The sequence below is a fragment of the Arvicanthis niloticus genome, chromosome 2 (genome assembly GCF_011762505.2).
Source record: "Arvicanthis niloticus isolate mArvNil1 chromosome 2, mArvNil1.pat.X, whole genome shotgun sequence".
NCBI classification, from domain to species: domain Eukaryota; kingdom Metazoa; phylum Chordata; class Mammalia; order Rodentia; family Muridae; genus Arvicanthis; species Arvicanthis niloticus.
The window spans coordinates 60,291,946-60,408,232 of NC_047659.1; the positions used below are offsets into that span (position 1 = coordinate 60,291,946).

The 116,287-nt window shown below is 38.0% G+C and overlaps 2 protein-coding genes, 1 non-coding gene and 2 pseudogenes across 5 annotated transcripts; 4 read left to right on the top strand and 1 right to left on the bottom strand.

The window, feature by feature from the left end:
• The first annotated feature begins 7,120 nt into the window (after positions 1-7,120).
• Positions 7,121-8,129, top strand: LOC117704502 (olfactory receptor 5AK3-like; annotated as a pseudogene).
• An 18,279-nt stretch (positions 8,130-26,408) lies between these two features.
• LOC117704764 (small nucleolar RNA SNORA48) lies at positions 26,409-26,551 on the bottom strand. Its single transcript, XR_004606296.1, has one exon. It is a non-coding gene; the product is annotated as a small nucleolar RNA SNORA48 (small nucleolar RNA).
• An 11,865-nt stretch (positions 26,552-38,416) lies between these two features.
• On the top strand, positions 38,417-49,294 carry LOC117703806 (olfactory receptor 5AK3-like). Of its 2 annotated transcripts, none has more exons than XM_034495646.2 (3): positions 38,417-38,494; positions 39,772-39,937; positions 47,645-49,294. In XM_034495646.2, exon 3 carries the CDS (start codon positions 47,668-47,670, stop codon positions 48,595-48,597), a length of 930 nt encoding a protein of 309 aa, XP_034351537.1. In that variant the 5' UTR covers positions 38,417-38,494; positions 39,772-39,937; positions 47,645-47,667; the 3' UTR covers positions 48,598-49,294. The 2 variants fall into 2 exon arrangements, with proteins under 2 accessions (XP_034351537.1, XP_076784358.1); XM_076928243.1 differs by lacking the exon at positions 38,417-38,494 and adding an exon at positions 38,511-38,722.
• A 315-nt stretch (positions 49,295-49,609) lies between these two features.
• LOC143441227 (olfactory receptor 5AK3-like) lies at positions 49,610-50,240 on the top strand (annotated as a pseudogene).
• A 24,187-nt stretch (positions 50,241-74,427) lies between these two features.
• Positions 74,428-83,292, top strand: LOC117704391 (olfactory receptor 5AK3-like). 2 transcript variants are annotated; one of them, XM_076928244.1, is made up of 3 exons: positions 74,428-74,675; positions 77,843-77,878; positions 81,838-83,292. In XM_076928244.1, the coding sequence occupies exon 3, from the start codon at positions 81,858-81,860 to the stop codon at positions 82,785-82,787; it is 930 nt and encodes a 309-aa protein (XP_076784359.1). In that variant the 5' UTR covers positions 74,428-74,675; positions 77,843-77,878; positions 81,838-81,857; the 3' UTR covers positions 82,788-83,292. The 2 variants fall into 2 exon arrangements, with proteins under 2 accessions (XP_076784359.1, XP_034352403.1); XM_034496512.2 differs by lacking the exon at positions 77,843-77,878.
• The last annotated feature ends 32,995 nt before the right edge of the window (positions 83,293-116,287 follow it).

Here is a 116,287-nt window from a genome sequence, read left to right on the forward strand (position 1 = left end):
TTATCAGGGTAACTGTGGCCTCATAGAATAGATTAGATCATGTTTCTTCTTTTCTATTTTAAGGAGTATTGGTATTAGCTCTAATTTGAAAGTCTGGTATAATTCTGCACTAATTTGTCTAGCCCTGGGCTTTTATTTTTGGTTGGGAGGGTTTTAAAAATTTATTCTATTTCCTTAGGCATTATGAGACTGTTTAAATAGTTTACCTGATCTTGATTTAACTTTGGTACATGGTATCTGTCTAGAAATCCATCCATGTCATTTAGATTTTTCCAGTTTAAGGAGTAGAGCCTTTTGATTTAAGACCTAAAGGTGTTTTGAATTTACTCAGTTTCTGTTCTTATGTCTCCCGCTTTTATTTATGATTTAGTTAATTTGGATACTGTCTCTGTGCCTGTTAGTTAGTTTTGCTAATGGTTTCTCTGAGGTGCACTGATCTGCAACTGTTTCAGGTGTAGGTGCAGACTGGGAGCAATTTTTGTTTTGTTTTAAATAAAATAAGAAAGAATGATTAGTTGGCCATGCAATATGTCCCACCTTACATGAAACATTAAAGGTTATTTATTTATTTCCTTTAATGATGATTTGTGAGCTTCTTGCTTGACCATATAAATAACAGTTTCTAGATGATGGATGATACCATCCAAATCCATAAAGACTTTTGGTAGTTTCTATTGAGAATCCTAGATTTACATGAGTTTTTCTCCAGAAAGCTTTCTTTTAGATATCTGTGTCCCATATATGTAAGTGCCAGTGTCTAAAGTTACAACAGTGCAGTAGTATTTGTAGAAAAATGAAAACTGGAAGAAACAACTCAAATTTCTAGCATCTGAGTGGGTACTTAAGATTCTTAATGATTAAGAAAATATCTCTTTTAAAAATGAATACTGTCAAGTTTATAAATGAAATAACATTTAGAGATTTTATATTGTTACAGTTACAAAAAATCAAATTGTAAATCATCCTGCTCTACTTATTACATATTTAAAAAGAGTAAAAGTATATTTGAATAAGACCTACATATATATACATTTTTTAGAACTCTATGGAAACACAAAAAGGGTACACACTGACTTGTGAACATTGTTTACTTTGTCAAGAGTAGATTGACAGTAAATCAGAACTTTATTCGTCTATGTATGAATCCCAGTTCTTTCACCTTCTGGTTTTACTAGGCTCAGCTCAGGTGTATCATTTCACCTTATGATGGATTGCTTCTGTGGTTTTCTAGTTTTATTTATTGGCGGATATGGTCAGTTTTTGCTCCCTGGGGTCTGGCTTGGATATACAGCAATAGGATACCTTATACAAAAATGTTAGTCCTTTATTAGGAAGTAGAAACAAGCCAGAAAGTTCTCAAAATATGTGCAATTTTTGTTGGCCAATGACTTGGACTAGCTCAGCTTTGGCTTAAATGAGCTCTAGTGTGCTTCTTTTCTTACCATTTTTTTCTTTTTGTTTTAATTGGATATTATATTTACATTTCTGATTTTATCCCCTCACTGCATTTCCCCCACCACACAGGAACCCCCTATCCCATGCTCCCTTCTCCTGCTTCTAAGAGGATTTTCCCCCACCTACCTCCCCACTCCCACCTCCCCAACCTCGAATTACACCCCCCACTCGGTGTTCAGCCTTCATGGGACCAAGGATTTCCTTTCCTACCTGTGCTTGACAAGGCCATCCTCCCCTACATATACAGATAGAGTCATGCATGGGTCCTTGTCTATGTGCTCCCAGGCTGGTCCTTTAGATCCTGGGGAGCTCTGGTTGGCTGGTATTGTAGCTCTTCTCATGGGGCCACAAACTCTTTCAGCTCCTTCAGTTTTCTCTCTAACTCCTCCATTGGGAACCCCTTGATCAGATCAGTGCTTAGCTGTGAGCATCTGCATTTGAATATGTCAGAATCTGGTAGACCTCTAAGGAGACAGCTATATCAGGCTCTTGTCACCATACACTTCCTGACATTCACATCATCGTCTACTTTTAGTGACTGCACATTCATGGATACTCAGGTGGAATGGTCTCCCGACGGCTTCTCCTTCAGTTTCTGTCCCACACTTCGTCTCCATATTTGCTCCCTTGAGAGGACCGAGACATCAACACTTGCTCTTCCTTCTTCATGAGCTTCATGTGGTCTGTGAGTTGAATCTTGGCTATTTCAAGCTTTTGGGCTAATACACTTATCAGTGAGTAAATATCATGTGTGTTCTTTTGTGATTGGGTTACCTCACTCAGGATGATATTTTCTAGTTCCATCCAATTACCTAAGAATTTCTCGAATTCATTGTTTTTAATAGCTGAGTAATACTCCATTGTGTAAATGTACCACATTTTTTTGAATCCATTACACTGTTGAAGGACATCTGGGTGCTTTCTAGCTTCTGGCTATTATAAATAAGGCTGCTATGAACATAGTGGAACATATGTCCTTGTTATATGTTGGAGCATCTTCTGGGTATATATCCAGGAATTGTATAGCTGGGTCCTCAGGTAATGCTATGTCCAATTTTCTGAGAAACCACCCGACTGATTTCCAAAGTGGTTGTACCAGCTTGCAACCCAACCAACAATGGAGGAGTGTTTCTCTTTCTCCACATCCTCGCCAGCATCTACTATCACCTGAGATTTTGACCTTAGCCATTTTGATTGGTATGAGGTGGTATCTCAGGGTTGTTTTTATTTGCATTTCCCTGATGACTAAGGATCTTGAGCATTTCTAAAGGTGCTTCTCAGTCATTCGAGTTTCCTCAGTTGAGAATTCTTTGTTTAGTTCTGTACCCCATTTTTAATAGGGTTATTTAGTTGTCTGGAGTCTAATTTCATGAATTCTTTGTATATATTGGATATTAGCCGTCTATTGGATGTAGGATTGGTAATGATCTTTTCCCAGTCTGTTGGTTGCCTTTTTCCTATTGACAGTGTCCTTTGTCTTACAAAAGCTTTGCAATTTTATGAGGTCCCATTTGTCAATTTTTAATCTTAGAGCATAAGCCATTGGTGTTCTGTTCAGGAACTTTTCCCTGTGCCTCGGTATTCAAGGGTCTTCCCCACCTTCTCTTCTATTAGTTTCAGTGTATCTGGTTTTATGTGAAGGTCCTTCATTCACTTGGGCTTGAGCTTTGTACAAGGGGATAAGAATGAATTGATTTGCATTCTTCTACATGTTGACCTCCCGTTAAACCAGCACCATTTGTTGAAAATGCTGTTTTTTCCCCACTGGATGGCTTTAGCTCCTTTGTCAAAGATCAAGTGTTCATAGGTGTATGGGATCATTTCTGGATCTTCAATTCTATTCTATTGATCTTCCTGCTTGTCCCTGTATTAATAACATGCAGTTTTTATCACTACTGCTCTGTAGTAGAGTTTGAGGTCAGAGATGGTGATTCTCCCAGAAGTTTTTTTATTGTTGAGAATAGTTCTCTCTATCCTGGGTTTTTTGTTATTCCAAATGAATTTGTAAATTGCTCTTTCTATCTCTATGAAGAATTGATTTGGAATTTTGATGGGGATTGCATTGAATCTATAGATTGCTTTTGGTAAGATGGCCATTTTTACTAAGTTAATCCTGCCAATCCAGGAGCATGGGAGATCTTTACATCTTCTGAGATCTTCGATTTCTTTCTTCAGAGACTTGAAGTTCTTGTCATACAGATCTTTCACTTGCTTGGTTAGATTCACTCCAAGATATTTTATATTATTTGTGACTATTGTGAAGAGTGTCATTTTTCTACTTTCTTTCTCAGCCTCTTTATCCCTTGAGTAGAGGAAGGCTACTGATTATTTGAGTTGATTTTATATCCAGCCACTTTGCTGAAGTTGTTCATCAGTTTTAGGAGTTCTCTGGTGGAAGTTTTAGGGTCACTTAAAGATACTATCATATCATGTGCAAATAGTGAAATTTTGACTTCCCTCCTTTCCTATTTGTATCCCTTTGACTTCTTCTTTTTTGTCTAATTGCTCTGGCTAGGACTTCCAGTACTATATTGAATAGGCATGGTGAGAGTGGGCAGCCTTGTCTAGTCCCTGATCTTCAAGTTGCTTCAAGTTTCTCTTTAATTAGTTTGATGGTGGCTACTGGCTTGCTGTATATTGCTTTTACTATGTTTAGGTATGGGCCTTGAATTCCTGATCTTTTCCATGTCTTTTAACATGAAGGGATGTTGAATTTTGTCAAATGCTTTCTCAGCATCTAGTGAGATAATCATGTGGTTTTTTTTCTTTGAGTTTGTTTATATAGTGGATTACATTGATGGATTTCCAAATATTGAACCATCCCTGCATTCCTGGGATAAAGACTACTTGATCATGATGGATGATTGTTTTGATGTGTTCTTGGATTTAGTTTGCAAGAAAATTTTGAGTATTTTTGCATCAATATTCATAAGAGAATTGGTCTGAAGTTCTCTTTTTTGTTGGCTCTTTGTGAGGTTTAGGTATGAGTATAATTGTAGCTTCATAGGACGAATTGGGTATTGTTCCTTCTGTTTCTATTCTGTGGAATAGTTTGAAGAGAGTTGGTATCAGGTCTTTCTTGAAGGTCTGATAGATTTCTGCACTAAAACCATCTGGTCCCAGACTTTGATTTGGTTGGGAGACTTTTAATGACTGCATCTTTTTCTTTAGGGGCTGTGGAACTGTTTAGATGGTTTATCTGCTTCTGATTTAATTTTGGTACCTGGTATCTGTCTAGAAAATTGTCCATTTCATCCAGATTTTCCAATTTTGTTGAGTATAGGCCTTTATAGTAAGATGTGCTAATTTTTAAAAATTTCCTCAGTTTTTGTTGTTATGTCTAGCTTTTCAGTTCTGATTTTTATTAATTTGGATAGTGTCTCTCTGCCCTTTGGTTAGTCTGGCTAAGAGTTTATCTATCTTGTTGATTTTCTCAAAGAACCAGCTCCTGGTTTTGTTGATATTTTGTATAGTTCTTTCTGTTTCTACTTGTTTGATTTCAGCTCTGAGTTTGATTATTTCCTGCTGTCTACTCCTCTTGGGTATATTTGCTTCTTTTTGTTCTAAAGCTTTCAGGTGTGCTGTCAGGTTGTTAGTGTATGCTCTCTCCAGTTTCTTTTTGTAGGCACTTAGAGCTATGAGTTTTTTTTTTCTTAGTACTGCTTTCATGGAGTCCCACAAGTTTTGGTATGATGTGTCCTCATTTTTGATAAATTCTAAAAAGTCTTTAATTTCTTTTTTTATTTCTTCTTTGACCAAGTCATCCTTGAGTAGAGCGTTGTTTATTTTCCATGTGCATGTGGGCTTTCCATTGTTTTTGTCATTATTAAAGACCAGCCTTAGACCATGGTGATCTGATAGGATGCAAGAGATTATTTCAATCTTTTTGTATCTGTTGAGGCCTGTTTTGTGACCAATTATATGGTCTATTTTGGAGAAGGTACCATGAGGTGCTGAGAAGAAGGTATATTCTTTTTTTTTTTTAGGATGAAATGTTCTATAGATATCAGTTAAATCCATTTGGTTTATAACTTCTGTTGGTTTCTTTGTGTCTCTGTTTAGTTTCTGTTTCCATGATCTGTCCATTGCTGAGAGTGGGGTGCTGAAATCCCCCCTATTATTGTGTGAGGTACAATGTGTGCTTTGAGCTTTAATAAAGTTTCTTTTATGTATGTGGTGCCCTTGCATTTGGGGTATAGATGTTCAGAATTGAGAGTTCATCTTGGTACATTTTTTCTTTGATGAGTATGAACTGTCCTTCTTTATCTTTTTTGATTACTTTTGGTTGAAAATCGATTTTATTTGATATTAGAATCATTACTCCAGCTTGTTTCTTGGGACCATTTGCTTGGAAGATTGTGTTCTATCCTTTTACTCTAAGGTAGTATCTGTCTTTGTCACAGAGGTGGGTTTTTTGTATGCAGCAAAATTCTGGGTCCTGTTTATGTATGCAGCCTGATTGTCTTTTTATTGGAAAATTGAGTTCATTGATGTTAAGAGATATTAAGGAAAAATGATTGCTTTTTTCTGATATTTTTGTTATTAGAGGCAGAATTATGTTTGTGTAACTATCTTCTTTTGGGATTGTTGGAAGATTAGTTCCTTGCTTTTTCTAGGTAGTAGTTTCTCCTTGATTTGGAGTTTTCCATCTATTATCCTTTGAAGTGTTGGATTTGTGGGAAGATAATGTGTAAATTTGTTTTTTTCATGGAATATCTTGGTTTCTCCATCAATAGTGATTGAGAGTTTTGTTGCTTATAGTAGTCTGGGCTGGCCTTTGTATTCTTTTAGGGTCTGTATTATATCAGACTAGGATCTTCTGGCTTTTATTACTCTCTGGTGAGAAGTCTGGTGAGAAGGGTCTGAAACCCTTCTGTGACTTCCGTGGGCACACATGTACCACATATGCTCTCTCTCTCTCTCTCTCTCTCTCTCTCTCTCTCTCTCTCTCTCTCTTTCTTTCTCTCCCTCACACACACAAACACATACACATACACACACTAAAAATAACTTTTAAAATCTTTAAGAAATAAACTACTTATAAAAAAGAAAATCCCTAAAATTCAATGATATAAACCAAAAGAATTCTTACTCACATCAACTACTATGTAAGAAGAGCACAGCTGGAAGGAGAACTACTTTAAACTCAGTGTTCCCCAGAGCTCACCTCTGGAAACATTTCACAAACTTATAGTGTTAGGTCATCACCTAAGTTGTACAAAAACATCTTGAAGCTACCAAAATTGTGTACACCTTATAGATGGCTCAAAAAAAGGCTTTTCTGATAATTTCAAGAGTTTGAAGCACAATTAATAAACTAATAATAATAAATGTGTAAAAAATGTATAGGCTTCTTGAGACAGTCAAAATTGTATTTGTGTATTGCAACACACAAATACAAACACCTGTGTAATAAAGTAGAAAAGTATGAGATTTGTGTTTCTTATAGTTGAATATTCAAAGTTGACTTTTCCATGAAGTGTTCTGTACTTTTAAATCAATCTATTACTAAAATACACATGCAAAGCAACAAACTTATTTATAAGTCTTTATTGTGAATATCAAAGTAAAGAATGAAGTGAAAAATAAGAATTTTCTTAAAACTGATGAACGATTCTTTCTTATTTTGCTCCTTTTCTTGATCACCTGTAGACACTTGGGAGCTATGACACAAGACAATGGCACCGAAGTCACTGACTTCTATCTACTGGGATTTGGAGTCCAGAGAGATATTCAATATGTCCTCTTCATTGTGTTTCTTGTTATCTATGTGACATCAATGGTGGGTAACACTGGGATGATCCTCCTCATCAACACTGATTCCAGACTTCAGACCCCCATGTACTTCTTCTTACAACATTTGGCTTTTGTTGATATCTGTTACACATCTGCCATCACTCCCAAGATGTTGCAGAACTTCATGGTAGAAGATAAAGCAATAACTTTTAAGGGATGTGTAATACAATTAATATTTATGCTATATTCGCAACCAGTGACTGTTATCTGCTCGCTGTTATGGCAGTGGACCGGTATGTGGCAATCTGTAAGCCCCTTCACTACCCTATAATCATGTCTCGACAAGTTTGTATTCAGTTGGTAGCTATTTCTTATCTCATGGGATCAATAAATTCTTCAGTACACACAGGATTTACATTTTCACTGTCCTTCTGTAAGTCAAAAATCAATCACTTTTTCTGCGACATTCCTCCAATTGTCACTCTTTCATGCTACAACAATGACACTAATTTTATGATAACTTTGATTTTTGTTGGATTTAACCTGACATTCACTGTGATGGTTGTTATCTTATCCTACATATACATCATGGCTGCCATCCTAAAGATGTTCTCTACTGAAGGGAGGAAGAAAACCTTCTCCACATGTGCCTCCCATCTGACAGTAGTCACCATTTTCTATGGAACCCTTGCTTACATGTACTTACAGCCTCATTCAGACAGTTCTGAGGAGAATATGAATGTGGCCTCTGTGTTTTATGGCACTGTGATTCCCATGCTGAACCCTCTGATCTATAGCTTGAGAAATAAAGAGGTCAAGGATGCTATAAAAGCCACAGGGAAAAAGTTCCTTAAATTGGATTTAAATTATTAAAATTCAGTACAACATATTTATTACTCAGTAGACTACTATCCATCTAGAATGTCCACAAACTATCACTGTAGCACACTGATCTTCGAAATCATGTCCAGAGATTCTTTCATCCCTAGAATATTTGAAAACATCTCACACTTCTGATGAGAAATATTCACAGAGATTATTCAAATACATAGGAGTAAATGTATATCAGAAAAAATCTTATTTCAAATGTATGTAAGTACATAGAAAATGCCTATTTGTGCACTGTCATTATCAAAATTAATGATTATTATATACTCCTTCTTTAAACAGCTCTCTAAATTATCTACAATCATTTCCATTGCCAATTCTGTTCAAATTATTGCAAACAATCTTAATGTTAATAAAACTTTCCTATCTATAAAACGTCTTTTTTATCCAAACCATCATCTCTGCTCTGTATTTACACATTTATTACTTTCCTTGTAATACTTGAAATACTTGAAAGTACTAATTTATGTTATTGATCATCCTCTTAACTTAATTATCCCCATCTTTGGGAAAGGAACTACTGGTGTCTTATTTTTCTCCAGCAGAGATAATTTTTAACTGCAGTCATCTAAAAACTTACTGGTAAATATCCACTTTAAAAGGTATATGAATCTCTTTTATTTAGATAAGTCACTATAAAGTACAGAAACTCAATGAGAATTCCAGTGGAACCAAAGAGCCCTTTAGTCAAAAATCAACCATTAGCAGAAAATCTGTAGTACCTTATTGTACCTCACATCAGTGATCTGACCATATGTAGAAAAACCCCACTGCAAAACAGTAGATTGTCACTCAAAGTAAATTGTTTTTCAGGAGATACCTTGATGAAACTATATGATATGCTTGCCATAAACAAATATACAAAACCCTAGCCATTTAATGTTTGTTAAGACAAAATATTCATTATTATACTTTCTATGTTTATTTCTTCTCAAGAATTTATTAGTTGTGCATTAATCTAGTTTTTCAAATTTTATGTGCAAGAGTAGTTTTGCCTTAATGTGCGTCTGTGCACCACTGGCATGTCTATTGTCTATAGTTGCCAAAAGAAAGCTTCAGATCCCCTGGAACTAGCACTGTGGGTAGTTACGAACTATCATTTTAGTGCTGAAAATCAAACCCAGGTTCTCTGGAAAAGAAACCAGCATTCCAAACTGTTAAGCCATCTTTTCATCCCCTTTTCATAGCTGTTTCAAAATCAATAAACAAAGCATGCACACAGATGAGTTGAATATGTCCATTGAGATAGACTATGTAGTACCTAGACCTCACCTACAACAGACTCATGATGGGAGATCATGATTTATGAGTTCCAACAACAGTTCTTGAATATTACTATGGATGTTCAAGTCTTCATTCAGAATTGAAAAGGAGGACATGAGTGGTCATTCAATAAAGTCCTTGATTTGTAAGCAAAATAACATGAGTCTTAATTCCAGTACTCACTTGAAAAGCTGAAGCCCTCCACCCACCACCACTCTTTGGGTACCACTCCACCCTGGGGCATCCAAGTGCGTTTCAAGAAATTATTTTTTCTTTAAAAAAAAACTTTTTCAACTATTAATCTAAGAAACTGCTCATTGTGTGCTTTAAAAATAACAATTTCTGGGTAAAGTAGAAAAGGCAGAACTGCCTGAGGTAGGCTCTCGGACCATCCAAGCTGCCCAGAAGAAACACCCAGAATGTTGTGGTGACAGAGATGCCTTTGAGTAGTCCTGCTTTTGTAAATAATCTCTCACTCATATTCTTATTAGCAACACCAATAAAGTTGTTGATTTACACAAGAGCTGAAATATAAATACACACAAGCACACACATGCACAAGCACATGCATGTATGCAGTGGTAAGTGTGACATTCATACCATAATCCAGTCTCTAGAATAGTAAAAATATAAATAAGAAATGGGTAATGGATCCAAAGAAAGTATTGAATCAGGGAAGTGCGTTCTGGTATTCTAAGTCTGGGGAATAATCTCCTTTGGCCTTATATACTGCCTTCTAAATACTTTAGGGGGTAAAACTTTCCCTTTCAAACTCACATTGAGACACTTCTTCATGAACATCATAGCCATCATTTTTTTCTACTAATACATGGTTTCTTAAGCTCCAAGAATAAATAAAATTTCTCTCTCTCTCTCTCTCTCTCTCTCTCTCTCTCTCTCTCTCTCTCTCTCTTCTCTGTATCAGTCCTGGTGTGAATCATTTTACTTTTTCAAGCAGCACTTCAAAATTCATCCAGCATCTATTCACTACCCACATCCAAAGCTGCTTTCCTATTTTTAAACAGATGCCCTTCGCTCTGTGTAAAAATTTCAGTCTCAGAGAGTCTTGGCTGCCATAACAAGCTACTATAGCCTTGGTTGTTTCTAAGCAGCAGAAATTTGTTCCTCACAAATCTGGAGAGTAAAAGCCTGAAATTAGGACATCAACTTCATTAGGTTCTGGCGGGGTTCACTTCTGAGATGCAAACTAAAAACTTCCCATGGTAGCTTTACCAGCAAAGGAAAGGAAGAGAGGGAAATAGAGCTTTTTAAATGTAATTTGTAAGGACATAGTCCTCATTCATTAGGGTCTCAGTGTTAAAAACCTTATATATACCCAATAACTCCACTTTCTTATTTATTTATTTATTTATTTATTTATTTATTTATTTTACATCTTGATCGCAACCCCACCCCAAATCTCTCCTTTCCTCCCAGTTCTACCCTTACAAATTATTCCTCCCTTCATTATACATTCCCCTTCTCCACAGAGAAATGAAATCCCCTCCCCACTTTGGCAACCACCCCACCCTGGGACATTAAGTTGGAGGAGGCCTAAGCACATCCTCTCCCACTGAAGCCTAACAAGGTAGTCCAGTTAGGGGAAAGGGATCCAGTGGCAGGAAACAGAGACAGCCCCAATTCCAATTGTAAGTAATTGTTCAAGCTACACTTCTGCTACAACTGTGTAGGGGCCTAGGACCAGCCACAGCATGCTCTTTGCTTAGTGGTTCAGTCTCCCTGAGCCCCCATGGAACCAGATGAGTTGACTTTGTAGGTCTTCTTGTGGTGTCTTTGATCCCTCCAGCTCACTCCAATTCTATACACCACTCGTTCATAAGACTCCTTCATCTAGTAAGCTACATCCAAGTTGTACAGAGAGCTCTGGGGATGCAGCTTTTCTAAGTCAGCACCCTCAGATTCTGTTTTATTACTTTTATTTCTTTTTTTCATGTTTTAAATGGTTTTATTCATTTCCTTCACCTGTGTTTCTTTAAAGGATTTATTAGTTTCATTTTAAAGGCCTCTATCTTATTGTATTTTCCTGTATTTCTTTGAGGTATTTATTTGTTTCCTCTTTAAAAGCATCTATCAGCTTTATAAGGTTGGATTTAAGGTCATTTTCTTGCTCTTCAGGTGTGTTAGAATATCCAGGGCTTGCGCTCTGCTCTGAAGGTGTTATATCACCCTAGCACTTATTGTTTGTGTTCTTATTATGGTCTTCAGCCTTCTGGTTGTCCCTGGATGTCCCTGGTGTAGTAGGTATCCAGAAATCAGGCCTAATCTGAATGTTCCTCATGGAGCAGGCCTCTAGTGGGCAATCTTGGACTGCATGCTATTGGTGTAACAGACTTGGATGTTCCTTTTGAGGTGGGCCTGGTGGAGGCCAGCAGTGTAGTTGTCAGACAATGAAGCTCAGGGGACAGCATGCAGTTAGCTCAGGGTAGCTAGACATGCCCTGAAGCATTTCAAATGAATTTGCAATCAGTATATAAAATGTGTCCATTGAAGTCACTATTGGGGGGTTATGTATGAAGAAAAAGGGCTTCTGTAGAAACTGTTTGTTCATAATGTATAGTTTTACTAATCTTTTTTAATGTGATTTTCCTGGCTAGCCAAAAAAGAAAACAAAAATATATGAAAGTAGAAAATGGTTACTTAGTTTATGATAATTCTACAAGGTATTCTGGTAAACTATGAAGTATATATTGTCCCTCATTTGGACAAGGCATGTAATCAACCCTCCTCCTCTCTTAGATGACTGTTTTGTGGATGTTAAAATCTCTATACATATATCATAATTACGATGATTCCTCTTCTATGGCATAAGAGACAGAAACTCACAACACTGGAAGGGAGGTGTCATAAAATATATACACATGGAAGGACAGACAAAATTATCTACTACAAATGCTCTCAAATCAAGTGCCAATTGGCTGTGGAACAAGACAGCAATTTTGTTGCTCTGCATTATAGAGGCCTAACCAATGGCACTAAGTACAAGACTGCTGAGTGATATGGGAAGTTGCTGTCTCTTGGGCCGAATTCAACGTGTGTCTGTCACTATATCTTCTTTGTGAGTTATTTTCAAGCTCTGATAAATAAGGTTATGTCCAGAGTTATAGTAGACACATGAGATTATGAGGCATCAAGTATATGAGAAACACAAGGGAAATTGTAAATATGCTAATCTTGACTCAATATTTGTTTAAAAAAAAAAACAAAATAAATCCTTGCATTCAAGTCGAAGTTTGTACTTCTATCAGCATTGTAATTGTAGTCATCAATGAGGAATGAAGAGTACGTTCATCTGCCCTTTCCTCTTCACTCAGTCACCAACTAAGCAAAGAGACAGAAACCCACAGAGGCAAGTTTCATCTGTGGCTATGAAGTTAAAGGTTTAATCATAAGAAACATAATTTAAACTCAATGTAAATTAAACTCACAGTCTCATTCCACAGAAAGTTACATGAAATATTCTAACATAATAGAGTACTAGTTGAATAAATGACTCTGCAGAGGGATACTATTTTACATTTGAGTTTTTGGAGGAACAAACAAAAAAACAAGCGTAAAGTTTTAAATGAACTTAAGTGACTAATGTGGTATTACAAAATTAATTCATGTAACATTATATCTGTTTGTCTTTAAATTTAGGATACAGATTTTCTGTTTTATAGAAGACTATGTTTTATTTTTACCAATATATGAACATTGATTTTATATACAACTAAGCATGGGATTATTTGGTATAGGTAAAGATGTTCAGATGTATTCATAAAGAGGAAAAAAGTCAGTGTTAACAATTTCTTGATCTCACTTTCTCCCTTATTTTTCATATTTCAAGCTATACTAAAAGATTTTTTTTACTTTTATTGATATTTTGTTTCACATCATACACACTAGTCCTGCTTATTTCCACATCCCCTCATAAGAATCTCCTGCCTGCTGTCCCCACTAAGCCCAGGAGTCCAGAGTTCTGCCATGTCCTTTTTGTGCTCCATCTTCCAGTCCACACACCCACTTGCTATTGAGGATATGCACTTGATGCCCTGGGCATCAAGCCTGCTGCCACCCTGGACAACCTGTATCAGAGGTCTTCTACTACCAGAGGTTATCAGGCCAGCCAATGTCAGAGACAATCAGATGACTAAAGCCAAGCCCAAAACACAATCAACAAAAGCCAGTAAAATATGGTATCATTGGAACCCAGCTTCCTACTATAGAAAGCCCTGGGTAACCTAACACATATAAAAAAGCAAACAATGACCTTAAATCTCATCTTATGAAAATGATAGAGGCCTTTAAAGAGGAAATAAATAAATACCTCAAAGAAATACAGAAAAATACAATCAGGTGAAGGAAATAAAACTGTTCAAAACCTCAAAAGGAGATTAGAAGCAATAAAGAAAGCATAATCAGAGACAATACTGTAGATAGAAAATCTAGGAAAGAGAACAGGAACTACAGGCATTATCAACAGAATAAAAGAGATTAAAGACAGAATCTCAGGCATAGAAGATCTGATAGAAGAAATTGATATATTGGTCAAAAAAAGCCCAATCTAAAAAGTTTCTAACACAAAACATCCAGGAAATTTGGGGCTCTATGAAAAGACCAATCCTAAGAATAATTGGAATAGAAGAAGATTACCCAGCTCAAAAGCCCAGAAAATAAGCTAAACAAAATCATAGAAGAAAACTTCCTTAACCTAAAGAAACAGATATCTATAAAGGTACAAGAAGCTTATAGAACACCAAATAGATTGGACCAGAAAAGAAAATCCTCCCACCACATAATAATCAAACGCTAAATGTAAAGAACAAAGAAAGAATATTAAAAGCCACAAGGTAAAAAAGCCCAGTAACCTATACATGCAGACCTATCAGAATTACACCTGACTTCTCAACAGAGACTCTAGGAGCCTGAAAATACTGGGCAGATGTCTTGCAAACCCTAACCACAAGAAATTAATCATCTAATAGCAAAACCAGAATCAGAGAATCAAACACACACAGACTCTCGCTCTCTTTTTCTCTCTCTTTCTCTCTCACCACCAATATCAAAAAACAGGATCTAATAATCATTGGTCATTAATATTACTCAACATCGATCTGCACCCAGGACATAAGGCTGTTCCACAACCCTCCTCACACAAATCCTGCCAGGAGAGAGCTGGTCTCCCAGGAGGGCTCTCACTCATAAGCTCAGAGGTGAGATCCAATAACTGTCCAAAGCAGGACAGGACAGAAGTGCACAGGGCACAGGATAGGTGGGGAAGCTGGGGACAAGATCCTTTCAGTCTCCATCTGAACCCCAGAGCTAACAGCCCTCCTCACCCAAACCCTGCCCAGGAGGGAGCTGGTCTAGCCAAGAGTGCTGACACACCTGAGACCACAGGCTTACAGGCCCAAAGGAGGGACAAGCTCCAGGCAGAGACAGCAAAACTAACTAATGCCAGAGATAAACAGATGGTATGAGGCAAGTGTAAGAACCTTACCAACAGAAACCAAGGCTACTTGGCATCATTAGAAACCAGTTCTACCACCACAGCAAGTCCTGGATACCCCTAACACACCGGAAAAGCAAGATTCAGATTTAAAATCAAATCTCATGATGATGGTAGAGCACTATACATTTTTATGTGTATGTATTTTTATACAGGAGAACACAGGTAACAAGGTAGAAGAACTTAAAAAGAAAACAAAAAAATCCTTTAAAGAATTACAGGAAAACACAAACAGGTAAAGAAATTAAACAAAAACATTCAAGATCTAAAAATGGAAATAGAAACTATAAAGAAATCACAAATGGAGACAACTCTGGAGATATAAAACTTAAGAAAGAGATCAGGAGTCATAGATGCAAGCAACGCCAACAGAATACAAGAGATAGAAGAGAGAATCTCAGGTGCAGAAGATACCATAGAAAACATTAACACAATGGTCAAAGAAAATGCAACATGCAAATTGCGCCTAACCCAAAACATCCAGGAAATCCAGGATGTAATGAGAAGACCAAACTTAAAGATAATAGGTATAGAAGAGAGCAAAGATTCCCAACTTAAAGGGTCAGTAAATATCTTCAACAAAATTATAGAAGAAAACTTCCCTAACCTAAAGAAAGAGATGTGCACGAACATACAAGAAGCCTACAGAACACCAAATAGATTGGACCAGAAAAGAAATTCCTCCCGTCACATAATAATCAAAACACTAATGTACAAAACACAGAAAAATATTAAAAAGCAGGAAGGAAAAAAGGTCAAGTTACATATAAAGGCACACGTATCAGAATTACAATAGACTTCTCACCAGAGACTATACAAGCCAGAAGATCCTGGGCAGATGTCATAAGAGACCCTAAGAAAACACAAATGTCAGCCCAGGCAACTATGACCAGCAAAACTCTCAATTACCATAGATGAAGAAACCAAGATATTTTATGACAAAACCAAATTTACACAACATCTCTCCACAAATCCAGCCCTATAAAAGATAATAAATGGAAAACTCCACCACAAGGACAGAAACTATACCCTAGAAAAAGCAAAAAAAAAAAAAAAAAAAAAAAAAAAAAAAAAAAAAAAAAAAAACTTCTTTTAACAAACCAAAATGAAGATAGCCACACACAAACATAATTCCACCTCTAACAACAAAAATAACAGGAAGCAATAATCACTTTTCCTTAATATCTCTTAATATCAATGAACTCAATACCCCAATAAAAATACATAGACTAACAGACTGGAAACATAAACAGGACACAAGATTTTGCTGCATACAAGAAACACACCTCAGTGAAAAAGACAGACAATACCTCAGAGTAAAAGGCTGAAAAAAATTTTTTCCAAGCAAATGGTTGCAAGAAACAAGCTAGAGTAGCTATTCAAATATCGAATAAAATTGACTTTTAACCAAAAGTTATCAAAAAAGATAAGGAAGGGCATTTCATATTCATCAAAGGAAAAATTTACCAAGATGAACTCTTAATTCTGAACATCTATGCCCCAAATGCAAGGCACCCACAAACATAAAAGAAAATTTACTAAAGCTCAAAGCATACATTGTACCTCACACAATAATAGTGGGGGATTTCTTTTTTTTTTCTTTTTAAATTTTTTTATTGGATATTTTACTTACACTTCAGATGCCATCCCCTTACCCCATTCCCCCCGCCTAGGAAACCAATAGTGGGGGATTTCAACACCCCACTCTCAGCAATGAACAGATCATGGTAACAGAAACTAAACAGAGACATAGTGAAATTAACAGAAGTTATGAACCAAATGGATTTAACAGATATCTATAGAACATTTCATACTAAAACAAAAGAATATAACTTCTTCTTAGTACTGCATGGTACTTTCTGCAAAACTGACCATATAATTAATCAGTGATAAAACAGACTTCAACAGATACAAGAAGATTGAAATAATCCCATGCATCCTATCAGATCACCATGGATTAAGGCTGGCTTCAATAACAACAAAAACAATAGAAAGCCCACATAAACATGGAAGCTAAATAACGTTTACTCAGTAATAACTTAGTCCATCAAGAAATACAGAAAGAAATTAAAGACTTTTTAGGAATCAATAAAAATGAAGGCACAACATACTCAAACTTATGGGACACAATGAAAGAAGTGCTAAGAGGAAAACTCATAGCTCTGAGTGCCTCCAAAAAAGAAACTGGAGAGATCATACACTGCCACCTTGACAGCACATCTAGAACAAAAAGAAGTGAATACATCCAAGTGGAGTAGACAGCAGGAAATAATCAAACTCAGGGCTGAAATCAGCCAAGTAGAAACAAAGAGAACTATATAAAGAATTAAAATTAAAAAAAGGAGCTGGTTCTTTGAGAAAATCAAAAAGATAGATTAACCCTTAGCCAGACTAACCAGAGGACAGAGAGACAGTATCCAAATTAACAAAATCAAATATGAAAAGGGAAACATAACAACAGAAACCAAAGAAATCCAAAAAATCATCAGATTCTACTACCAAAGCCTATATTCAACAACAACAAAAAAATGGACAGTTTTCTAGACAGTTACCAGGTACCAAAGTTAAATTGGGATCAGATCAACCATCTAAACAGTCCCATAACCCCCGAAGAACTAGAAGCAGTCATTAGTAATAGTCTCCCAACAACAACAACAACAACAAAAAAAAAGAAAGATAAAAGAAAAGGCCCAGGACCATATGGGTTTAGGCAGAATTCTATCAGATCTTCAAAGAAGACCTAATACCAATACTCTTCAAACTATTTCACAAAAATAGAAACAGAAAGAACACAACCTAATTGGTTCTATGAAGCTACAATTACTCTTACACCTAAACCACACAAAGACCCAACAAAGAAAGAGAACTTCAGACCAATCTCTCTTATAAATATCGATGTAAAAGTACTTAGTAAAATTCTAGCAAACCGAATCTAAGAACACACCAAAACAATCACCCATCATGATCAAGTAGGCTTCATCCCAGGAATGCAGGAATGGTTCAATATAGGGAAATTCATCAACATAATCCACTATATAAACAAACTCAAAGGAAAAATACCACATCATTTCAGTAGATGCAGAGAAATCATTTGACAAAATCCAACACCCCTTCATGATAAAGGCTTGGAAAGATTAAGAATTCAAGGCCCATACCTATATATAGTAAAAGCAATATACAGCAAACCAGTAGCCAACATCAAAATAAATGGAGAGAAACTGAAGCAATCCCACTAAAATCAGGAATTACACAAGGCTGCTCACTCTTTCCCTGACTATTCAATATAGTACTCAAAGTCCTAGCCAGAGCAATTAGACAACAAAAGGATGTCAAAAGAATACAAATTGGAAAGGAAGAAGTCAAAATATCACTATTTGCAGATGATATGATAGTATATTTAAGTGGCCCTAAAACTTCCACCAGAGAATTACTAACCCTGATAAACAACTTCAGCAAAGTGGCTGGATATAAAATTAACTCAAACAAATCAGTGGCCTTCCTCTACTCAAAGGATAAACAGGCTGAGAAAGAAATTAGAGAAATGACACCCTTCACAATAGTCACAAATAAAATACCTTGATGTGAATCTAACCAAGCAAATGAAAGATCTATATGATAAAAACTTCAAGTTTCTGAAGAAAGAAATCAAAGATCTCAGAAGATGGAAAGATCTCCTGTGCCTGTCGATTGGCAGGATTAATATAGCAAAAATGGCCATCTTGCCAAAAGCAATCTACAGATTCAATGCAATCCCCATCGAAGTTCCAGCTCAATTCTTTACAGAGTTAGAAGGAGCAATTTGCAAATTCTTCTAGAATAACAAAAAACCCAGGATAGCAAAAACTTTTCTCAACCATAAAAGAACTTCAAGGGGAATCATCACACCTGACCTCAAGCTGTATTACATACAGAGCAATAGTGATTAAATAAATAAATAAATAAATAAAAATAATAGAAAACAGCATGGTATTGGTACAGAGTCAGGCAGGTAGAGCAATGGAACTGAATGTAAGACCCAGAAATGAATCCAAATACCTATGGTCACATGATTTTTGACAAAGGAGCTAAAACCATCTAGTGGGAAAAAGACAGCATTTTCAACAAATGGTGCTGGTTCAACTGACCATGTAGGAGATGCATGTAGGAGATGTAGGAGACCATGCAAATTGATCCATTCTTATTTCCTTGTACAAATCTCAAGTCCAAGTGGACCAACGACCTCCACATAAAACCAGATACACTGAAACTAATAGACAAGAATGTGGGGAAGATCCTTGAACACATGAGCACAGGGGAAATTTTCCTGAACAGAACACCAATGGCTTATGCTCTAAGATCAAAAATTGACAAATGGGACCTCATAAAATTGCAAAGCTTCTGTAAGGCAAGGGAAACAGTCAATAGGATGAAACACCAGCCAACAGATTGGAAAAAGATCTTTACCAATCCTACATCTGATAGAGGGCTAATATCAAATATATACATCGAACTCAAGAAAGTTAGATTCCAGAGAACCAAATAACCCTATTTAAAGTGGGGCACAGAGCTAAACAAAGAATTCTCAACTGAGGAATACCAAATGGCTGAAAAGCACCTAAAGAAATGTTCAACATCCTTAGTCATGAGGGAAATGCAAGTCAAAACCATGCTGAGATTCCACCTCACACCAGTCAGAATGGCTAAGATCAAAAATGCAGGTAATAGCAGATGCTGGTGAGGATGTGAAAAAAGAGGAACACTCCTCCATTGTTGGTGGGATTGCAAGCTGGTACAACCACTCTGGAAATCAGTCTGATGGATCCTCAGAGTATTGGACATAGTACTACCTGAGGACCCAGCTATACCACTCCTGGGCATATACCCAAAAGGTGCTCCAACATGTAACAAGGACACATGCTCCACTATGTTCATAGCAGCCTTATTTATAATACCCAGGAGCTGGAAAGAACCCAGATGTCCTTCAACAGAGGAATGGATGCAGAAAATGTGGTACATTTACACAATGGTATACAACTCAGCTATTAAAAACAATGACTTCATGAAATTCTTAGGCCAATGAATAGAACTAGAAAATATCCTGAGTGAGGTAACCCAATCACAAAAGAACACACATGATATGCACTCACTGATAAGTGGATATTAGCCCAAAAGCTTGGAATACCCAAGATACAATTCACAGACCACATGAAGCTCAAGAAGAAGGAAGACAAATATGTGGATACTTTAGACCTTCTTAGAAAGGGGAACAAAATACTCACAGGAGGAGACACAGAGAAAAAGTGCGGAGCAGAGACTGAAGGAAAAGCCATCCAGAGACTGCCCCACTTAGGGATCTATCCCATATACAGTTACCAAACTCAGACACTATTGTGGATCCCAAGAACTTCTTGCTGACAGGAGCTTGATATAGCTGTCACCTGAGAGGCTCTGCTAGAACCTAACAAATATAGAGGTGGATGCTTGCAGCCAACCATTGGACTGAGCATGGGGTCTCCAATGGAGGAGTTAGAGAAAGGACTGAAGGAGCTGAACAGGCTTGCAATCCCATAGGAGGAACAACAATATGAACCAACCAGACCCCCCAGAGCTCCCAGGGTCTAAACCACCAACCAAAGAATACACATAGAGGGACTCATGGCTACAGCCACATATGTAGCAGACAATGGCCTTGTTGGATATCAGTGGGAGAAGAGGCCCTTGATCCTATGAAGGCTCCATGCCCCGATGTAGGGGAATGCCAAGATGGGGAATTGGAAGTGGGTATGGGTGGGGGAACACATTCATGGAAGCAGGGGAAGGAAGGATGGGATAGGGTGTTTTCAGAGGGAAAACAGAGAAATGGGATAACATTTGAAATGTAAGTAAAGAAAATATCTATCTTTTAAAAAAAGATTGAAGCAGCAAGCATGGGTTCTGTAAGGATCTGGACCAGGTCTTCTGTGTATGTATTATGGCTATTAGCTTGATGCTTTTGTGAGCCTGCTAACTATGAAAGCAGGTGTGTCTCTGACTTTTTGACCTGCTCATGAGACTCTTTCCTTCCTGCATTGTCCAGCTTCAGAGTAAGGGCTCTTGCCTTGCCATATTGTATTATATTTTGTTTTGTTGGATTTAATTGTTGTCTCTTGGAGGCCTTCTCTTTTCCAATGGAAGACAAAGTGGGAGGAGGGGGGGCTGGGCTTGGAAGAGTGTAGGAAGTGAAAATTGCCATCAGGATTTATTGTATTAGAGGAGTTATTTTTTAAAAGTATCTTTTACTAAAGAATGCTAAAATTAGATTGAAACTGTTGCTTAACTAAAATAAACCTGAAGACAATTTTTGAGTATCATTCACAGAAAGGAGCATGATTGCCTTACACAACCTATTATTGTACCTCACAATAAAGAGTTGTGTTTCTATTGAGTTCTATGAAGAACAGGGGCTCTTTCCCAAGAAGATTTCTTTGGCCTTAGAAGGGAAGAGTAGTTTGTTTGTAAGGAGTGATGTGATCATACTTACACTAATAAAAATATTGAATTTGGTGTCGTATAAAAAATATCACAACACCAATGAACTCAATCCACCAGTAAAAAGACACAGGCTAACAGACTGCATATGTAAACACAATCCATCATTCTGCTAGATGAGGGAATGCTGGATGAGAAGAAACACACTTCAGCAACAAATATAGCTATTACCTCAGAGTAAAGAATTCTAAAAAGGTTTTCAAAGCAAATTCACCCAAAAAAAAAGCTGGAGTATCTATTCTAATATCTAATAAGATAGAGTTTTAACCAAAAGTAATCAAAAGAGAATAGAAAAAGACATTTCAAGTCATCAAAAGAAAAATCCAACAAAATGGCTTCCCAATTCTGAACATCTCTGGCCCAAATGCAAGCGCATCCACATTTGTTAAAGAAACAGTACTAAAGATTAAATCACACATTGAACTCCCCATATTAATAGTGGGAGGCTTCAACACTACACTCTCACCAAGGTACAGGTCATCAAAAGAGAAACTAAACAGAGAAATAATAAAACTAATAGATGTTATCTACCAAATGGGTCTAACAGATATGAACATAACATTTCACCCAATGAAAAAGGATTATAAGGTCTATTTATTTATTTATTTATTTATTTATTTATTAGATCTTTTATTTACACTTCAGATGCCATCCCCTTTCCCCATTCCCCTTCCTTAAAAAACCCTATCCCATGCCCCCTTTTCCTTTTTGCATTTATACATTTTTTTTAGAAATGTTAATCATAGTCTTTATAAGTTTGGTATTGTTCAATCAGAGGTGTAACCCACTACCCAACCTAGATATAACAACTATCTTTGACTGGTGGAGATACATGAACATCTGCCTCCCTGTCTCCCCCCTCTTTCTCTCTTTTATCACCTAGCTTCTCCTCTCCTTCTTCTTCTCCTATTCTTACTCCTTTTCTTCCTCTCAGTACTCCTCCCACCTTAGCTCCTCCTACACATCACCCTTCCTGTTAAAATGAAATTTTTCTCTCAAAATACAATTAGAGCATAATTATGCCAATTTGTACCAGTGAGGTACAAGATAGTCTAATACCCAGTCCATTCTTTTGTTGACTAACCAGCACCTCTGTCATCTATCCTAACTAAAACATTTAGTTCTGAACCTGGCTTTAGGATGAATGTCAGCTGACGACCATCCACTCAAATCTTTTCTCTCAAAGTAAATAGCTATAAGTTTTCAACCCCGTCAGAAATCCAGAATGACTGAGTTAACTATAATTGTGGGAAGCACAAAGCATAGCTTCTCAAACTTAGCCAATTTATAGAGACCTCTGAACACCTGGACACTCGCTCTACTTCAAAACGTTGGAGCATCTGTTCTTCTGCCTTCTGGCCCAGGATCATCTGACAGACCTTAGTGCTGCAGAATTATTAAGGGCTGATTACTCTGTCTAGGCAGATATAATCAGTCGACTATTCTGCAAGTGTGTCCTTTTCTGGACAGTAATTTGTCTGTAGAAGGAAAGAGGCAATTCTTGCCTAGTGGCTGTCTCACCAGAACTGGAGTAACTCCAAGGATGCTCAATTTCTTCTTAGAATTCAATATAGGAAGCTGTCCGGAGCAGATAGGTCTCTAATGAAAATGAAGATTAATACAGAAATGTTTGTGATGTCAATTCTAAGGATTTCTGATGTTTTGAAAACCAACTATCCATGTAAGGTAATCTGGACTGTTGCCTTGTAACTCCACTCAGCTATTTCTAAATAAAACATAGAGTACACCCTTTTAATAAACTCCAAGCCATGGATTTGCTATGGCCCCTTAATTCACAGGCTGACCTTCTCAAATCAGTTAAAAAAAGTTAAAGACGGACTGGGTCTAAGCTTTGTATTCCTAAATGTGTTATACTGGTACAATGCCTATGAGAGTAACAATATTTATCTCACTCTTACATCACTAAGAAGCTCATGCCAATGAAAACCTTAAAATTTGTAATCAAAGTAAATTGGTGCCATTTAAAAATTTATATCTTCATCTTGATACTAATTATACAGATTTCTACTAATAGGTATGGCTATGCAATTAACCCCTAGCTAATCCTCACTATTCCCACAAAACCACTACTTTTCCCTAGAAAGACAGCCCAACATTTACCACCTTAGTCCCTAAGCCCAGGGAATAGGGGCACTGACTCTTCATTAGCTTCTTCAAGCTGATTATGGGCATTGAGATATTATAAGAGGAGTGGGGGGAAGAGCAAATTGACAATCCTCTGATGCTGTGTCTTCACTGCCTCCAGATGGAATTCCCCGGACCTCAGAGGTTTGAGCAGATCTGCCCAGCTTGCTTGTTGAGTAGATACACCAAGGCTGATCATTCTGCAATATACAAGGTCTTATCAGCAGTTCATGGACCCTTCTCCAAAATTGACCATATGCTTGATCACAAAGCAATCATCAACAGATATAAAAAAAGTAGAAATAACCTCTTGTATCTTATCAGATCACCATACATTAAAGCTGGACATCAATAACAATAGAAACAACGTAAAGCCTACAATCTCATGGAAACTGAAGAACTCTCAAATCAATGACTACTGAGTATAAGAAGAAATAAAGAAAGAAATCAAAAACTTTCTAGAATCCAATGAAGATGAAGGCACAACATACCCAAACTTATGAGACACAATGAAAACAGTACTAAGAGTAAAGTTCATAGCACTAAGTGCCTTCATACAGAAATTGAAGGACAACAATATCAACCAACCAGACCCCCCGCCCCGAGCTCCCAAGGACAAAACCAGCAACCAAAGAGTACAGATGGAGGAACTCATGGCTCTAGCTGCATATATAGCAGAGGTTGGCCTTGTTGGAAATCAATGGGAGGAGAGGCCCTTGGTCCTGTAAAGGCTCAATGCCCCAGTGTAGGTGAATGCCAGGATGAGGAAGTGGGAGTGGGTGGGTGGGGGAACACCCTCAGAGAAGCAGGGGGAGGAGGATGGAATAGGGGGATTTTGGTGGGAGGGAACCAAGAAATGGGATAACACTTGAAATGTAAATAAAGAAAATATCTAAGAAAAAAAGAAAAAAAAAAGAAATTCGAGAGTTCTCATACTAACAATTTAAAATTATACCTAAAAGGTCTAGACCACAAAGAAATAAACTCATCCAACAGGAATAGATGTGAAGAAATAATCAAACTCAGGGCTGAATATAATCAATTAGAAAAAAGACAACAATACAAAAAGTCAACAAAAGAGATAATTCTTTGAGAAAATCAACAAGATGGATAAACCCTTAGCCAACCTAACTAAAAGACAGAGAAACAGTATCCAAATTAACAAAATCAGAAATGAAAAGGAATACATAACAGCAGACACTGAAGAAATTAAAAAAAAAAATCATAGGTCTTAGTTCAAAAGCCTATACACCAGAAAAATGAAAAAGCAAAATGAAATGGATGAATTTTTAAACAGATACTGAGAGAATAAAGTTTGAAAACAGCTTGAAACAAATAAAAATTCATGGTTAGCAAAGACCACCAACAACTTGTTAAATATAGTCATAATAAAAATATTAAGTCCCTCCAGGGACTTAATACTCCAGTTTTGGATCAGCAGGGCTAACCCTTTCAAGCATTCCAACCATTCATAGATGTTATGATTTGGGGGTGGGCCACTTCAGAGCCCTGGACCTGGGCCTGGGTGGTAACTGAGCTGGTGAGCTCACTGTTCTTCTTTATCCCCAGAACCAGGGCAAGGACTGCCCTGGCTAGGCCACCTGCTTCTGCCATCAGGAGGCAAGGAGGTAAGGTTCCTCTCTTGTTCTCATGCCCTCAAGGCCAGTTCATCTGCACCCACACCCCCAGAGGCAATTCCACTGTGCTGTCCAGTCAAGGTTCTAAACCCAGCCTTTCTTCAAGTGCTACAAAGCCTGTGAGGGACTGAGACAACTCGCCTGTTCTCACCCTCTTAGGGATGGCTTACCTATGCTTTTGCCATGAGGGCTACCTCTACTGTGCTGCCCAGGTGAGGTACAGGGGCTGTGCTCCAAGTGTTCCACTGGGCGAGGGAGAGGGTAAGCTCACCTACTCTACTGGCCTCAGGGCCAGTCCTCCCAACAGTGGTGGTAAGAGGAGCAAGAGGTGGAGGGCATCACCCTGGCACCCATGTGAAATCACCGCAGAATAATGGCAGGGACAGCACTTTCTCATTCTAGCCCTTGAGGCTGGCTCACTAGTGCTTCCTGCCCCAAGGGTCAGCTCTGTTAATGTTGTCCAGGCAAGATGCAGGGCTCGTTCTCCCAAGTGCTGCAGCTGGTAAGGAACAGGACTAGCTCTCCCAAACTCATGATCCTGTGAACATCTTTGCTGTCTGCCAAAGGTGGTGAGGCGAAGGGGGTGATATCATCTCTGCAATTTTGCCACCCAAAAGCAGATGAGTGGCAGGGACAGCTCTCCTGCCCCACCGCCAGGACCAACTCCACTGCACTGCCAGTGTGAGGCACAGGACTTGCTCTTCCAAATGCTGCCAGGTGTGAGAGATGGGGCCAGCTCTCCAGAGTGTCACATTTAGTGAGGGATGAGGCCAGTTATACACAGCCCCCTGGACATCCACGTGTTTCCCAGAGGCTGCCCCAAACAGGAGCATCCCCATGTTCTCTAGTGGTAATATGAGCCAGGGACATCGACACTGACCCCTGCCACTCCATAGCCATGGACTCAGACATGACCCTAAGTGAGAGCTTGTTCCTTTCCTCCCTTGAGTTTCCAGTTCCATCTTTCTTCATAAAACTCAAGCTGTTCCACTTCTCTTTCTCTACCATCTGACTACCACATATTCGCACATTTGGATGGCTCCCCCTACAGGCTGGCCACATGACTGGCAGGCCCCTGGGCAATGTCCTCCATCTGTACTGTAGAGCATGAATACCAGCGGGTGTCTATGACCTGCCTGTGCTGTGCACTGGAGGTCAGGTCTGTGGGTACCATGGAAGTCCACAGGTCTCTGTCTGTCTTCCTCCTCCTGCGATGCAGCTGACTGAGTTTGACTGATTTGATTTGACTTGACTCGATTTGATTTAATTTTTGAGTCCTAAGCATAAGTCAGCTTTGGCCACCAAGCCAGGCATCAAGCTAGGGTGAACAAAGTTCTGTCATCTGCTTTGCCCCTGATTGATATAAAACAGTACCACCAACAAAGTGTCTCTTTTTCCATTGCCAGGAGGGGTGTAAAGTTTTTCTTAATAAACTTCAACCTTGTTTCAAAACAAGGAACAAATAGCATGAAAAAGAATTATCTTTTCTAGAAATAACATCTAATGTACTACATCTCTAAAAAGTTTAAATCACTTCATCCAAAAATCACGAGAGAATATTGTTTATCCAATGCCACCACAGCCTCTGAGATTTCATATTCTCAAGAGAGTCAATCCCTTAGGCCCCAGTAATAAACTCCCCAGAGAGAAAAAATTACTCAAGAGAGAGTTGTAGGCAATCAGCCTGCTCCGGCTCCAGTTAGTGAATTGCAGCAACTCTGGTGTAAGCAAAGCAAAGCAATCCCATCCTCACCACCAGTTATATATCTCATCAGTGTGTGAAGGAAGTGACAAAGCAAAGGACCTTTGTTAGAGTCCACCATGGCTGACAAAACCAGGAGGGTGTTTTCCATCACTGGTGATATAACCAAATGCTTAGGGCTTGGAATCTAAATGTTGTCTGGAAAATTATAGAAAAATGAGAGCAAATACATCCAGTTTAGAAACAATTGATACTCTATATTTTTAATATATTTTGAGAGTTCTTTATGTACCTTAGGTATGATTCTTTTTTTCAACTATGAGTTATGTACATCTTTTCTCCCATGTAGTATGCCTTTTCAGACTCTTAACCTTGTTTTTAGTTTGTTGAAAATGTTCATTAGGCTTGATTTACTTATTTATTCCTATTAATCTATACTGCCCAATTTTTCTCAGTTGTGACATCTTATATAACATGATAAAACCTTAGTATATAATGTCTAAGAGCTTTCCATTATGTTCACTGACTTCAGTGTTTTACCTTATATTATTTTATTTAGAAGTAATGAGTGGTGATGGACATGCCTTTAATCTCAGAAGTTGGGAGGCAGAGGCAGGCAGATCTCTGAGTTCAATTCCAGCCTGGCCTACAGAGAAAGTTCCAAGGCTACACACACAAAACATGTATTTTTTAAAAAAAACCCAAAGAACAAAAAACAAGTCTCTTATGTTAGCTTTAAATATATGAGCTATTTTGAGATCATTTTGATTTATGATGTAAATTTTATATTAAGTTGATTTTTTTTCACCCTGAAAAAGTCAAGCATTCTGGCATCCTACTGAATGGCTTTGCATTCTTATAAAACTCAGTGGGCTAGACCTATGTGTATTGTTTTCTGGGCTTTCTCTACTCTTCACCTGTGTGTCAGCTCATCCAACAATATCACAGTGTTTATACAATACCAGGATAAATCCTAACAACAAGGTTACTGGCTCATAATACTTTACTCTTTGGAAAGTCTTACTTAGAGAGTATAACAACTTTTCCCTTACATATAAATTATAGAATAGTCTATTCTATACCTAGAGAAAAATCTGACAGACTGGCAATTATGTCTATTGTGTGTCAATTTCAGACAGATTAACATCTCATTATACTAAGCTTTTTAGCCCATACAGCTTGTCTACGTACGTAGCTCTTTGGTTTCATTCATCAGTGTCTTCTGAGTTTCATGACACTAATCCTATACAGATATGACTACATTTATACTTAAGTATTCTACCTTAGTTACTATAAAGAAGACTTAATTTCATCTCCCACTTTCCACTACTAATAATGCAGAGAGCTGATTTTTTTATGGTCATCTTGTGTTCTGAAGCTTTGATGAAGTGACTTGTAAACTCTAGAAGATGATGGTAGATTCCTTGGTGTTCCGAGCCCCTCCGTGTCCCCTTCGCCCGCAAAAAGGACATGTGAGGCAATGTTCGGGTGGTTACTACAACGAGGCTTTACTTCTTGTATAAGCAGAGTGGAAAGACGGAAAGACCCGAAAAGGCACTGCTTATATACCCTAGAGTGACATGTTCACTTCTGATTGGCTGTTCACTCATTACCCATAATACGCCCTGTATGGGCAGTAACTTTGGCGCGCTTTTTGCCTTTTGCACCTGCACAGTCAGTTGTTTACTTGTGGAGACATGGGATGTCAGCGCCATCTTGCAATGGTGGAATGTATCACCGCTAACCACGGCTTCCTACATCTCCCCCTGTTTAAATTATTAATATGGAACAGTCTTTTGCCTATCAAGCGCGGCACCAATTCAGTGAGGGAAAGCAGAGGCCTGATCCCCTGTGCAAAATGAGATATTGTAATGGGTTTACATCCCATACCCATCTCAATGCCTTTTGATGGGGAAAGGGGGCCTCCACCCTGGGGCACCACCAGGGGAGGTTTCTTGGCATCAAACCTTTGTGCAATCAGGCATACTTTCGGGAAATCTATCCATACTCATGGAACATTCCCTGTCGAGTACCCACTTGCAACACCTCTAGATATTCAGGTACCACAGATATTCAGGCAAGGGCTGGCTAGACTTAGACCTCTCATCAACCCAGTGCAATGGGCTGAACCCTTGGGGTGCATCAACTGAGGATCTCAGTCATCGGCTACTTTCTTAGCTTAGATAGCCAAATTTTAGGGGGAGATGCTTGCTCAAGGCTATGAGTGCTTGGGCGATAGCGACCTTGTCACGTTTTTGTTGGGCTCTGAGCTTACAGACCAACCATCATGAACACTAATCCACAACATAGGGCTGCATCAAACAGGCCTATCCCCACCCTTTAAGAAAGAAGGAAAAAGCAGAGGTAGGCCAAGAAGTAAAATTGCCAGGGGCAACGGGGTCCACTCGTGTTCCATTAAGGCTCGAAATCCGGATCTGCAATTGCTGCTGGTCCAGCTCCCTAGTCCACTTCCCTTGTAAATAAGCAGAAAGATTATGGCTTTGAATAAATGTATCATTCATAAATCTCAGAGGTGTAATACCTAGATGTGGGGTTGCTGACACGCAGCTCATTTGAACCACATCTGTGAGATGCTCCATATGGGCTTGGAGCAAATCAACTCTCTGACCAACAGGATGTCTGATGTCAAGTATGCATCCACTTTCTGTAGGATGGTCAAAGCCTCAGAGGTCTTTTCTGAAATATGATTAACAACAGCAGCTGTTGTAACTTTATTAACCATGCCTGTGCCGGCTGTCACAGCTGTAGCTGCAGAGATGGTAATAGCAGTGATAATGGCTGCAGTAATATCAAAATCTCTCTTTTGTCGAAATAAAGTCAAGGTCCCAGACGTCTGAACAGGGATAGGGATCTGAGTGGTATACTGGCTATTAGGGCCTGCTTATAGACAAAAGCAGACCAGCACTGGGACATAAAGCAAGTTATATTGGTACAAGTTAGCAGAAGCGGCACCTTTTAAGAAGGCAAGGGCATAGGTTTTGAAAAAGCAGATAGGATAGTCATCTAAACTCACTATATATACTCGGAACCCGATTTAGGAGAGTCCAAATGAGAACTGAGAGCGTCTGCAGATGAATCCTTGGGGGGGGGGGGTCATTTTCAGGAACCATGAGTCACCGCGTCAGTCGCTCTGGCAGCCAAAATGGGTTGTCTTCTTCCTGTGGAAAAACACAAACTGCGCCTCGGGATCTTATTAAAATCGGATCCGGGCCTTTCCATTGACCAGTCAAAACATCTTTCCATTTTATCATTTCTTTTGGCCTAGTTGGTTCTAGGCAATGGCGATCAGCCTCAGTGTTGCCCTGACTGTCCAAATTCAAAAAGTTGAGGGTAAAAAGTGCCAGAGAAACAGTAGCTCGTGGCACCGTGGGCAGAGCTTCCTCAACTTCTCCTTTTTGGTTTATCAAATAAGTTTTAATTTCTGAAAATCATTCAAGGTATGTAAATGGTCTCTACGAATCTCCAGTTTCTGAGGAATTATCTTTTCTGGATAGATAACCATCCCTAAAAAGGAGCCAATTTCTGAAAATTGAACTTTCTCAGTAGCAACATGTAGACCCCACTGTTCCAAGGTGTTTAATAATAAGGGGTATGAGGTCTGTAAAGTACTTAAATCCTTATGACACATAATAATGTCATCTGTGTAATGGGCCAGCAGCAGCGAGGGAAATTGTTTCTTAATTGGCTCCAGGGCCATTTGTACATACAGATGACATATAGTGGGGCTGTTGGCCATGCCCTGAGGCAGAACTTTCCACTGATATCTTTTATCAGGTTCAAAATGATTAGTAGTAGGTAGTGTAAATGCAAATCTTGGTCTATCTTGTGGACACAAAGGAATAGAGAAAAAGCAATCTTTATATCTATAATTATGATTCTCCACTGCTTAGGCAAGGCAGAGAGTAAAGGCAAGACTCGTTGCACAGAGCCAAATAGTTGCATCTGTGCATTGACGGCTCTTAAATCATGTAAAAGTATCCACCTTCCGGATTTCTTTTCAATAACAAATATGGGTGTATTCCAGGGAGAGGTAGAAGGTTCTAAATGACCGAGCTGCACTTGTTCTTTAATTAGTTTTGTAGCAGCTTCCAATTTTTCAGAGGATAGGGACCACTGAGGAATACACAGGGCCTCCTCTGTGAGCCAGGGCATGGGCATAGAACCCTCAGTGGCAACTAGGGAAAACCCAGGCCTTGTCTTCCTGTGTTTGATTCTTGTGAGACAGGATCTAACCTTCCTTGTTTGTTCCTGCCAAGACCCTTCCCTTCTTTAAATCCCATGCGCTTCACAATGTTTATAGCTTGTGGGGAGTATTCACTAGTCAGAACTAGCCCTAGGTCTTGTAAAATGTCTCTTCCCCAGAGATTGACAGGGAGAGGAAGCACATAAGATATAAAACTTCCTGTTTGACCCTCTGGTGCCTGCCAAGTCAACGAGTGAGAACTGACTGCGGGACTGGCCTCGTATCCCAATCCTTGTACGGAGTGGGACGATCTTTTTACAGGCCATGCCTTAGGCTACCAATTAGAAGAAATAATACTTTTATCCGCTCCTGAGTCCAGAATTCCAGTAAAGTTCTTCCTCTCTATTGCTAACTGTAAGGTGGGTCTAGTTTTAAAATCAACCACCAGATGAGCGAAGTCAGTTCCTGAGGAAACAAGTCCGTGAGTACCTCTAAGCTTCTCAGTGGATGGAAAACAATCATGTAAACTTGGAAGGACAACCAATTGAGCAATCCTGTCCCCAGGGGAGATGGAGAATACGCCTTGTGGGCTAGAACAGAGAACTTGAAGTTCTCCTGTGTAATCTTGATCTATTACACCGAGGGGGCCTCTATAATCAACTGGGATCGGCTGCACCCCCATGTGTGGCATTAGTAGGACTTGGGAGGTGGAGCGGAGGTCCACTCCTGTGGAACCCCTTGTGGCTCTGCAGCGAAAAGAGTCCCCTGAGTGTTCTGCAGTGTCGAATATCTTTTGGGGCCCTGGGATCTTGGGCCCGTATATCCATTTTTTGAAAAATTTTCTTCCTTAATGGCTGAGGGATTTGGAAGGAGGATCTGACCTCTTATATCTCTAACAGAGCGGCAATCCCGAGCCAGATGATAGCCCTTTCCACATCTAGTGCACAGCTTTGATGGTATTTGATTATTTGGGCACTCTTTCTTCCTATGTCCCACCTTCCCACAGGCAAAGCATCAGGCCATATGTTTTGAAGGGAAATTTCCACGATTCTGACCCTTAAGGAGGACTGCAGCCATTTCTAAGTTAGCCACTTCAAGTCAGGCATTAGTAAGGGGACCTCCCAAGCCACAGCAGACTCTTAACCAGTCTTGTAGCCCTTTGGCTCTCCGAGGAGCAATGGCTGCACGACTTTCAGCTGTGGCATTTTCAAAGATCATCTGTTTTATCAGTGGCATTGCCTGCTCTGGTTCCCCAAAGATTCTGCCAGCTGCCTCAGTCATTCGGGCCACAAAGTCAGAGAAAGACTCATTAGATGTCTGAATTATCTTGGACAAATAAAGGTTACTGCCTTCCTTTCTAGGGAGGGACTTCCATGCCTTTATTGCAGCTGATGCTATCTGTACGCAGACCTGCCAAGGATGAGCGGTCTGGTCGTTCTCATGTACACCAAGTCCAGCCAGCATGTCAAAAGTCCATAATTGTTGTCCCTCAGTGTTTGCATTAATCCTGGCTTGTGCTTGCAGCGCCTCATGCCACAGGGCCTTCCACTCTAGGTATTGGCCCATATTGTTAAGTACCACCTTCACTGTGTCCTGCCAGTCTCCAGCTGTACTTAACCTCTCCACTTGGGCTACTGTAAAATTAGCTCCAATTCCATATGCATGTACTGCCTCAGCTAATTCTTTGACCTGCCTATAGTCTACTGGGGCATGAAACTGAAGAGAGTTTCCTAGGTACGGAATACTCCATGCATACTGCCCCAGTTCATGAAAGTGTAACCCAGTTTCAGCAGAAGACTGAAATGCTAGTACCATGGAATTTCCACCAAGAACAGCAGCTTTAGTAGTGTGAGCTAGCTGGAACCTAGAAGACAACCTGTCAGAGCTGCAGAGGGCAGAGCTAGAAAAGGGACCAGGCTCCTTGGAGGAACCCAGAAGATCATGAGTGAACCCCAGATAGTTGGACATCAAGTTGTTTATACTGTTGAAGTTTGATTTTGCTTGGTTCAGATTGTGACTGTGCCCTGGTTTTCCCCTCAGAAGAAAGTATATAATTTAATTCTGATTTTTACAAGAGCCCACAGCTGAAAGATTTTGAAGTTTAAAAGGAGATTTTAGATTTTACAGAGATTCAATATTTTAAATAGCCTGAAATTTTAATATTTTTGAATTTTGTAAAGACTGTGGAACTTTTAAAGTTATTATTAGGTAGGCTGTCCATGCACCTTCTCCACTCTCTCTATTTCTTTAGACTCAATCCTCAAGATCACCCCTAGCACTGCAACAAAACACCAGCTGTAGCCTCCCCTCTGCCTAGTCCACACCTCTTGTGTATCCCATACATAATCCCCTGCTGGTCTCCCTTTCCTTAGTCTCTAAAACCAACAAGTACTCCTGGTGAACACACTACAAGATCAGGCCTATAAAGCAGACAACACACAGCTATCACACTCTGAAAATCCAGAGAGGAAACAGAAATCAATGAACAAAATGCCCACACAACAAAGACAAACCCAGAAATCGACACCTAGACCTACAATCATCCCGAATCTAAATGCCTAAAAGCCAATGTAACAACACAATAAATAAAAGTCAGAGCAATTTGTCTCCACCAGAGCCCAGCTATCCTACCAGGTCCAGAATAATCCAACATAGCTGAAGTATAAGAAAAAGACTTTAAAACCTTATGAAGATAATAGAGGTCCTTAAGAGAAAATGAATAAATACCTTAAAAAATCTAGGAAAATACAAACAAATGAGAGGAAATAAATATATCCCTCAAAGAAAACCAGAAAAACAAAAACAATTGGATGACAGGAGTAATAATGGTTCAAGGTCTGAAAATGAAAATAGAAGCAATAAAGAATGCACAAACTGAGGGAATCCTGGAAATGGAGAATTTAGGAATGTGAACAGGATCTAGACAGGGAAATTTCATCAACAGAATAAAGGAAGTGGAAGAGAGAAAAAGAATTTCAGACAGTGAAGATACAACAGAAGAAATAGATAAATCAGGCAAAAAATGTTAAATCTAAAATTTCTTGACACAAAAATATTAAGAAAATGTGTGACACTATGAAAAGACCAAACCTAAGAATAATAGGAATAGAGGAAGGAGACTACCAAGCTCAAAGGCCCAGAAAAAATTTTCAACAAAATCATAGAAGAAAAGTGTCCTAAAGAAAGAGATACCTATAAGGTACAAGAAGCATTCAGAGCACCAGGCACACTGGATGAGAAGAGAAAGTTCCCTCACCAAGTAATAATCAAAACACCAGACATATAGAACAAAGAAAGAATATTAAAAGCTAAAAAGCAAAAGATAAAATGACATATAAAAGGCAGATTGTTAGAATTATACCCTACTTCTCAATGAAAATGCTAAAAGCCAGAAGGGCCTGGACAGTTGTCCTACAGATTCTAAGGTACCACAGATGCCATTCTAGCCCGTTTACCTGAAGTGTTTATCATGAGTTCCTTGGTGAAATTTTTAGGGTTATTTGTGTGCAAACAACCAAACTTTGACTTTTTTTCAATTTGTATCCCCTTGATCTCCTTATTGTTTTACCTAAAACTTCATGTACTATATTGAGTACATAAATAGAGAGAGGGCAACCTTGTCTTGTTCCTGATTTTAGTGGACTTGCTCCTAGCAATGGAGGATTTGAAGGCTGAACCAGCCATCCTCTATAACCAGACAAGTCTTCCGTTAGGAGGACTGAAACACCAACCCAGCCACAAAACCTTTGACCTACAATCTATTCCACCTATGAGATGTCCTACATCAATGGAGACGTAGAACTTGTGGGAGTGACCAACCAGTGACTAGTCTAACTTGTGTCTCATGCCACAAGAAGGAGCCCATATCTGGTACTGTCTGGATGGCCAGGAACCAAAGACTGGATAGCCCAGAGATCTTGTGTAGAACCAAACATGACTAGCCAAAAAAGTCAATGAAATAATACAATTTCTATTGATATTCTACTATATTCATAGATCAGTGCCTTGTCCAGTCATCTATCAAAAAGACTTACTCCAGGAGCAGATGGGAGTGGGCACAGAGATCCACAGCCAGAGGTAGGCCTCTTTCCCTTAGCATAAACTGAAGGTCTATATCAGGTCCTTCCCATTGAAAATCAGGGAACTCCCACAGAAGAGGGAGAAGGGAGATTGTAGGAACCAGAGGAGATTGAGGACACATGGAGAACATGGCCAACCAAATCAACTAAACAGGGCTCATATGGGCTCACATTGACTAAGGCAAGAAGCCTGAGACCTGAATGAGTCTATACCAGCTCCTCTGTGCAGATGTTATGGCTGTTAGCTTGCTGTGTGGGGAACTCCTACTAGTGGGATCATGTGGGCTTCTGACTCTTTCATCTGCTCTTTTCCTCCTAGTAAGTTGGCTTGTCCAGCCTCAATAGAAAGGCTTTTGCTTTTCTTATTGTTTTTTGTTTTGTTGTGTTTGGTTGTTGTCTCTTGGAGGCCTGCTTCTTCTTGAAGGGATACAGAGGAGGAGTGGGTCTGGGTGAAAGGAGAAGTGTAGGGGAGCTGGGAGGAATGAAGGAAGGGAAAGCTGTGGTTAGGATGTATTGTTAGGAGAAAAGACCCTGTTCTCAATAAATAAACAATTTTATTTACTTTTTAATGTGAGAGATTGGGGATGACTAAGAAAGAAAAAGGGTTGCTTAATAGTGATGCTTTTGAGTGTCAAGTTGACAAGGGGTCAGTTGTGCTGCCTACTCTTATGTCAGTTTGAAACATAAACTAAGTTATCTGAAAGGAGGGAACATCAGTTGAAAGATGGCTCCATAAGATCTGGCTATAAGGCATTATTTTAGTGGTGGATGGGTTAAAGCCCAGCCCATCATGGGTGGTTCCATCCCTGCTTTAGCAGTCCTGGGTTCTATGAGAAAGCAGGCTGAGCAAGACGGGAAGCAAGCCAGTGAGCAGTATCTCTCCATGGCCTCTCTATCAGCTCCTCCCTCCAGGTTCCTCCCCTATTAGAGTACCTGTCCTGACTTCCTTTGATGATTAACATGGAGGTGTAAGCCAAATAAACCCTTTCCTCCACAATTTGTTTTTTGGTCACAGTGTTTCATCACAGCAATAGAAACCCTAACTATGACAGTCTCCATACCAGTACTGGAAATTGAACATGGGTCTAGAAGAACCAGTGCTATTAAATGTTGAGCTATCTCTCTAGCCCATAAAAAAAAGGACATTCATGTCACAAGGACTTTAAGGCCAGATGTCTGACGTAAGGTACTGTCATAGTTGGGTCTGGTACAGATTCTCTTCTTGGTGTATTACATCCTAGCACAACATCAAACATAGAGTGGAAGCAATGCCTTTTTAAACAGATAGATATAAATCTCATCATTGGGATGTATGGTATAATCTAATCATGATCATTTCCCAACGATGTTACTCTTAATGCTATTGTATTGGTGAGGTTTTGAGTCAGATCAATTCAAGAATTTCTCAGAGACCCTTATGAAAGGACAAAAAGAACATAGTTCTATGTCCTTGCCCAGGGGCAAACTTGGCAAAGCCCAGTCTGTGTCTGAGGTCAAAGCCTCCAAGTAGTTAAGGTTTTGTTTCTGGGAACTTTGCTGGTCCTTCTGAAGAGGCTGTACTTATCAGTCCAATGGCCACCATGTGGTCAGCCTGTAAAGGGCTACCCAATGTTCCCTTTGTACAACGTTGCTTGGTTATCCTCTGGATAACTTCCACTGGATGATAGCTTTTTATGGACTCTGTCCCATTTTTCCCTGAAAACAATATATAATATACTGTACTTTTTAATAAGTTTCTTGGGCATAAGACATAGCTTATGAAAGACCTCCCAACCCTAGCTTTTCTATCTCCTTATCTTGGACTTTTGGTCCTTTCTCTGAGGAGCCCATCACTGAGAAACAACCTGCTGGTCCAGGTCAATTGAGGACAGAGATTTCAAAGCTTAGCTCAAAAGTGTTGTGCAGCATATCAAATATGAGAGTGGTCATAAAGGCCCAAGGGTACGTTTTTGAAGGTTTTTGTCCTAAATCACAGAAAATAGCTGGAAGAAGAGTGAAACAGATAGAGACAATACAAGCAGGAGGGAATTATTTGTCTTGGTTACAAATTGTGAAACTGGAACTGTTCTGCCATGTATTTAATGGACAGTACAAAATGCCCCTCAAAATTGTCCCTCTGCAAGATAAAGAACTGAGATATCTGTTCTTCCTCCCTGCCTCAGGGGCTGAAGACTTACAGATATTGTTTATATATGTGTATATACATATATTCACTCAGATAAGTCAACCTCTGTGGCTTCAGAGATGTTCCTGAGGCAAGAAGTTAAGAGATGCCATGAAAAAAAGGAACAATTTTAGAACAGAAAAAAATCTCTCTACTTCACATGCATTGAAGTATAAGAAAGGTCAGTGTGAGCATAAGAAACAAATTCCTCTTGCTCCATATTTATAAGTCTAGCCAACACCTTTTACATACAGAATTTCTAAGGACACAAAGCCTTTGTTTTCATGTTTAAATACATCTACCCAGTTGATGTTCCATTCTTACAATTCTTTGCTTACCCTTACTTTAAAAGGACATAGGATACTGGGAATAGGGCAGCCATTGTTTGATAATCAGTCTGCATATGTGAGCTAAAAGCTAGGTAAGCTAAAAGGTACAATCTCATTTAAATTAGTTTGTTCCTGGAAGACCAATTAATTCAGATTTAATAACAGCACTATACACAAACACAATTCAAAGTTTCTTATTCCAGGGATTTCTAGTTAAATATCTGAATTATGTAATGTGCAATTAGAGTAAACATTTTCTTTATGTAGGGATGTCTTTGGAAAATAAGTATTTATTGAGTAAAGAAAGAAATAATCATGGGTTAATATTTTGTTTTGGTAAATAAAAGATGGTTAATGTGGTGATACATCTCCAAAAGGCTGCATTTCTAACACTCTTAAATTTGAGTCATATTTTCCATGTTTCAGAAAGCCCGGGTTTGTATGAGTTCGGTAGCAAAGCTTTATATCTAAAGCTAAGCACACATCCTTGGCTCTATTTTGAAAAGGTGTTCAACCTGACTTATAACAAGAAATAACAATTGTTAAATAGTAAGGCAACACAACAACAAAAAGGACACTAATAGTTCATGATAAAAATGGAAGAAAATGGTCTCTAAAAATTTTAAATCTAGTCAATAAAATATTACTTCAGAATACTGTTTACTTCATTTCATCTCAGCTCCTGGAGCTCCAGGTTCTCAAGGGAGTGAATATTGATCCCTTAACCCCCAAATATGAACTCCCTCATGGGTAAGAAACATTCAAGATACCTTGATGATCAGTCTGTGCCTGCTGCAGAGGTTCTGGAAGCAACCATGATTTAAAGAAAGCAAAGCTAGTGAGGTTTTCAATTTCTTCTGTGCAACATTGGAGCAGGTAGTGAAATGTAAAAGAGTTCAGCTTATTTTCCAAAATGTTTCACTTCTTCCTTGGTCCCACTATGGAAATTGAGTTAAGAAAATGAATTGTGCTGATTTGTCCAGAGAGGATGAGGGTAAACAAAAGATCAAATAACTAAACTACAGAAGGAATCTGAGCTCCCTTAGTGTTTTATTAGCACGTGTATAACTGAGTGTTGAGCACTCATTCAGTACTGGCCCTGTGGTGAGTGAATTCCTTTCAGCCATGAAATGAAAATTATGAACTGAGTTTGCAGGTTTAATATCTCTGTCTGTCTGTCTGTCTGTCTGTCTGTCTGTCTATCTATCATCTATCAGCTATCTATCAGCTATTTATCAGCTATCTATCAACTATAATTTATCTCTTCTACATCATGACTAAAATAATAATCAGAAACTTTTTTATCTGTTGTCAATGTAAACAGTATCTTCGAGACAACAGAACTAATGCACAAACACAAAGACCATGTGACAGCAAATACCGACCTGCATAGGTTCAAAGCAGGCAAAATTACAGCATTGAAAAGGAAGAAATGGATATAAAGTCCTACCCCTTAAACAAAAAGCTATTAGTAATTAATACATGCTGGAAAAAGAAAAATCAGTTTTTTCCAATGAAGTGTCACTGAATCTATCAAGCACACTCCATGGCAGGCCCTCTGCTCATGAATAGTTGATAAACACAAAACCAACTCAATAGATTTTTATGGGATGTGTGTGTGTGTGTGTGTGTGTGTGTGTGTGTGTGTGCACGCACGCATGCACACATTTCTTGTTTTATTTTGCTTTGTCTAGATTTGTCATCTTACTGGAGTTTTTCATTTGTTTGATTTTCTTTTTTGTTTGTTTTTGTTTTGAAAGAGAAGACAAAACATGAAGTTGGGTAGCTAGGGAAGTGGGGAGAATATAGGAAAAGCTGAGAGAAGGAAAATATTATCAAAAATATATACTGTATTTTAAAAATGTAACAGTAAAAAGGAAAAGAGGAAAATTAGAAAAGAAATAAAATTGTGTAAAATATATTTTGAATATTCCACACTGTCCATATCAAACTGCAAGACCCTTTCCTCAGTGTGCAATGTGATATGGACACCTTTCCATAAGTATACATATTTATCTTAATTTGAGAGTCAGCATATCAGTCTATAAGATGAAGCTACTGTGTTTTTGCTAACCTTGTTTCTGATCATTTGTTTTCATAAATCGTTAGAGTGAACATGTCACCTTAAGTAAATCTGTGACCCCATCTTACAGGAGACAAAACTGAGACAGAAGGAATAAAGTCCTCTATCACTCTGAAGCTGTGACTGGTAATCAAGCTGAGGTCAGTCTGTCCCTGGACAGCTGCACAATTCTGACTTTACATGAAGTTTGGAAGCATGTGGACTCATCAGAGATTTGACTTTCTCAGAACATTCAGGTATTCTTTTCCACTGTGTTTAGTGTGTGTGTGTGTGTGTGTGTGTGTGTGTGTATCTGTGTCTGTGTGTGTTCATGTGCTTTATTTCCTGAGCTCTAGAAAGCTGTTGCTCCCCACAAATGTACTGTTTTAATTCAAAATTATTATGGTACCCCTAGTTTTTTTTTTTTTTTTTTTTTTTTACAAATGAACCCTGTTCTGTTTGTCTCATGGTAGTTCAAGGAGCCAGAGAAGCTCAAAGTAGCAGCAAACTTAGTGTGTTATATGCCTACCACTAAAGAGACATTCTTATTCAAAATTCACCATAACACCTATGGAGCTGCCCATGGCTCTGCCTGGCCTTCCTGACAGCTGAGTCCCTGAGAATTTCTGAAACTTTATTAACTTGGGGTTATGTTGGAATATTTATATATATTTATTTATAACAATTGACTTGCTGATTTTCTTTACTTCTTTCTCTAATAAATGAGACTGGACATTCCTTTGTTTGTGTGCCTTCCAGTATAAACATATATAAAAATGTACATGAATATAAATGGAATGTTGTCATTAATTTATTTTAAGTATTAATATTATACCAGAGATTTGGCCAGTAAAAACATAGGTTTATTTTAACTGTTTCAAAATTGTCTCTAACATAAACACCAATTTTCATTTCTATAAAAAAATATATGTTTTCCTGTGTATCGACAATTCTCAAAAAAACTTGACACTTTAAATTGATATGTAAAATTCCATTTTAATGAAGTTTTCATATATAACTGCCTGACTAATGGTAAGCTGTATATATTTTCATACCTCAGTTGAACACTTAGTTGAATAAGAGACAGTTGAACCCTCGTTTAGCCGTTCATGCTAGTCCCTAATTAAGGAACAAGTGATTATGCTACCTTTGCACGGTCAGGGTACCGCGGCCATTTAACTTTAGTCACTGGCCGTTTAACTTTAGTTACTGTTGGAGTGATGAAAGAGGCAAATAGATTTTCGTTCATTTTGATTCTCAAGGGGTTTTTGTTTTTTGTGTTGTAAAGGTTTTTGGTGAGGGGGGTGCCGGGAAAGTTTGTGTAGAGATTTTTAGTTGAAATAAAATAAATAGGGTAATTATTGATGAGATAATAGTAGTAAATCATGTGGATGTATCTAGTTGTGGCATGTCACTATGGAGATTTAAGGTCTCTAATTTTAACTTAAACGGTTAACGTTCTTAGCTTCTTAGTGAGTTTAAATTATTGAGGCTGATCAATTTTCAAAATATTTTAAAGGTACTATTTCAAGGACGATTGGTATAAAGCTATGATTTGAACCACAAATTTCGGAGCATTGCCCATAAAATAGTCCTGGGAGGTTTGATGTTACTGTAGCTTGATTTAGGTGTCCAGGGATTGCACCAGTTTTTAAGCCTAGTGAAGGAACAGCTCATGAATGTAATACATCTTCGGATGAAATTAGTATACGAATTGGAGGTTCTATTGGTAGAACAACTCGGTTGTCAACTTCTAGGTGTCGGAGTTCACCTGGTTTTAAGTCATTTGTTGGAATTATATATGAGTCGAAGCATAGGTCTTTCTTCTACAATTGCCTTGTTCATATCTTTCATAAATTTTTCCATAAGATTAATTTATAAAAATTATACATACTGGATCTTTATTATTTATATCTGTTGAAACAAATTTCAATCTTTTTTTTTTTTTGGTAGTGTTGAGCATTTTAATGGGAGTACTTTTTTATTTTGTGTGCAGATGGTAAAGGTCTGTGTCTGAGTGGGTATGTATGTGCACCAGAAAACGATGTAGGATGTCTTCTTCCTTATTTGTTTGAAAGGGAGTCTCTAGTTTACCTGTACATAGGCTAGTGGCCAGAAAGCCACAGAGATCCTATATTTCTATTTAAGTTACATGAACCTGTGCAACTATGTCCACATGGATATTAGGATCTAAACTCAATGATTACACAGCAAGTTCTTTTACCCTGTGAATTCTCTCTCCAGTCTCGAAAATTTCCATATTCTATATTGCTTTATAATTTATCTAAACTTTTTTCTGCATTGCTAGGTCACAAGTAGTCAGTATTGTTTCTCTCATGTAAAATGTACATGTTTAAATCCATAATGCATGAGAAAACAACATTTGTAAAGTATAAACTTGGAATTCAGTATGATTTCTTCATATTCCTAAGTATTTAGAGCACTACAGTGTATTTTAATACTTTTGTGGTTTTGTACTTCCTTTTTCTCCCTCCAAACCCTCCTACATCTCCTCCTTGCTCTCTATCAAATTCGCAGCCTCTTTTTCATTAGTTGTTATTACATATACATATTATATATACATATATATTATTAATATAACTTGTTCCATCTCTGTACTATAACTTGCTTGCATATTTTTAAGACTGACCAATTGGTATTGGTGTGTTCTTCCCTGGAAGAGACTATTTTTCCCACTCTCAGTATTTTTTAGTTGACTATTGTTGCTTGAGTAGGATTGAGGCCCCATTGGCATTTTCTTTTCTACTTTGGCATGTATATTGGTCTCATCATTGTTCAGCTCATATTTAAAAAGTCATGCTAGTGAGGATTTATGGATATAGCTAAGAGACATAATCTTAAAAAGAAAATCCTCCCTGATCCTCTGACTTTTATAATCTTTTCAGCCCATCTTCTATGATGTTTCTTGAGCCTTAGGTAAAGGAGTTTTTTTATAGATATATATACTAGGTCTGAACTCCACAGCTTTGCATTTTGACTGATTGTCATTCTCTGTAGTGATCTTCTTCTGTTACAAAAAGAAGTTTCTTTGATTTGGGATGAAAACTACACTTATCTGTGGCTATTGGGACAAATGTTTAGATTATTGCTATGGATTTTGCTGGTTTAGAAACATGGTGGTTATAGGTTCTCCTACAATATCCATGATTTCACTAGCACTGAAGAGTTAACTAGGTTTCCAGTGCCAGGCATAGTTACTATCTTGTCAAGCAAGTTTTAAGTGCAATTATAGAACTGTTGGTCACTGTCAAAGTATGTATGCCACTACTGTATCTCAGGGCTATTGTATCATGCTGGTTATTGATATGATTTATAGGCATCATAGCTGGGTGAGGCTGTTGGTTGCCTCCTTCCTTTGAAAGCTTACATAGTTTGCTTTTCTCAGGTTCACCGACATGCTCTTCTACCTTCAGGACAGTTGCATGATGTCATCATAATTACTGTTTTATAACTTCTGCTGTCTGGTCAAGTTGTTCACTCAACATATTTTCCTTTCAAACTCCATATAGAATTGTCAGGTCAAACATAAATTTTTCTCAAGGATGTAACTACAACTACAGAGAAGTTATAGATTAATATGTTGAAAATGTAATGGGACAATTCTGCATTTTTATCCAAGAAATTGGTCTGTTTGACTCTTCAGTGCTTCAGGAAAAGTTATTTCCTTAATGAAAAACCATGAATATACCCTATTATGTTTATATTTAGGTTTGTAATCTCACTAAAATGTTTATTTACTTTGTTTTTGTTGTTGTTTTGCTTCGTTTAGTTTGATTTGGTTGCGGTTTGTAGTTTCTTACTTACATACAAAATCTTCAATCATACCCCCTCTCATTACCTTTTCTTATCTCCCTCCCACTCCTGATGAAACCTTCTTTCTCCTATCTAGTTCTCCTCTTATTTTCCTGTGCTTTGGTGTAACAGGGATGTTCTGCAAGTGGTCTTAGCTGTGAGTGTTTATAATTGCAATAGGCACATCACATCCTAAATAAACAGCATTTTATGGTACTCTTCCTCACACTCTGCCCCTTGCAGTCTTTCCACTTACTCTTCCACAATGTTTCCTGGGGCTCAGAATAGTAGATATAGATGTCCCAGTTAGAGCTGAACACTAGAAGGCCTTTTACTTTCAGTGCCTCTGCTTTGACCACCACCCATGACTAAAAAGCTTTTTTAACTAAGGCTCAGAGATACAAAAGTCTATGCATATAAATATACTATTTAGATGGCAGTGGGACTAGATGTTCATTTAGAAAAACATCAGCAGTAAACTTCCCTTAAAGAACCATGACTCTCCTAGTCATAGATGTTTAACGAGTTTTACAGTGCCGCACATGTATTCTGTTCCATAAAGCAAGTTCAGATTCAGACATAAAATGGTTGGCTTCCTTTGGAACAAGCATGCCACTATTGCACTAGTAGATGTACTTTGCCTAACAAGTTGATATTGTAGTACCCAGAGGCCAGACCTGAGTTATAGTAGAGACTTTTTAAAGTACTTTCTTTCTTTTTCTAGTAAATATTCATTCATATATTAGCCTAATATTAAATGACTTAACTAACTCCACTAACAATTTATTAAATTATTCCCTCAGGACAATTGAATCATCTAAAACTAAGTATGATCTTGGTCCTCCCTTATAATTATGTTTAATTTCTTTTCATGCCTTTTTTTCTAGCCTGGGTCTCAAAAATATTAAATATATATTCAATTGTGTATATATATTCAATATAAATAAGCAATTACTTAAGGAATATTTCAACATTTCTTCATTTATAAGCACTTCTTATGACTTGTTGGGAGTGATGATGTTCACAAAAATGTTATAAACCCATTTTCCAGGGTAACATCATTTCTTCCCATTTATGTTTTCCCAAGAAAGATTATCAACGTTTATCAAAAAATGTTTGGTATCTTCTGAAATGATATTGCTGTAATATTTCAATGTGGAAAATTATATTAACTAACTTTTCAATGCTAAAAAATGTTTTTATTCAATGGATAAATGTAACTTGATAGTCATTACCTAGAAAAATTTATTTCCCTTTATACTGCCTTTTTCTCGCAAAGACAATTTCTGGGAGGCTCCTTTTTATTCATTTTATCTAGCCCATCCCTAGACAAGAAATATGGCACATTTATTTTGTGACTCTGAAAACAGCCTGGCAAGCTTTGTTCCTTATCATCTAAGAAAAGCGAGCCTGTTGAAGCTCATGATCCACTCCCCAACAGTGCCTCATACATGACCACCATCTGTGGCCAAGATTAACTGGAACTGTCAGCCAATCTACTTGCTTCGGGTCTTCATTCAATATCTAAAAGTGATAATATGGTACCCACACACACTTTGTTTTTAATTCATCAGTTAAATGAAAACCTAGAAGGAAAAGTAATAGGCATTTACTGATGTTGTCTTTGATCTCGGTAATCATGACTGGATTTCAGATGTTTGCAATTATAGTCCCAAATTGGAGTTTTAACTTTCTCTCATATTGAATTTTTTTATCTTATCTTAACCTTGTGAAATGAATTGGTGATTTTTTAATCATTCATTAATGAATGAGGAGTTCTCATAGTTTCTGCCCCTTACTAGAGAGCTATTATCAATGGATACCTACTTGGAGGGAGAGCAACTAATTCCTCTAGAAGTATGTATAATGATTGGACTCTGAATACCAGTGGATGGCCCAACTCCTATAACACATATGTGAAACTTATTGGGATTTAGTAAGTTGTTTGGCTTTGGTTGGTTTGTTGGTTTGTTGGTTTGTTTGTTTGTTTTTAAGAAGGGAACATGAAGTCAAGAGGGGAATTTGAGGAGCATATAAAGGGAAAGAAGGAGAAATAGATACAATATCATGCAAAGTTCTCAAAGAGTAAAAACCAATATTCATTAAAATTGGAAATAGTTTCTCCATAAATATGTGCTAAATTTTATATGTAATGTATGTAAATCAAGTGCTTTATGATATTTTAAAATGTTCGGTCAAAATTAATTAATGCTTTGAAATATTTTAATCTTTCCAAGGCACAAACACACACACACACACACACACACACACACACACACACACAAATGTCCATAAACAGACATGTATTCACATATCAATAACACTCTAGATGTTTAGTCAACCTAGTCAATATTGTTTAAAAATTAATATTGAGATTAATTGAAAATAAAACTATAATACAAAATATCATTGTTCAACCACCATTAGCTACTATTAATTAAAGGAAAGAAGAAAGTAGTTTTATTTCAACATTTGGTTCTGCCAGAAAAATAAGTTTGAAAAAGTAGTGGGCTAAACAAAATTTCTCCAACAGAATACAACAAGAGCTCAAAATTATCAATTATTAAGCTTTTTTTGTAAGAGCATAGGTAAAAGTAATCCACTCTTACTTTAGATTTTTTTATCTCTACTCTAGGAAAGATAAAATAGACACAAGGAACAGAGGCTAGAATATGAAAAAAAATCATTGTTGGCAACTGAAGAAAATTCCAAAAATCATTCACAAATCAAATCATGAGAGACACTGATGTTGCTACAGGCAGGCAATTTCCTGAAAAGACAAATGTCAAAATCTAAGGACATTAAAAACTGATAAGATTATTTTTCTCTTACTAAAAAAATAAGACACTTCTAGACACATATTTTTCTTAGGAAAACATCAATTTCATGAGTAAGTAGGGATACAGGACCATAAATATATATTTCAATAGCAATAAACACTAGCTCATCCATCACATAAAGTTCATTGTCAATACTCAAATTCAGTAATTTTGTTCCTAGAAATATGTCACATAGAAATTGTGACAACTAATTATTTGCAGCAGAGATGAGCTATAGCCAGCTTTAGCTCAACACTAGCAGAACAGGTGAACAGTGAGGAGGGAGCAATAAGATACAAAGATACTGATGTATGATGGGGAACCACCAAGCCATGGACTCCACCTAATCTATCTGTGATGAAGAAAACACAGGAGGTAATCTTGATCACTGAAAATTATTTAAAACTTTTGACAGAGCTGATATATTTTATCAATTTTCATTAAAGTTTTAAACTTTACAAAATATAATATTTCTACATTCTTTGGTAAAAATATCTTACATGACAATAAATCCACGGTGGATAAGGAGGAGTATTAAGGAGGATGAAAGGTCAAAGTGAGGCATGGAATTAACTTACAGAAAGATTAGATAGAAATATAAGGTTAGATCCAGATTTTTAGTCACAATTACTAATGAATGTATTTTGATTAAAATATAGAGCATAAGCAACACTCAGAAAAGAAAATAAGCATATTTTTCATTTCTGTTAACTTGTACATTAATAAAATAACAAGCAGTTGCTGAGAATGGATCTGTTCAAAAGCAGTTTCTAAAAAACATATGTGAAACTAATCTAAGTAGCAAGGTTCAACCTTTAAACACCATGAAATATGTCATTTAAAAATATAACCTTTGAGAGGCAAGGGAAGTAATCCATTCAGTAAAGTACTCTCATACAACTATAGGAACTTGACTTTAGATCTCCAGAAACCATATAAAACTAAACCCAAACATGATGGTGTACAATTATAAACCCAGAACTGAGACAGACAAATCACTGGTGTTCCCTGCTAGCCACTTTAGCTGACGCATCAAGTTCCAAATAAAGTGAAAGATCCTATTGCAAAGCAAAAGATGAACAATACCTGATGAACATCACCCAGATCTGGCCATCAGCTCTCAAATACACACATAAACATGCATGTACATGTACCTGTACACACATGTCCCAAATACACACACACACACACACACACACACACACACACACACACACACATACACAAAGAAAACTATTCTTTGAAGTGATTAAAAACAAATATTATAACTTTTCTAAAAACAAATCAAAATGAAGTTATTTTCTCTGCTATTTTTTTCTTTGACAATTTCAGCTGATATTGGATTTCTACTAACCATGGAACACAGTAATGACACCAAAGTGACTGAATTTATTCTCCTGGGATTTGCTGGTCAACATGAGTCTTGGCACATCCTCTTTGTGGTATTCCTAGTCATTTACATAGCCACCTTAGTGGGCAACATTGGCATGATCCTGCTCATCAAACTTCACTCTTCACTGCACACTCCCATGTACTTTTTCCTGCAGCATTTGGCTTTTGCGGACTTCTGTTATTCCTCTGCCATCACTCCCAGGACATTGCAAAATTTTGTGAGCACAAAACCATCCATCTCCTTCACAGGATGCATAGCTCAATTACTGGTATATGGTATCTTTGTAACCAGTGATGGTTTCATCCTGGCTGCTATGGCTGTGGACCGCTATGTGGCCATCTGTAACCCACTGCGCTATCCTATTATCATGTCCCAAAGACTCTGCATATTGCTGCTGCTTGGGTCATACACTATGGGCTTCCTAAATGCCACTGTAAATACAAGTTTTACTTTCTTATCAAATTTCTGTAAATCCAATGCCATTAATCATTTTTTCTGTGATGTACCACCGATTCTTGCCCTCTCTTGCTCCAGTATTGATCTCAATATCATGGTATTGACAATCTTTGTGGGGTTTAACTTGACATTCATTGTTTCTGTTGTCATTCTTTCCTACACATTTATCTTGGCTACCATCCTAAGGATGTCTTCAGCTGCAGGAAAGAGAAAAGCTTTCTCCACATGTGCATCCCATATGACCACTGTCACCATATTCTATGGAACACTCTCATATATGTATGTACTTCATGGGACCAACAAATCTCAAGAGCAAGAGAAGGTGGCTTCTGTGTTCTATGGTATTATGATTCCAATGTTAAACCCCCTCATCTACAGCCTAAGAAACCAGGATGTGATAGAAGCACTGAGGCACATAGGAAACAAATGCTTATAGTGGAAAATGTGATCTCCATGTCAACATAGCTCAACAGGCAAGATAACAGTGTTCTATCCTTGATCAGCTTGAGGAGACGTAGCAAATGTTTATGTGACACAAAGGTACACTTTGATTGTTGATAACACATGAAATACCATAAAACAATTAAATTATGAAATAAATAAGCTTGTTTTATTAATGCTTTGAAGTAAACCTAAGATTTCTTAAAATATAATCAAGTACTCCTACTACTGAGGTTCATCCAGGTACATGAATAAAGCTGTTGATATTGCTTTCTTACATTTTATGAACCCCTTTCCTAATAGTACTCATAAAAATAAAATTATGGTATTTCTCCTCATTTTATAGGAGCTAATAGAATCATATGAATTATACACAAGAATGATATTGTCATTTTTGTAATTAAATTTTATAAAACCTTCTGTAAGGGTCTAGAATGATAGTACACACTATCATTTAATTCCAGGAATCAGAAGGACAGGCAATATAAATCAAAAACTTCACAACCCCTCTTGTGATTATTCTCCCACACACCATTAGTCAATTAAGTGGTAAGAATCAGTTGGTGGGAAGATTAATAGGATAGTGTTCACCACCTTTCCAAAAACCAAAAATAAAACACAAAACAATAAGAGGCTGAGAAATGCTGGAGGTTGTTGAAAGGGCACAAAAATATTTGAATATTGTCTTTTGTAAATATGGGTTTGCACCTATTTTACTAGAAAATAATATGAATCTGTGTCTTTAAAGTATATATTAAAAATTAATATTCTTCTATCAAGAGTTCTTCATTTTCAAATGGATCCATGGCTCAAATGTTCTCTTTCTATGACCATTTCCTATCAAGAATATTTAAAAATCTCTTTAGAAAGCATAAAACATCCTAGATGATGTTTGTCAGGAAATTTTAATTTCCAAATTATGTGAATTATAAGACCATATTTATATCAAAAGAGGTTACAAAGATTTTGCTTCTGTCTCACTACTTCTCTAGTCCTATCTAGGGGGCATGACTTGTGGAAATGGCACTGAGTCAGACTTTTATCTTCTAGGATTTAAGGTCCAGTGAGTGTGATGTTCACTGGGTCCTCTTTATTGTGGTTTTTGTCATCTACATGTCAACTTTGGTGGGTAACACTGGAAAGATATTCCTCATCAACATAGTTGTAGACTTTAGACTCCCATGTACTTCTTACATCTGACTTTTGTTGATATCTGTTACACATCTACCATCATGCCCACAAGGCTGCAGAAGTTCATGGTAGGAGATAGACCTCATCAGGAAGGGTAGAAGTTAGATCCCATATCATATGGAGGATATGTAATGTAATTGTTGGTATATGAGACATTTGCAACCCGTGATTGTTACCTCCTGGCAGCTACAGCAGTAGACCATTATGTGGCCATCTATAAACCACTTTACTAACACAATCATGTCCCTAAAAAGTTTAAATTCAGATAGTAGCTGGTTCCTAGTTGAATGAACCAAAAATTCCTCTGAGCACACAATCCTAAAATGTTTCAGTCATGCTATTAAGTTCATCATCAATTGCTCTCTTTGTGGACTTGCTCCAGTTGGTGCACTTTTGTGCTCCAACATTACCACCACTATCAGGATTCCTGTTGTCTTTGAGATCTGACTTGACATTCATTGGGTTAGTCATTATCATCTCCTAAATAGACTTCATGGCCACCATTCTAAAAATATCCTGTACTGTAGGGAAGTGAAAACTTTTTTCACATGAGACATTAATTTGGTAACATTCTGTAGAACCCTAGCTTCCAGGTACCTAGAGCATCATTTTGTTAATCCTGAAGATTTAAGGGCAGCTTCCCTATTCTATAGCATTGCGATTCCTGTGTTGAATATTTCAATTTATAGTATGAGAAGACATAAGGTAAAGCATGCTATAAATATCTATAGGGAAATGGTTTTTTGATTGGATAGAATTTGCATCATCAAATCTATTGTTACTTGATGATTATATTCAATAATTATAAAACACTGAGCTTTTAAATGATGCCTGGCATGATTAATGTATCAGATCATTGAAAGTAGGAATATTCTATAATGTCTTCTGTATTCATTTTCCCTAGAAAGTATTTCTGACCTATATATTGTACTACTATAAAGAACCTTATGAAGACTATTAAATATATCAACAAGCATATGTGAGCTTTTAAAATACTTTTTCAAATATTTCTAAATATTTTTATATAAATACATTTATTATCTTCCTTTTTTTACATCACAACTGCAGTTTCACATCCCTTCTTTCTTCTCAGTCTCTGTTCCCCACCTCTACCCTGCCCCCTCATTTACCCCTCCTCCTTTTCTCTTCAGAAAAAGGGCAGAACTTCCATGAATATCAACCAACCATGGAATACCAAGTTGCAGTAAGACTATGCACATCCCCACAGATTGAGGCTGAAAAAGGCAGCCCAATATAAGGAAAGAGTTTCAAAAGAGTCAGAGGTAGCCTCTGCATCCACTGTTAAGAGTCTCAAAAGAAAACCAAGCTAGACACCTGCAACATATATGTAGAGGGCTTATACACATACAGGCTCCCTGATTGTCAGGTTAGTCTCAGTGAGGCCCTATGAGTCCAGGTTTATTGATTCTGTAGTTTTTTTGTGTGGTGTCCTTGAGCCCTGTGGCTCCTACAATCCTTCCTTCCCTTCTTCTGCAGGATTTCCCTAGCTCAACCTAGTTTGGCTGTGGGTCTCTGCATCTGTTTCCTTCAGTTGCTGAATGATGACTCTCTTCTGGCAATTGGGCTAGGCACCAATTTATGTGTATAACAGAATATCATTAGGAATCATTTTCTATCCTAGGTCACTTGGCTATCCACCTTATGGGACCTGGTCATTTAAACAGTAACAGGTGAAGCTTCCTGCCATAGCATAGGTCTCAAGATAAACCAGTCATCCATTGGACATTTCCACAATTTCTGAGCCACCTAAACCACAGCACATCTTGTATGCAAAACAAATTGTTAGGTAAATGGTTTTGTAGCTGGGTTGGTGTCCCAGTCCCTCTATGTCAGGGACAGCTTTGATTATACACTGAAGGCCTAAAATAAGCCATAGGCCTAAAGTCAGCCTGCTAACACAAAGTCTTGGGTCTCTGTGGAAGAACACTGAAACAGATAGCTATAATATATTGTAAACAAGCAGCTTTGGTGGATACTTACCAGGCTTTAGTCATAGACCTTGTAGATAGGTGACCTTGGTGGATAGTACCAACTTAGATTAGGACAAGTGACTCATAGGCGGAGTCATAGTGAACTGTCCCCTGAACCTTCACCCAGCTGACACTCTGTTCTGGAAGATATCTGTACTCCCCCTGAACACCTATGCTCCTGCATCATCCCCTTCCCCACATCCTGCCTTTTTGTGTATATAAACCCTGTGTGAAAAAGTAAAAACTGCGATTTGATCAGCCTATTGACAGATTGCTTTTTTCGCATCTTTACCTGTTCCCCCCCACCCGCTCTCTTTCAGGTGACCTCCGAAGACCCCTGTCTAAAGGCCTCTGCTGGACAGGACACCTCTACTGGAAGTCTTGCTTGACTACAGGAGATGAACAATTCAGTCTCTGTATCTACTATTGGTAGGAGTCTTAACTAGGATCATCCTTGTAGATTCCTGGAAGGTTCTAGTATATAAGGTTTCTAGGTCATTCCAGAGATGCTCCCGAGATTTCAGTCATCTCTTCCAATATTCTCTCCTTCCATCTCCTACACCTGACCCCTCCTTTTCCTGTAGCCCAGAAGCTGTTCATCCACAAAGTTTATTCTATTTTACCTTAACAGGGAGATTCATGCATCTCAACCCCCATGAATCCCTCCTTGTTGCTTATCTTCTCTTGGTCTGTGGATTGTAGCATGGTTATTATTAACTTTATGATGAATATCTACTTAAAAGTAAGTGGAGACCATGTGTGTCTTTCACATCTGGGTTACCTCACTCAGGATAATTTTTTTCTATTTCCATCCATTCCCCCCACAATTTTCATAATGTCATTGGGTTTTTTGTTTTGTTTTATATATTTTTTAATTGGATATTACATTTACATTTCAAATTTTATCCCTTTATCCCATTCCCCCACCACCCAGGAGCCTCCTATCCCATCACCCCTCCACCTGCTTCTATGAGAATGTGTCCCCACCTACCCCCGGACTCCTATATCCCCACCCTCGAATCCCCCCCGCACTGGGTGTTCAACCTTCATGGGACCAAGGATATTCTCTCCCACCTATGCCCAACAAGGCCATCCTCCCCTACATATACAGATGGAGTCCTGGGTCCCTCCCTATGTGCTCCCAGGCTGGTGGTATAAACACTGGGGAGCTCTGGTTGGTTGATATTGTTGCTCTTCTCATGGGGCCACAACCCTTTCAGCTCCTTCAGTCTTCTCTCTACTTCTCCATTGGGAACCCCTTGATCAGATCAATGGTTAGCTGTGAGCACCTGCCTCTGAATATGTCAGACTCTGGCAGACTTCTAAGGAGACATCTATTATCAGGCTCTTGTCAGCATGCACTTCCTGGCATCCACATCAGCGTCTACCTTTGGTGACTGCACATGGGATGGATACCCAGGTGGAATGGTCTTCAGACGGCTCCTCCTTCAGTTTCTGTCTCACACTTTGTCTCCAAATTTGCTCTCTTGAGTATTTTGTGACTCCTTCTAAGTAGGACTGAGGCATCCACACTTGGTCTTCCTTCTCCATGAGCTTCATGTGGTCTGTGAGTCAAATCTTGGCCATATCAAGCTTTTGGGCTAATATCCACTTATCAGTGAGTAAAAACCATGTGTGTTCTTTTGTGATTGTGTTACATCACTCAGGATGATATTTTCTAGTTCCATCCATTTACCTAAGAATTTCTCGAATTCACTATTTTTAATAGCTGAGTAATACTGCATTGTGTAAAAGTACCACATTTATTTGTATCCATTCCTCTTTTGAAGGACATCTGGGTTCTTTCCAGCTTCTAGCTATTATAAATAAGGCTGCTATGAACATAGTGGAGCATATGTCCTTGTTATATGTTGGAGCATTTTCTGGGTATATGCCCATTAGTGGTATAGCTGAGTCCTCAGGTAATGCTATGTCCAATTTTCTGAGGAACTGCCAGACTGATTTCGAGAGTGGTTGTACCAGCTTGCAATCCCACCAACAGTGGATGAGTGTTCCTCTTTCTCCACATCCTCCCCAGAATCTACTATCAACTGAGATTTTGATCTTTGCCATTCTGACTGATGTGAGGTGGTATTTCAGGGTTGTTTTCATTTGCATTTCCCTGATGACTAAGGATGTTGAACATTTCTTACGTGCTTCTTGGCCATTCGAGTTTCCTCAGTTGAGAATTCTTTGTTTAGCTCTGTACCCCATTTTTAATAGGGTTACTTGGTTATCTGAAGTCTAATTTCTTGAGTTCTTTGTGTATATTATTATTATTATTAGTCCTCTATCAGATGTAGGATTGGTAAAGATCATTTCCCAATCTGTTGGTTACCTTTTTGTCCTGTTGACAGTGTCCTTTGCCTTACAGAATTTTTGCAATTTTACGAGGTCCCATTTGTCAATTCTTGATCTTAGAGCATCAGTCATTGGTGTTCTGTTCAGGAACTTTTTCCCTATACCTAGGTATTCGAGGATCTTCCCCACCTTCTCTTCTATTAGTTTCAGAATATCTGTTTTTGTGTGAAGGTCCTTTATCCACTTAAACTTGAGCTTTGTACAGGGGGATAAGAATGGATTGATTTGCATTCTTCTACATGCTGACCTCCAGTTGAACCAGCACCATTTGTTGAAAATGCTATCCTTTTTCCACTGGATGGTTTTAGTTCCTTTGTCAAACACCAAGTGACAATAGGTGTGTGGATTCATTTCTGGATCTTCAATTCTATTCCATTGATCTTCCTGCCTGTCTCTGTTGCAATACCATGCCATTTGTATCACTATTGCTCTGTAGTAAAGTTTGAGGTCAGGGATGGTGATTCCCCCAGAAGTTCTTTTATTGTTGAGAATAATTCTTGCTATCCTGGGTTTTTTGTTATTCCAAATGAATTTGCAAATTGCTCTTTCTATCTCTATGAAGAATTGATTTGGAATTTTGATGGGAATTGCAGTGAATCTGTAGGTTGCTTTTTGGCAAGATGGCCATTTTTACTAAATTAATCCTCCCCATCCACGAGCATGGGAGAACTTTCCATCTTCTGATATCTTCTTTGATTTCTTTCTTCAAAGATTTGAAGTTCTTGTCATACAGACCTTTCACTTGCTTGGTTATATTCACTCCAAGGTATTTTAGATTATTTGTGACTACTGTGAAGGGTGTCATTTCCCTAATTTCTTTTTCAGCCTGTTTATCATTTGAGTAGAGGAAGACTACTGATTTGTTTGAGTTGATTTTATATCCAGCCACTTTGCTGAAGTTGTTTATCAGGTTTAGAAGTTCTCTGGTGGAAATTTTAGGGTCACTTAAGTATATTATCATATCATCTGCCAATAGTGTAATTTTGACTTTTTCGTTTTCAATTTGTATGCCTTTGACTTCCTTTTGTTGTCTAATTGCTCTGGCTAAGAATTCCAGTACTATATTGAATAGGTAAAGTGAGAATGGGCAGCCTTGTCTAGTCCCTGATCTTAGTGGGATTGCTTCAAGTTTCTCTCCATTTATTTTGATGTTGGCTACTGGCTTGCTGTATATTGATTTTACTATGTTTAGGTATGGACCTTGAATTCCTAATCTTTCCAAGACTTTTAACATGAAGGGATGTTGAATTCTGTCAAATGTTTTCTCAGCATCTAGTGAGATGATCATGTGTTTTTTTTTTTCTTTGAGTTTGTTTATATAGTGGATTACATTGATGGATTTCTGAATATTGAACAATCCCTGCATTCCTGGAATAAAGCCTACTTGATCATGATGGATGATTGTTTTGATGTGTGCTTGGATTCAGTTTGTGTGAATTTTATTGAGTATTTTTGCATCAATATTTGTAAGAGAGAGATTAGACTGAAGTTCTCTTTCTTTGTTGGGTTTTTGTGAGATTTAGGTATGAGTGTAATTGTAGCTTCATAGAACAAATTTGGAAGTATTCCTTCTGTTTCGATTCTGTGGAATAGTTTGAAGAGAATTGATATTAGGTCTTCTTTGAAGGTCTGTTGAAATTCTGCACTAAAACCATCTAGTCCCAGACTTTTTTTTGGTGAGGAGACTTTTAATGACTGCTTCTATTTTTTTTAGGGGTTATGAAACTGTTTAGATGATTTATCTGCTCCTGATTTAATTTTGGTACCTGGTATCTATCTAGAAAATTGTCCATATCATCCAGATTTTCCAGTTTTGTAGAGTATAGGCCTTTGTAGTAGGATCTGATGATTTTTAAAATTTCCTCAGTTTTTGCTGTTATGTCTCCCTTTTCAGTTCTGATTTTATTAATTTAGATACTGTCTCTGTGCCCTTTGGTTAGTCTGGCTAAGGGTTTATCTATCTTGTTGATTTTCTCAAAGAACCAGCTCCTGGTTTTGTTGATGTTTTGTATAGTTCTTTCTGTTTCTACTTGGTTGATTTCAGCCCTGAGTTTGATTATTTCCTGCCATCTATTCCTCTTGGGTATTTTTGCTTCTTCTTCTTTGAAAGCTTTCAAGTGTGCTATCAAGTTTTTAGTGTATGCTCTCTGCAGTTTCTTTTTTTTAGGCACGTAGAGCTATGATTTTTCCTTAGTACTGCTTTCATTGAGTCCCACAAGCTTTGGTATGATGTGTCCTCATTTTCATTAAATTCTAAAAAGTCTTTCATTTCTTTCATTATTTCTTCCTTGACCAAGTCATCATTGAGTAAAGTGTTGTTTAGTTTCCACATGTATGTGGGCTTTCCATTGTTTTTGTCATTATTAAAGACCAGCCTTAGTCCATGGTGGTCTGTTAGGGAGCAAGAGATTATTTCAATCTTTTTGTATCTGTTGAGGCCTGTTTTGTGACCTATCATATGGTCTATTTTGGAGAAGGTACCATGAGGTGCTGAGAAAAAGGTACATTCTTTTGTTTTAGGATGAAGTGTTATATAGATAGCCATTAAATCCATTTGGTTCATAACTTCTGTTAGTCTCAGTGTTTCTCTGTTTAGTTTCTGTTTCCATAATCTGTCCATTGCTGAGAGTGGGGAGTTAAAATCCCCTACTATTATTGTGTGAGGTGCAATGTATGCTTTGAACTTTAGTAAAGTTTCTTTTATATATGTGGATGCCCTTGTATTTGAGGCATAGATGTTCAGAATTGAGAGTTCATCTTGGCACATTTTTTTTCTTTGATGAGTATGAAGTATCCTTCCTTATCTTTTTTGATTACTTTTGGTTGAAAATCAATTTTATCTGATATTAGAATTGCTACTCCAGCTTGTTTTTTGGGACCATTTGCTTGGAAGATTGTTTTCCATCCTTTAACTCTGAGGTAGTATCTGTCTCTTTCACAGAGGTTTGTTTTTCGTATGTAGCAAAATTCTGGGTCCTGTTTATCCAGTCTGATAGTCTACATCTTTTTATTGGAGAATTGAGTCCATTGATACTAAGAGATATTAAGGAAAAATGATTGTTGCCTCCTGTTATTTTTGTTATTAGAGGTGGAATTATGTTTGTGTGGCTATCTTCTTTTGGGGTTGTTGGAAGATTAGTTTCTTGCTTTTTCTAGGTTATAGTTGCCCTCCTTGTGTTCGAGTTTTCCATCAATTATCCTTTGAAGTGCTGGATTTGTGGGAAGATATTGTGTAAATTTGGTTTTGTCATGGAATATCTTGGTTTCTCCATCAATAGTGATTGAGAGTTTTATACTCTCAATAGTGATTGAGAGTATAGTAGTCTGGGCTGGCATTTATGTTCTCTTAGGGTCTGTATGATATCAGTCCAGAATCTTCTGGCTTTTGTAGTCTCTGGTGAGAAGTCTGGTGTAATTCTTATAGGTTTGCCTTTACATGTTACTTTACATTTTTCCCTTACTGATTTTAGAATTTTTTCTTTGTTTTGTAAATTTGATGTTTTAATTATTATGTGGTGGGAAGAATTTCTTTTCTGGCCTAGTCTATTTGGAGTTCTGGAGGCTTCTTGTATATTTATAGACATCTCTTTCTTTAGGTTAGGAAAGTTTTCCTCTATAATTTTGTTGAAGATATTTACTGGACATTTTTGGAGAATCTTCCCCCTCATCTATACTTATTATCTTTAGGTTTGGTCTTCTCATTGTATACTGGATTTTCTGAATGTTTTGGGTTAGGAGCTTTTTGCATTTTGCAGTTTCTTTGACAGTTGTGTCAATGTTTTCCATGGTATCTTCTGCCCATGAGATTCTCTCTTCTATTTCTTGTATTTTGTTGGTGATGCTTGCATCTATGACTCCTGATCTCTTTCATAGGTTTTCTATCTCCAGGATAGTCTCCTTTGAGATTTCCTTATTGTTTCTACTTCCATTTTTAGATCTTGGATGGTTTTGTTTAATTCCTTCACCTGTATGGTTGTGTTTTCTTACAATTCTTTAAGGGATTTTTGTGTTTCCTCTTTAAGGGCTTCTACCTGTTTACCTGTGTTCTCTTCAAATTCTTTGAGAGTGTTATTTATGTCCTTCTTAAAGTCCTCTATCATCATCATGAGAAGTGATTTTAATTCTGAATCCTGCTTTTCTGGTGTTATGGGGTCTCCAGGGCTTGCTATGGCTGGAGAACTAGGTTCTGATGATGCCAAGTAAATTTGGTTTCCGTTGCTTACATTCTTGTGCTTGCTTTTCGCCATCTGGTTAACTCTAGTGCTACCTGTACTCACTGTCTCTGACTTTCCAGTTATCTTGTTTGTATCAGAACTCCTCTGGGTCCAGGTGTCTCTGAAATCATGTGATTCTGAGCTCCAGCTGCTCTGAGTACAGTGGCTCCTCTAGGATGTCTCAGGATAAGGTGTCTTCACAGGAGCAGACCAGCTAGGTTTCCGCTGCTCTGAGTGTAGTGGCTCTTTTAGGATGTCTCAGGATATGTTGTCTGCTGCTCTGAGTTCAGTGGCTCCTCTAGGATGTCTTGAGATATGGTGTCTTTATGGGAGTAGACTGGCTAGGTGTCTGCCCTAGGTACAAGGACCAGGCGAGGGGCAGAAGGGGAGTGGTATTCCACAGGGGCAGGGTTTGGGTGCCTGGTGTGTCCTGAGCTCCCAGTTGTAGCTTTGGGGCATAGAGTAGTGAGAAATTGTTCTTACCCACTGCTCTGAGTTCAGTTGCTCCTCTAGTATGTCTCAAGATATGGTTTCTTCACACGAGCAGATCAGCTAGGTGTCTGTCTCAGCCACAAGGACCAGGTGAGGGGGATATCGTTGTTTTGAAGAGCTGAGTAATACTCCATTGTGTAAATGTACCACATTTTCTTTATTCATTTTTTGGTTGAGGTACATCTAGGTTGATTCCCATTTTTGGTTATTATGAATAAAGCTGCTGTGAACATAGTTGAGCAAGACTCCTTGTAGTTTGGTGGAATGTCCTTAGGAGTGGTATATGCCCAGCAGAGGAATAGCTGGGTCTTGAGATAGATAGAGTCCCAATTTTCTGAGAATCCAGGGAATATGGATTTTCAGAATGGCTTTGAGCTAGGAATCTTCTTCTTCTTTCATTCCTATTTTTCTTAGATCTGGTCTTTCATAGTGTTCCAGATTTCCTGGATGTTTTGTGTCAAGATCTTTTTAGAGTTAACATTTTCTTTGACCAATGTATCAGTTGCTTATATCACATTATCTATGCCTACGATTCTCTCTTCCATCTCTTGCATTCTGTCAGTAATACTTATGTCTCTAGTACCTGTTCTCTTCCCAAGATTGTCCATATCCAGTTTGTTTTCTTTATAGCTTCTATTTTTATTTTCAGGTTTTAAACAGTTTTATTTCCTTCACCTGTTTGTTTTTATTTTCATGGATTGAAGTTCTTTAAGGGATTTATTCATTTCTTTATAATTATATTTATTTCATCATAAAATTTATAATCATCATAAAATTGGGTTTAAGGTCCTTTTTGTGTACTTTGGCTGTATTGAAATATCCAGGGCTTGTTGTAGTAGGATAGATGGGCTCTGGTGGTGTAATATTTCCCTTTCTATTATCTATTGTGCTCTTACTCTTGCCTTTTGTCATCTGGGGTTTCTAGTACCAGAATGGCCTCAGGAAAAGCAGAAGTCTTCAGCTGGAGTTGTCAGTCTGGTAGCATATGAAGCCCAGGAGATGAGATGCTGTAGAGAACTGTGGGCCAGCTTTAGGGGGTGTTAGCAGAAGGTGGATGTTGTCTAACCTTGGGTTCCTAGTACTTATATAGCCTCAGGTAAAGCAAGGGTCTCCTGCCGGAGTTGTGGGCCAGTCAGTATATGGACCCCAAGAGATGGGATGTATTTCCAAATATATTTTAATGATTACAAAAATATATTTTATGACATTATTAATATTAACACTGAATCTCATTATTTTTCTTATTTAATTAGTTCCCTTAATCTAAGAGGATCCTTTATAAATTTAATTCAAATTATTGCAATAATCTAAATGTAAAATAAATGTAGTGGTTTTTGGGAATAGAGAGGATTAGCTAGGATTTATTGCATAGCCATAACCTATTAGTAGAAATCTGTACAATTATTATCAAAATGAAGATATAATTTCTTAAATGACACCAATTTACTTTGATTACAAATTTTAAGGTTTTCATTGGTATGAGCTTCTTATTGATATAAAAGTGAGATCAATATTGTTACTTTCATAGGCATTGTACCAGTATAACTCATTTAGGAATACAAGGCTTAGACCCAGTCGTTTTTTAACTTTTTTAACAGATTTGAGATGGATAGCCTGTGAGTTAAGGGACTATAGCAAATTCATGGCGTGGAGTTTATTGTTAGGGTATTTTCTATATTTTATTTAGAAATAGCTGAGTGGAGTTAACAGACAACAGTCCAGATTTCCTTACATGGATAGTTGGTTTTCAAAACGTCAGAAGTCCACAGAATTGACGTTACAAACATTTCTGTATTAATGTTCATTTTGATTAGAGACCTGTCTGCTCCTGACAGCTTCCTGTCTTGGAATCTAAGAAGAAATTGAGCATTTTTGGAGTTACTCCAGTTATGGTGAGACAGCCTCTAGGCAAGAATTGCCTCTTTTCATCTACAGGCAAATTACTGTCCAGAAAAGGACACTCTTCCAGAATAGTCGACTGACTATATCTGCCTAGACAGAGTAATCAGCCTTTAATAATTCTGCATCACTAGGTCTGTCAGATGATCCTGGGCCAGAAGGCTGAAGATCAGATGCTCCAACGTTCGGTAGTATAGGGGCTTTTCAGGTGTTCAGCGGTCTCTATTAATTGGCTAAGTTTTAGAAGCTATGCTTTGTGCTTCCCATAATTTTAATTACTTCAGTCACTCTGGATTTCTGACGGGGTTGAAAATGTATAGCCTGATAGCCAATCCTGGCTATTTACCTTGAGAGAAAAGATTTGAGTGGATGGTCTTCAGCTGACATTCATTCTAAAGCCAAGGAAAAAGCCAGGTACAGAACTAAGTGTTTTAGTTAGGAGAGACGACAGAGGTTCTGGTTAGTCAACAAAATGATGGACTGGGTATTAGGACTATCTTGTACCTCACTGGTACAAATTGGCATAATTATGCTCTAATTGTATTTTGAGAAAAAGTTTTATTTTAACAGGAAGGGTGATATGTAGGAGGAGCTAAGGTGGGAGAAGTACTGAGAGGAAGAGAAGGAGTAAGGAGAGGAGGAGAAGAAGGAGAGGAGAAGCTAGGTGATGAGAAAAAGAAAGAGGGGGGAGGGAGGCAGATGTTCACATATCTCCACCAGTCAAAGATAGTTGATATATCTAGGTTGGCTAGTGGGTTACACCTCTGATTGAGCATTACCAAACTTATAAAGACTTTTATTAACATTTTTAAAAAATGTATAAGTGCAAAAAGGAAAAGAGGGCATGGGATAGGGGTTTTCTAAGGGGAGGAATGGGGAAAGGGGATGGCATCTGAAGTGTAAATAAAATATCCAATAAAAAATGAAAAAAAGACTATCTTCTGATTCAAGCTATTTTTCTACCCTGTTGACCTCATGTTTGCTATACTTCATGTCACTTGAAAATATATTTCTTCATTACTTTGACCTTTATTTTATGTATAGTCTAATATTTCCTTTGAAAAAAGCACACTAAAAACAAATTTCATTTTATCATAAGTGAGATAAAATAGAAAGAGTTTGTCTTGAAACTTTACCATGCTTTGTTTATTTACAAAAAAGAATTACAAAATATTTTTGTTCAAACAGTTTTAGAGTTGCTGAAAAACAGTTTGCTCCAGATAGAGACCCACTGCTTTGCAGTGCATCAGGAAAATGGTTTCAGATTCTTGCCTTGTTATCTTTATTACACTATCACTGTATGGAGTGCCATTCTGGCACTCAAGCCTTTCTGCTGACTGTTCTCTTCTCATTCCAAAAGAATCTTTACATCCATTAAAATTTCACCCATCTCCCAACCATTACTTATTTATCAAACTGCAAGGCAACTCCAACAACTGAGGTACAGTTCATGGATGGCAAATTGTAGATAAGCTCTCTGAAAGTTCTACTGAAATCCTGATCAATTATGACTCATCCTAGTATTGATTTATATATGAAAAATACTCAAGCTTATCTCTGTTGGAACAAGAGACCCATTAGTTTATTCCTAGCATGTACTAAGTATCATGAACTTACAAGCTATTCACTGAAGTAGCTCTTAAATAGTGAACAAGGAATGCACATAGACAATATGAATGAGTCCATTAAGTGAGAAAGTATTCTAGCTATTCGATGCAGTGCTGTACTCTTGAAAGTTTATGTTTTCTAAAGACTGATTGATAAATCTAGCATCTACCTCTTATATATAAACAGGTTTAAATCACAAACAAGATTTCAAGTTAGTAAGGAGAAGAAAGAAGTAGCCTTATAAAATGTAGGTTTATCTTTGATGAAAGAGATCTACCAAACAGTTTACAGTAAGAATGGCATGGAGAAGAGGGTGGCTATATACATGGGAAGACTAGGAATTTCTTACCATTTCATTAGTGTCTTCACTGCCAAGGCAAAATATATGAATCTCATTTTTTAATCCTTTCTGGAAGGAATAACAGGAAAAATAATGAAGCTCACATTCCAGGAGGTAATACGACAACTTTAAGGTAAGAAGAAAGTAATTTATTTTAATTTAATTAAAATTAAAAATTGGTATTCAAAAGTAAATCAATGAATCTAAGTTCTTAATACCATGAAGTTTAAATAGCAGTAATAATGGATATTCTGTTTTACCATTTTGTTATTTGCTGTCTTAGCAAGAGAAATATGACTGTTGACAAAAGAAGTAGAAGAATATGAGGATAATTAACTCTTCAATGTGGAAATAGATTATAACACCTGATGGGATACTAAGGAAATATTGATTGTCAAAAAGTGTTATGGGAGACATTGAAGAGCAGCAACCACCTAAGAAATACAGTAGTGAAGATGCAGCCCTTTTCTCCCAACTGGAGTAGTATGAACCAAAAACAAAATACTAAGGACCACACCAAATCTTGAACTGATGGAAGGGATACAGAGAAGGAAAGAATACATCTAAAATGACTTTATAAAACTAGCTAACAAAGTGCCTCAGAACCAGTATGACACCATTTACAGATATTAATATATAAATGTGAGGTAAAAACAGCAACATATTAAATAGCATATTGAAACATCAGTACACTCAAAGCAAGTTAGCTTTACTATGGAAACATGTGATAACTCAGCATTGTAAAATCCATTAAAAATAGTGTTCTCTGGTATGCACTCACTTATAAGTGGATATTACCCATAAAGTAAAGGATACCCACACGGTACTCCACAGACCCAAGAAAGCTAAACAAGAATGAAAGCCCAAGCTAGGATGCTTGAATCTCACTTAGAAGGGGGAAAAATGGTCATAGGAGGCAGATAAAGGGAGGGAACAGGGTGGGAAAGGGGATGATTGCGGGGGTCTAGATCAAGTGTGGGGAGAGACAAGAGACAGGTCCAGAGGGCCAGGAGAGTGAATGGACATCTAATGCTGGTGGGGGGTGGGGTGCATCTCTAGGCCATGCCAGAGACCTGGGGTAGGGAAGGCTCCCAGGAACCTAGAGGGTGGCTTTAGCTGAGACTCAAGGCAGTGGTGATAGGGAACCTAAAGAGGCCACCTCTTATAGTCAGGCAGGACCCCCCATAGAGAGATAGGTAATCAATCCACCTACAAAACTTTCCACCCATAATTTGTCCTATCTACAAGAAATGCAGAGACATAGAAGAGCAGAGACTGAGGAAATGGACAATCAGTAACCATCTCAATTTGAGATCCATCCCATGGACCAGCACTATTAATGATACTCTGTTAAGCTTGCAGACAGGAGCATAGTGAGGGGAGCTGACAGAAGGCGGCTATCATCCTTGCAGCCATCTTGAGCCATATACCCTGACAAGACACTTGTTTTCAACAGCCTACAACAGCTGAGCACACCCTGGTAACATCTTGTTTTATATACCCAGGACTTTTCCCTTGGGTGTGTGTGACTTAAAGGCATGACTTAAGAAGTAAGACTTATAAAAGGTGAGAAGGACTGGTAAACTTGGAACTTGGAGGCACTAGGTACTAGGAACTAGGGACTAGAAACTCAAGACTTGGGACTTGGACTAGGAAGAGAAACGAGAATAAATGGGACTGAATCATACTCTTTCTGGTCTCCATTCTTCGCGTCCATCCTCACACTCTCTCTTCCTGAACCCTGACCTGTGGTGGATAGCCCTAGCCTCTTGTTGTCATGGTAACTCCACTCCTGGGAGGGGCTGCGAAGGAGGAGTGAATCTTGTAAACCTTCTGTCCAATCAAATTTGTTAAATAAAGGCTACATCCAGTGATTGGGCAGTAGAAGAGGAGTGGGAGGAGCCAGAGGCAGAAAAAAGAGGAAGACCAGGGAGCCCGGAGAGGAGTTGGCAGTTGGTCGAAGCAGAGGGCAGTTGGTGGAGAGAGAGAAGACGAAGAAGACCTAGGAAACCACAAGTTGTTAGGAGCTCTCATAGCTGGGGAATAGTGTAGTTTAATGGTAAATCTGCCCAATCTAGGCATGCAGCATTCATTTGATACTTATTGACTTGTGTCTTTTCTTCTATGGACTTCCAATGGGTGAGAGATTTACCGCAACACTGACCGACAGACCGGAGCAGCAGTACGTGCAGAAACAATTTAGCCCCCAAAGCTTGGGGTAGTGCCGGCTCTAACAATTTTGGCCCCCAAGCTTTTGGCAGTGTGGGCTCCAACATTTGGCAGAGCAGTCCCCGACACATAGCATGGTTATCCTCTGATAGGCTTCCAGCAGCTGATTGGAACAAATTCAAAGACCCACAGCCAAACATTGGAAGGGGAGTCTTGTGGAAGAGTTGGGGGAACAATTGAGAGCCTCAAGGAGGATAGGAACTCCAAAGAAAGACCAACACAGTCAACTAACCTAGACCCTTGGAGATTCTCAAGAGCCTGAGTAATGAACAGAAGAGTGTACATGAATTGGGCCTTACACACACACACACACACACACACACACACACACACACACACCCCAACATATGTAGCAGATGTGCAGCTCAGTCTTCATATGAGTCCCCCAACAACTAAAGTTAGGTGTCCCTAAGGCTGTTACATGTCCATTCCACTAACTAGGCTGCTTGTCTGGCCTCAGTGGGAGAGGATGTCCTAGCCCTGAAGAGGCTTGATGTACCAAGGTATAGGGCATACCCAAGAGGAGCCTCCACCCTCTCAGAGAAAAAGGGGGAGTGAAGTGAGGGGAGGGACCATATGAGAGAAAACTGGAAGGTGGGAGACACCCACATGGATGTAAAGTGAATAAATTACTGAGAAACAACCAAAAAATGTGTTCTCAAGGGATATCTAGCCTCCATGTTTATTATAGCACTAGTTATAAGAATCAGGATAGTGAATACGGTAATATTCAACAATGGATAGATACATGTATAGATGGCATAAATATCATATCACAGAATTTACAAATACAGTAAAGATAGAAATATTACTGTTTTAAAAGAAGACAATTCTAGTTGTGACAATACAGACAGACCTGGAGAACATTATGTTAAGTTAGAATTACAAACACAAACTGTAGTGTTGTATATATAGTCTAAAAGAATATAGCTCAAGGAAGCTAGAGAATAGTGGTTGCTAGGGATGGACAAAGAGGAAATTAAAGAAGTAGTGGTCAAATGATACAAAGTTTCAGTCTTATAAGATTAGTAAATTTTGAAGATTCACTGTACAGGACTATAGATAAAAATATTATACTGAATGCTTAATTTTCTATAATAGTAAATCTTATGTTATCTGTTGAATACTGTTGTTATAAAGTAATAATAACACTATAAAAAGGCAGAAATAAAGTGATAAATTCACATACTTGTAGGTTTGCTAGTGACTGATTTTATGAGTGTAAGTTATTGAGATTTATGTATTGAGCATGTAGGACTTCATACACATATTAATCACATTTCAATGTGGTTGTTACAATACATAAAATCCAATAATAAAATGTACATTACTTAGACATGAAGAGAGAGAATAATTGATACAATATAAATGAAATCTCAGGATTGATCCAAATATATGATAGTTTATTACTATCATGTATTTTATACATGTATTTTATCCTGTACTTTATGATAGATCATGGTGGTGTCATTATGAGCCACAGATAAACCTTGCACAAGGAAATAGCATTAAAATAATGACAATACTTGCTCCTGTATGCAAGCACAACATAGTTAACACAATAGTGTTAGTGATAGGAGTTAGCCCATGGAATGGGTCTCTAGTTAGGCAGGTTATTGGTTAGCCATTCCCTCAGTCTCTGCTTCCTCCCCTGCAAGTTGTCTTCTGAGTAGTTCCACCCAGCAGCTGACTCAGACAGATACAGACACTCACAACCACAGTGGATGGAGTTTGGGGATTCTTACTCAAGAAGCAAAGATTATGAGTCCTGGAGGGGATAGAAACTGCACAGGAAGACCAACAGAGTCAACTAACGTGGACCTTTGCAGCTCTCAGAGTCTGAACTAACAACCAAAGAATATACACAGGCTAGACCTAGGCCTCCCCACATATATGTAGCAGATGTGCAGCTTGGTCTTCATGTGGGTCCTAAACTGGAATGGGGGCTATCGCAAAAGCTGTTGCCTATATGTGCGATATGTTCTTCTAGCTAGGCTGCCTTGTCTGGCCTCAGTAGGAGAGGAGCCTAACCTCACAGACACTTGAAGTGCCAGGGTGGAGGGATACCCAGGGAGCCCCCAATTTGCCCAGAGAAGAAGAGGAAGATAGGATTGTGGGAGAGGTGACCAGGAGAGGAACAGTGAATGCGATGTAAAGTGAATAATTTAAAAAATGATTAAATTAAATAATAATGACAATATATTTGGGAGGCAATAAACTAGAAATTTAATACATGGATGTGGTAGAAATATAAATTTTAAATTATTCAATTATTTAAATTAAAAATTAAACTATAATGGCAAAGAAGTAGTAACTTTTTAAAAACATTGAATGAATAGTCAATGTAAACATAATGGGCTTTATAAATATGGTATGGAGCAAAATTGATGTTTGATAAAATTCCCCTAAAAAGATTTACTTGTACAGTTTCTAGGATTGCAAGAGGAAAATTCTACCCACTCTTACTGTAGTAATTTGAGGATAAGCCAGGATTAAAACACTAAAATCATAAATGGGAAAAAAACTAGAAGCTGATAAAAAGACAGAAAATTATATTTGAACATTGTTATACAAATATAGATACATGGTTAATGTAGAAAAGATCATTTATAAGTGTTTCTTAGAATCACATCTTGAAAATTAATATTCTTTTATGAAGTATTTTCATTTTTAGATAGATCACTGGCTCAAATGCACATTTAAGGCTTTCTATCAAGAATATGCCAGGGTGTGGATGCTTCAGTCCTTCACTGAGCAGAAAACAGGATGATCTTGGGAGGGAGAGGGAGAGAGGGGCAGGGAGGGAGAGAGAAGGGGGAAGAAATAAGGGGTCAGTATCAGGAATTGGAAGAAATGTGAGAGAGGTACAAAGGGTCAGGAAATTGAACAAAAATATGTAGCAAGGGAGATGAGGAACTGGGGATAGCCACTGGAGGGTCCCAGACACAGGAAAATATGAGGCTCCCAGGACCCAGCAGGAATGACTTTAGCCGAAATGCACAGAGAAGGGGGAGATAGAACCTGTAGAGACCACCTCCAGTAGATAGGCACTGCCCCTGGTCAAGAGATGGGGCCACCTACCCATCTCAAAGTTTTAACCCAGAAATGGTTTTGTCCAAAGGAGGAACAGAGACAAAAAATGGAACACAGACTGAAGGAGGGGCCAACCAGGGTCTGTCCCATCTGGGGATCCATCACGTCTACAGATACCAAACCCAACATTGTTGCTATGATCAAGAGCCACTTACTGACAGGAAGCTGGTATGGTGGTTCCTTGATAGGTCTGGCCAGCAACTGACCAATGCAGATGTGGATGCTTGGAGCCAACCATCAGACTGAGCTCAGGGAACCCGGTGGGGGAGCTGACAGAAGGACTGGAGGAGTGGAGGGGCATTGTAACCCAGTTGGACAAACAACATAGGCTGGCCTGACCACCCAATTCTCCTAGAGATTAGACCACCAACCAAGGAGTGTACCTGGAGGGATCCATGGCTCCAGATATATATGTAACAGAGGGTGGCCTTGCCTGACAGCAGTGGGAGGGGAGGCCCTTAGTCTCGGGGAGGTTTGATGCCCCAGCATAGGGGGATGCTAGAGTGGAGGGGTGGGAGAGTATGGGTGGGTGGAAAAGTACCCTCAAACTGACCAAGGGGAGGAGGGAAGGCGGATGTGGGATGGGGGATTGGTGGAGGGGTAACTGGGAAGTGGGATATAATTTGAGATGTAAATGAATGGAATGATTTTACACACACACACACACACACACACACACACACACACACGTGTATTAACTAACACTTGACATACTTTCTGAAAGGGTAAATTTTCAGATAACATATCAAAATGCCATTAAAACTTCCCCTTTTTGGATGTTTTTCTGGTCCTCTCCAGCCACTTCGTGACCATGAAGCAGTAAAATACCACTGAAGGCATTGATTCCTATCCTTGGGACTTAGTGTCCAACCTGATACTCATGTGTACTCTTCATGGTGCTTCTTGCCATCCATGTGATGTCCATGGTGGGTAACACGTAGACAATCTTCCTCATCAACACAAATTCCAGACTTCAGTCTCCTACATTCTTCTTTTTACAACATCTGGCTACTGTTAAGATGTTACACATCTACTATCACTCCCATGATGTTACAGTATAAGGAAACTTTAATCCAGAAACGTGGCTACTCTGGCTGGAATACAGACAAGCCTTTAGTACATACCTTTAATCCCAAACAATGTAGGTAAAGTTAGTTTATAGAAGGAGGCAGCCAGGTTTAAAAGTGATGTCTAATTGAGGGGCTGACAAAGTGGTGAATCAGAGAAAGATTTGACAGAATGAGTTAGAAAACAGCAAAGAAAAAGGCGAGTATTTAAGAGCATTTTTGAATCGAGAGGAAAGTTAGAAGTCAGTTGAGTTGAGTTGAGTTGAGTCAACAAGTTTGGAGTCTGCACAGTGAGTGCAGTGCAGTGAGTTGAGCCAGTTAATGCCAGAGAATAAGGATCCAGACAATTAGAACAAATTGTCAAAGTTAGTTTAAGGCCATGCAGGGAAATTCATTATGAAGCTGAGAGAAACTATATTGAATCAGTCAGCTTGGAGAGGAGTTTGAACCAGAAGAGCTATGTTGAACCAATCAACCAGAGTTCTGAAAGAGCTAGCAAGGGTGAGCTTATTCAACAGTAAGTCTCAGAGGCTGAAACATTCTAGGCCTAGGTTAGCAAACAGACTGGATGATGAAGCCTTCAAGTCTGGGCTTACCAATTTGATTGTACAGAGGCTAGAAGCTTCTAAGCCTAGAGATAGAGCAGAGTAAGAAATTCTCTGGGCTCAGCCTAAGTCCAGACTGAGTATGACTTTCATCTCATCCCATTGCCAGAAGTGAATAAAAGTTACTTTCACACTGCAGAATTTCATGGCAGCAGAAAATTTATTATCAACTAAAGGATGGGTAATGCAATTTGAAACCCATGGTTGTTACTCCATGGCAGCTATGGCAGTGGACCATTATGTGTCACCCATAAGACTCATGAGCACTCCACAGTCATGACTCCACAAACATGCATCTATTTAGTAGCTGGTTCCTAGCTTGTGTGATTGATAAATCCTTCTGTTTATGGGCTTCAAATGTTCCAAGTCCTTCTCTAAGTCCGACATCTTCAATTACTTTTCTGCAGTTCTCTCCCAATTGTCACCCTGATTTGCTCCAATGCTGGCATCAACATCATCTACTCCGTGTGTTTGTAGAATCTAACCTGCTCTTCACTGATCCCTTTGATGTTTGCTATTATTTTCTCCTACACATATATCATGGCTACCATCCAAAATATGTTCTCTGTTGTTAGGAAGAAGAAAACTTTCTCCTTGTGTGTTTCCCAACTGACAGCAGTCATCATTTTTGATGGAACAATTGCCTATGTGTATGTACAGCTTCATTCTGATCATTCTGAAAAAAATATGTGTATTATTGCATTTCCATTTCCATGTTGAATGTTCTCATAGATGGCTTGAGAAACATGGAGGTAAATCAAGAACTAATGATGGCAGAGTAAGCCTAGTATGTTGGTGGATGCTTTTAATCTTAGCAGAGGAAAACAGATCTTATAAATTCAAGATCAGTCTGCTCTACAGAGCAGACAGGACTGTTAGCACAGATAAAACCTATTTCAAAAATAAACAAACAAAAAAGTAAAAGTTTTTCTTGATTGGACCCAGAAGTTAGAATTCAATACATCAAAGCATCCAGTACATTTCTTCTACCACAATTTAATGTTTCTAAAATAAGGAACATGTTTGTTCCTCCAGCCAATTAATTTTACTTCATCCAAGTGGTAATGTCTTAAATTATGGAAAACACAGGAGGATCAAGTCCTGCAACAGAAAAAACAATGCTCACTAGGAAAACACTGCTGTAATCTGTGCCTCTGACTTCACCACATCAAACATAGAAGGGATACACCCTACATAAAATGGTGGATACACAGTTGAGGAGACACATAATTATACAGCAAATACTGTGACAGCCTCACTACTTAATGGTCAATTTTCTCCTTTGCTGACTCCTTAATTATGGTATGATTCATCTGATTGATCATCTCAACAGGAGACGTGATTGTTCTCACCAACACAAGCATACTTATAAAGGCAAGGAAAACATCTTACACATTGTCTAGATATTCTGAGCACATTATCATTGCTCAGTAACTGTTTGTTAAATAGAGAAATTGACAAATGAAAATAAAACAAAAAAATCAGAAATCTAGATGAACCATCTCATAAGAGTGAGAATAAAAACCTTCAAACCATCACAGTCATTTCTGGTGCAGAGACATGAGTGGACCTGAAGAAGAAAATGACAAGAGCTCTGTCATCATAGAAATAGAAACTGACTAAAGAATCTTGAAAAGCTGCATCATGTACTATGCATAACAAAGTCTATAGCACAAGTATCACGTGCTAGAAAAAAAATACAAATGAATCATGAATTCATTAGTAGCAAACATTAGTATATGTTCTTCAAAGAAGCCACTACATGGGATCAAACATGAAAGCATTTTGTTACAGGAATTCCTATATGTAAGGAAATATGAGGGAAGATGCAAGTCTGACCCACCCCATTCCCCAAACCAAAAGAAAAGAAAGGGGGAGGAGGGAGGAAGACAGACAGACAGAGACCGAATCTCAAGAAAATAAAAAAGATAGAAGAATAAAAGTTATTTTATGTAGAGAAAGAATAAAATTAGAAAGAGAGGAGAAAGAGAGAGAGAGAGAGAGAGAGAGAGAGAGAGAGAGAGAGAGAGAGAGAGAGAGAGAGAGAGTGGGTGGACTCATTTTATCTGATTATAAAGTAGGAGGAAGAAGACTTGGTAAAACTACCAAGAAACCCTACAGCCAAAATGGACTAACAAAGGAGTCCTGTGTCTCTCAGGAATGGGACTCTGCCTCAGAACTCCTTTCCAGTACAACCTTCACAGGAAGCAGTTATACTTTAGTAATGGCTCTATAAATTTATTTATAGGGCAGCCACACACAAGAATGAATAAAGTCATTTGATTTGATTTTATATTATGAAAGCAGTAATATATATGTATGTATATATATCATATATGTAATAATATAATATAATATATATAATATATATAATATATATATTATATATATAAAATATATAATATATATAATATATAATAGTATAATAATTGTGTGTGTGTGTGTGTGTGTAAAATAATCCACAAGACCTGCACACAAAACAAGATATGGAGATGGGAAATATCTGGAAAGAAGTGAGTCAGAAGTGGGAAAGAGATAAGAAGGAATAATGGAGTCAAATATACTCACAATACCTTATATAAATTTGTGTAGCTCAAAAAAATTTTTTAAATTGGTACACATGTTTAAAGCACTTTAGAAACCACCATCCCAGGGGTGGCACCACCCACAATAGACTAGGTCTTCCCCCATGAATCACTAATTAGGAAAATGACTTAAAACCAGATCTTGTTTTTTTTTTTAATTTTATTTAATCTGTTTTTCACACTCCAGATTTTATCCTGCTCCCATCCACATCCCATACCTCCTTCCCACCCGCCCCCTGTCTCCATAAGGATGTCCCCACCCTACCAAACCTCCCCACTCCCTGGGGCATCCAGTCTTTTGAGGGTTCATCTTCTCTGGCTGAACCCAAACCCAGCAGCCCTCTGCTGTATATGTGTTGGGGGCCTCAAATGGCTTCCTCCTTTCAAATGACTCCAGCTTGTGTCAAGTTGGCACAAAACTAGCCAACATCCCCACGTACAGTTCTGCCAGATCTGAGATTGTACCATTGTTCCAGCTGTGCAAGTATGATCTACCTACAATGGATTCGTATTTCGACCTTGTACTTTGGCAAGCATTCCCCCAGAACCTGAGCATTCCAGATATTCTTGCATAGGGCTTTTATCTTTTTAGAACCCTATACATTTATTTAAAAAATCCCTCTGGACATAATTACCCAAGTGTTCTCTATGAATACAGAAACTCTCATTATAACTCCGCCTTTCTCTCTGAGCCTTCACCCAAACCATTTTTATACTAGAAGCTCTGTTAATACCTATACTGGCCCAAGCCAAAGTAGATTCCACAACTTTAGGTATATACAATACCAGCTCCCTACCTCTTATATACCAATTTCTGCCTTAGCTCAGGCTGCTCTAAGAAATTATCATAGACTGGCTGACCTTAAAAGAAAAATGTAAAAATATATAAGAATAAAATTAACCAAAGGGATAAAAGTTCTCTACAATGAATATGTTACTGCACTGAAAAAATAAACCTAATCCTAAGCAGATTTAATATTATAAAATGACCCAGTTAACAAAAGTGACCTAAAGATTTAACAGTATCCCTATCAATGTCCTATGATATTCTTCACAGAACTAGAAAAAATTCTAACTTCCTACAGAAGGAGTTGGAGTATTGTGCTATGTGATTTCAGTAAGTGTGTTTAGATTTTGGTCCCCCGCTGATGGCACTGTTTGGAAAAGATTTGAACAATTAGATAAAGCCTTGATGGAGGCCATACTTTGACTTTTTATAGCCTGATGCTACTTCTTGTTCTCTCTTTATATCCCCATCTGCAGATGAAATGTGATCAGTCTGCTTCCTGACTCCCAGGCAAGCCCCATGCTTCACTGCCAAAATGAGCCCTCTCTCCTCTGGAACAGTCAGCCAAAGTAAACCCCCTTTCTTTAAGCATCTTTGTCAAAGCATTTTATCACAGCAACAGAGAATTTCTAATACACATTCTTTCTGATTCATTAAAGTTTCAATGTCAGTAGATTTCTAAACAAAAATTTCAAAGCTTATAATTCACAAATTTCTACCTAAAGATTCTGATATTTTAATGTGCAACTAGAATAAAGAATGTCTTTCTGGGAGGATAATTTTTAAACTACATAATTCTTTCAGAAAATGCAAAACTAATAAATCAAAAGTTTTTGTCTTTACATGAACAGCTTAATATCACTGTGACATCATCACTGTGACAATATAAAATACAGCAGTAATTTTGCAGTATGTCAGCAGTATCTTTAATGTAACACGAGAGAGTATATATCTATATAATTATATGAAACTTGAGATTTTAAAGAGAGTCATTTTATTGAAGATTATGGTGACAAGGATAATGAAGTAGACAAACACAGATTCTTGGACATGAGAATATTTACAGACTTACTCATAACAAGGGGGAAAATACTTGTTATCTAACAAGGCAGTATTTTAAAAAGTAGAAGTCCCTAATGAAATACATGAAATAAGCTTTCTCCTCTAGAAAGCTTATAATTTTTTTCAGTATATAATAACTAATAAGTATTGTTTTTCCCAGTTGTATCTCAGTCCCTGGAACCTGAGTTCTCAAGAGAGAGAATACTGATCCCTTAGACCCCAACTGTAAACCTCTGATGGAAAATAACAAAGTAGAGAGATGTTGGTGGGTAATTACCAGGTTCCAAAAGTAAATTGTGAAGTAACTTCAGTGTAACTAAAACACAACACATGACTTTGTAAGATCAGTTGTGTATCACTGTAGTGTTTGTGGGTAATAGGGAACAGCCAGAGACCAAGTTTCAGAGCATTTCACCGAAGACCAGAAATAACTCCTCTAACTCTGGTGATACAACAGAAATGGAAGAAATAGGATAAGCTGAGATTGCATGGGAAAACGTGAATGAATGGACATAGATGAAGGAAACAAGAAGTTCTCCACGCCTTACTGTATGTGCTACAATGACTAATATTTTATTTATTACTTTGTTTCTCTTACAATTTCAGGACTTCAGCTGAACTAAGATAAATTTTATTTTATTTTACTATTTTTCAATTTATTTTTACTTTCATGTATGTATCCAATGAAATAGGATCATATCCACCCCATTTTTTTCCTTCCAACTCCTCCTAGAGCTCCCTCAACACATCCTGCTCTATTACTGTAGTTGTTGATGTTGTTGTTGCTGTTGTTGTTGATGTTGTTGTTGTATAATCTAACGGCTTCTATTTTATTATTTTCTGGCACATTCTGTTTTTTCTTTTACTAAAAAAAATGCTTCTCACATACTATATACTGATTATGATTTCCTCTCCCTCTATTTCTCACAATTTCTTCCCACTTCTCTTCCTATCCAGACCCATCCCGTTTTCTTCTCCCATTAGAAAGCAAATGGGCTTCTTAAGGGACAAAACTATAATATAAGATAAAACAGAAACTAACACATAGGATTAGACAATACAAACAAACAGAAGGAAAAAAGACTGAGAAAATGACTCTTTATATATTTTAATCATTTCATACAATTACACCAGCTCTCTTTTCTTTGCTCCTTCCTAACTCTTCCATATATTGCCCACCCCCTTTCTCCTTCAAATCTGTGATGTCTTCTTTCATTAATTGTTGTTACATAAAGACATTCATAAATATATTACTAAATAGGTAAATAAAACTCTGTCTGTCTGTGTAATGTTATTTGTATATATATGTTTTTAGAATTGACTATTTATTATTATCAGGTAACCTATTGGTGTTGTATTCCTGGGGAAGACAATTTCTCCCCATCTCAGAATTCCTTAGTTGCCTCTTGTTCTTCTATAGGATTGAGGTCTTGTGAACTTTTTCACATCCATTTTAGCATGTCTAGTGATGATGGCAACTAATATTTAACTGCCTTTTCAGTATTAGTCTCCTGCTGGAAAGTTCACATAAATGAAGTCATTATCAGTAATTCTATCAGAACTTCAGTTCACAAAGACTCTGATCTATTGTAGCTCCCTCAAACAAGTGCTTTTGTTCACTGGATGGAAAGATCCCAAAGATGCTTGTATTTATATATTTTATCATAGATTTGCCGTAGAAGGCAACTTTGGCAGCTCATTAGCCATTAGTTTTCAATACATATAGAGTGGGATCATTTCTCACATCATCATAGTTCACCACACTGTGCTAATTCTCACAATGTTGAAAAGAGACAGGACAACGCATAATGAGAGCAGGCTTAGTTCACTATATTTCCATCACCAAAGTATATTCTTACCTAAAACTGGTCATGTCATGTTTGGAACACAACACATCACTGATACCTGAGTCAAGGAGTCCAATACTAAGATCTTCAGGATGTGGTTTATCATTCTCAAACAAATTTCTGTTGTTGTATGTATTTAAGATGTACAAAGATGTATTTAAATTAATGTGAGATAGGTGTGTGACTCAGATGATAGAGTATTTGTCTAGCATTCACAGAGCCCTGGGTTCAATCCCCACAACCACATGAATCAGACAGCATATTGCATACCTATAATTCCAACATTTAAGAGGCAGAAGCAGGGTGATCAGAAGCTCAAGATCATTCTCAGCTACAGAAATAGCTATATGAGAGCCTGTTATACTTACATACTTACATACATACATACATACATATATACATGTATACATACATTCACACATACATACTTACATACAGACATATACATTCCCATAATTATGATATAATTTGACAACTCACTTCTTTTATTATTCACTTTTAAACTTGGGAGATGTATCTGTGTAGATGTAGTAGCAGCAGCTTCGTATTTAATTCAAATGATTGCATTGACTAACAATTGTTTTGTGTGGTTCTTCTGATGTGAAACTTTGTATACATAAGTGTATATGTGTATGAACATGTGTACATGCATGTATATTCATAGTTACATATTTGTCAGCATCTTAGCATGTGCAGTAATCAATTTGTATGGATATGTACCTGTACCGAATATTCCAAATCACAGGAAAGGAGGGCTTTAGTTTTACTAAATTTCTAAATTTGTCTCCAGATGAGATAATTCACCTCTCTAGCAGAAATACGTGAGATCATGAAGTTATATATTTTCAACTAACTGCACATTTTAAATTGACAAACATAAAATTATATTTTAATGAATTATTTGCACACAAGTATCTTTTATTGTTTCTATTGATCATTTAGGATTTCTTTATAGTAACTATCTGCTTTATGTCCTTTGTGAATTTTTCCTTGAGATTCACTTTCAGAAATAATTTCTATAGTGTGGCTACTAATCCTTTTGACATTTAAATACGTCACAAACAAATTTCCAGTTAGTATCCTGTCCTTTGGTAATGTTTACAATGTTTTTTGCTTGTGTTTTTGTGTCTCCTTTAATTTTTTTGTATATATAAAACATATTTGTTCTGTTATATTTTATTGTCAAAGCTTTAAAATCCAAATATTTCATTTCTAGCTGCTTTTATAAAATCCAAAGCAGGAATCCAATATTATTTTTGTGTACATATAGACATTCACAGTGCCACATATATTGGACCATTTTTCATGGACCTAAGTGCTCTGCTTTTATATGTCAGCTTTCTGTAGACTAATGGGTCTAGTTAGCATTTCATTTTCCAAGTTCTACAGATATAATAGTTTCCCCTGTCACTTGTTCCAGACTGTCTTTATTATAACTGCTTTATGAGAATTCCTAAAGTCTGGTAGAACAAGTTCCCACAGTTTAATGTTTCCATTTAAAAGTTTAATAAGTTTAAATGTTTCCATTTAAAATTATCTTAGATATCCTCGTCTCTTTTCTCTCCCATATAAAATTTAGAATAGGTTTGTTGAAGTATACTTTAAATTCTATCTAGTGTTTGATAGGAATTATGTTGAATTAGTAAGTTGATGCGAGTTATAATGTTTACAGTGTGATGTTCTTAACCACAACCAAGTTCTGAATTCTGTTCTTCGTTATTCTCCTAAAAATTTGAATTTTTTTTCTCAATGAGTATTATAAACATTCTTTGCTAGATTGGTACTTATACGATTTGTATTTGTGGTTATTGTAGAGTTTTGGTTTTGTGTTTCATTTTTGGTTTTGTTTTGTTTTTATTTTCACTTCAGAGGTAAGGATCAAGCCAAAGGCTTCAAGGATATTAGGTAAGTGTTCAACTACTAATCCATGATCTCACTTCTAAACAAACATTCTAAATAAAAACAATATGTCTTGATTTAGGGAAAGGGCAAGTTATTTTCTCCACTTGTATATCCACAAGTGAGCCACCAGGGTCCATTGTAGGGTTCCAAACCCATGATCACACATATGGCCCTGACTAAGCTCAGTGAGACACAGAACAAAAAGACATGAAAGTAAAAAGGGCACTTGTAGGAAGGACCTGAGGGAGGAGTGATGGGATGGGAGGGAGATGAAAGAAGGTGGAGAGTGAAAACAATCAGAATCCATTAGATGCATTATAAAATCATGTAAATGCAGTTAGCAAAATCATTGTCTGTTGTCAATACAAATGGAATTTGCCTTTGTATGTTAGACTTATGTCTAATGGTGTCACAAACCACACTAGGAATCTATACATTAATTCTGAGATGCTCCGTGAAGACAAATACATCATTAAAAATAGTAACAGCTGTGGGTCTCTCCATATGCTTAACATTCCATTTGTTTCCCTTGTGTGCTCTTTTGCCCTGGCTAAGACTTAAGGTGAATGTTGAATAGATCCAGGGATGAAAGGTGTTATCAGCATATTCCTTCAGTTATAAGGACTACATTTCATAACTTGCAAATAATGTTTAGCATACCAATATGGTAGAAAACACTACACCAAGTTAACTTAAATCCCCCCTCTGTTTCCATTTTTCTAGTAGTCTATCATGAAGGTTTACTGAATTTCACCAAGTAATTTTAATTTTTGTTTTGTGATGAGAAGATCAAATCCTTTTAATATATTAGTATGGAAGTTATTGTGCATTCTATGCACTCATTCCCAGGAAAATGGAATGAGATGTTTTACTAGGGAATCTGAAAACAGCCCAGCTTGCTCTACTTTACCCAAAGCTGCCTGGGAGCTCCAGTTTTACTGAAGCTCCGAGTCACTGAACCCCAGAAGTGCTGTCCTGCAATTGCAAAAGACATTACTACCCACTGCTGACAAGAATAGATGCAAGCCCGTCTGCTTTCTGTGTTTGTTGTCAACTAACTTGCCTAATAAGTTTAAAGGTTTTTTTCCAGGTATCTAAAGATTATATTACATTATACTCTCCCTTAAATGTGGTTTATTTCTTTCTCTGGTTAAAAAAAATATTGAAAAACAAGGAAAAAATCTGTTTTCTGATGCATCCTCTGTTTCCTTCTAAACATTGTTTTATACATACCTATATTTGTGAGTAATTGTGTACTTTAAAAATATTTGCATCTATACTATATCAATCAATTGCTATCCAATTTTCTTACATTGATATCAGAGTTAAATTAACCTCATGAAATGAGTTGGAGAAGATTTTCTTTTAAGATTTTTAAGGATATGTATGTATGTATGTATGTATGTATGTATGTATGTGTATTACCAAAGAATTGGATACTAAGTGTAAATTTGTTTGTGACATACATAAATGTCAAAGGATTAGTATCTAAAATATAGAAATTATTTCTGAAAATGAATCTCGAGAAGCAATTTACAAATGGCATAAACCAGAAAATTATCCAAAAAACCTAAGTTATCAATAGAAATGCAAAAGATACTTATATGCAAATTATGTATATCTGTATACATAAAAACATTAATATTAGTTCTTCCATATCTTTACTGAAACAAGTAATGCTGTTTTGTTAGTATATTTTTAAATATGATGTCAAATCTTTTAGTATCTTGAGCATATTCAAGTGATGATAGGAAGATGACTCAATTAAAAAGAAAACAATTAATACTCTTACAAATGACCCAGGTTTGATTGCCATCACCCAGATCGTGGCTCACAACTGTCTATCACTCTAGTTTCAGGTGATCCAACACCTCTGTGGACACCACATGTGCTTGCAATGCATTTACATACATGTAGGCATTTACATACATGTATACATTTATTTATACACATAAAAATCATTTTAAAATATTTAACTATTTGAAAACAATCACACATACCAACCACTATCAATCCCTCTGTTCAATATTCATTTTCTTTAGAATAACAAATAAATACTGAGGCTGGCAAAATCTACTACAGTAAGTAAAGTGCTTAGCATGTGAGCATGAAAATGTGAGTTGAATCCTCAGGGGAAAAAAAAAAAAACATAGGTAGGTATAGTGGTACAAACCTGTAATTCCAGTGCAAGAGAAGTAAACAGGTAGATCCATAAGCTTTCTGTTCAGCTGACTTAGACTACTCAGAGAGCTTCAGGCCAATGAGAGAACCTGTCTCCAAAAACGGTAAAGGGCAACTGAGAAACAACTCTTAAAATTTGCCTCCAGCTTCTATATGTGTGCACAGACATGCAATCATGTATACAAATGTAGATACTAAAAAAATAAGGAAACAAAAAAATCACATTAAACAAAAGATATGAAAGATATAATCTCTGAAAATCTTTAACCTATGGGGGACTCAAATCTCAGAAAAAAATATGGTTTGTGATTGGCTCTCCATCCCTAGGAAAGCATATAGGTAATTGTGAAAGAGAGATACCATTGGGCAGAGCTCCTTAAAGATTGGTCCATGAATCAGCATCAGACCTGGAACTTTGTATTTCTAAAGCATGATGGATGAATAAGGAATTGGAATGGATCATTTAAACCTATGTATACTTCTGACAACACTGAAATCTTTTTAATACTCTTAAAATATTGGATACAGCAAATTGAGAGAGAATATGAACATATGACATGTATAAATGCTTCCATAGAGAACGTGACATGCCACGAGTCATGACTGCTAGAACACAATAATATAAGGAAAGAGGAGAATGAGCGAATATAGAGAAACAAGACCACATAGAACCCTACGAAGTCAAAGTTTTTGGATCTAAAGTTAAGATATAAGTAAATTAGAGTGTTTACATTAAAAGATAAAGAACAAAAGAGAAAATGTAGTTCAATAAACGCATATTTTAGGGCTGGAAATGTGACTGTGTGCTTAAGAATTCCAGCACCAACATGAAAACCAGGCACAGTGATGCACACCTGTAACCTAGTATGAACTAAAGTGGAGACAAGAAGATCTCAGGGGATACCTAGCTAGCCAATCTAGCCAAACTAACAAGTTTTATATACAGTGAGATACCCTGAGTCAAAAGATACACTGAATAGCAAGCAATACAGGAAAACACCTGATACTGACCTCTGACTTCTACATCCACACAAAGAAGCTTGCACATGTGGATACACACACACACACACACACACACACACACACACACACACACACACAATTTAAACTGTTTTTAATAGAAAAAATTTAAGCCAAGAATAACAACATTCATCTATAATCCTAACACTAGGAAGGAGAGTTAGGCTCGTCCTAGCAGCTTATTGTTACTCCCAGTCTATGTAAACTGACAAGCTCTAAGTTCATTAAGAAACTGGCACAAATAATAGGGTGGATAGCAGTGGAAGAAGACACTAGATGTCAACATTTGGCCCCCACACATGTCCACAAAAGTGAAAACACATGCACACGAACCACATTTACAACTTACTCTCTATTAGATAAATAACTAAATAAGCTATTCTTTCTATCTCTGTTTGTTGGTGTATTTATGGCATGCTTGTTTTCTCCTGAGGTCAGAGATACTGCTAGATGACTATTCTTCAAATTCTACGTGGAACTGCATAAGCTGGCATGCCATGTATTAGTCAGTTTGTTTTGTTTTGCTTTGTTGTTTGATCTCATGGCCCCAGTTGGTCCTGAATCCTCCTACTTCTACATCCCTAGTTCTGGGATTACAGATGTGAGCCATTGTACCTGGCTCCTCATATTATCCTTTTAACCCAACATGAGTTGTATCACAGGAAGTTTTCTTATTCCTATTTTAAAACTAAGCATTGTAGAATATGTTCAGGGATAATGTCCTCAGCCTTCTCTACTCTTCTTTCTTTGCAACTCTTCAGGTGATTTTTTTTAACTAACCATGGAACAAAGTAATGGCACCAAAGTGACTGAATTTATTCTTCTGGGATTTGCTGGGCAGCACAAATCTTGGCACATTCTGTTCATAATATTTCTAGTGATCTATGTTGTCACACTCATGGGTAACATTGGAATGATTCTGCTCATCAAAATTGATTCTTCCCTCCACACTCCCATGTACTTTTTCCTACAACATCTAGCCTTGGTTGATCTCTGTTATACCTCAGCTATTACTCCCAAGATGCTAAAAAACTTCACAGAGACAAAAGCATCCATCTCCTTCATAGGATGTACGTTACAGCTACTAGCCTACGGTACTTTCGCCACCATTGACTGCTTCATCTTAGCTGCTATGGCTGTGGACCGCTATGTGGCCATCTGTAACCCATTGCGCTATCCCATAGTCATGTCCCAGAGGCTGTGCATTCTGCTTCTGGTTGGTTCATATACCATGGGCTTTCTAAATGCTTCTGTAAACACAAGCTTTACATTCTCACTGAACTTCTGCAGATCCAATGCCATTAATCACTTTTTCTGTGATGAACCTCCCATTCTTGCCCTATCTTGCTCCAGTATTGACTTTAATATCATGCTACTGACAGTCTTTGTGGGGTTCAACCTGATGAGCACTGTGTTGGTTGTCATCTTTTCCTACATATATATCTTGGCTGCCATCCTAAGGATGGCTTCTGCTGCAGGAAGGAAAAAGGCCTTCTCTACATGTGCCTCCCACTTGACTACAGTCACCATTTTCTATGGGACTCTTTCTTACATGTATCTACACCCCCATACCAATGAATCTCAAGAACAAGAAAAAGCAGCTTCTGTATTTTATGGCATAATTATTCCCATGTTGAACCCCTTGATCTATAGTCTGAGAAACCAAGATGTAATAGCAGCCTTCAAAAAGACAGGGAAGAAATGCTTATAATTTGAACATCTATTTATAACTCAACAAAGTTTATCAAGCAAGCTATTTCTCAGTGTCAGATATCATGGCACATGTTGAGTGGCACATGGCTTACATACATTATTTCATTGTATCAATTTATTTAACAGGTATAGAAAAACAACTCAAATAATTATATAAAGTAATGTACATTCATGCCCTCTTGAGGGGGGGGATGTGTTTAGTGTTGCTTTTGTGCTTCTTGAAAAGATTTATTTATTTTTAACTGTAGGTATGTATGCCACAAGTACGCTGATGCCAAAAGATTCTGGGGAAAAGCATCAGATCCTCTGGAGCTGAACTTAAAGGAATGTGAGCCACCCAATGTAGGTGCTGGGAAACTGAACCTGAGTCCTCTGCAAATACATGCTTAACTGCTAAGCTATCTCTTCAACCCCACTTTTGTTCATTTTAATGAGTTTTCTTTTTCTAAACAACTTCCATCAAACAATAAAATTAAAGAAAATCTATTAGAAGTGCTTAATCAAAGCCAAAAGTATTCTACATGTTCAATGCGATCCCCATCAAAATCCAAAATCAATTCTTCATAGAGATAGAAAGAGTAATTTGCAAATTCATTTGGAATAACAAAGATACCAAACTATTTTCTTTTCCACTCTTCGTAATAGTGGCAAGCTGTTGAGCCCCCAGCCCCCAAATATTTTCTTTATTGCTCTCCATCTAACTGCAGTTTTTGTTTGAAAATACAGTCACTTCATCGTTGAATATTCTGGCCTTAGTTAAAAACTCAATTTGTCCTTTTTTTTGATATATATTCTTGCTATTTTTCCATCAATAAGTATGCCTGTCCTGTTTTATTGAGAGGTAATTTTATTTATTACTGCAATGTTATTAGTTAGCATTAAAGTCATGGATTACTGTTCCTTCAATATTAGTCCTTTTTGGAGAATGATTTGGCCTCAAGAAATAAATGGATCAGGAATGTTATTTTATTAACATATGTTAACATCCTGTTTTTAAATTAAATTCACAGGTAAATGGATGGATCTAGGGAAAAAAAACTATCCTCAGTGAGGTAACAAAGACCAAAAAAGATAAATATTCATATATTCTCTTACACTTAAATGTTAAGCTTTTAAGCCTTCAATAGGCATGCTACTATTAGTTAATCACAGAAGTTAGGAATAGAGTAAAGAATGAAGTAGGAGATAAGGATCTCTCAGGGAAGTGAAAATAGAACATATAGTTAGAGAGATACAGGAGAGAGTAGAAGGGGAAGATTAAATGAGAAGAGAGAAAGATGAGTAGAAGGGTGGTAATTCAAGGATGGACAGATAAGTCAAAGGGACACTTGAGCAGTCTTTTTTATTGGTTGTTGTATTTTTTTTTACATTTCAAATGTTATCCCCCTTCCCAGTTTCCCCTCCACAAACTCCTTGTCATATCATCCTTCCCCCTGCTTCTCTGAGGGTGCTCCTCCACCCACCCACCTACCCCTGCCTCACTGCCCTAGCATTTCCTTACACTGGGACATTGAGCTTCCACAGGACCAAGAGCCTCCCCTCCCATTGATGCCAGATAAGGCTATCCTCTGCTACATGTGCAGCTGGAGCCATGGGTTTCTCCATGTGTACTCTTTCTTTAGTGGTTTAGTCTTTGGGATCTCAGGGGTGGGGGGCTGTCTGCTTGTTGATTTTGTTGTTCTTCCTATGGGGTTGCAAACCCCTTCAGCTCCTTCAGTCCTTCCCCTAACTCCTCCATTGAGGTCCCCATGCTCAATCTGATGGCTGGCTGCAAACATCCACATCTATAATGGACTCAGACTCTGGCAGAGAACTTCATATTTGAGGGATCTTACAGAAACCTACTACAATAGAAGCTTTTTAAAACATATACATACGTGAAAGATACCTAAATAAAGTCACCAAATAATGGGGAAGAGAAAGCCCCAACTAGACATCTCTTGCCAAATGAATCCTTAATGCCAGGAACGGGTTACATCTACTTGAGTGGTCAGCCAAAAGTGCCTGTGGAAATCCCCAAACAAACCAAAGCTACTGGTTTTCTCCAAAAGCTGATGGTAAGGCCCTATTGCTGAAGACAACGTTTAACATATCTCATTAAACATGGAAAGGTGAGCTGGAGCCTGATTACAGCCTTCATCCTTACTGACTACTGTGCATTGTTCTGGAAGGTATTCTGCGTACTACTACATAAGAAAGTTAAAAATCAACCCAGCTACAAACCACTCAATCTACAATGATGACCTACCTTCATACCACAGTGATACAATAATGGCACAAATATTGTGGGAAAAACCAACTGCTCTCTGATTGCAGCTTAGGCCACTTCATGAGATAGAATCTATGCCTGGCACTGCTAGTGTGGCCAAGAACCTAAGACTAGACCTGAGAACATGAGGTAAAACCAAATACTATTGTTCTATTAAACAAAGCAGCAAAATTATTCCTAATGACATTAGGCTGCCACCATAGATCAGTCTCTCACTCAGCCATCATGAGAGAAGCATCCTCTTACAATACATGGGAAGTAATACAGAGACCCATGGCTGAACAATTGTAAAAACATACTTTGGAACATTCAGTCCTAAGTGGAATTTCTTCATCAAATTCCTCCCCTAAGGGCTCAAGGATCTTTGTTGAAGAAGAAAGAGAAAGATTGTAAGAGTCAATGGGGATGAAAAACACCAAAAAACAAGGTAGACACAACTACACTGACATACATTTGAACTCACAGAGACTGTGGTATTATGAACAGGACCTGCACAGGTCTAATCAGACATGATCAATACACTGAAGTAGGAAATAAACATGATCTACCATCCCCAACCAAAAAGTTACCTCCAATTAACAGTTGTTAAAAGAGGAAAAAAAAATAGTTTCTTTAAGGGAGCCTTACGGGGTATATAAACCACACGTAAGGGCAGGCCCCAAGCCCAGAAGTAGATAACCAACACAAAATGAACTCAGAGGTATTTTGGGAGATGTTTTTGGTTTCATATTGCATTGCTTGGACACTTTTCACTGTAGGTTTAGCTTTTTCAAAACTTACTTTAAGCAGGGTTCTTAAATGCTTCAACTTTCCTTCTAGCCCACTGAGCAGAGGTAGCAGAAGAAGATGGTTAATAGGACAAGGAGGATGGAGACCTGTTTAGAAGTACATCTTTGGAAATATTTCAATCTTCGTTGTCAGGATATCAGCAGTCCAGGGGCCCATATCCTCTCAGAGAAGTGGTGGAGGGGTTACAGGGGATGGACTTGTGAAGGAGGGAACCAGATGGGGGCAGCAACTGGGATGTAAAATGAATAAATAAATAGAAAAATAAATGGAAAATAATGGAAAAAAGAAAAAGGGAAGAAAATGAATATGTTGTATCAAAGAGCCTTATTTTCAATCTTGAAAAATATTGCACATCTGCTAAACATCTACACTTTTTCTTGAAACTATACATTTTATCAGATGTTTTCTTTCTTTTTTTATTAGATATTTTATTTACACTTCAGATGCCATCCCCTTTCCCCATTCCCCCTCTTAGAAAACTCCTATCCCATGCCCCCTTTTCCTTTTTGCACATATACATTTTTTAAAAAATGTTAATCATAGGCTTTATAAGTTTGGTATTGCTCAATCAGAGGTGTAACCCACTACCCAACCTAGATATATCAACTATCTTTGACTGGTGGAGATACATGAACATCTGCCTCCCTACCTCCCCCCTCTTTCTCTCTTTCATCAGCTAGCTTCTCCTCTCCTTCTTCTCCTCCTCTACTTACTCCTTCTCTTCCTCTCAGTACTCCTCCCACCTTAGCTCCTCCTACACATCACCCTTCCTGTTAAAATGAAACTTTTCTCTCAAAATACAATTAGAGCATAATTATTCCAATTTGTACCTGTGAGGTACAAGATAGTCCTCATACCCAGTTCATCATTTTGTTGACTAACCAGAACCTCTGTCGTCTCTCCTAGTCTCTGTAGTTTCTCCTAGTTCAGAACACTTAGTTCTGAACCTGGCTTTTTCCTTGGCTTTAGGATGAATGTCAGCTGACGACCATCCACTCAAATCTTTTCTCTCAAGGTAAATAGCCAGGATTGGCTATCAGGCTATAAGTTTTCAACCCTATCAGAAATCCAGCATGACTGAGTTAACTATAATTGTGGGACGCACAAAGCATAGCTTCTAAAACTTAGCCAATTTATAGAGACCTCTGAACACCTGGACACTCCCTCTACTACAAAATGTTGGAGCATCTGTTCTTCAGCCTTCTGGCCCAGGATCATCTGACAGACCTTAGTGCTGCAGAATTATTAAGGGCTGATTACTCTGTCTAGGCAGATATAATCAGTCGACCATTCTGTGAGTGTGTCCTTTTCTGGACAGTAATTTGTCTGTAGAAGGAAAGAGGCACTTCTTGTCTAGTGGCTGTCTCACCACAACTGGAGTAACTCCAAAGATGCTCAATTTCTTCTTAGAATTCAATATATGAAGCTGTCAGGAGCAGATAGGTCTCTAATTCAAATGAACATTAATACAGAAATGTTTGTCACGTCTATTCTGTGGATTTCTTATGTTTTGAAAACCAACTGTCCATGTAAGGTAATCTGGACTGTTGTCTGTTAACTCCACTCAGCTATTTCTAAATAAAACATAGAAAACACCCTAACAATAAACTCCAACCCATGAATTTGCTGTAGTCCCTTAACTCACAGGCTGACCATCTCAAATCAGTTAAAAAAAGTTAAAGAAGGACTGGGTCTAAGCCTTGTATTTCTAAGTGTGTTATACTGGTACAATGCCTATGAGGGTAACAATGTTCATCTCTTATATCAATAAGAAGCTCATACTAATGAAAACCTTAAAATTTGTAATCAAAGTAAATTGGTGCCGTTTAAGAATTTATATCTTCATCTTGATACTAACTATACAGATTTCTGCTAATAGTTTATGGCTATGCAATAAACCCTAGCTAATCCTCTCTATTCCGACAAAACCACTACTTTTCCCTAGAAAGACAGCCCAACATTTACCACCTTAGTCCTCAAGCCCAGGGAATAGGGGCGCTGACTCTTCATTAACTTCTTCAAGCTGATTATGGGCGTTAAGATATTAGAAGAGGAGTAGGGGGAAGGGCAAATTGATAAGCCTCTGATGCTGTGTCTTCACTGCATCCAGATGGAATTCCCGGACCTCAGAGGTTTGAGCAGGTCTGCCCAGCTTGCTTGTTGAGTGGATACACCAAGGCTGCTCATTCTGCAATATACAATTCTCAAAACAAATTTTATTATCAAGATAGTTTTTTTTTAAAGAGGGCTGACATTTTATTAAGGATGGTGGTTCTAACTGCTTTTCTTTTTTCCCCCCTCTTTTATTGAATATTATATTTACATTTCAAATTTTATCCCCTTACCGCATTCCCCCTACCTCCCAGGAAACCCTTATCCCAGCCCCCCTCCTCCTGCTTCTATGAGGGTGTTTACCCACCTAACCCCCAATCCCCCTCCCCACCCTCAGATTGCCCCCCCTCACTCAGTGCTCAGCCTTCAAGGTACCATTGACCTCATCTCCCACCTATGACCAACAAGGCCATCCTCCCCTACATGTACAGCTGGAGTCATGTGGCTCTCCATATGTGCTCCTAGGCTGGTGGATTAGACCCTGGGGAGCTCTGGCTGGTCGGTATTGTTGCTCTCCTCATGGGGCCACCAACCCTTTAGGCTCCTTCAGTTTACTCTCTAACTTCTCCATTGGGAACCTTTGATCAAATTAATGGTTAGCTGTGAGTATCTGCCTCTGGGTATGTCAGACTCTGGGGGACCTCTAAGGAGACAGCCTTATCAGGCTGCTGTCAGCTTTCCCTTCCTGACATCCATATCATCATCTATCTTTGGTGACTGCATATGGAATGAATACCCAGGTGGAATGGTCTCCATATAAACTCTCCTTCAGATTATGTCCCACATTTTGTCTCCATATTTGCTCCCTTGAGTATTTAGTTACTCCTTCTAAGAAAGACCTAGGCATCCTCACTTGTTCTTTCTTCTTCATGAGCTTCATGTCATCTGGTAGTTGAATCTTTGTTGTTTCAAACTTTTGGGCTAATCTCCACTTATCAGTGAGTAAATACCATGTGTGTTCTTTTGTGATTGGGTTACCTCACTCAGGATGATATTTTCTAGTTCCATCCATTTACCTAAGAATTTCTGGAATTCATTATTTTTAACAGCTTCGTAATATTCCATTGTGTAAATGTACCACATATTTTTGTATCCATTCCTCTGTTGAAGGGCATCTAGGTTCTCTCCAGCTTCTGACTATTATACACAAGGCTGCTATGAACATAGTGGAGCATATGTCTTTGTTATATGTTGGGGCATTTTCTGGGTATATGCCCAGGAGTGGTATAGCTGGGTCCTCAGGTAGTGCTATGTCCAATTTTCTGAGGAACCGCCAGACTGACTTCCAGAGTGGTTGTACCAGTTTGCAACCCCACCAACAATGAAGGAGTGTTCCTCTTTCTTCACATCCTCACCAGCATCTAGTATCACCTGAATTTTTGATCTTAGCTATTCTGACTGGTGTCAGGTGGTATCTCAGTGTTGTTTTGATTTGCATTTCCCTGATGACTAAGGATGTTGAACATTTCTTAAGGTGCTTCTCGGCCATTTGTGTTTCCTCAGTAGAGAATTCTTTGTTTAGCTCTGTACCCCATTTTTAATGGGGTTATTTTGTTGTTTGGCGTCTAATTTCTTGAGTTCTTTGTATATATTCGATATTAGCCCTCTATCGGATGTAGGATTGGTAATGATCTTTTCCCAATCTATTGGTTGTCATTTTGTCTTGTTGACAGTGTCCTTTGCCTTACAGAAGCTTTGCAATTTGATGAGGTCCCATTTGTCTATTCTTGAACTTAGAGCATAAGCCATTGGTGTTCTGTTCAGGAACTAGGTATTCGAGGGTCTTCCCCAACTTCTCTTCTATTAGTTTCAGTGTATCTGTCTTTATGTGAAGGTCCTTTATCTACTTGGAGTTGAGCTTTGTACCAGGGGATAAGAATGGATTGATTTTCATCCTTCTACATGTTGACCTCCAGTTGAGCCAGCACCACTTGTTGAAAATGCTGTCCTTTCTCCACTGGATGGGTTTAGCTCCCTTGTCAAAGATCAAGTGATCATAGGTGTGCAGGTTCATTTCTGGGTCTTTAATTCTATTCCATTGATCTTCCTGTCTGTCTCTGTACCAATACCATGCAGTTTTTATCACTACTGCTCTGTAGTATAGTTTGAGGTCAGGGATGGTGATTTCCCCAGAAGTTCTTTTATTGTTGAGAATAGTTCTCGATATCCTAGGTTTTTTGTTATTCCAAATGAATTTGTAAATTGCTCTTTCTATATCTATGAAAAATTGATTTGGAATTTTGATGGGTATTGCATTGAATCTGTAGATTGCTTTTGGCAGGATGGCCATTTTTACTTAGTTAATCCTGCCAATCGAGGAGCATGGGAGATCTTTCCATCTTCTGAGATCTTCTTCGATTTCTTTCTTCAGATACTTGAAGTTCTTGTCATATAGATCTTTCACTTTCTTGGTTATATTCACTCCAAGATATTTTATTTTATTTGTGGCTACTGTGAAGGGTGTCATTTCCCTACTTTCTTTCTCAGCCTGTTTATCCTTTGAATAGAGGAAGGCTACTGATTTGTTTGAGTTGATTTTATATCCAGCCACATTGCTAAAGTTGTTTATCAGGTTTAGGAGTTCTCTGGTGGAAGTTTAAGGGTCACTTAAGTATACTATCATATCATCTGCAAATAGTGAAATTTTGACTTCTTCCTTTCCTATCTGTATCCCTTTGACTTTCTTTTGTTGTCTAATTGCTCTAGCTAGGACTTCCAGTACTATATTGAATACGTAAAGTGAGAGTGGGCAGCCTTGTCTAGTCCCTGATCTTAGTGGGATTGCTTCAAGTTTCTCTCCATTTAGCTTGATGTTGGCTACTGGCTTGCTGTATATTGCTTTTACTATGTTTAGGTATGGGCCTTGAATTCCTAATCTTTCCAAGACTTTTAACATGAAAGGATGTTGAATCTTCTCAAATGCTTTCTCAGCATCTAGTGAGATGACCATGTGTTTTTTTTTCTTTGAGTTTATTTATGTAGTGGATTACATTGATGGATTTCCTAATATTGAACCATCCCTGCATTCCTGGGATAAAGCCTACTTGATCTTGATGGATAATTGTTTTGATGTGTTGTTGGATTCAGTTTGTGAGAATTTTATTGAGTATTTTTGCATCAATATTCATAAGAGAGATTGGTCTGTAGTTCTCTTTCTTTGTTGGGTCTTTCTGTGGTTTAGGTATGAGTGTAATGGTAGCTTCATAGAATGAATTAGGTAGTGTTCCTTCTGTTTTTATTCGATGGAATAGCTCAAAGAGTATTGGTATTAAGTCTTCCTTGAGGGTCTGAAAGAATTCTGGGCTGAAACCATCTGGCCCTGGACATTTTTTAGTGGGAAAATTTTTAATGACTGTTTCTATTTCTTTAGGAGTTATGTGACTGTTTAGATGGTTTATCTGCTCCTCCTTTAACTTTGGTACCTGGTATCTATCTAGAAAATTTTCCATTTCATCCAGATTTTCCAATTTTGTTGAGTATAGGCCTTTGTAGTAGGATCTGATGATTTTTTTAATTTCCTCTGTTTCTGTTGTTATGTCTCCCTTTTCAGTCCTGATTTTATTAATTTGAATACTGTCTCTGTGACCTTTGGTTAGTCTGGCTAAGGGTTTGTCTATCTTGTTGATTTTCTCAAAGAACCAGCTCCTGGTTTTGTTGATATTTTGTATAGTTCTTTTTGTTTCAGCTTGGTTGATTTCAGCCCTTAGTTTGATTATTTCGTGCTGTCTACTCCTCTTGGGTATACTAGCTTCTTTTTGTTCTAATGCTTTTAGGTTTGCTGTCAAGTTGTTAATGTATGCTCTTTCCAATTTCTTTTTGTAAGCACTTAGAGCTATAATTTTTCCTCTTAGTACTGCTTTCAGTGAGTCCCACAAGTTTTGATATGATGTGTCCTCATTTTCATTTAAATCTAAAAAGTCTTTAACTTCTTTCTTTATTTCTTCCTTGACCAAGTTATCATTGAGTAGAGCATTGTTCGGTTTCCAAGTGTATGTGGGCTTTCTGTTGTTTTTGTCCATGTCAAAGATGAGTCTTAGTCCATGGTGGTCTGATAAGGTACTAGGGATTATTTCAATCTTTTTGTATCTGTTGAGGCCTGTTTTGTGACCAATTATATGGTCTATTTTGGAGAAGGTACCATGAGGTGCTGAGAAGAAGGTATATTCTTTTGTCTTAGGATGAAATGTTCTATAGATGTCAGTTAAGTCCAATTGGTTCATAACTTCTGTTAGTTTCATTGTGTCTCGATTTAGTTTCTGTTTCCATGATCTGTCCATAGCTGAGAGTGGGGAGTTGAAATCTCCCACTATTATTGTGTAGGGTGCAATGTATGCTTTAAGCTTTAGTAAAGTTTTTTTTATATATGTTGGTACCCTTGCATTTGGGGCATAGATGTTCAGAATTGCGAGTTCCTCTTGGTACATTTTTCCTTTGATGAATATGAAGTGTCCTTCTTTATCTTTTTTGATTACTTCTGGTTGAAAAGTGATTTTATTTGATATTAGAATTGCTACTCCAGCTTGTTTCTTGGGACCATTTTCTTGGAAGATTGTTTTCCAACCTTTCACTCTGAGGTAGTGTCTGTCTTTTTCACAAAGGTGTGTTTCCTGAATGCAGCAAAATGTTGGGTCCTGCTTATGTATCCAGTCTGATAGTCTATGTCTTTTTATTGGAGAATTGAGTCCATTGATATTAAGAGATATTAAGGAGAAATGAATGTTGTTTCCTGTTATTTTTGTTATTGGCAGTGGAGATATGTTTGTGTAGCTACCTTCTTTTATGGTTTTTGAAAGATTACTTTCTTGCTTTTTCTAGGTTGTAGTTTCCCTCCTTGTGATGGAGTTTTCCACCAATTATCCTTTGAAGTGCTGGGTTTGTGTTGAGATACTGTGTAAATTTGGATTTGTCATGGAATATTTTGGTTTCTCCATCAATAATGATTGAGAGATTTGCTGGGTATAGTAGTCTGGGCTGGCATTTGTGTTCTCTTAGGGTCTGTATGATGTTGGTCCAGGATCTTCTGGCTTTTATGGTCTCTGGTGAGAAGTCTGGTGTAATTTTTATAGGTCTGCCTTTATATGTTACTTTGCCTTTTTCCCTTACTGCTTTTAGTATTTTTTCTTTGTTGTGTACACTTGATGTTTTGACTATTATGTGGCGGGAAGTATTTCTTTTCTGGTCTAAACTATTTGGAGTTCTGTAGGCTTCTTGTATATTTATGGACATCTCTTTCTTTAGGTTAGGGAAGTTTTCCTCTATAATTTTGTTGAGGATATTTACTGGTCCCTTAAGTTGGGAGTCTTTCCCCTCATTTATACCTATTATCCTTAGGTTTGGCCTTCTCATTGTGTCTTGGATTTCTTGTATATTTTGGGCTAGTAGCTTTTTGTATTTTGCATTTTCTTTGACAGTTGTGTCAATGTTTTCCATAGTATCTTCTGCACATGAGATTCTCTCTTCCATCTCTTGTATTCTGTTGGTGATACTTGTGTCTATGACTCCTGATCATTTTTTTAGGTTTTCTATCTCCAGGGTAGTCTCCCTTTGTGATTTCTTTATTGTTTCTACTTCCATTTTTAGATCCTGCATGGTTTTGTTTAATTCCTTTTCCTGTTTGGTTGCATTTTCTTGCAATTCCTTAAGGGATTTTTGTGTTTCCTCTTTAAGGGTTTCTATCTGTCTACCATTGTTCTCCTTAAGTTCTTTGAGAGTGTTATTTATGTCTTTCTTAAAGTCCTCTATCATTGTCATGAGAAGTGATTTTAATTCTGATTCCTGCTTTTCTGGTGTGAATGGGTGTTCAGGGCTTGCTATGATGGGGTAACTGGGTTCTGATGATGTCATGTAACTTTGGTTTCTGTTGCTTTCGTTCCTGCGCTTGCCTTTTGACATCTGGTTAACTCTAGTGCTGCCTGTACTTGCTGTCTCTGACTAAAGCCTGCCTTTCCAGTTATCTCGATTGTGTCTGATCTCCTAGGGGTCCAGATATCTCTGTGATCTTTTCCAGCTGTACTGATTACAGTGGTACCTCTAGGATGCCTCAGGATTTGGTGCCTCCGAGGTAGCAGTCCAGCTAGGTGTCTGCTGTTCTGGGTGCAGTGTCTCCTCTAGGATATCTCAGGATATGTTGTCTGACGCTCTGAGTTCAGTTGTTCCTCTGTGGCCCTGGGTTGAGTGGACCTTCCAGTATGTCTCAGGTGGAATCCGGGGTCCACACAACAGCAGACTTGGCAGAGGTCTGGTCCAGGCCTCAGATCCGGGAGAGGGGTAGAAAGGGAATGCTACTGTGCAGGGAGGGGGATATCTGCTGGAATCTGAGTGCTCACAGCACCTAGTTATGGGCTTAGGGCAGTATATGGGTCTTCTTACCTAATGCTGGTGGTGGGATCCGTGGAGCCTCCAGAATGTCTCCAGCAGAATCCGGGGTCCACACAACAGCAGACTCGGGAGAGGTCTGGTCCAGGCCTCAGATCCGGGAGAGGGGAGTAAGTGTATCAGCTGTTTTCATGACATAAACATTGTATGTAGTATTATAAGTAATCTAGAGATTAATTAGAATATATAAATGATAGGTTATAGGCAAACACTTCATTTCACTTAAAAATTGTAAGAATCTATAGCTATTCCAGCATAATTCCTTACTATAATTTAAATCTTATTTTTATATTTAAATTATAGTAAGTAATATAGTAAGTGCCCACAGATAAGTGTATTTACCTCTCTCATAAATGAAGCTTTTCTTTTTTTAAAAAAAGACTTATTTATTTTATCTATATGAGTATATTGTAGCTATCTTCAGACACACCAGAAGAGGGCATCTGATCCCATTACAGATGGTTGTGAGCCACCATGTAGTTGCTGGGATTTAACTCAGGACCTCTGGGAGAGCAGTCAGTTCTCTTAACCTCTGAGCCATCTCTCCAGCCCAAATGAAACTTTTTTTTTAACAGCCATTGGAGATCATAAAAAACCAAAACAAAACATAATTGTACACAATGCAGAGATCAACCCATCATAAAGAGCCCAGCCCTGAAAGATATATTTATATCACATATCCTGCATCTATTGTTCAAGGAACAATACAGAAGCAGGAAGAATGTAAGAGCCAGAACACCAGAAAGTCTGCTGTAAAACAATCTCTCTTAGAAATGGCTGTAGAAACAAGATCAGGACAATAGCAATATCAATAAACATGCTAACATAGAAAGAGAAATTTCTATGAGATCGCAACCTTAGAAAAAGAACTATAGGCATCCAATGACTTCTGGGAAAAGGAAATTAGCCTTCCACTTATATAAGCACCCTTATTGATTATGCAATACAGAGCAATGAACCTTAAAACCATATGTCTTAGTTAGGGTTATATTGCTGTAAAGAGACACCAAGACCAAGGCAACTCTTATAAGGGGCAACATTTAATTGGGGTGGCCTACAGGCTCAGAGGTTCAGCCCATTATCATTATATTAGGAAGCATGGCAGTGTCCAGGCAGACATAGTACTGAAGAAAGAATGAGAGTTCTGGCATCTTGATCAGAAGGGAGCCAGGAGAAGACTGACTCTTTTGTACTTGGAGGAGCTTCAAAGCCTATCCCCACAGTGACACACTTCCTCCAACAAAGCCATACCTACTCCAACAAAACCACACCTCCTAATAGTGCCAAGGATATTCAAACTACCACCGTATACACACAAATAACAAAAATAAACCCAGAAGGTTCTATTTTTATATATTTATACATACATACATTAACACACACATGCATATATATACAGATGCACATATCCATGTAACAAATATAATTTTTAAAAGAAGCCATCAACTTGAGAAGGGGTGTGGGAGTGCTTTGAGGGAGGGTAACTGAGAGAAGCTAGAGAGAGAAAAGGGGGAAGTAATTTAATTATGTTTCAACTAAAATCATTGTTTAAAATAAAATCAAAATAATTTTTAAAAGAACATGGGCATTCATGAATTTTAAGTACAAACGATCCTAGAAACAATCTTTAATGAATGTGTAAAGATACTTTTTAAAAAAAAGAATTCTATTTAAAGAACATTTTACTTAGTAAATGGAATACAGTATTTGTGTATAAATAATATTCTACTTAGTCATAAACACAAATGCCTGGGTGACTTACAGTAGAATATATAGTGTGGGGCCTGTTGTAATTATTATGGATTATTAAAGCATCTTTGCTTCTTTTAAAAGTATCTGATGACTAAGGCTAGCTATTTTACACTATCTTTCCCATCCTTAAAATCAGATGTTAATGTTGGTATTTAAGTTTGGTGTGAGTCAACATTCTTCTATGCCTAAAGAACATGCCCTATAAACACTTTTTGGAGTCTTAGCTCTATAAATGTAACTTCGTGCCAGATATAACCATCATCTCAGAGGCGTACTGCTTTCTAGTTCTTTCTGAACACTGGCTGGCTGGTTCAGCCCAGCTGTTCTGGCTCAAACTCTTCTCCATGTTGACTAATTTAGTCAAGCTTCTCCCAGTTTCTCACTGAATTGCTCTGCCTGGCCTCAAACTACCTGGAAATTTGTTCTACTTTTCTGTTTCTCTAGCTTCACCTGACTCTGCTGCTCTGCACTGAACTGCATGAACTCATCAATGAACTCAGCTCTACTGCACTGACTCCCAACTCACTGACTCAACTCAACTGACTGAACAGAACTGACTAACTCTCCCTGCATTGTGCTTAAACAGTTTTCTTTCTGTTTCTGTTCTCCTGAGACTTAGGCATATCCTATCTCTGACTCATTCTGTCAGATATTTCACTGATTTGTCATGTTGTACGCCATTCAATTAGACACCACTTTCAAACATAGCTTCTTCCTTCCACAAACTAACCTTACTTTTAATATTTGGGATTAAAAGTATGTATTAAGGGCATGTCTGTATTCTATCCAGATCATACTGTATTTCAGGCTTTGTCTGCATTTCAGCCAGATCATACAGACATAGGAGGTTTTTGGCTGTGATTCCTTGCCAGAATGGCCATATTGCTTGATTAAAATTCTTTTATACAGCTCATTTATCCAAAGCATAAAAGTAAATTCTAGATGTGTAACTCCAGATCCCAGATCAACCAGCTATTTCTACCCATCACCCATCTCCAGCCATGCTACTCTTTGAGGGATAACACCTATGGCCTGAGGGAAAGCAAAATGTTATTTAGTGGTTAGTAATAATTAGTTTTATTGGGGGCATATAAAGTGCTATTAACACAATGGCTTAAACATCATAAATATGTTGTTTCACAGTTACCAAAGACATACACAGAAATCTGAAACCAAGGTGTTGGTTAGATTAGTTCTTTCTGAGAGCCTCTGAGGATCTGCCTCAGACTTCTCTCCCTGGTTTACAGATGATTGCTTTCATATTCTAATCTTTTTTATTACATACATAGTTACTTCCAATTTTCCTTTTTTATAAGGACATCAGTTTTATTGTATTAGGGCATATCCTAATAACATCAATCAGTTACATTCTGAGATACTGGGGGTTGAAGGTTAAGTTTTTAGAACTGGAATTTTGGTGATAACAAAACTCAACTCACTACAAATCTTGTAAATGGTTCCTCTAAGCACATGCAGCTTCAGGTAGCCATGAATGATCCAAAACAAAATTATAGTCACCATTTCCCATAATCTAATACAATTGCCATGCTTGCATTGCCATATACCTGTTCTCATACTGGCAATACTAAATACAATTATACGGCTTTCAGAAGTCCATGGTGTTTGGAGAGATATGTGGTGGCATAGGCACAAAAGAAGACTGAGGGAATGGGATACGATATGAATGGGACTTGATCAAAGTATATGATATATTCCTGTATGAAACCCAATATTTTTTAATCATGAGAATTTTTTGTAAGTTGATTGTGTGGTTTTTCAGGCTTGAAATCTATAGATGGCAATGTCATGTCACAGCATCACAAGGCCAGACAAAGCTAAACCCAGTCACTCAGTCCAATGGTTGGCTGATAGCATCCTCCTCTGTATTTGTCGGGCTCTGGCAGAGCCTTCCAGGAGACAGCTATATCAGGCTCCTGTCAGCATGCACTTCTTGGCATCCACAATAGTGTCTAGATTTGGTGACTGTATATGGAATGGATCCCCAGGTGGGGCAGTTTTTGGATGGCCTTCCTTAAGTCTCTGCTCTATACTTTGTCTCCATATTTGCTTCCATGAGTATTTTGTTCTTCTTTGTAAGAAGGACTGAAGCACTCACACTTTGGTCTTCCTTCTTCTTGAGCTTCATGTCGTCTGAGAGTTGTAGCTTGGATATTGTGAGCACTTGGGCTAATATCCACTGAATCAGTGAATGCATACCATGTGTGTTCTTTTGTGATTTGGTTACCTCACTCAGGATGATATTTTCTAGTTCCATCCATTTGCCTAAGGATTTCATGAATTCATTGTTTTTAATAGCTGAGTAATACTCCATTACGTAAATGTACCACATTTTGTGTATCCATTCCTCTGATAAGGGACATCTGGGTTCTTTCCAGCTTCTGATTATTATATATAAGACTGCTATGAACATAGTGGAGTATGTGTCCTTGTTATATGTTGGAGCATCTTTCTATATGCCCAGGAGTGGTATAGCTCAGTCCTCAGGTAATACTATGTCCAATTTTCTGAGGAACCACCATACTGATTTTCAGAGTGGTTGTACCAACTTGCGATGCCACCAACAATGAAAGAGTGTTCTTCTTTCTCCACATACTCGTCAGCATCTGTTGTCACCTGAGTTTTTGATCTTAGCCATTCTGCCTAGTGTGAGGTGAAATCTCAGGGTTGTTTTGATTTGCATTTCTTTGATGACTAGAGATGTTGAACATTTCTTTAGGTGCTTCTCAGCCATTCGGTATTCCTCAGTTGAGAATTCTTTGTTTAGCTTGGTACACCATTTTTAATAGAGTTATTTGTTCTCTGGAGTCTAACTTCTTGAGTTCTTTATATATATATATATATATATATATATATATATATATATATATTGGATATTAGCCCTCTATCGGATGTAGGCTTGCCAAAGATTGGTAAAGACTTCAAGTCTCTAAAAAAGAAAATGAAGATGATCTCAGAAAATGGAAAGATCTCCCATGCTCATGGATTGGCAAGATTAATACAGTAAAAATAGCCATCTTGCTGAAAGCAATCTATAAATTCAGTACAATAACCATCAAAATTCCAACTCAATTCTTCACAGAATTAGAAAAAAACAATTCTCAAACTCATTTGGGATAACAAAAAACCCAGGATAGTAAAAACTATTCTTAACAATAAAAGAACTTGTGGAGGAATCATCATCCCTTACCTCAAGCTGTACACAGCAATAGTGATGAAAACCGCATGGTATTGAGACAGGCAGGTAAATCAGTGGAATAGAATGGAAGACTCAGAAATGAACCCACACACCTATGGTCACTTGTTCTTTGACAAAGATGCTAAAACCATCCAGTGGGGAAAAGGACAGAATTTTCAACAAATAGTGCTGGTTCAACTGGCAATCAGCATGTAAAAGAATGCAAATTGATCCATTCTTATCTCCTTGTACAAAGCTCAAGTCCAAGTGGATAAAGGACCTCCACATAAAATCAGATACACTGAAACTAATAGAAGAGAAAGTGGGAAAGAGCCTCAAGCACATTGACACAGGGAAAAATTTTCTGAACAGAATATCAATGACTTATGCTCTAAGATCAACAATGGAAAAATGGGACCTCATAAAATTGCAAAGCTTCTGTAAGGCATAGGACACTGTCAATAGGACAAAATAGCAACCAACAGATTGGGAAAATATCTTTACCTTTCAATTTTTTATTTCTTCAACAAAGGTATTAAGGATGAATGTTATATACCAGGTTGTGAACTAGCAGAGAATCCTAAACTGGACAAGACAAAGATGACTGACCTCTTTAGGTAGAATTCAGTCCTGCCTCATTGCCCGAATCAGCTTAGAACTTTAGTGCAGATGCCAAAACAACTGGGCCAAAGAAGACCCTAATAGAAAGGGAATAAAAGTCCTTTCATAAGCAAAGTAAAAAGAAGTCAGAGTCTCATTCCTGGAAGTGCCATCAAGAAGATTTTTGGGAACATGGAGGTATGACTCAAGGGGTAAAATGCACCATTCAAAGACAGGAACTAAGCCTTCTGTTTGCAGCAGCTGAATGCATGGTGATTAGCTCATTAAGAGAACATTTTCATACACCCTTCTAATTTGTGAAGTTCCCAGACTGAGCCAAACATAGCTGCTGCTGCTGAGGTCATGTTTTATAACAACTTATTCACAGCCATAGTGAATCCCAGAGCCAGTCTGGCCGGTGTAGTTTAGGAGTCTGCACTGCCCTGAATCCATATCTGGACTCCTTTCCAGGCAGTTCTATTGCGCTGTCTCATAGAGCTCACTTTCTCTTCTTTGTGAGATGAGCTCTGCAGTATCCTATCACAAATAGTTCTTAAGGGAACTCTGAGAAATGTAACAGATATACTCTAAAACTCTTAGCAAAGTCTGTTCTGGAGACTTTTCTCTATTAATTATTTTATTTATTTACATTCCAAAAGCTTCCCCCCTTCCTGGTCTGACCTCCCCAAGTCCTTCATCTTCTCCCTCTACCTCTGAAAACAAGCTCCTCCCACCCACCCAGTCACTCACATCCACTTCACCCCCCAGCATCCCTCTTCCCTGGGGCATCAAGTTTCCACAGGATGAAGCACATCCTCCCCCACTGAGGCCATACAAGGCAGTCCTCTGCTACATACGTGCCCAGGGCCATGACCCAACAGCTGTATGCTCCTTGGTGGATGACTTAGTCTCTGGGAGGTCTAAGGAGTCCAGGTTATTTGACACTGTTGTTCTTCCTATGTTCTTCCTATCTCAGGGTTGTTTTGATTTGCATTTCCTTCATGATTAAGGATGTTGAGCATTTCTTAAGGTGCTTCTCGGCCATTTGAGTTTTCTCAGTTAAGACTTCTTTGTTTAGCTCTGTACCCCATTTTTAATGGAGTTATTTTGTTGTCTGTAATCTAATTTCTTGAGTTCTTCGTATATATTCGATTTTAGTCCTCTATCAGATCTAGGATTGGTAATGATCTTTTCCCAATCTGTTGGTTGCTGTTTTGTCTTCTTGACAGTATCCTTTGCCGTACAGAAGCTTTGCAATTTGATGAGGTCCGATTTGTTGATTTTTGATCTTAGAGCATAAGCCATTGATCAGGCACTTTTCCCCTGTGCCTAGGTATTCGAGGGTCTTCCCCAACTTCTCTTCTATTAGTTTCAGTGTATCTGGTTTTATGTTAAGGTCCTTTGTCCACTTGGAGTTGAGCTTTGTACAAGGGGATAAGAATGGATTAATTTGCACTCTTCTACATGCTGACCTCCAGTTGAGCCAGCACCACTTGTTGAAAATGCTGTCCTTTTTCCACTGGATGGTTTTAGCTCCTTTGTCAAAGATCAAGTGATCATAGGTGTGTGGGTTCATTTCTGGATCTTCAATTCTATTCCACTGATCTTCCTGCCTGTCTCTGTACCAATACGATGTAGTTTTTTATCACTACTGCTCTGTAGTATAGTTTGAGGTTCGGGATGGTGATTCCCCCAGAAGTTCTTTTATTGTTGAGAATAGTTCTCACTATCCTGGGTTTTTTGTTATTCCAAATATATTTGCAAACTGTTCTTTCTATCTCTATGAAGAATTGATTTGGTATTTTGATGGGGATTGTGTTGAATCTGTAAATTGCTTTTGGCACTATGGCCATTTTTACTAAGTTAATCCTGCCAATCGAGGAGCATGGGAGATCTTTCCATCTTCTGATATCTTCTTCAATTTCTTTCTTCAGAGACTTGAAGTTCTTGTCATACAGATCTTTCACTTGCTTGGTTAGATTCACTCCAAGATATTTTATATTATTTGTGACTATTGTGAAGGGTGTCATTTCCCTAATTTCTTTCTCAGTCTGTTTATCCTTTGAATAGAGGAAGGCTACTGATTTTTTTGAGTTGATTTTATATCCAGCCACTTTGCTTAAGTTGTTTATCAGGTTTAGAAGTTCTCTGGTGGAAGTTTTAGGGTCACTTAAGTATACTATCGTATCATCTGCAAATCGTGAAATTTTGACTTCTTCCTTTCCTATTTGTATCCCTTTTATGTCCTTTTGTTGTCTAATTGCTATAGCTAGGACTTCTAGTACTATATTAAATAGGTAAGTTGAGAGTAGGCAGCCTTGTCTAGTCCCTGATCTTCAAGTTGCTTCAAGATCTCATCATTTAGTTCGATGTTAGCTACTGGCTTACTGTATATTCCTTTCACTATGTTTAGGTATGGGCCTTGAATTCCTGATCTTTCCAAGACTTTTAACATGAAGGGATGTTGAATTTCGTCAAATCTTTCTCAGCATCTAGTGAGATGACCATGTGGGTTTTTTTTCTTTTTGAGTTTATTTATGTAGTGGATTACATTGATGGATTTTCGAATATTGAACCATCCCTGCATTACTGGGATAAAGCCTACTTGATCATGATGAATAATTGCTTTGATGTCTTGTTGGATTTGGTTTGCGAGAATTTTATTGAGTATTTTTGCATCAATATTCATAAGAGAGAGTGGTTTGTAGTTCTCTTTCTTTGTTGGGTTTTTCTGTGGTTTGGGTATGAGCATAATGGTAGCTTCATAGAATGAATTGGGTAGTGTTTCTTCTGTTTCTATTCGATGGAATAGCTTGAAGAGAATTTGTTTTAGGTCGTCCTTGAGGGTCTGATAGAATTCTGCACTAAAACCATCTGGTCCTGGACTTTTTTTGGTGGGGAGACTTTTAATGACTGCTTCTAGTTCTTTAGGGTTTATAGGACTGTTTAGATGGTTTGTTTAGATGTCAAGTTGTTAGTGTATGCTCTCTCCAGTTTCTTTTTGTAGGTTCTTAAAGCTATGAGTTTTCCTCTTAGTACTGCCTTCATGGAGTCCCACAAGTTTTGGTATGGTGTGTCCTCCTTTTCATTAAATTCTAAAGTCTTTAATTTCTTTCTTTATTTCTTTCTTGACCAAGTTATCCTTGAATAGTGCGTTGTTCAGTTTCCACGTGTATGTAGGCTTTCTATTGTTTTTGTCCATGTCAAAGACGAGTCTTAGTCCATGGTGGTCTGATAAGGTACAATAGATTATTTCAATCTTTTTGTATCTGTTGAGGCCTGTTTTGTGACCAATTATATGGTCTATTTTGGAGAAGGTTGTGAGGAGCCGTATTCGCCATTATAAGATGGCGCAGGCTTCTGCTTCCTGGTTCTTCATGGAAGCTTTACTTGAGAATGCGCCTGCGCATGGCGCGAAAACCGAGTATGACAATTGGATGAAAGATTTGAGCCAATGAGAAATCTACACGTCTCCCAAAGCTCTATTTAAGCAGCGGGCTTTCTGAGCTCGGAGTCCTTCCCTCCACCTCACCATATTGAAGAGCTGTTCAATAAATGCTGTCAGAAGAATCCTGAGTGTGGTGTTCTCCTTATCGGCGAGGTAGCGCGCTACAAGTGGAACCGAAACCCGGGATGAAGCCGAACATCTCGGGGTTTTGACCAGTCACAAAGGACCCTGTTGGCTCCCAGAGGATTCAGAACTGACGGCGCGGAGAGTCTAGACGCTTTTCTGCAAGGAACTCCAGTAAGTGGGATACAGTGGAAGACACCCTGCGCTGGAGAACCAGTGAACTGACAGAGTCTCAACGTTAGAGCTCCAGTAAGCGGGATACAGTGAAGGACACCACGGGAATTGGAAGCGGTCATCCTCACTCCTGCGCTGGAGAACCATTCGACTGATGGAGCTGGTTGAATTCGGAAGTGAAACAAAGGTGATTGCATAGTAATAAAAATGGGGCAAAAAATAAGCAGAAACAGATGAAAAAGGTTTTAAAGATGCAAGGAGTAAATTGCAGGCTGCTCTGAGTCAAGAGAGCCAAACAGATAAATAAATAAATGTTATAGTAACGAAAATGAGGCAAGAAATAAGTGAGTAAAAACAGATGAAAAAGGCTTTAAAGACGCGAGGAATAAATAGAAGGCTGCTCTAGACAGCTAAGCAGAATGATGATGTTAATTGATTTAACTTTCAAAATGGGTGTGATTCTGAGTTGTATAATATTTTTTCTGGATAAAAACTCAATGTAAAGGTTTTTCTGGTTACTAGCTTAAGGAAAGGCTAATTTGGAAAAAAAGGTTTTTCTGTGAGTTTTCTGATGAGGTCATTAAGGTAGTAGTTATGTCTTCCAAAATTATATGGATCAGACATGACAGAGGTAGGCCTCCAGAACACTAGATTCCAGAGAATCAAAATAATCTTGATACTAAACCTTGTTTTGAGATTTGTATATTGCAGAATACACAGCTTTGGAGAATGAATCTTATCACCTGCATGTTCACTGATGCCCTGGACTTCCAGCTGGATGCAGTTAAGACAGACTTCAGATGCTTTCAATTTACCCTTCCCCTCATTCCTCTTCTAATATCTCAACACCCATGTTCAGCTTGACTCGCTTGGATTTCTCCCTGACCCAGGGATTCTCCTCGTGGATCTCTTCGGTTTTTTCTTTCTTTAAGGAATGGGTGGGGGTAGGGTTATTTGGCTGCATGATCTTTGGGGGAGTGCTGCTTACCCTCTGGTTGCTCTGCAAATTCAAACAACAACATCAAAAGGATAAGGTGGTGATCATGCAAGCATTGCTTGCCGTGAAGCAGGGAACATCCCCTCAAGCCTGGTTGAATCTGCTTAAACAATGAGACACCATCACTTAATAGGATATCCTGAGGGCTTGTGTTCCCATTGCACCAGGTATCCTAGTGGTGGTCCTCCACACTTCCCGGGGCTCAGGTTCCCATTGCACGGGATAAAAGGTGTGTAGGGTCTCGTACTGTTTAACTGCCTTGAACACCTATCGGTAGAATGGTGGGCTAGATCGGCAACCTAACAGTCCTCGATTGTTGTTGCAGTTTAATAAGGAAGGGGGAGATGTGAGGAGCCGTATTCGCCATTATAAGATGGCACAGGCTTCTGCTTCCTGGTTCTTCATGGAAGCTTTACTTGAGAATGCGGCTGCGCATGGCGTGAAAACCGAGTATGACAATTGGATGAAAGATTTGAGCCAATGAGGGATCTGCACGTCTCCCAAAGCTCTATTTAAGCAGCAGGCTTTCTGAGCTCGGCGTCCTTCCCCTTTTCTCCATCTTGAAGAGCTGTTCAATAAATGCTGTCAGAAGAATCCTGAGTGTGGCGTGCTCCTTATTGGCGAGGTAGTGCGTCGCAGAAGGTACCATGAGGTTCTGAGAAAAAGGTATATTCTTTTGTATTAGGGTGAAATGTTCTATATGTATCAGTTAAATCCATTTGTTTCATAACTTCTGTTAGTTTCATTGTGCCTCTGTTTAGTTTCTATTTCCATGATTTGTCCATTGCTGAGAGTGGGGTGTTGAAATCCCCCACTATTATTGTGTGAGGTGTGATGCATGCTTTGACCTTTAGTAAAGTTTCTTTTATGTATGTTGGTGCCCTTGCATTTGGGGCATAGATGTTCAGAATTGAGAGTACATTTTTCCTTTGATGAGTATAAAGTGTCCTTCCTTTTCTTTTTTGATTACATTTGGTTGAAATCAATTTTATTTGTTTTTAGAATTGCTACTCCAGCTTGTTTCTTGGAACCATTTGCTTGGAAGATTGTTTTCTATCCTTTTACTCTGAGGTAGTGTCTGTCATTGTCGCAGAGGTGTGTTTCCTCTATGCAGCAAAATTCTGCGTCTTGTTTATGTATCCAGTCTGCTAGCCTAATGTCTTTTTATTGGAGAGTTGAGTCCATTGATACTAAGAGATATTAAGGAAAAATGATTGTTGCTTCCTGTCACTTTTGTTATTTGAGGTAGAATTATGTTTGTGTAACTATCTTCTTTTGGGGTTCTTGGGAGATTACTTTCTTGTTGTTTCTATGTTGTAATTTCCCTCCTTGTGTTGGAGTTTTCCATCCATTATCCTTTGTAATGTTGGATTTGTGGGAAGATACTGTGTAAATTTGGTTTTCTCATAAAATATCTTAATTTCTCCATCAATATTGATTGAGAGTTTTGCTGGGTATAGTAGTCTGGGCTGGCATTTGTGTTCTCTTAGGGTCTGTATGATATCAGTCCAGGATCTTCTGGCTTTTATAGTCTCTGGTGAGAAGTCTGGTGTAATTCTTATAGGTCTGCCTTTATATGTTACTTTACATTTTTTCCCTTACTGCTATTAGTATTTTTTCTTTGTTGTGTAAATTTGATGTTTTGATTATGTGTGACAGGATGTATTTCTTTTCTGGTCTAGTCTATTTGGGGTTCTGTAGGCTTCTTATATATTTAAGGACATTTCTTTCTTTAGGTTAGGGAAGGTATCCTCTATAATTTTGTTGAAGATATTTACTGGCCCTTTAAGTTGGGAGTCTTCCCCCTCATCTATACATATTTTCCTTAAGCTTGGCTTTCTCATTGTGTCCTGGATTTCCTGGATGCTTTGGGTTAGGGGCTTTTGCATTTTGCGTTTTCTTTGACAGTTGTGTCAATGTTTTCCATGGTATCTTCTGCACATGAGATTCTCTCTTCTATCTCTTGTATTCTGTTGGTGATTCTTACATCTATGACTCCTAGTCTTTTTCTTAGGTTTTTCTATCTCCAGGGTAGTCTCCCTTTGATATTTCTTTATTGTTTCTACTTCCACTTTTAGATCCTGGATGGTTTTGTTTAATTCCTTCACCTGTTTGGTTGTATTTTCTTGCAATTCTTTAAGGGATTTTTGTGTTTCCTCCTTAAGGGTTTTTATCTGTTTACCTGTGTTCCCCTCAAATTCTTTGAGAGTGTTGTTTATGTCCTTTTTAAAGTCCTCAATCATCATCATGAGAAGTAATTTTAATTCTGTATCCTGTTTTTCCAGTGTGATGTGGTGTTCAGGGCTTGCTATGGTGGGAGAACTGGGTTCTGGTGATGCCAAGTAACTTTGGTTTCTGTTGTTTACATTTTTGTGCTTGCCTTTCACCATTTGGATAACTCTAGTGCTACCCTCACTCACTGTTTCTGACTGGGGACTGTCTTTCCAGTTATCTTGCTTGTGTCAGAACTCCTCAGGGTCCAGATGTCTCTGTGATCCCGTGATCCCGTGATCCCATGATCCCGTGATCCCGTGATCCCGTGATCCCGTGATCCTGTGATCCTGACCGTCAGCTGCTCTTAGTGCAGTGTCTCTTCTAGGATGTCTCAGTCAGTGTAAGGTGTCTTCGTGAGAGCAGACCAGCTAGGTGTTCACTGCTCTGAGTGTAGTGGTACCTCTAGAATGTCTCAGGATATGATGTCTGCTGCTCTGGGTTCTGTGGCTCCTCTAGGATTTTTCTGGGTGTGGTGTCCCCTGCTATGAGGTCAGTGGCCTCTCTAGGATATCTCAGGATATGGTTTCCACAAGGGTACAGACCCACTGGGTGTCTGCCTCTCTGAGGACACTGGCCTCTCTGGGATGTCTCAGGATACTGTTTCCACAAGGGTGCAGTCCCACTGGGTGTCTGCCTCCTTGAGGACACTGGCCTCTTTTGGATGTCTCAGGATATGGTTTCCTCAAGGGTGCAGACCCTCTGGGTGTCTGCCTCCCTGAGGACACTGGTCTCTCTGGAATGTTTCAGGATATGGTTTCCACAAGTTTACAGACCCATTGGGTGTCTGCTCCTGCCACTGGGATCCGGAGAGGGGCAGAAGGGCTGTGGAATTCCACAGGGATGAATTTGGATATCTGGGGTGGAGGGGGTCCTGCGAGCTTCCTACTCCTAGCTGTGGCTCTGGTGTGTAGGTGCATGACTAAACTTACCTGACTCCCTGAGGACACTGGCCTCTCTGAGATGTCTCAAGATACAGTTTCCACAAGGGTGCAGACCTGCTGGGTGCCTGCTCCTGCTACCTGGATCCAGAGAGGGTCTTAGCGTTTTTTTGTTTTTGTTTGTTTGGTTGGTTGGTTTTTTTGATCTTACTGGACTTCTGGTTATGTATCATAATTTCCTATTTTATGTTTTTATGGATTTTTCTTGTGTATGTGTCTGATTCCTGTTCGTTTTCTTTCTTTTCCTTTTCTTCTACCTGTTTCTTTTCTAAAGAGAAAGAAATAAATTGTGTAGAGTTGGGTGTTTGAGGAGGTAGGGAGGATATGAGATGAGTTGTACAGGGTAATCATGATCAGAATATATTGTATGAGAAACTTTATTTTCAGTTAAAATATACATAACATCACCACATTGAGGACCAAACTTCCACATATGAACACTTAGGGGATACACTCAGACTATAAACATGCTATCAGAATAGGAATGGAGATTTAATATTGATGGATAACTATAATTCCTATTGTAAATAGATCAGGGTAAAACCTCTACATTTGGGTTGCCTAATTCTCTATTTCAGAAACAACCAACCAACCAATTGACCAACCAGAAAACTTAATTTACAAAGCAAGGAAGCATGCAAACAAGCAAACAAACAAGATATTCACCTAACATCCACAAAATCCAATGTGTTAATTAAAGGTATTTCTCACTAAACAGTTGACTTCTAAACAAGAAAATAATGTAGTCCAAATAAGGCAGGAAATGCTTTTCAAAAGATTACCTAAAATTTATTTTTGTTTTATATGTATGAATGTTTTGCCTCTACATATGTCTGTGTACCCCATGTGCATAGTGGCTACAGAGGTCAGATGAAGACACTGTATCCATGAGGAACTGGAATTATAGATAGTTATTAGCTGTTATATGGTGATAATTCAACTTGGGTCTTCTGGAAGAGCAGCCAGTGTGCTTAATTGCTTAGTTGTCTGTCAAGCCCTCTTGTGCTTCTAGAGCAATGGTTTTTCTTGAATAAGCAAATCTTAAGAAAGGAGACTAGCAGCTGACTGAGACAAATGCAGATACAGTCAACCATTGGATTTATGTTAGGGATCCCTATACAATACTTAGAAGAAAGACTGAAGAAGCTGATAGGTATCACACCAGTCAGAATGGCTAAGATCAAAAACTCAGGTGATAGTAGATGCTGGCAAGGATGTGGAGAAAGAGGAACACTCCTCCATTTTTGGTGGGATTGCTAGCTGGTACAACCACTCTGAAAATCAGTCTGGCGGTTCCTCAGAAAATTGGACATAGCACTACTTGAGAAACCAGCTGTACAACTCATGGGCATATCCAGAAAATGCTCCAACATATAACAAGGACATATGCTCCACTATGTTCATAGCAGCCTTATTTATAATAGCCAGAAGCTGGAAAAAACCCAGATGTCCTTCAACAGAGAAATGGATACAAAAAAATGTGGTAAAATTACACAATGGAATATTACTCAGCTATTAAAATAATGAATTCGAGAAATTCTTAGGTAAATGGATGGAACTAGAAAATATCATCCTGAGTGAGGTATCCCAATCACAAAAGAACGCATATGGTATTTACTCACTGATAAGCGGATATTAGCCCAAAAGTTTGAAACAACAAAGATTCAACTAACAGACCACATGAAGCTCATGAAGAAGGAAGAACAAGTTTGGATGCTTAGGTCTTACTTAGAAGGAGTAACAAAATACCCAAGGGAGCAAATATAGAGACAAAGTGTGGAACAGAAACTGAAGGAGAGGTTGTATGGTGACCACTCCACCTGGGTATTCATCCCATGTGCAATCACCTTAAATAGATGCTGATATGGATGACAGGAATTGCATGCTGACAGCAGCCTGATATGCCTGTCTCCATAGAGGTCCCCCAGATTCTGACATACCCAGAGGCAGATACTCACAGCCAACCATTGATCTGATCAAGTGTTCCCAGTGGAGAAGTTAGAGAGAAGACTGAAGAAGTTGAAAGGGTTGGTGGCCCCATGAGGAGAGCAATAATACTAACCAACCAGAGCTCCCCAGGGTCTAAACCACCAGCCTAGGAGCACATAGGAAGAGACCCATGACTCCAGCTGTATATGTAGGGGAGGATGGCCTTGTTGGGCATAGGTGGGAGAGATCTTTGGTCCTATGAAGGCTGAACACTGAGTGGGGGGAAAATCTGAGGGTGTGGAGGTGGGAGTGGGGGTTAGGTGGGGGTACACCCTCATAGAAGCAGGAGGAAGGGGGGTGGGATAAGGGGTTCCTGGGTGGTGGGGGGAATGGGGTAAGGGGATAAAATATAAAATGTAAATATTATACCCAATAAAAAAGGGGAAAATAAAGAAAAGTTGTTAGAACCAACATCTTTAATAAAATGTCAGCCCTATAAAAATTATCTTGGTACTAAAATTTGTTTTGAGAATTTTATATCGCAAATACACAGCCTTGGTGTATCTACTCATCAAGCAAGCTAAGCAGACCTGCTCAAACCTCTGATGTTCTGGAATTCCATCTGGATGCAGTGAAGACACAGCATCAGAGGCTTATCAATTTACTCTTTTCTCCACTCTCTTCTAATAACTCAACACCCATAATCAGCTTGAAGAAGTTAATGAAGAGTCAGTGCCCCTATTCCCTGAGCTTGGGCACTAAGGTGGTTAATATTGGGCTGTCTTTCTAGGGAAAATAGTGGTTTTGTTGGAACAGGGAGGATTAGCTAGGATTTATTGCATAGCCATAACCTATTGGTAGAAATCTGTACAATTATTATGAAGATGAAGTTATAATTTCTTAAATGGTACAAAATATACTTTGATTTCAAATTTAAGGTTTTCATTGGTATGAGCTTCTTATTGATATAAAAGTGAGATGAATATTGATACTCTCATAGGCATTGTGCCTGTATAACAGATTTAGGAATACAAGGAATACCCAGTCCTCTTTTAACTTCTTTAACTGATTTAAGATGGTTAGCCTGTAAGTTAAGGGACTGTAGCAAATTCATGGTTTTGAGGTTATTGTTAGGGTGTTTTCTATATTTTCCTTAGAAATAGCTGAGAGGAGTTAACAGACAACAGTCCAGATTACCTTGCATGGATAGTTGGTTTTCAAAACGTCAGAAGTCCATAGAATTGACTAGATTAAATTGAATAGATTAGAGAATACATTCTTTTTTGGTATATTTATTTATTTATTATATTTTATTTACATTTCAGATGCCATCCTTTTTTCCCATTTCCCTTCCCTAGAAAACCCCTATCCCATGCCCCCTTTTCCTTTTTGTTTTTATACATTTTTTTAAATGTTAATCAAAGGCTTTATAAGTTTGGTAATGCTCAATCAGAAGTTGTGCAGTGACAGCCACTAGGCAAGAATTGCCTCTTTCCATCTACAGACAAATTACTGTCCAGAAAAGGACACACTTGCAGAATAGTCGACTGATTATATCTGCATAGACAAAAGTAATCAGCCCTTAATAATTCTGCAGCACTAAGGTCTGTCAGATGGTCCTGGGCCAGAAGGCAGAAGAACTGACGCTCCAACGTTTTGAAGTAGAGGGACTGTCCAGGTGTTCAGAGTTCTCTATAAATTGGCTAAGTTTTAGAAGCTATGCTTTGTGCTTCCCACAATTATAGTTAACTCAGTCATTCTGGATCTCTGACGGGTTGAAAACTTATAGCCTCCTAGCCAATCCTGGCTATTTACTTTGAGAGAAAAGATCTGAGTGAATGGTTTTCAGCTGACATTCATTCTAAAGCCAAGAAAAAAGCCAGGTTCAAAACTAAATGCTTTAGTTAGGACAGATGACAGAGGTTCTGGTTAGCCAACAAAATGATGGACTGGGTATTAGGACTATCTTGTATCTCACTGATACAAATAGGCATAATTATGCTCTAATTGTATTTTGAAAGAAAAGTTTTTTTTTTTTAACAGGAAGGGTGATATGTAGGAGGAGCTAAGGGGAAGGAGTACCAAGAGGGAGAGATGGAGTAAGGAGAGGAGAAGATGAAGGAGAGGAGAAGTTAGGTGATGAGAAAGAGAGAGAGAGAGAGAGAGAGAGAGAGAGAGAGAGAGAGAGAGAGAGAGAGAGAGAGAGAGGACATTGAGGCAGATGTTCACAGGTCTCTACCAGTCAAAAATAGTTGATATATCTAGGTTGGGTATTGGTTTACTCTTCTGATTGAGCATTACCAAACTTATAAAGCCTTTGATTAACATTTTTTTAAAAAAAAGTATAAAAGCAAAAAGTAAAAGGGGGCATGGGATAGGGGTTTTCTAAGGAGGGGAAATGGGGAAAGGGGATGGCATCTGAAATGTAAATAAAATATCCAATAAAAAAAGAAGTCTCTATCCATATTTGCAATTATGTGATACTATAGAGACCCAAAACTTTTCTCAGAAAACATCTAGATTGATAAAAAAATCTAACAATGTGGCAGAATACAGAATCAAATTATACAAGTCCATAGCATTTTTATACACCAACAACAAACAGAGAAGTAGATCATGGACAGACACTTGGCTTAATTAATTAAAAGAAAAAAAGTTGATCCAAATTAACAGAATAAAAATAGGGAAATGTTATATTTTCAAGTACTTTTATCATGAAGACATGCTGAATTTTGTCAAAGGCTGCTGTGTTGGTTGAGATGTTTATGTGATTTGTGTCTTTAAGGCCACTTATGTGGATTATTACATTTATTGCCTTGTGTATATTGAAACATTTCTGCATTTCAAGGATATAACCAATTGGTCATCATGGATAATTTTTTGATGTATACCTGTGTTCTGCTCACAAGCAACTTACTGAACATTTTTGTTTTGAGTTTATGTCATTTGGAATGCTGTCCTATAGTTTTCTTTCTCGTGCTTTGGTTGTTTCCTTGCCAGGTTTTAGTGTTATTGGTATTAGAATCATACTGGCTACATAAAAGGAGAGAGACAACCCCTGACATGATTAATGATACAATGGTATGCTTGCAGAAAGGAGCCTAGTATGACTGACCCTGAGCAGCTTCATCCAGCAGCAGATGGAAATAGATGCAGAGACTCACAGTCAAACATCAGGCAGAGCTTAGGGGGTTTTGTGGAAGAGTAGTAGACAGAATTAAGTCAGCTGGAGAGGACAAGGACACAAGGAGACCAATAGAGTCAACTAACCTGGGCCTACAGTATCTCTCAGAGACTAAACCACCAATCAAAGAGTATGCAAGGGCTGGATCTAGATCCCCTACACATTTGTAGCTGATTTATAGCTTGGCCTTCATGTAGCAGGGGGGTGGGAGGCTGTCTCTTATTCTGCTGCCTGTCATTGGATAATCTTACCCTACATGGACTGCTTAGTTGGGCCTCAGTGGTAGAGGATATGCTTCTTTATGCTAAAAATATAGATGTCCAAGGGTGGGGTGGATGCGGCTTTCTTGTCTCTTAAAAGAAGGAGAGGGTAATGAGGGGAGAGATTTGTGAGGACAGAACTAGGATGAGAAGAAGGACGGAGGTCTGTGATTGGGATATAAAGTGAATAAAATTAAATTACGGAAAGAAAAAGAAAATTATATATATTGCATATATAAAAAGTTATGTACACATACATATATACATATACATCATATACATATACACATACACATATATAAATTATCTTAGCTAAGGTTTGTGGGGAACCTCTATAACAAAAACTTTAAACCTTTGAAGAGAGAGGCAGAGGAAGATGTTAGAAAGTTTAAATACTATGGATTCCTGATGTTTTGAAAACCAAGTATCCATGTAAGGTAATCTGGACTGTTGCCTGTTAACTCCACTCAGCTATTTCTAAATAAAACATAGAAAACACCCTTATAATAAACTCCAAGCCATGAATTTGCCATAGTCCCTTAACTCACAGGCTGACCATCTCAAATCAGTTAAAAATAGTTAAAGAAGGACTGGGTCTAAGCCTTGTATTCCTAAGTGTGTTAAACTGGTACAATGCCTATGAGATACCCACATTCCTTGCAGAAATAAAACAACAACAACAACAACAACAACAACAACAACAACAACAACAACATACCCTAAGTACACATGGATCCACAAAATATTTCAGGTAGTCCAAATGATGCTGAATACAAAGAACAATGCTGAAGTGATTAACCTTCAACATGAAGTTACTGCCACGCTTCACTCGTCTCTATTATTAGATGACAAATACTGTAAATGCAAGAGTGGTTTTGTTATGTGCTTACATTGTGGATCAAAGTATGTTCTCTTGTGGTGATTTAGATAACCCAGCAATCAAGAAAATTTGGGGCATTTTCAGAAATTTCATGATTATTTTTAAGCAAGAAAGCTTAAAATAATGGGCTCAAATGATGATGAGTTGGCATAATGAATGGTGACACTGACGTATGAATGTTTGATTTGGACAGAGAAACAGGTTTGTAGAACAGAGTATTTTAACAGAAATTTCATTAGTTAAGTTGGACAAATTTACCACATCCAGAACTGATTTTTACTAATAATGTTGGCATAAATTTGAGAATAATGTTCTTGGTTGCTCTAAGACTTTCATGGTGAATATGGCTCCATATCTTCAAATCCTATCATGTGAGACAGGATACAACAATGAGTAAGGCGACATGTTTGCCATGCATTTGTTCACATTTTGCTTAATCATAGTATAGCATTTGTCTGCAACCATCCATTACTGATATTTACCAATCACTTTATTGTATGAATTTGGATATACATAATTTGATTAATTTTTTTAATCTTTTACTTTACCTAGAATTGTTTTACATGATCTATGGGTAATTTGATTCTTGTTATAAATTTGAAGTTTGTTGCTTGTAATATTCATTTATTTTAGACAGGAAGAAAGACTTAAAGATTTTCTGAGATTTTTTTTAAAGATTTTTTTCTTATGCTGTTTGACATGAGCAAAGAACTTAATGACCCCATGGAATACTTTCTGGTTGGGTCTTCTCTGATGTCATTTTTGATTTCTCGGAGCAGCTTTGGATGATATTGTTCTGAAGTGGTGCAAACATAAATTGTTTCCACATATACAATGCTAGCTCTTCTATTTCCATAAATGGTTTCCTCATGTCTATTTCACCATAGTGGTTTTGCAGTTTGGCTTCCATTAATTTATTCTTGTTAATAATTTAAATGTTGAGATACATATACAAGTAGCCCATATAGTGTGTAAGTTCTCCTCTCCCCTTATGAGGCCACCAGAATGCATCCATGGGACTCCACCTAATGACTTTATCTACCTCTAATTTCTAGAAAGGTTCCAGATAGAGACAAGAACAATAATCAGGATAAATTAGTGGGGCAGGAGAGGTAGATCCATATTCAGAGTATTACTTCTTTTTTTAGAGGTACCTGGGTTTGTTTCCAACACCCACATGGTGGCTTACAAGTGTCTATAACTCCAGTTCCAGGGTATCCAGATGAGAATTTTTGTTGTCCACAGGCACCAGGCATGCATGTGATGAACAAACAAACATGCAAGTAAAATGTCAATACATATAAAATAAATACATATAAAAAGCAAATATCTATCTTCATTACTAGGGCTTCTAAATTAAACTCCATGATTTGGAGTGGCAGGGCCAATCATTCAAATTGTAGAATGTGAGGGCAAGATCATTATTACCTGAACAATTCTATAAATCTAAAACTGTACATTAAAAATATTGTGCCAGGCCTGATGCCTTTAAGCTCAGCACTTTTAGGTTAGAAGCAGACATGGCTGTGAGTTAAAGGCCAGCCTGGTCTAAACAATGCTTTCAAGGCCAGCCAGGGTTACAAAGTGAAATCCTGTTATAAAAACAGGCAAAACAACAAACAAAACAGACAAGAGTGTCAGGGGCAGCCCTGTTTATACACTAAAGGCCTAGAATCAGCCATAGGCCTGACATAAATGCCTGCTAATACAAAGTCTTGGGTTTCTGTGGAAAAACACTGAAACAGATGGCTAGAAACTATTGTAAACAGGCAGCTTTGGTGGAAAGTTGCCAGGCTTTAGTCATAGACCTTGTAAATAGGTAACCTTGGTGGATAGTACCAACCAAGATAAGGACAAGTGAATCAGGTGGAGTCATAGTGACCTGTCCCCTGAAGCTTCACCCAGCTGATACTCTGTTCTGTAAGATATCTGTACTCCCCCCAAAACTTATGCTCCAGTGTCATCCCCTTCCCCCACGTCCTCCATTTTGTGTATATAACCCCTGTGTGAAAAAGTAAAAATTGCGGTTTGATTAGCCTACGGACAAGCCATGGTGCTTTGTGTTTGTCTATTCCCCCATCTTCTCTTTCAGGCGATCTCCCTGGACCCCCTTTTAATGCCTTGCTGGACAGGACACAAGAGCTAGGACTTGTGGCAAAGAATTTTAATTCCAGCACTTGTGAAAAAGAGGCATGAGG

Bases quoted from the DNA above. Each gene is read 5' to 3' on its own strand.
- LOC117703806 (XM_034495646.2), top strand. From the start codon at position 47,668: ATGGAACACAGTAATGACACCAAAGTGACTGAATTTATTCTCCTGGGA.
- LOC117704391 (XM_076928244.1), top strand. From the start codon at position 81,858: ATGGAACAAAGTAATGGCACCAAAGTGACTGAATTTATTCTTCTGGGA.